At 54.6% G+C, this 103,032-nt stretch overlaps 2 protein-coding genes across 4 annotated transcripts; both read right to left on the bottom strand.

The window, feature by feature from the left end:
- Window positions 1-25,206: 25,206 nt before the first annotated feature.
- Window positions 25,207-71,857, bottom strand: PPP5C (protein phosphatase 5 catalytic subunit). Of its 2 annotated transcripts, none has more exons than XM_074937281.1 (13): window positions 71,701-71,857; window positions 55,601-55,842; window positions 53,981-54,128; window positions 49,747-49,868; window positions 49,256-49,321; window positions 46,490-46,588; window positions 44,395-44,500; window positions 42,121-42,263; window positions 41,679-41,766; window positions 30,533-30,573; window positions 29,615-29,793; window positions 28,155-28,236; window positions 25,207-25,694 (listed from the first exon to the last, which is right to left on the bottom strand). In XM_074937281.1, the coding sequence occupies exons 1-13, from the start codon at window positions 71,819-71,821 to the stop codon at window positions 25,632-25,634; spliced, it is 1,500 nt and encodes a 499-aa protein (XP_074793382.1). In that variant the 5' UTR covers window positions 71,822-71,857; the 3' UTR covers window positions 25,207-25,631. The 2 variants fall into 2 exon arrangements, with proteins under 2 accessions (XP_074793382.1, XP_074793384.1); XM_074937283.1 differs by lacking the exon at window positions 71,701-71,857 and adding an exon at window positions 61,213-61,349 and having other exon boundaries at window positions 25,208-25,694.
- Window positions 71,858-80,891: 9,034 nt separating this feature from the next.
- On the bottom strand, window positions 80,892-102,687 carry HIF3A (hypoxia inducible factor 3 subunit alpha). 2 transcript variants are annotated; one of them, XM_074937761.1, is made up of 15 exons: window positions 102,568-102,687; window positions 92,329-92,522; window positions 91,766-91,902; window positions 91,389-91,473; window positions 90,993-91,102; window positions 89,852-90,063; window positions 88,998-89,104; window positions 88,092-88,239; window positions 87,262-87,422; window positions 86,091-86,323; window positions 85,463-85,540; window positions 84,750-85,132; window positions 84,309-84,420; window positions 83,938-84,034; window positions 80,892-83,399 (listed from the first exon to the last, which is right to left on the bottom strand). In XM_074937761.1, exons 1-15 carry the CDS (start codon window positions 102,594-102,596, stop codon window positions 83,248-83,250), a joined length of 2,238 nt encoding a protein of 745 aa, XP_074793862.1. In that variant the 5' UTR covers window positions 102,597-102,687; the 3' UTR covers window positions 80,892-83,247. The 2 variants fall into 2 exon arrangements, with proteins under 2 accessions (XP_074793862.1, XP_074793860.1); XM_074937759.1 differs by lacking the exon at window positions 102,568-102,687 and adding an exon at window positions 100,716-100,945.
- Between the last annotated feature and the right edge of the window lie 345 nt (window positions 102,688-103,032).

Consider the following 103,032-nt stretch of genomic DNA (forward strand, 5'->3'; position numbering starts at 1 on the left):
CCCAAGATCCATAAACCTGGAAATCCTGGACGCCCCATCATCTCAGGCATTGGCACCCTGACAGCAGGATTGTCTGGCTACGTGGACTCTCTCCTCAGGCCCTACGCTACCAGCACTCCTAGCTATCTTCGAGACACCACTGACTTCCTGAGGAAACTACAATCCATCGGTGATCTTCCAGAAAACACCATCCTGGCCACTATGGATGTAGAAGCCCTCTACACCAACATTCCCCACAACGATGGACTACCAGCCGTCAGGAACAGTCTCCCCGATAATGTCACGGCAAACCTGGTGGCTGAACTTTGTGACTTTGTCCTCACCCATAACTATTTCACATTTGGGGACAATGTATACCTTCAGATCAGCGGCACTGCTATAGGTACCCGCATGGCCCCACAGTAGGCCAGCATTTTTATGGCTGACTTAGAACAACCCTTCCTCAGCGCTCCTCCCCTAATGCCCCTCCTCTACTTACGCTACACTGATGACATCTTCATTATCAGGACCCATGGGAAGGAGGCCTTTGAGGAATTCCACCAGGATTTCAACAATTTCCACCCCACCGTCAACCTCAGCCTGGACCAGTCCACACAATACACTACAGTGCTAATAAGCAACGGTCACATAAACACCACCCTATACCGGAAACCTAATGTCCGCTATACTTAACTACATGCCTCCAGCTTCCATCCTGACCACATCACATGATCCATTGTCTACAGCCAAGCTCTAAGATACAACCGCATTTGCTCCAATCCCTCAGACAGAGACAAACGCCTACAAGATCTCTATCAAGCGTTCTTAAAACTACAATACCCACCTCCTGAAGTGAAGAAACAGATTGACAGAGCAAGAAGAGTACCCAGAAGTCACCTACTCCAGGACAGGCCCAACAAAGAAAGTAACAGAAAGCCACAAGCCGTCACCTTCAGCCCCTAACTAAAACCTCTCCAGAACATCATCAAGGATCTACAACTTATTCTGAAGGACGATCCCTCACTCTCACAGATCTTGGGAGACAGGCCAGTCCTTGCTTACAGACAGCCCCCCAACCTGAAGCAAATACTCACCAGCAACCACACACCACACAACAGAACCAATAACCCAGGAACCTATCCTTGCAACAAAGCCCGTTGCCAACTGTGTCCACATATCTATTCAAGGGACACCATCATAGGACCTAATCACATCAGCCACACCATAAGAGGCTCGTTCACCTGCACATCTACCAATGTGATATATGCTATCATGTGCCAACAATGCCCCTCTGCCATGTAATGGGCCAGACTGGACAATCTCTAGGCAAAAGAATAAATGGACACAAATCAGACCTCAAGAATTATAACATTCAAAAACCAGTCGGAGAACACTTCAGTCTCCCTGGTCACTCAATTTCAGACCTAAAAGTAGCAATTCTCCAACAAAAAAACTTCAAAAACGGACTCCAACGAGAAACTGCAGAATTGGAATTAATTTGCAAACTGGACACCATTAAATTAGGCCTGAATAAAGACTTGGAGTGGATGGGTCATGACACAAAGTAAAAACTATTTCCCCATGTTATTTTTTCCCCCTACTGACAGGTTTCAGAGTAACAGCCGTGTTAGTCTGTATTCGCAATTTGTGCTGGAAATGGCCCAACTTGATGATCAGTTTAGATAAGCTATTACCAGCAGGAGAGTGGGGTGGGAGGAGGTATTGTTTCATGGTGTCTGTGTATATAATGTCTTCTGCAATTTCCACAGTATGCATCCGATGAAGTGAGCTGTAGCTCACGAAAGCTCATGCTCAAATAAATTGGTTAGTCTCTAAGGTGCCACAAGTCCTCCTTTTCTTTTTCCCCCTACTGTTACTCACCTTCTTGTCAACTGTTTGAAATGGGCCATCCTGATTATCACTACAAAAGTTTTTTTCTCCTGCTGATAATAGCTCACCTTAATTGATTGGTTTGGTCTTGTTACAGTTGGTGTGGCAACACCCATTTTTTCATGTTCTCTGTGTATATATATCTTCCTACTGTATTTTCCACTGCATGCATCTGATGAAGTGGCTTTTAGCCAACGAAAGCTTATGCTCAAATAAATTTGTTAGTCTCTAAGGTGCCACAAGGACTCCTCGTTGTTAGGGCTAAGACAGACTAACACGGCTACCCCTCTGAAACCTATTACCTCACTGGTTACTCAGAAGTCCAAACAACACAGTTCCCTTAAAGTGATCCAGCCTCAGGCCTCCACCCAGACACACATGCCAGATATGATGATGATTGCTGAAAATCTTATCTCATCATATAAAAGAAAAGGTTCTTCCAACCCCAAAGGATCAGCCACACACCCAGGTCAAATTATAACTTAGATCTTACTCCAAATACATGCTTATGGTCAATTCTTGTTAAGTAAACTAAAATTTATTAAAAACGAAAAGAGAGAGATAAACAGATTCGCATTCAATTCTTGAGGTTCAGATACATAGCAGAGATGAGTTTGTAGATGCCTAAAACTCCAGTCAGTGACTGGGGATCTCAATCCTTATGGCTAAAGGAGATCTGAGATGAAGAAGGATCGTGTCCCAGGGCTTTTATCCATTTCCAGCAGCCTTTTGCCCTGAGAAAACAATAGGCTTAACTTTCCTCCTCCTAAACATCATGGCAATTAGCATAGGGTAATTTATCCATTAACAGTTCAGACACCGGTTACCACAACCTTCAAAGAGACACATAGCCCAGAGGGGGGCAAACTACGGCCTGCGGGCCACCTCCGGCCTGCGGGACCCTCCTGCCCGGCCCCTGAGCTCCTGGCCAGGCGGCTAGCTCCCAGCCCCTCCCCCGCTGTTCCCCCTTCCCCAGCAGTGCAGTGAGCTGAGGCTGCGAGCTCCTGGGGCAGGGCAGCTGCAGTGCCCGGCCTGACCCTGTGCTCTGTGCTGCGCGGGGGGGTTGGATAGAGGGCAGGGGAGTTCAGGGGGGTGGTCAGGGGGCGGGGATGTGGATAGGGGTTGGGGCGGTCAGAGGGCAGGGAACAGGGGGGTTGAATGGGGGCAGGGGTCCTGGGGAGCCAGTCAGGAAGGGGGAGGGGGTTGGATGGGGCGGCGGGGAACGGTCAGGGGCAGGGGTTCTGGAGGCAGTCAGGGGACAGGGAGAAGGGGTGGTTGGATGGGCAGGGGTCCTGGGGGGGCCAGTCAGGAAGGAGAGGGTGGGTTGGATAGGGCAGTCAGGGGCAGGGGTTCTGGGGGCAGTCAGGGGACAGGGAAAAGGGGTTGTTGGATGGGGCAGGGATCCTGGGGGGGGGCAGTCAGGAATGAGAGGAGGGGTTGGATGGGGCGGCAGGGGGCAGTCAGGGGTGGGGATTCCGGGGGCAGTCAGGGGACAGGGAGTAGGGTGGGTGGATGGGGCTGGGGTCCTGGGGGGGGGTCACGGGGCGAGAACCAGGGCCGGGGGGTGAATGGGGGGGGCATGCCTCACTGTTTGGGGAAGCACTGCCTCCCCTAACTGGCCCTCCATACGATTTCCTAAACCCGATGCAGACCTCAAGCCAAAAAGTTTGACAGCCCCTGATATAGACAATAATATTCTTTCACTCAAGTATCTTCCTAAATATTAATACCCCTTTTTTGATCTTTGAATCAAAGCTATAGCCATAGACGAGACTTGTTTGCTGACATCACAAGACCTGAGCAAACATCTCCCCTTCCATCTCTAACAATGCAGGCTGGCATTTCAAAGCTCTATTCATTTACAGATCTTCCTAACATGTCTTTAAAGTTTGGCCATGGCTCATGCCAGTCTGTGAGTTAATTAACTCTTTCTGGCCCTATGTCACCTTTCAATGAGATATTATATTACACTTGTCAAGGTTCCTTCCCCACTTTGAACTCTAGGGTACAGATGTGGGGACCTGCATGAAAACCTCCTAAGCTTATTTTTACCAGTTTAGGTTAAAACCTCCCCAAGGTAGAAACTATTTTCCTTTTTCCCTCGGACTTTATCGCTGCCACCACCAAGTGTCTAACAGATATATAACCGGGAAAGAGCCTGCTTGGAAACATCTTTCCCCCAAAAATCCTCCCCAAACCCTACACCCCCTTTCCTGGGGAAGGCTTGATAAAAATCCTCACCAATTCGCATAGGTGAACACAGATCCAAACCCTTGGCTCTTAAGAACAATGAAAAAACAATCAGGTTCTTAAAAGGAGAATTTTAATAGAAGAAAAAGTAAAAGAATCACCTCTGTAAAATCAGGATGGTAAATACCTTACAGGGTGATCAGATTCAAAACATAGAGAATCCCTCTAGGCAAAACCTTAAGTTACAAAAAGACACAAAAACAGGAATTTACATTCCATTAAGTACAGCTTATTTTCTCAGCCATTTAAAGAAAACAGAATCTAACGCATCTCTAGCTAGATTACTTCATAGAATCATAGAATATCAGGGTTGGAAGGGACCCCAGAAGGTCGTCTAGTCCAACCCCCTGCTCGAAGCAGGACCAATTCCCAGTTAAATCATCCCAGCCAGGGCTTTGTCAAGCCTGACCTTAAAAACCTCTAAGGAAGGAGATTCTACCACCTCCCTAGGTAACGCATTCCAGTGTTTCACCACCCTCTTAGTGAAAAAGTTTTTCCTAATATCCAATCTAAACCTCCCCCATTGCAACTTGAGACCATTACTCCTCGTTCTGTCATCTGCTACCATTGAGAACAGTCTAGAGCCATCCTCTTTGGAACCCCCTTTCAGGTAGTTGAAAGCAGCTATCAAATCCCCCCTCATTCTTCTCTTCTGCAGACTAAACAATCCCAGCTCCCTCAGCCTCTCTTCATAAGTCATGTGCTCTAGACCCCTAATCATTTTTGTTGCCCTTCGCTGGACTCTCTCCAATTTATCCACATCCTTCTTGTAGTGTGGGGCCCAAAACTGGACACAGTACTCCAGATGAGGCCTCACCAGTGTCGAATAGAGGGGAACGATCACATCCCTCGATCTGCTCGCTATGCCCCTACTTATACATCCCAAAATGCCATTGGCCTTCTTGGCAACAAGGGCACACTGGTGACTCATATCCAGCTTCTCGTCCACTGTCACCCCTAGGTCCTTTTCCGCAGAACTGCTGCCTAGCCATTCGGTCCCTAGTCTGTAGCGGTGCATGGGATTCTTCCATCCTAAGTGCAGGACCCTGCACTTATCCTTATTGAACCTCATCAGATTTCTTTTGGCCCAATCCTCCAATTTGTCTAGGTCCTTCTGTATCCTATCCCTCCCCTCCAGCGTATCTACCACTCCTCCCAGTTTAGTATCATCTGCAAATTTGCTGAGAGTGCAATCCACACCATCCTCCAGATCATTTATGAAGATATTGAACAAAACCGGCCCCAGGACCGACCCCTGGGGCACTCCACTTGACACCGGCTGCCAACTAGACATGGAGCCATTTATCACTACCCGTTGAGCCCGACAATCTAGCCAGCTTTCTACCCACCTTATAGTGCATTCATCCAGCCCATACTTCTTTAACTTGCTGACAAGAATACTGTGGGAGACCGTGTCAAAAGCTTTGCTAAAGTCAAGAAACAATACATCCACTGCTTTCCCTTCATCCACAGAACCAGTAATCTCATCATAAAAGGCGATTAGATTAGTCAGGCATGACCTTCCCTTGGTGAATCCATGCTGACTGTTCCTGATCACTTTCCTCTCATGTAAGTGCTTCAGGATTGATTCTTTGAGGACCTGCTCCATGATTTTTCCAGGGACTGAGGTGAGGCTGACCGGCCTGTAGTTCCCAGGATCCTCCTTCTTCCCTTTTTTAAAGATTGGCACTACATTAGCCTTTTTCCAGTCATCCGGGACTTCCCCCGTTCGCCACGAGTTTTCAAAGATAATGGCCAAGGGCTCTGCAATCACAGCCGCCAATTCCTTCAGCACTCTCGGATGTAACTCGTCCAGCCCCATGGACTTGTGCACGTCCAGCTTTTCTAAATAGTCCCTAACCACCTCTATCTCCACAGAGGGCTGGCCATCTCTTCCCCATTCTGTGATGCCCAGTGCAGCAGTCTGGGAGCTGACCTTGTTAGTGAAAACAGAGGCAAAAAAAGCATTGAGTACATTAGCTTTTTCCACATCCTCTGTCACTAGGTTGCCTCCCTCATTCAGTAAGGGGCCCACACTTTCCTTGGCTTTCTTCTTGTTGCCAACATACCTGAAGAAACCCTTCTTGTTACTCTTGACATCTCTTGCTAGCTGCAGCTCTAGGTGCGATTTGGCCCTCCTGATATCTTTCCTACATGCCCGAGCAATATTTTTATACTCTTCCCTGGTCATATGTCCAACCTTCCACTTCTTGTAAGCTTCTTTTTTATGTTTAAGATCCGCTAGGATTTCACCATTAAGCCAAGCTGGTCGCTTGCCATGTTTACTATTCTTTCGACTCATCGGGATGGTTTGTCCCTGTAACCTCAACAGGGATTCCTTGAAATACAGCCAGCTCTCCTGGACTCCCTTCCCCTTCATGTTAGTCCCCCAGGGGATCCTGGCCATCTGTTCCCTGAGGGAGTCGAAGTCTGCTTTCCTGAAGTCCAGGGTCCGTATCCTGCTGCTTACCTTTCTTCCCTGCGTCAGGATCCTGAACTCAACCAACTCATGGTCACTGCCTCCCAGATTCCCATCCACTTTTGCTTCCCCCACTAATTCTACCCGGTTTGTGAGCAGCAGGTCAAGAAAAGCACCCCCCCTAGTTGGCTCCCCTAGCACTTGCGCCAGAAAATTGTCCCCTACGCTTTCCAAAAGCTTCCTGGATTGTCTATGCACCGCTGTATTGCTCTCCCAGCAGATATCAGGAAAATTAAAGTCACCCATGAGATCAGGGCATGCGATCTAGTAGCTTCCGTGAGTTGCCAGAAGAAAGCCTCATCCACCTCATCCCCCTGGTCTGGTGGTCTATAGCAGACTCCCACCACTACATCACTCTTGTTGCACACACTTCTAAACTTAATCCAGAGACACTCAGGTTTTTCCACAGTTTCGTACCGGAGCTCTGAGCAGTCATACTGCTCCCTTACATACAGTGCTACTTACTAAGTTCTAAGACTCCATTCCTGTTCTGTCCCCGGCAAAAGCATCACACAGACAGAGAGAGCCTTTGTTTCTCCCCCCCTCTAGTTTTGAAAGTATCTTGTCTCCTCATTCTTCATTTTTGGTCAGGTGCCAGCGAGGTTACCTTTAGCTTCTTAACCCTTTACAGGTGAAAGGGTTTTTCCTCTGGCCAGGAGGGATTTTAAAGGTGTTTACCCTTCCCTTTATATTTATGACAATACTCATAACATCACAGCATACTTTGCTTAACAGCCTTTTGTAAGCAACCTTGTCAATGGCTTTCTGAAAATCTAAGTACACTATATCCACTGGATCCCCCTTGTCCACATGCTTGTTGACTCCCTCAGAGAATTCTAGTAGATTGGTGAGGCACGATTTCCCTTTATAAAAAGCCATGTTGACTCTTCCCTAACAAATTGTGTTCATCTATGTGTCTAATAATTCTTTTCTTTACTATAGTTTCAACCAGTCTGCCCAGGACTGAAGTCAGGCTTGCCAGACTACAAGTGCCGGGATCACCTCTGGAGCCGTTTTTAAAAATTGCAGTCACATTAGCTATCCTCCAGTCGTCTGGTACAGAAGCTGATTTAAATGATCGGTTACAGACGGCAGTTAGTAGTCCTGCAATTTCACATTTGACTTCCTTCAGAACTCTTGGGCGAATCCCACATGGTCCTGGTGACCTATTACTGTTTCGTTTACCAATTTGTTCCCAAACCTCCTCAATCTGGGACAGCTCCTCAGATTTGTCACCTGAAAAGAATGGCTCAGGTGTGGGAATCTCCCTCACATCCTCAGCCGTGAAGACTGATGCACAGGATTCTCTGCAATCTTGTCTTCCCTGAGTGCTTCTTTGCCATCTCGATCATCCCACTGGTTGTTTAGCAGCCTTCCTGCTTCTGATGTACTTAAGATTGTTTTGCTGTTACTTTTTGAGTCCTTGGCTAGCTGTTCTTCACATTCTTTTCTGGCCTTCCTAATTATATGTTTACACTTCACTTGCCAGAGTTTATGCTGCTTTGTGTTTTCCTCACTAGGATTTAGCTTCTATTTTTTAAAGGACACCATTTTGCCTCTCGCTGCTTCTTTTACTTTGTTGTTTAGCCACGTTGGCTCTTTTTCGGTCCTCTTACTATGTTTTTTTTAATTTGGGGTATAAATACATTTGGGGTGTTCGCCTCTATTACGGTGTCTTTAAAAAGTTTCCACGCAGCTTGCAGGGATTTCACTTTTGGCGCTGTACCCTTTCATTTCTGTTTAAGTAACATCCTCGTTTTTGTGCAGTTTCCCTTTCTGAAATTAAATGCTACTCTGCTGGGCTGCTGTGGTGTTTTCCCCACCACAGGGATGTTAAATTTTATTATGTTATGGTTACTATTACCAGCTATATTCACCTCTTGGACAGGATCCTGTGCTCCACTTAGGACTAAATCAAGAATTTCCCTTCCTCTGGTGAGTTCCAGGACTCCAAGAAGCCGCCATTAATGGTGTCTAGAAATTTTATCTCAGCATGCTGTCCTGGGGTGACATGTGCCTGGTCAGTATGGGGATAATTGAAATCCACCATTAATAATGAGTTTTTTATTTTTATAGCCTCTCTAATCTCCCTGAGCATTTCACAGTCACTATCACCGTCCCGGTCAGGTGGTCGGTAATATATCCCTACTGCTATTCTTATTATTAGAGCATGGAATTACTATCCATAGAGATTCTTTGGTACAGTTTGGTTCATTTAAGATTTTCACTTCATTTGATTCTCCGCTTTCTTTCACATATAATGCCACTCCCCCACCCGCACGACCTGTTCTGTCCTTCCGATATATTTTGTACCCTGGTATTACTGAGTCCAATTAATTATCCTCATTCCATCAAGTTTCTGTGATACCTATTATACCAATATCTTCATTTAATGCGGGGCACTCTAGTTTGCCCATCTTATTATTTAGACTTCTAGCATTTGTATATAAGCACTTGTCACTTTTAAGCAAGGTGGATACAAATCAATGATTTTTTTTTAATCGGATTTTTTTTACTTAAATCAGATTTTTTTGATAAAATGTTTTTTGAGGAAAAAAACCCATCTAAAGATAGTTTTAATTTTGATGATGATGATGGGCGATCACTCATTACCGGGTATGATCAACTTCCATGGGAGTTATGGTTCCTCAGGTGGCTAATAAGGCCAATCCTTGAACCACAAGTTCTATTACAATGAGGGGAGATGTTTTCAGACTCAGCAGGAGGCTGTTGACCATGACTGGAGACCAGTCTCTCCTTCCTGCTGCGCCTCTTGTCCTCTTCGGCTTGTCGGCGAGCAAGTTCACATAGGACTTCACTCCATTTTAAGCGATCTTAGGCAAGTGTCTCCCAAGTGTCAATGTTGATATTACATTTTTTTTAGGTTGTCCTTCAGCAAGCCCTTATAAAGCTTCCATTGTCCACCCACGTTACGGTACCCTTCTTTCAGCTGAGAGAACAGGACCAGTTTTGGAAGGGGATGGTCTGGCAGCCGGACAACATGACCAGTCCAGTGGAATTGCAAATGGAGGATCATTGCCTCGATACTGGTGGTCTTTGCCTTTCCCAGAACACTAATATTGGTGCCCCTGCCTTCCCATTTGATCTTCCGAATCTTAAAAAGGCAGCGTTGATGGTGCCTCTCAAGGACTTTCAAGTGGTGTCTACAGATTGTCCAAATTTTGGACCCATACAGCAGTGTTGGGAGAATGACGGCTTGCTAAACAAGAAGCTTGGTGTCTGTTCGAATGTTGTGATCTTCAAAGACCCTGTGCCATAAACAAGAAAAAACTACACTGGCACAGCTCCGGTGATGCTGAATTTCTGCATCAACATCTGCCTTGGATGAAAGGTGTCTTCCAAGGTAGAGGAAACGATCGGCATTCTCCAGTGCCACGCCATTGATTCTGACAGATGGGGCATGCAATACCTCCTTTGGAGAGGGCTGATAGAGCACTTTAGTCTTCTTGATATGAAGAGTGAGACCAAGACACGCGTAAGCATCAGCAAACACATTCAAGATAGTTTGAAGATCTGTCTCAGAGTGGGCAAAGACTGCGTTGTCATCAGCATACTGGAGTGCCACAAGAGATGGTGCAGAAGTCTTACTCTTGGCTTTCAGCCGGCTAAATCTGAACAGCTTTCCACCCATTCTGCAAGTGATTTCAACGCCAGCTGAAAACTTCCCAGCAATTAGGTGAAGAACGACAGCAATAAAACATGGTTGGAGTGACGATACAGCCCTGTTTGAGTCCTGTTTGTACTTTGAAAGGTTCGCTCTGGGAGCCAGTGCTGCTTGGAACAGTCGCTTTCATGTTATCATGAAGCAATTTTAGGACATTGACGTATTTATCAGGACATCCAATCTTTGAAAGTACATGGTGACTCACTGAGTCAAAGGCTTTAGTCAGATCAATAAAAGCCTTGTACCGTGGTTGGTTTTGCTCCCGACACATTTCTTGCAGCTGCCATGCTGTGAAGATCATATCTGCAGTTCCACGACATGGTTGGAAACTACTCTGTGACTCTGGTAAAATCTCTTCTGACAGGGGCAGAAGGCGGGTTGCAAGGATCTGCACCAGAACTTTGCCTGCAGTGCCTAGGAGGGAGATACCATGATAATTTCCACAATCCACTTTATCCCCTTTCTTGAAGAGGGTGACAATCAAGGCATCCTTCGTTTCACTGGGTATCTCCTCCTTTATCCAGATTTTAAGGATAAGCAGGTAAAGCTGCTGAATTAGCTCTGGTTCACCGTTTTTGAAGATTTCAGCAGGGATCCCATCTAGACCTGCTGCCTTGTTGTTCTTCATCTGCATGGTGGCATTGTGTACCTCACACAAACTGGGAGGGTCTCCGAGCTCTTTCCTAAATGGTCGTTGAGGGATTTGCTCAAGGACTTCATCTACAACCACAGAATTACGGTTAAGGGGATCTTCAAAATGTTCTTTCCAGAGATAATTGATAGCTTTGTTGTCCTTCAGAAATGTGGTTCCGTAATTAAGATACATTATAGCTCAAAGGTGTCTCATCATGGAATAGGGATTATAAATTCTAATTCTATAGTATGAGACAATATATTCATGTAACGTTTAAGAGTTTTGTAAAGAAGTTCCAAAAATTCATGGATTAGGGACCCAATCTTATGGGGTTCCAGGGGCTTCTGTATAGATTATTTAGGTTAATCTTTCTATCTACCCAATGGGACTCAGTGCTCCGTCTAGAAGATACCATCAGAGATGCTTAGTTTTGTAGTTCTCAAACTGTGGGGTTGTGTCTCCAAAGATAACATGCTTGTTAACAGCAAAAATGGTTTAAAATAAATAAATAATATATAGAGGTGAGAAATAACAGACCTCAACCCTATTGTCCCTCTGCAAATTTGTGTACACAGGGTCAACCCCTTACCTCTCTCTAAAAGTGCAAAGTTTCAAAAAGTTCAATGAATAGAAGATTGTTGGGGGCGGAATAGATCTGGACAAGGAGAAGAAGTCTGGAAATAAATGTGAGAAGTGAGGGTCATATGCTTGTTTTGTTAAAATATTATATGTTTTCTATTGAGAAAAAAAATCCAGAATACTTAATGTTGTTGTTTTAGTTAAATAAGACAGTTTAAATGTCTGTCTGGTGAGATTCTCCTCCTAATACAGCCTGGCAAGAAAATCCTCCCAATATTAATGATTAACCTGTTGAATTGGAGATAGTTGCCCTCCCAGTGACTTCATAACTATCTGCTTCAATTACCTTTGGTAAATGAAATAACCAAACCATCGTTCATTTTCTGATATAGCTGTAAAACTCATCTGAAAAGTTTTCAAAATAAATCACTTTAAAAATGCACCTTCTAAAAATGAACCCTACATCTGAGTTGTGAAGAATGTGTATTAAGCTTATAACCAACAAGAATGCACTTTTATGTAGAAATCCATGATTAAATCGAGTCTTCCTGACTCGTGATTTAAATCACATCCACCCTGCTTTTTAGCTGTCTCCCATTACACGATGTAATTAAATGGGCCTCTTTTTCATTTGACTGTTTCTCATCAGATCCTACCCGTATTTTATCGTCTTCCAGCCTCTCCTCCTTACTAGGACATAGAGAATCTCCATTAATAGATCCTCCCCTAGGGGATGTAGCTGTCTGAACCACGTGCTTCTCTGCACCGTCGGCTTTCTCCAAGCCCTTAGTTGTAAAACTGTTTCTGCAAACTTTTTAATTGTATGTGCCAGCAACCTGGTTCCATTTTGGTTGAGGTGGAGCCCATCTTTTCTGCATAGGCTCCCCCTTTCCCAAAAGGTTCCCCCGGTTCCTAATAAATCTAAACCCCTCCTCCCAACACCACTGTCTCCTCCAGGCATTGAGACCCTGCAGTTCTGCCTGTCTAACCCGCCCTGCGCGAGGACCTGGGAGCATTTCAGTGAATGCTCCCATGGAGGTCCTGGACTTCAATCTCTTACATGGGCAGTGGGGCGCTCGAGACAATCCTCTTCAAATCAAAAGAGCAGCGGATACTCTCATGTGAGGCCTGGGTGCAAAGGGGCTGATGACAGGCTGAAGGGGAAGCATATCCTGCCATTGCAAGGACGGCTGGGGGTTAAATTTAGGGCAGCGTCAAAAGCAGGAATGTTCCCAGGGTTTTGTTTCTTTCTCGCTTTGTTTTCCTTTTTTCCCACTCAGAACAGGTTAGTTGTTTTTTTTCCCTCCCTCCCTCCTTTATGGGAATTCACTTTCCTCCTTGCTGCAGCTGAAATGGCAAACATCTGGCCGGCTCGGGAAAGTGGCGAATGAACGGGATGTCAAGCAGCCGGTTTTCATCATCCCCCCAAGGGAGGAGTGGATCTTCCTCTCCAGCGCAGTGGATTTATGCACCACTTAACCTGAGAAGGAAATCCATATTATTGTTCCGGGCGCTGCACAGACCCCAACCATGAGCAGGGCCAGGGGAGGTGCAGCCATCCCAAAAGTGGGGGGCCAGGGGCCCTGCCCCCTCCATGGCCCGCTCCTGCCCCCTTCTCTTCCACCCAAAGCCCTGCCAAGCTGGAAGCTGGAGCAGGCCAGGAGCAGCAGACCCTCCACCTGCCCAGGGTGGAGGGGTCCGAGAGCAGCCCCCGGCCCTTGTCCCTGCCCTACGGGCCCCATGCCTTGGGTAGGCGGAGGGTTTGCGGCTCCCCACAGCTGCCCACGCAGTTCTTACCTTGGAGCCGCAGCCTGGCCATGGTAAGAGCCACCCAAGCAGCTGCAGACCCTCCATTTTCCCGAGGGGGCCTGCAGGGCAGGAACACGAGCCTGGGGTTGTTCTCAGCCCCCCAACCTGGGCAGGTGGAAGGTCTGCGGCTCCCCACAGCTGCCCGGGCTCCCCGGCCAGGCTCCTGCTGCCGGCTGGGCCATGGGGTGGGGGGGGGGAAGAGGAGGAGTGGGGGCAGGGCCCATGGTGAAAAGTGGACAGGACAAGCCCATCCACTTTCAAAAAGTGGGAGGGCCATTGGCCTCCCCACCCTATTCCGGGTCAGGGCCCCCATTGTGCCAGGGGACCCTGACCCAGATCAAGGCCCTGTGATGCCCTGATTCTCATGGGTGACTTTAATTTTCCTGATATCTGCTGGGAGAGCAATACAGCGGTGCATAGACAATCCAGGAAGTTTTTGGAAAGCGTAGGGGACAATTTTCTGGCGCAAGTGCTAGGGGAGCCAACTAGGGGGGGCGCTTTTCTTGACCTGCTGCTCACAAACCGGGTAGAATTAGTGGGGGAAGCAAAAGTGGATGGGAATCTGGGAGGCAGTGACCATGAGTTGGTTGAGTTCAGGATCCTGACGCAGGGAAGAAAGGTAAGCAGCAGGATACGGACCCTGGACTATAGGAAAGCAGACTTCGACTCCCTCAGGGAACGGATGGGTAGGATCCCCTGGGGGACTATCATGAAGGGGAAGGGAGTCCAGGAGAGCTGGCTGTATTTCAAGGAATCCCTGTTGAGGTTACAGGGACAAACCATCCCGATGAGTCGAAAGAATAGTAAACATGGCAAGCGACCAGCTTGGCTTAATGGTGAAATCCTAGCGGATCTTAAACATAAAAAAGAAGCTTACAAGAAGTGGAAGGTTGGACATATGACCAGGGAAGAGTATAAAAATATTGCTCGGGCATGTAGGAAAGATATAAGGAGGGCCAAATCGCACCTGGAGCTGCAGCTAGCAAGAGATGTCAAGAGTAACAAGAAGGGTTTCTTCAGGTATGTTGGCAACAAGAAGAAAGCCAAGGAAAGTGTGGGCCCCTTACTGAATGAGGGAGGCAACCTAGTGACAGAGGATGTGGAAAAAGCTAATGTACTCAATGCTTTTTTTGCCTCTGTTTTCACTAACAAGGTCAGCTCCCAGACTGCTGCACTGGGCATCACAGAATGGGGAAGAGATGGCCAGCCCTCTGTGGAGATAGAGGTGGTTAGGGACTATTTAGAAAAGCTGGACGTGCACAAGTCCATGGGGCCGGACGAGTTACATCCGAGAGTGCTGAAGGAATTGGCGGCTGTGATTGCAGAGCCCTTGGCCATTATCTTTGAAAACTCGTGGCGAACGGGGGAAGTCCCGGATGACTGGAAAAAGGCTAATGTAGTGCCAATCTTTAAAAAAGGGAAGAAGGAGGATCCTGGGAACTACAGGCCGGTCAGCCTCACCTCAGTCCCTGGAAAAATCATGGAGCAGGTCCTCAAAGAATCAATCCTGAAGCACTTACATGAGAGGAAAGTGATCAGGAACAGTCAGCATGGATTCACCAAGGGAAGGTCATGCCTGACTAATCTAATCGCCTTTTATGATGAGATTACTGGTTCTGTGGATGAAGGGAAAGCAGTGGATGTATTGTTTCTTGACTTTAGCAAAGCTTTTGACACGGTCTCCCACAGTATTCTTGTCAGCAAGTTAAAGAAGTATGGGCTGGATGAATGCACTATAAGGTGGGTAGAAAGCTGGCTAGATTGTCGGGCTCAACGGGTAGTGATCAATGGCTCCATGTCTAGTTGGCAGCCGGTGTCAAGTGGAGTGCCCCAGGGGTCGGTCCTGGGGCCGGTTTTGTTCAATATCTTCATAAATGATCTGGAGGATGGTGTGGATTGCACTCTCAGCAAATTTGCAGATGATACTAAACTGGGAGGAGTGGTAGATACGCTGGAGGGGAGGGATAGGATACAGAAGGACCTAGACAAATTGGAGGATTGGGCCAAAAGAAATCTGATGAGGTTCAATAAGGATAAGTGCAGGGTCCTGCACTTAGGATGGAAGAATCCAATGCACAGCTACAGACTAGGGACCGAATGGCTAGGCAGCAGTTCTGCGGAAAAGGACCTAGGGGTTACAGTGGACGAGAAGCTGGATATGAGTCAACAGTGTGCCCTTGTTGCCAAGAAGGCCAATGGCATTTTGGGATGTATAAGTAGGGGCATAGCCAGCAGATCGAGGGATGTGATCGTTCCCCTCTATTCGACACTGGTGAGGCCTCATCTGGAGTACTGTGTCCAGTTTTGGGCCCCACACTACAAGAAGGATGTGGATAAATTGGAGAGAGTCCAGCGAAGGGCAACAAAAATGATTAGGGGTCTAGAGCATATGACTTATGAAGAGAGGCTGAGGGAGCTGGGATTGTTTAGTCTGCAGAAGAGAAGAATGAGGGGGGATTTGATAGCTGCTTTCAACTACCTGAAAGGGGGTTCCAAAGAGGATGGCTCTAGACTGTTCTCAATGGTAGCAGATGACAGAACGAGGAGTAATGGTCTCAAGTTGCAATGGGGGAGGTTTAGATTGGATATTAGGAAAAACTTTTTCACTAAGAGGGTGGTGAAACACTGGAATGCGTTACCTAGGGAGGTGGTAGAATCTCCTTCCTTAGAGGTTTTTAAGGTCAGGCTTGACAAAGCCCTGGCTGGGATGATTTAACTGGGAATTGGTCCTGCTTCGAGCAGGGGGTTGGACTAGATGACCTTCTGGGGTCCCTTCCAACCCTGATATTCTATGATTCTATGATTCTATGATGGGGTGTCCACCCCACACAGGGCTGGAAGGGGTTAAGATGGCCAGGCCAACCGATTAGCTCCAGGGGCTGCCCCGGAGGAGAAGCCAGGGAGCAGGGACCAAATTGGAAGCAGGCTCAGCTGAGCAGGAACAAGGGGGGCCTGTATAAAGCCAGGTAGCTGGCAACAGAACCGCGGCGGCAGGGAAGAAGGCTGCAGTCACTCCCTGGGAGGAGGGAGTGGGGAGGCTGGCAAACCCAGGGATGGGGGAAGCCAGGAAAGCAGGGGAAGGCTCAGGGGAATAGCAGTGCAGACCCTGAGCTGGACCCCGGAGGAGAGGGCGGCCCTGGGTGCCCCTACCAGCCACTGGGGACGTGGCACAAGCCAGGCAGAGGACAGCAGACTGCCTAGGAGGCCCGGAAAGGGGGAGTATGTCGGGTGAGCTGGCCGGAGGGCCGAGCCATGAAGAGGAGGCTGGGGTGAGAGGGGTCCACAGAGTGGGAGAGATCCTGCCGGAGGGGTGGGGGGCGCAATGGCTGGCCAGGGCTAATCCCCAGGGTGGCCAGCAGGAGGAGCCAGTAGCAGGGAGCGCACCCTGAGGCCAGGGCACCGTGCTGGGCACGGGGCTCCCGCCCGAGGCCAGGGGGCCCCAGCTGTACTGGGCACGGGGCTCCCGCTGACCCAGGATGTGAGACAGTCCCGGCCCCAAAGAGCTTCCAGTCCAAGTAAGCAGGCAAGACAGAAATACTATCCCCATTTCACCGCTGGGTGAACTGATGCCCAGAGAAGGGGAGGGACGTGCCGGGGCCGCACAAGGCATTCGTGGTAGAGGTCAGCCTTGAACCTACGGCTCCTGAGCACCAGCCTTGGGGCTTCCAGGCCTCATGGGACGGCACTGCCTCTCGTCGCTCCTTCCACCTGGCGCAGCTGCTCCACAGATGGGGTCAGTGAGTGTGGGGCAGGTGATCACTCGGGGGGCCCACTGCTGATTCTAACACCCCCGCAGTTGGCCCCCGGGGGGAGAGGGGGGCTGGTAAGGCCAGGGGTAAAGAGGGCACGTGCAGTGATGAGCTGCCAAAATCTGAAGAACCGGTGCCTTCAGTCGCTCCGGGTCTTCGGCGGCACTTCGGCAGCACATCCTTCACTCGCTCTGGGTCTTCGGCGGCACTGAGGGACCCGCCGCCGAAGACCCGGAGCACCGCCGGGTGAGGGAAAAGGGATTCTCAAGGGGAGCCTCCCCAGCCGGGAGCTCAGACGGGCCGGACAGGACAGTCCTGCGGGCCAGATGTGGCCTGCGGGCCGGAGTTTGCCCAACCCTTTGACAACCGGTTCTAAACTAGCTTCCAAATTTAACAATTTCACGTGAACCGGCTCCAGCTCACCCCTGGACACGTGTGAAAGGGACCCACTCAGGTCAGGAGCAGGCAAGTTCCTCTCCTCAGCTGCTGGCCATAGGGCTTCGGCTTTAACATGGGATTCTTTTTTAGCCCAGCTGCGTCCCATTAAGGCCAGGGTCTGTGCCAGCAACGCCGCCCCAAGACACCCGGCTCTCTGTCTCCTGCAGCCAGACGCTGCCTCTGGATTTACTCCCAGCACCTCCGACAGCAGAGCTGAGTCACTCCAGCGTCAGTGAAAGGTCTGGAGTTGGCTGGCCTGTCCTCGCCTGGGAGCAGACGAACCGAGCCAGGAGGTCTGGTTCTCATCTGGCGCAGCTTGTGCATCTCTAGTGACTTCAAGGAAATCACTCCGATGCCTTCAGTGGGTTCCTACTAGTTTGTACGTGTGTATTTTATTAAATAACCGAGGATCAGAGCAGCAATGCTGTGGTGTCTAGCGGTTAGAGCAAAGAATTGCTTTTCCTGTTCCCAGTTTTGGGCCAGAAGGGGAGTGGGGTCGAGTGGTTTAGAGTGCGGGAGAAGGCTGGGAATCAGGACTCCTGGGTTCTATTCCTGGCTTGCTTTGTGGCCATGGCCGAGTCATTTCCCCACGTGTAAAGCCGCGCTAATGGTCTTGCCCCTCTGTTTTCAAGCGTGTCACATCCTCGCCAGCCAGCAGCAGTCAGGGAACATGCTGCACGCGCTTTGCCAGGTCCGCTACGAGCCTGGGGGAAGCTCTGCTCCTAATCCACCACTAAGCCCCATTCCTGGGAACCAAAGTCCCAGCTCCCACATGCAGCTGGGGCTACAGCTGGGCTGCTCCTCAAGGCACTCAGATGCAATAGCCCATGTGTGGGGGCCACATGTGAAGACCTCTTCGGTTCTCAGGAATTGGCTTCTGTCAGTTACGAATGTCCTTTCACTTTCATGCGCTGAGGGTGCCTCTGGCACTGATGCATTTAGGGTCATAATTTTCTAAAAGGGCTCCTGATTTCGGGGGCCCAACCCAAGACCCCCTTAAAGGGGCCTGATTTTTAGATATTCGGAATAACCCCTAGCTCTCGGAATCAGCTCAGCTCGAGGAGGGAGAGATTTAGAGATGCCGTGGAGAGAAGGGCAAGTGAGTTCTCACGGGGGAGAACCTGGAGCACAAACGGGACAACTTCGTGGGCCCAGCTCCGGGCATAGGCACCAAATTCATGGGTGCTCCAGGGCATGGAAAAAAATTAATGAGTGCTGAGCACCCACCGGCAGGCCCCTCCTCCCCTGCCTGATAGAGCCTGGCGGGGGAGGTGACTCCCGCTTCCTGCCCGGGCTCGGGTGCTGGGGTCCCCGGTGGCCCAGCCAGGCGGGGAGCAGAAGCCACCTCCTCCCCAGCCGGGCTCGCCCAGGCAGCTCCTGGCGAGCAGGGAGAGCAGTAGAACATGCCGGGACGGCAGGCGCAGCGGGAGGACAAAGCATCTGTCCCCGTCCCCCCCCAACACACACACACAGGTAACATGGGGCGGGGAGAGTGCGGTGGCCCCCAGGGGCCAGGCACAGGGGGACCCACATGTGACCTCCCACTATGGGGATGCACCAGTTGAATATGGGGCACTCTTGGGGGTAGAGGCAGGGGGAGGGCTGGGAAGAGGTGGAGTGGGGGCAGGGCTTAGGATGGAGCAGGGGTTGAGCACCCCCCACCCCACCCCTGGGGAAATCTGGAAGTCGGCACCTACGGCTCCGGGGGAGAAGGTACCTGCCCACTCAAGGGTTGCAGTCTTGAGGTGGGAGGGGGCAGAGTTGTGTCAACCCCACCCAGGATGGGAAGGTGGCCAGGGAGCCCACAGGCTGCACCTGGAGGAGAAGCCAGGGAGTAGGGAATGGATTGCAAGCAGGTCCAGCTGGGCAGGAAGAGCCAGTGCCTATAAAGCCAGGAAGCTGACAACAGACAGGGGCTGCAGGGCTGGGACAGGGCAGCCACTCCCTGGAAGTTGGAGGGGGCACCCCCAGAGAAAGCGGGGGGATGAGGAGTGGGGGGAAGAAGCAGGGCGGGCGGGCAGACTACAGCCCAGAACTCCGGGGGTGAGGGGTCCGGGTTCCCCTACCTGCCCCTGAGGAAGTGGCACTGGCAGGGCGGCGAACGGGAAGACTGCCGGGGTTACTGTGGGAGCGGCGGAGAACGTGAAAGACCCTGGAAGGGGAAACTCCAGCCGTGAGCGAGCCGGAGGGCTGGGTCACAAAGAGGCGGCTGTGGGTCCTGCAGTGCGAGAGGGGCGGCAGAGAGACGGCGTGCGAACTGTGGGAAGGGGCGTAGCACCGGGCAGAGCTAATCCCCAGGACAGCCACGGGGAGGCGCTGGCTAGTGGTGAATAGAGCACCCCATGACACTGGGTCAGACCAATGGTCCATCTCGCCCAGTGTCCTGTCTTCCGACAAGGGCCACTGCCAGATACTTCAGAGGGAGTGAACAGAGCACAGAAATTATCGAGTGACCCATCATCCCCTGTCATTCAGTCCCAGCTTCTGGCAGTCCGTGGTTTAGGGACACCAAGAGCATGGGGTTGTGTCCCTGAGCATCTTGGCTAATAGCCACTGATGGACCTGTCCTCCAGGAACTTACCCAGTTCTTTTTTGAACCCAGTGATACTTTTGGCCTTCACAGCATCCCTTGGCAAGGAGTTCCACAGGTGGACTGTGCGCTGGGTGAAGAAATAGTTCCTTCTGTTTGGTTTAAACCTGCTGCCTATTAATTTCATTGGCTGACCTCTGGTTCTGGTGTTATGCGAAGGGATAAATAACACTTCCCCAGTTACTTTCTCCACTCCGGCCCCAATTCTGTAGGCCTCTGGCCTACCCCCTTTGTCGTCTTTTTTCCAAGCTGAACAGTGCCAGGCTTTTAAATCTCTCCGCTTATGGAAGCTGTTCCCTACCCATCTGCAAAAATAACCCTTCATACTATAGTGCTACTATAAGTTAGCTGGTCCGCTCTTTTGGGACATCTTTCTGCTCTGTTTTTGTACAGCACCTGGCACAATGGGGGCTGGGCCATGACCGAGGCTTCTCGGTGCTATCCCAAAATCAAGAATAAGCATCAGGAAAAGGAATAGATCCCAGATGTCCTGAACACCTGTCCTCTCCTCTAACCTCTAGCCTCCATTCCCTTCCAGCCCCAGGATGGGAACCCAGGCATCCTGCGTGCCAGCCGCCTCCTCTCACTGCTTGTTCTCGCCTGTTGAGTCCCTTCCTGCTGCCCAACTCCAGGCTGGCCGGCCATCCAGCCGAGCGACCAGGCTGCAGCGTTTCCTGATGGCTTCACGCGCCCCAGGGACAGAGCGAGTGGGAAAGCGTGACCGGCTGAACCTGGTTTGTAGCTTGCCTGTGATCTCACCCCGCCGACAGACCCATGGCGGTATCTCTGTGTGTGCGTCCCTCACAAAGGCGAGGTCGAAATGGTTCAGCCAACCTCATTCATAGACCTAAGGGGCTTTGATAAGCTCGGGGGACTTCCTAGCTTAATGACCTCCTAATCAAAGCCTGGGCAAATGGCTAAAAGCCAAGGAAACCTACAGGAAACTGACCCCGAAGAGTTCGTTAGACTGAGCCGTGGCTGCTAGGCGTTAAGAGGCAGCGGGACTGCACTGAGAATTCGAAGTGGGCTGAAAATCCCCATCCACCCACCCACCCACCCACCCAGAAGGTGGTCAACAGAAACAAGTATTTTTGAACAAGCTTCTCAGACTCCCCAAATGTTCTTTTTGCAGCAGCCAAAAGCCGACATTTTTTCAGTTTAAAACAGATACCGAAAACTCAGCTCTGTTCAATAATACTATGAAGAAACTGAGGGTGGGGGGAGTGGCTTGCCCAAGGTCAGCCGATGGCAGACCCTGGACTAGAACCCTGGGTTCTTGAGTCTCAGGCCACTAGGCCACACTGCCTCTAAAACAGCATGTGATAAAGACAGCTCCCAATGATGCACACAAGGGGGGGCAGCATTAAGGTTATGGGGACATCCTTAAACCTTGATAATAGCTGCGTGCTTGTCTTTGCAAGCTCCATAAGGTTCTTTTAGTGTCACTTTTGGGGGATGTGATTAACTACAACAAAAGGAAAGGAGGGGAGGGACTACGACTCCCCCACCTGCCAAGCGGGAGATACCCACTAACCTGCCTCTTGGGGTGAGGCGGCCATATTTGTTCTGGGAATGGGGTTCTGAAGCCAGGAGCTAGGTGGGGAGAAGGTTAGAGGGTGAGGCAGCCATGTTTGTTGTGGGCATGGGGGCTCTGAAGCCAGGAGCTAGGTGGGGAGAAGGTTCGAGGCTGAGGCAGCCATGTTTTTTGTGGGCGAGGGGTTCTGAAGCCAGGAGCCAGCTGTTTTCCAAAGCAGATATGCTGAGGAACTAAAGGCAAAGGCCATTTTCATGGCAGCACCAGAGTATGGATCTGGGGGACCAGGCCACTGAGTCTAGAGCTGGGCAAACAGATTTTTTTTCAGCCCACTGGCAATTTCAAAAAGTCGGGGGGCGAATCATTTGTAGTCAAACCAAAAATGAAAATTTGCGACCAATTGAAAAGTTGGGGAGAAAACGAGGGTTGGGTCAAATGCCTCATTTCACGTGGACATTTACATTTTTCACACAACGTACTTTTTGCCAAAATTTTTGGCCAGCTCTGACCAGGTCCCCATTGCACGGAGCTCAGCTAGAGTCTCTTCAGAGGTGCCTTTGCATCCTGTTCTGTTGTCTCCAAGCCCCTTCGCCAACACGAACGCCAGCAGCAGTTGTGTGATCAGCAGCTGGCTGATGATATCCAGGGCAGGGACCGGGTGTCAGCTCTGGGCTGAACCGCAAGCCAGCCCCCAGCAAGGAAAAAGCTCCATCATCCATTCCCCTGATCCACCCAGTCCCTTTCATAGCAGCTGATTACGAGCCCTTAGCACCATCACCCCACGGCTCCTCCGGTGCAGGGCTTGAGGAGACGGAGGAGGTGAGCGTTGACCCGAGGGAGACACACAAGGTTCATGCACTTTGCTGGGAAGGAACTGATGCACCAGCTGACAGTTTCAAACCAACTCCTTCCCGGGGAAACCTCTTGCAGCGGGGTGGGAACTGAACGCCCAGCGTGAAGGGAGATGATCTCTGACCACCACACGGTTGACCCGTGACTCTTGATTCCAAAGCTGCAGCATCCTGTTCCACAGGTCACAGGGTCCCCGGGGTCCTCTGGGACACTCAGCAGGTGGAAATATTTGGAGAAGGGGAAGCAGCAGGGGATGGAGCGCTCCGGGATGCACGCAGGAGGAATACAGAGCACGAGTGGCTTCTGCCGATGGTGAGTGACAGGGGTTGGGAGGGAACGCCGGGCCCCTGACCGCCAGCAGAGCAGGATTATTGCAACCAGGCGCCCGCTGCCAACCTGACACTTCTCCATGCGCTTTCTGCAGCCTCGGATGGGCCCGCAGGGCTGGCGGGCATTGAGTCATGGGAAGGCAGGACACCTGGGTTCTATAGCCCTGGATAAGCGATCTAAGGACTTGGGGAAGCGTCCTTCTGCTCGAGCTCCACAGGTCAATTTCCCTGTGTAGACGGGGGGGCTTTGGCAGCCCAGGCCTGTCCCACTCGGCGGCGGAGGGGGGAGGACTTGGCAAGGTCTGAGAAGCACTCGAGAGGCGCTCGGGGATGGGACAAAGTGTTAGCTCAAGGAGCAGATGGAAGCAGCATCATGCAATGCTTGAACACAGCACTGGGACCCAGGTGACCTGCGTTCCTGTCCCAGCTCTGCCTCCGCGTGGGAGGCCACAGGCGCGCTCCTTTCCCGTCTCTGTGCCTCGGTTTCTCTTGCTGTAAAACAGAGAGGAGGCTGCCCCGAGGTCTACGGCTGGCAAACACAAAGCACCGTTCATAAGGCTCGGTGACAGAGCGGGTTAAAGGCTGAGCTGATGCTTCAGATCCATCTGTGGTGGGGGACGACAGAGCTGGCAGGAAAACAGGAGGGGGAGCTATGGCCCCTTGGGGCAAGCGATCTGCTTGCGGGCAGGAGGAGGAGGGCAGGCCCAGGACACAGGAGTGGCCAGCTAGCCCGCAAGGCTTATAATAATTACTTTATTTTAACATCTTTAATTACAGACAGTAAAATAGCTCGAGAGGTGGTGGTGGAGGGTGGGCTCCTGGATCTGGTGGTGTGCACGGAGACACCCAGGGGCATTGGAGGCATCTGCTGTTGGCTTGCGCACATGGCACAAAAGGCTCTACCTCGAGGAGGTGCCCAACGCTCCCCAGGCTGAGAGAAAGGGGCAACGGTGGGAGGGAGGGGCAAGTGGGGTAAAGCACCCCAAGAAATCCAGTCTGCTGCCCCCCCCACTGCCCCTGCCACACACACATCCCCCCCCTCCCACTCCTGGCATGAGTTGGAGGCTGGGCCTCTGCCAGCCCAACACCCACACACCTATTGCTTATTTGTAAGGCTAAGATTAGGCTGCACATTCCAGCACTTCCCGAGACATCCGTGACATTTTCTGCTTCAGCCCTTGGGCGGTGGGACTTCAGCTGTCAGCCAGCAGGGGGCCCCCTGGAGCGCCAAGCCGCCATGGGGGGTCCCACATCTCCCAGCCGCCTGGACCTCCCCGCTTACCTTCCCCGCAGCAGGGCTCAGGCTCTCATCCCTCCCCCCTCCCAGGTCAGCCCCATTTTGTCACCGTTCTGTTGAGCGAAAGCCAGGGACGGGGCACTGGCTTCTGTGAATTTCTGTTTATTGCCTGTGACCCGTCCCTGGCTTTTACTGAACAAACCATGACAAAATCTTAACCCTACTTCTTTGTTTGTGGACCAGCTGGAGGCAGACGCCCGGGGAGGCAGCACGTCTCATGGGGAGGGAGGGGTGTATGCTGCCCCTGTCCTCTGCAGCAGGGAGCTACAAGCTCACAGGGGATCTAGAAGAGGGGCACCCCAGGGTGAGAGAGCTCCTGTGAGATGGGTAGCTGGGGGTCCTGGGAGACAGATCCCAGCAGCCAGGGGTCCTGGGAGACAGATCCCAGTATTTGAGAGCTCCCAACAGACTGGCAGGCAGGGGTCCTGGTGCCCAGATCCCAGCAGCCAGGGGTCCCAGGGCCCAGATCCCAGTATTAGAGAGGTCCTGTGCGACTGGTAGCCAGGGGTCCCAGGGCCCAGATCCCAGCAGCCAGGGGTCCTGGGAGACAGATCCCAGCAGCCAGGGGTCCCAGGGCCCAGATCCCAGCAGCCAGGGGTCCCAGGGCCCAGATCCCAGCAGCCAGGGGTCCCAGGGCCCAGATCCCAGTATTAGAGAGGTCCTGTGCGACTGGTAGCCAGGGGTCCCAGGGCCCAGATCCCAGCAGCCAGGGGTCCCAGGGCCCAGATCCCAGCAGCCAGGGGTCCCGAGGCCCAGATCCCAGTATTAGAGACCTCTTGTCAGACTGGCAGCCGGGGATCCCGGGCTCAGATCCATCGAGCATAGAATGCCTCCAGGGATGTGATCAGGGATCCCTACTGGACCGAGCTCTCACCCCACCCCTCTGAGCTGTGCCAGCGAGTGCCTCCAAAGCTGGTGAAAGCAGAGCCCTGCCTGCCCACCCCGGGTTTCTGATGCAGAGGAAGAGGACGACTATGGATGGGACCCACCCCCCGGCCTGATACCTTGCTTCTGCTCGTGACCTGATCCTAACCTCTGACCCCACCTAGCCCCCTCGCCGCTCCTGAAACCCCCAAGCCCAGAGACCACCGTCGGAGACACGCCTCAAAGCCAGAGCACTTGGGGAAGGGAGGGGAGGCCTCCACGCTCCACCCTGCAAGCCAATACCGTCTGCTGGGAGAGATCAGGCCGCGGACAGAGCCGGTTTGGGCCCAGCGGCCTCTCTGCTCCAGGCCGGAGTCTGAGCGAGCCCTGGGAATAAATACAATCTTTCCAATATATTAAAAAAAAAAAAATACTCCTTGCTAATGCTCTGCCTCTCAGCTGTGCAGCACCAGCTCACGGCAACACTACAAATGGGCTCGGCGTGGGGGGGGGGAAGAGAACCACGGCAACACCCCCCCTCCCCCGGCCCTCGTGATGGACGCTCCGGCGCCTGGCCAGCCCAGGCTGATGGCGGAAGAAAGTAAAAAGGCCGAGGGGCCGTCTCTGCCTAGCATGGGGGGCCTCCAGGCGGGGGCGGCGGTGACAAGGGAGGTTACATCATCCCCAGCTGGAGGAGGGTGTTGGCGTAGGCCATCGGTTTGACGTTCGGGTGAGGCTGAAAGAGAAGAGGTGGCCAGGTTAGGGCCCGGCGGGACTCTGGGGGCAGCACTGTACCCCCTCCCATGGTATCTGTAGAGCCCCCTGCCCACTCGGGGAGCAGAATCACACACCAAGAGGCTGTGAGGAGACTGCGACGGTAATCAAGGTGCTGGCTAGGGGGCGCTGTCCTCTCTCAAGCAATGTCCCAGGGTGGCAGTAAGGGGCGCCACACTGCAGGGAGCAGGGTGGGGGACGCTCTCCCCCGGCAGTCAGTGCTGGCCCCAATCCCCCAGAGCAGCAGTAGGGGGCACTGTGCTACAGGGAGTGTTTTTTGGGGGTAATAGGTAACATCAAGGTCTTGATTGCTTGTGGTTGTCAGAGGTGAAATGGGATCTCCCCTCAACCCACAAGCTGGGCATTTGCCTCTTCCCAGATAAATTCCAATTGGATAAATACGCTCTGCGTCCTTATGTCAGGCCCACGGTTTCTGTTCACTTCCAGCCCTGAACGGGTGTGGTTTGGCTGACAGCTGTTGGCAAACTTCTGTGCTTTTACCTCAACACAGCTGTGCTTCTGCGCTGGGGGAAGTGACGGACGCATGCTGAGGCCCCTAAGCACTTTGGGATCTCAGACGCTCCAGATGGCTGGTAAATTAACTATTACAGGGGCTCACGTGCAGAGCAAGGGGGGGCTGGGCAGATCCCAATGCCCAGGGCGGGTGTCAGGAGGTACTGGGGGGGAAAGGATTGCCCACACAGCTGGTAAAAATGTAACATGGGGCGCCACCACAGACACGTGGCTCATGACTCTAGACTGGGGATTAGAGCCGGGTGACAAACTGATTTTCCTGGTCAGCGGCTGAACCAAAAAAATCCCAAACCACTTCGGGTCAGGTTGACCAAAACCAAAAACGGGGGGGGGGATTCCACGTTGGGTGGAATTAAAGGACCCGTTTTCTTTGGGTTAGAAGGTGGGTTAATGGGTGTTTTCACTCTGCGTTTCTAAACTATTCCATTGTGTTGTTATTTTTTCCGGCTGAAGCTATTAGCCAAATTTGACCTCAATTCGCACACAGTTTCGCTCCACCTGAAACGGCTGTTTTCAGCAAATGAACTTCTCCCCCGCCCTAGAACTGCCCATCTCTATGAGCCAGGGCCAGGGCTCCTGCCCCTTCTTGAAATCAGACCCTTTAGGAGTCTCAAATTGGGCCTTGAATCACTAGGCACCTTGGCAAACATAACCCCTAAGGGCCTGTTCCCCCCACAGTTACAGGGCACTTGTCTCTCCCCTTGCCCTTTGAAGGGGCAGAGGCTGCCCAGCTGTTCTGAGAATTGGGCCCTGTCCCTTTAAGATTCCTCAGACCCCACTGCCCCACAGGAGGGGTTTAATAGCTTCCCAGCCTTTGTATCCCATGGTTCATTCCCCTCAGGAGCCTTGTTGCCAATGGCTGACTCCCCCTTCAACACATGACGGCAGGCCTCCAGCCAGCAGGGCTGGAAAACCCCCTCAAGCCCAGAGGTCCTGTGGCTGAGATAAGGGGACCCCACCCCAGTGCAGATGACTTCACTGCATCTAGGCAGCGAGGAGCAGAGACAGGCAAAGGGTAAACATCCCCTCACAGCCAAGGCCTGATGAAACTTCAGTGAAATTCCTTCTCCCAGGGAGGAGGGTTAACACTGCAGCTCCCAAGCAGCTGGTGCCCAGCTGCTGATCAGCCTGTGGCCAAAGCATCCGAGGGAGGCTGACTCCATCAGCTGGGAGATTTGGAGGGGCACACGGTGGACACGTTTTTCCAGGATCCCGCCTCGTTCCAGTGGCATTGGGCCCCATTCCCAGCTCCCCTGTCCCCGTCATTGGGGAGAGGGACAGGGGATGGCTTTAAGCCCCCTCTGCGCTCCCCATATTCTGGGACCCTGGTGTAAGAACAGCCTTGAAGCTGCTGTAATTAACTCATTTTCTCTGCCCCATGGGCCCTGGGGGGGAGAAAATAGCCACAGCGTAGTGTGCTCTGAGCACAAGCCTGATCTTTCTCTTCCACACTCCACACCTGCTGGGAGGCCCCTTGTGCGGGGGATGCGGGGGGCGTTTCTGCCCCCCTCAAAGGCCTCTTCATGTTGCCAGAGTGGCCTATAGGGCCCCTTTATCTGCACACAGGAGCACAGGGCAGGACGGTGCGGGACAGGACAAGCACCTCCCAGAGCCCAGGACAAGCTCAGAGATTTCACAACTGGCCTGCCCAGGTCTGGTTGCCCAATGCTTGGAGCTGGGTTTGGATGGGCAGGGAACCCCAAGAGGCAGGCGGAAGGAGCAGGGGAAGGACTGGGATTGTCTGCCTAGCCATGGAAACAGGCCGTGCCAATGAAACCGCACCCCTGGGCAGCATGACGGCCAGAGGGGGTTGCCCCAGGCGGGCAGGCCCACAGGGGCGGGTGCAGTCAGCGCCCAGAGGCCCCGACAGAACAATCAAATCACTCACCACAGCTGTGAACTGGTGGAATTCGGGGCGTAGGTCCGACCCCCGCAGGTGGATGTATGAACCTTTATTCCCCATCTGGTCGCTGGGGAGAGAACGCACGGGGGGCTGGTTACGTCCAGTAAAGGGAAGGGGATTCCCATCCCCCGCCCACAGAGACCTCCCTGACTTTTACCCAGCGGGCCCGGACGGCCCCTGACTATGCTGCTGCGTGGGAGAAAACAACCAGACCTGTCTGCTGCACCTGCTTCAGGGAGGCAGCTCCAAGGAGGAGGGTGAGCAGTGCTCAGCACTTCCACTGAAACCTCAGACGCTTCACCAGCAGGGCATTTCACAGATGGGGAAACCGAGGCACAGAGCAGTAACGCGCCCAAGACTTGCTGAGTTGGGGATAGAACCCCTGAGTCTGACTCCCAGCCTCCTCCTCCCCTGATCTAACCACTAGACCCCACGGCCCTCTAAGCTCTAACCACTAGTCAACGCTATCTTTTACAACATGTGCACACAGCCTGTTAGCTGCTTGCCGGGCCGCACTGCGTCTCTTTTCCAGGCAATCCGCCCTCCCCGGTGGTGCAGGCGGGAAATGCAGATGCTAACCAAGCTGGCTTTGCTCCTGCCCAGAAAAGACCAGCCTGGAGCCCTGTGTTGTCATCCCACTCAATCTCACCCGCGAAGATGGGCTAGGTCAGTACTGTACCATGACTTGAGACCTCCTGGAGAAACCCAGAAACTGTTGGGAGCGGGGCAGAAGGCTCAGCAGGGGGCACTCTCCCCTGGCAGTCAATGCTGGCCCCGATGCCTCCGTGCAGCACTAGGGGGCACTGTGCTTCAGGGGGGCGGGGACTCAGCAGGGGGTGCACTCCCCTTACACTCAGCGCTGGCCACAATGCCCCAGCGCGGTGCTAGAGGGCACCGTGCTGCAGGGGGCAGGGTAGGGGCTCAGCAGGGGGCGTTCTCCCGTGACAATCAGCGCTGGCCCCAATGCCCCAGCGCAGTGCTAGGGGGTGTAGGAAGCGTGGACAAGATTTAAGCCTGAGATCCTGACCTCCTGGGGGTTGATAAGAATCGACAGCTCTTCTCACAGGAGGAGCATGAAGCTCGGCTTCCTGGGAACATCTAGCGAATTCCCCCTGGCCGCAGGATTCTTGACTTTCTGCCCTAACCTTGTAACCAACTAACCAACTGCCACGCCCCAGAAGTGGCTGCATCTCAGCAGCAGGTGAGCCATCCCAGTACAAGCAGTGGCCATGTTCCACCTCAGAGGTGGCTGCATCTCAGTGGAGTGGGGGAGGGAGGAAGGGTGCAGTGATCCCTGGGGTTGAGATTCCATGATCTGAATGCAGCAGGCTGGAAAAGCGGCAGGGGCCCCTACAGGCCAGGCCCTGGAGAAAACAGACACACTCCCGGCTCACTCCGTGGCGTGGCCACCCAGGGGGCCCCAGGGCACGGCCCGGAGCACTCACCAGTAGTTGGGTGCCGAGAAGACGGTGATGCACTTGCCCTCGTGTGTCACCTCATAGCCCTCGGACTTGACCTCGTGGCTCCGGATGATGTAATCTAGCTGGTTCCGCTCCAGGAAGCTTTTGGTGACATCAGGCCCGAACTGACAGCTCACGCCGCGCTTGCTGACCGACCGGCCGTTCTGGAAAGGCGGGGCGAGGGGATCCCGATGGAGTTACTGAACATGTCCTGACATGGCTGAGTGGGGTGAGGGGTCTGCACGTGGTGGGGGGAGCAGAGATCCCACAGACCCAGGCTCACAATGCGGTGTGGACGCCCCTGCCGACTCTTTTGTGATCTCCCAGATGCAGCTTTCCTCCCTCCTGCCTGCCAGACCTTTGGGCTGGTGCCAGGTGCTACAGACAGCCCTGGGCAATCTCCGCCCCCGATAAACCTCTAGGAGGCGATGGGGATTCAGTCTCCATGGCCCAACAGTCCCTCAGCCTCACAGCAAACGAGCTTGTGCCAGCGGAGACGGGCAAGCCCCTGCCAAGCATCTGAGCTGAGCCCAAACTTACCCCACCCCAGCCACTGTCCGAGGGTGGGGCTGACCCTGGGCTAGCACCAAGCAGAGCAGCAGATGGTCCCTCCCTCCCTCCCCCAGCAGTGAGCTGTCAGCTGGGGTGGAGAACCAGCATCAGCTGCCAGGCAGTGGGGGGATGCCCACAGCTCCCAGGATGCCCCACCCCGGTGAGAGCCAGCAGAGGCCGCTCTGAGTCAGCCCACCCACATCCTCTACCCTGAGCAGTGACCCACTCGGCCTGTGATTAGCGCTTCTGTGCAGAAGTGGGGGTAGAGGACAACGGCCCGGCGCACAGCCCGCACCGGGAGCGGAACTAGCCGCGCGCACACGATGTGGGGGATTTCACCGGCACACTCACCTGAGGCTGCGGGTCGGACCACAGCAAGTCGCACATGGGACCTGCCAAGGAGGAGAGAGCACGTCACTCCACGCAGGGTGTGCTGGGGGAGCGCCACCCTCGCAGCCAATCCTATGCCAGCTATGGGCTGTGACTGAGAGCTTCCTCCCCCCACCCTCCCCGGCTCAGTCCCCTGGGCCCCTCCAGCCCAGAGCTGACCCCCACCCTCCCCAGCTCAGTCACAGATTCATAGATATTAAGGTCAGAAGGGACCATTATGATCATCTAGTCTGACCTCCTGCACAACGCAGGCCACAGAATCTCACCCACCCACTCCTGCAATAAACCTCTCACCTATGGCTGAACTACTGAAGTCCTCAAATCATGGTTCAAAGACTTCAAGGAGCAGAGAATACTCCAGGAAGTGACCCGGGCCCCATGCTACAGAGGAAGGCGAAAAACCTCCAGGGCCTCTTCCAATCTGCCCTGGAGGAAAATTCCTTCCCGACCCCAAATATGGCGATCAGCTGAACCCTGAGCATATGGGCAAGATTCATCAACCAGATACCCAGGAAAGAATTCTCTGTAGTAACTCAGATCCCACCCCATCTAATATCCCATCACAGGCCATTGGGCCTATTTACCATGAATATTTAATTACCAAAACCATGTTATCCCATCATACCATCTCCTTCATAAACTTATCAAGTTTAATCTTAAAGCCAGATAGATCTTTTGCCCCCACTGCTTCCCTTGGAAGGCTTTTCCAAAACTTCACTCCTCTGATGGTTAGAAACCTTCGTCTAATTTCAAGTCTAAACGTCCTGGTGGCCAGTTTATATCCATTTGTTCTTGTGCCATATTGGTACTGAGCTTAAATAATTCCTCTCCCTCTCCAGTATTTATCCCTCTGATATATTTATAGAGAGCAATCATATCTCCCCTCAACCTTCTTTCGGTTAGGCTAAACAAGCCAAGCTCCTTGAGTCTCCTTTCATAAGACAGGTTTTCCATTCCTAGTAGCCCTTCTCTGTACCTGTTCCTGTTTGAATTCATCCTTCTTAAACATGGGAGACCAGAACTGCAAACCGTATTCCAGATGAGATCTCACCAGTGCCTTGTATAACAGTACTAAAACCTCCTTATCTCTACTGGAAATACCTCTCCCGATGCATCCCAAGACCGCATTAGCTTTTTTCACAGCCATATCACATTGGCGGCTCATAGTCATCCTGTGATCAACCAATGCTCCAAGGTCCTTCTCCTCCTCCGTTACTTCTAATTGATGCGTCCCCAGCTTATAACTAAAATTCTTGTTATTAATCCCTAAAGGCATGACCTTACACTTCTCACCATTAAATTTCATCCTATTACTATTACTCCAGTTTACAAGGTCATCCAGATCCTCCTGTATGATATCCCGGTCCTTCTCTAAATTGGCAATACCTCCCAGCTTTGTATCATCCGCAAACTTTATTAGCGCACTCCAACTTTTTGTGCCGAGGTCAGTAATAAAAAGATTAAATAAGATTGGTCCAAAAACCGATCCTTGAGGAACTCCACTGGTAACCTCCCTCCAGCCTGACAGTTCACCTTTCAGTAGGATCCTTTGTAGTCTCCCCTTTAACCAATTCCTTATCCACCTTTCAATTTTCCTATTGATCCCCATCTTACCCAATTTAACTAATAATTCCCCATGTGGCACAGTATCAAACGCCTTACTGAAATCTACGTAAATTAGATCCACTGCATTTCCTTTGTCTAAAAAATCTGTTACTTTCTCAAAGAAGGAGATCAGGTTGGTTTGGCACGATCTACCTTTTGTAAAACCATGTTGTATTTTGTCCCATTTACCATTGACCTCAATGTCCTTAACTACTTTCTCCTTCAAAATTTTTTCCAAGACCTTGCATACTACAGATGTCAAATTAACAGGCCTGTAGTTACCCAGATCACTTTTTTTCCCTTTCTTAAAAACAGGAACTATGTTAGCAATTCTCCAATCATACGGTACAACCCCTGAGTTTACAGATTCATTAAAAATTCTTGCTAATGGGCTTGCAATTTCACGTGCCAATTCCTTTAATATTCTTGGATGAAGATTATCTGGGCCCCCCGATTTAGTCCCATTAAGCTGTTCGAGTTTCGCTTCTACCTCAGATATGGTAATATCTACCTCCAGATCTTCATTCCCATTTGTCATGCTACCATTATCCCTAAGATCCTCTTTAGCCTTATTAAAGACTGAGGCAAAGTATTTGTTTAGATATTGGGCCATGCCTAGATTATCCTTAACCTCCACTCCACCCTCAGTGTTTAGCGGTCCCACTTCTTCTTTCTTTGTTTTTTTCTTATTTATATGGCTATAGAACCTTTTACTATTGGTTTTAATTCCCTTTGCAAGGTCCAACTCTACTTGACTTTTAGTCTGTCTCACTTTATCCCTAGATGTTCTGACCTCAATAAGGTAGCTTTCCTTGCTGATCTCTCCCATCTTCCACTCCCTGTATGCTTTCCCCTGGGCCCCTCCAGCCCGGACCCTCCCCGGCTCAGTCCCCTGGGCCCCTCCAGCCCGGACCCTCCCCGGCTCAGTCCCCTGGGCCCCTCCAGCCCGGACCCTCCCCGGCTCAGTCCCCTGGGCCCCTCCAGCCCGGACCCTCCCCGGCTCAGTCCCCTGGGCCCCTCCAGCCCGGACCCTCCCCGGCTCAGTCCCCTGGGCCCCTCCAGCCCGGACCCTCCCCGGCTCAGTCCCATGGGCCCCTCCAGCCCGGACCCTCCCCGGCTCAGTCCCCTGGGCCCCTCCAGCCCAGACCCTCCCCGGCTCAGTCCCCTGGGCCCCTCCAGCCCAGACCCTCCCCGGCTCAGTCCCCTGGGCCCCTCCAGCCCGGACCCTCCCCGGCTCAGTCCCCTGGGCCCCTCCAGCCCGGACCCTCCCCGGCTCAGTCCCCTGGGCCCCTCCAGCCCCCTCCCCTAGGGGAGGATTTATTAAAGTGGACACTCTAGATCAATGGTTCTCAACCTTTCCATACTGCTGTACCCCCTTCAGGAGTCTGGTTTGTCTGGCGTGCCCCAAGTTTCACCTCACTTACAAACTACTTGCTTACAAAATCAGACATCAAAACACAAAGGTGTCACAGCCACACAGTTACTGAACAATTGCAGACTCTCTCATTTTTACTATCCAATTATAAACGAAGGCGACTGGACTATGAATACGGTACTTTCATTTCAGTGCGATACCCGAGCCCTGGTTTCCACTCGTGAGCCTGGTCACGCCAGGAGGCGGTGGAGTGACACCAACAATTTGGTTTTTCTCCACACTGAGTCTCTTATTCCTGTTCTTTGGCTGGCTGCAGTCTTAGCAGAACATGAGACTTCCCAGAGACGTTAACCCGGCAGGTAACAGACCATCCAAAGCCTGGTTCCCAAGGTGAGAATCCTCTCTCTGTACTAAACACCACAACTGGGCTGCTGTGGAGTCATTAAACGTCATTCGCAGACCCCGGTCTGAGGATAGCTCAAGAAGATTTTCTTTCCGGCTGGCAGAGAGCTAACATCTGACAAAATGAATCGTTGCCACCGTCTGACAAAACGAATGGGTTTTTTACCGACTTGAGCGGAGTTGTGTTAAACGGTGGGGAAATTACTTGAACTCAGATGTCAAGCGGGCCAAATGATCTACAGTTATTTCTTTAATTTTGCTCTGCTCAAATTTCCCCTGTGCAGACATCAGTGACGTATGCAGGAAGCAGTGGAAAACAGGTACAGCCTCTGTCTCCGCATCTGCACTTTCAGAATTCCTTGATAAATGCATTTTGCCATAGAGATTCTGAATGTTAGTGTCACGGCCTAGCGTGGAAAAGTTTAGATCATTCAGCTTGCTAAATATATCTGCAAGGCTGGCAAGTTGAGCTAACCACACATGTTGTCAAACACAGAAGCAAGAGGGGATGAATGATCAGAAAGAAACGTGAGCTTCCGTGCCTAATTCAAACACTCTGGTACGTACTTTCCCTCTTGAAAGCCAGTAAACCTCTGTGTGAAGCAACAGTTGCTGATGTTCAGACTCCACCTCTTTGCAAAGAACGGGAAACAGGCGAGCATTGAGTGGCCTAGACAGGAGAAAGTTGACAGTTTTGGCAGACTCGTTTAAAACTTCATGCAGCTCAGAACGCATCTCTTTTGAGGCAAGTAGATCGCACAGTGCAGGTGCTGCAAGGAAGGGTTTTCTGTCCTGATCGTAACTATAAGTCCGTTCACTCTCCGCGTCATTGCAGCAGCCCCGTCAGGGCAGATGAAGTCAATTAAACATGTCCTTTCCAGTTGAGCTGGCCATGGGAGGCGTGTGAACTCCCCCACTTTTGGGGAGGCTAGCCCCCCAGTCTTGCCCCTTTTGCCTAAGGCCCCGCTCCCCCTCGCCTGCCGAAGCTCCAAGTCCCTCCTCCCCATGGCTGGAGGAGCCCTGGCCAGCAGGCCTGAGCACTGGCCCGACCCCTGGCCTGCTGGCCAGCCCAACCAACCCCTGGCAGCTCTGGGCCGCCAGCCGGCCTGAGCCCTGAGCTCCAGGTTGCTGGCTGGAGCTGAGCCCCCGCTGGCTTCAGGGGAGAGGGGGAGCATGGGCGGGGCCTTGGGGCAGAGCGCGAACGGGACCACAGCCTGGGTTAGAGGAGGCTTAGCTTCCCCTGGCCTCTGACACCCACTGCCACCCATGGAGTTGGCCTTTATCCTTTTGGAAAACAGTATGTGTTCACTGATATCAGTGGCTTCAGGTATCGACTGTACGCAGCTGAGCTTCTCCACTGATATCAGCGGACTCATCAAACTGAAGAGCAAATGTTTTTGCCATTTTAAGTTTCCCTATAAGCTGAGAGACAGTATCCTCAGCCATTTCTTCACTTCTACAGCACATGGTGTCACCTCATCAGGGTACTTTCTTGTGCGTATCGGCTACATTTTTTATCAAGCATGTTTTCTGCAGGCGCCACAGCGGCAAGCAGAATCAGATTTCCGGCAATTGTGGGCATCTTCTTTGATTCTGCTACAAGAAGGGAGACCGCAGATGAAGCTTTGAGTGCATCTGTAGAAGCAGTCGACGCTTTTTTCATTTTAAGCTGGTAAGTCTGGACTTCAGAAAGCTTTCTTTGAAAAAATTCTACTGGCTTACCCGCATGCACAGGGCATATCTTCACGTCATTGCAAATGCACTGGCTTCATACGGCTATTTGATAGTTTCTCCGCAAAGGAAACACAAAGCTTGAGGTGGATCGTTCTGTGTCGATGTGCATCCAAAAGCAATACACGCCTCGCAGATCTGACGATGGGGCTTTTCCAGTCATTTTCAATTTCTTGCCATTTTCACCATGGCCACTTCCAGCTCCTTGTTTTAAAAAAATCTATCCCCTTTTACGTCAAGGCCACATACACACCATGACAACTTCAACCTCATTAGCATGCCTGAATGCCTCAGTGATATCGAACGCATACCTAATACAGTGTGTCTACGCACGCTATGTCACCGCATAATAGTATAAAGAGCAGTATAAACAAATCATTGTCTGTATGAAGTTTTAGTTTGCACGGACTTTGCTAGTGCTTTTTTTGTAGCCTGTTGGAAAACTAGGCAAATATCTACAGGAGTTTACGTAACCCCTGGAAGACCCCCTACATACCCCCAGGGGTACATGTAGCCTGGCTGAGGCTCTGAATCCTAATAAAGAGGAGAGGGTAGAAGTTGGTAAAGTACAGGTAAGAGAAACAATAGAACAATCAAATGAAAGAGTTCCATTCAATTACATCAGAAGAAGGCAGACAATTATATACTGACAAATTGTATAAGTAATTGTATACCTGTGCTAGAAGTCTAAACACTAAGATGGGTGAACTAGAGTGCCTGGCATTAAATGAGGATATTGCTATAATGGGCACCACAGAAACTTGGTGGAACAATGATAACCAATGGGACACAGGCACAGCAGGGTACAAAATACAGAGGAATGATGAAGTAAGTCGTGCTGGTGGGTGAGTGGCACTGTGTGGGAAAGGAAGCAGAGTCCAACATAGTAAAAATCTTCAATGAATCAGACTGTGCCACAGAATTTCTACAGACAGAAATTCCATGCTTGAACAATAAGAACATAGCTGCAGGAATATACACCGAGCACCTGACCAGGATGGTGATGGTGTTTGTGAAATGCTCAGGGAGATTAGAGAAGCTTCAAAAACAACAAATAAGGGGGGATTCCAATAATCCCCATACAGACTGGGTACATGTCACTTCAGGACAAGATGCTGAGATAAAATATCTAGACGCTGTTAATGACGGCTTCTTGGAGCACCTAGTCCTGGAACCCACAAGGGGAGAGGCAATTCCTGATTTAGTCCTAAACAGAGCACAAGATCCAAAAGGTTAGCGGAACCATCCAGCAACAGCAACCATAAAATTATTACATAAACATCCTTCTGGAGGGAAATACCAAAAAACCCCACATCTCAGTAGCATTTAATTTCAAAGAGGGGAACTAAACAAAAATGAGAAAGTTAGTTAAATGGAAATTGAGAGAGAGAAATGCCAACAAGTTGCAAAGAAACTATTTAAAAACACCATAATAGAGGCTCAAACTAAATGTAAACCCCAAATAAATAAATAAAAACAGTAAATGGAGCAAAAAAAGGCCACCATGGCTAACCAGAGAAGTAAAACGGGCCATTAGAAGCAAAAGGGCATCATGTTTGGAAGTCAAATCCTAGTGAGAAAAATAGAAAGGAGCATAAACTCTGGCAAGTCAAGTGTAATTAGGCAGGCCAAGAAAGAATTTGAAGAGCAAATAGCAAAAGGCACAAAAACTAGCAGCAAGTTTTAAGTACATCAGAAGCAGGAAGTGGGCCGATCAGTGGGGCCACTGGACAATTAAGATGCTAAAGGAGCACTCATGGAAGAGGAGGCCATTGCGGAGAAGCTAGATGGATCCTTGGCATCGGTCTTCACCGCAGAAGATTTGAGGGAGATTCCTACACCTGAGACATTCTTTTTAGGTGACAAATCTGAGGAACTGTCCCAGATGGAGGTGTCGATAGAGGAAGTTTTGGAACAAATTGATAAATTAAGCAGTAATAAGTCACCAGGACCAGGTGGTTTTTACCCAAGAGTTCTGAAGGAACTCAAATATGAAATGGCAGAACAACTCACTGTGGTATTTAACCTATCGCTTACATCAGCCTCTGTACCAGATGACTGGAGGGGAGCTAATGTAATGCCAATTTTTTAACAAGGCTCCAGAAACAATCCTGGCAATCACAGGCCAGTAAGCCTGACTACAAGACAAATTTCCTAATTTTTCTGGCAAATTGGTTGACACTATAGTAAAGAGCAGACTTATCAGACACACAGATGAACATGATATGTTAGGAAGAGTCAACATGGCTTTTGCAAAGGGAAATCATGCTTCAATCTATGAGAATTCTTTGAGGGTGTTAACAAGCATATGGACAAGGGTGATGGAGTGAATATAATGTACTTGGACTTTCAGAAAGCCTTCGACAAGGTCCCTCCCCAGAGGTTCTTCAGCAAAGTAAGCAGTCATGGGATAAGAGGGAAGGGCCTTTCATGGATCAGTAACTGGTTAAAAGACAGGAAACAAAGAGTAGGACTAAATGGTCAGTTTTTCACAGAGAAGTGAGGTAAACAGCCAGGTCCCCCAAAGATCTGTATGGGACCAGTGCTGTTCAGTATGTTCATACATGATCTGGAAAAGGGGGTAAATATTGAGGTGGGAAAGTTTGCAGATGACACTAAGTTATTCAAGACAGTCAAGTCCAAAGCAGGCCATGAAGAGTTACAAAGGGATCTGGGTGACCAGGCACAAAATGGCAGATGAAATGCAATGTTGATAAATGCCAAGTAATGAACATTGAAAAAAAAATAATTCCAACTATACATACAAAATGATGTGGTCTAAATTAACTGTTATCACGTAAGGAGAGAGATCTTGGAATCACCGTGATTAGTTCTCGGAAAACATCTGCTCAACATGCAGCTGCAGTCAAAAAAGCGAACAGAATGTTAAGAACCATTAGGAAAGGGATAGATAAGAAGACAGTAAATATCATAACGCCACCATATAAATCCATGGTACGCCCACACCCTGAATATTGCGGGCATTTCTGGTCACCCCACCTCAAAAAAGATTTATTAGACCTGGCAAAGGTACAGAGAAGGGCAACAAAAATGATGAGGGGGATGGACCAGCTTCCAAATGAGGAGAGATTTAAAAACCTGGGACCGTCCAGCTTAGAAAAGAGACGACTGAGGAGGGGTGGATATGAGAGTGGTCTATAAAATCATGACTGGGGTGGAAAAAATTAATAAGGACGTGTGATTTACCCCCTCACATAACATAAGAACCCGGGGTCACTCAATGAAATGAATAGGCAGCTGGTTTAAAACAAACATAAGGAGGTACTTTACATAGAGCACAGTCAACCTGTGAAACTCACTGCCGGGGAGGTTGTGAGGGCCAAATGTATAACTGGGTTCAAAAAAGAATGAGATAAGTTCCTGGAGGACAGGTCCATCAATGGCTATTAGCCAAGATGGCCAGGGATGCAGCCCCATGCTCTGGGTGTCCCTAAACTTCTGATTGCTAGAAGCTGGGACTGGATGACAGGGGATGGAACGCTCAATAATTGTCCTGGTTGTGTTCATCTGGCACCAGCTACTGTTGGAAGACAGGGTACTGGGCTGGACAGACCACTGGTCTGCCCCAATATCGCCACTCTTATGTTCATTCCCCCCCCAAAATATTGGGATTTCATCAAAAAGACAAAAGCTTTTTGGTTTCCCAATGAAGAACAGAAGATTTCCCAAGTCACTTCACCTCTCCTGGTACATAAGAATGGTCCTAGTGCGTCAGACCAATGGTCCATTCAGCCCAGTGTCCCGTCTTCTGGGGTGTACAAAGAACTGGATAGCTGCAGTGATGCACCCGTCTACCCCCTCCCACCCTCCGGCAGCTGGCAGTCAGAGGTTTAGGGTTTTGTTCCTGACCATCTTGGTGGAGAGGAAGGAGGGCCCAGTGGTTAGAGCACTAACCCAGTACTTGGGCTACGTGGCCAATTCATTGTCTACGCACCTTATCGCCATCTGTAAAACCGGACTACAGCACTGCCCTGCCTCTCTGGAGGGTTATGAGGATAAATATGGTAAATATTGTGGGGTGATGAGAGCCAGACAAAAACCCGAACGAGGCAAAGTGACTCCCTGGTACTTAGGATCACAGAGAGTTGTAGTGCTTTAGAGACACGCCTGAGCATTGAGGCCTTTTCAGGCGGTGAAACTACAGGAGGGAGAAGGATCCAAGTGGGCCCCCAAACGTGCTTTTAAAGCGCGATGCCACTGGAAGGAAAAGTTAACAAAAAGAAACAAAGCTTTGGGGGGGGGGGGGGGAAGCAGTGGCATGGGACACCAGGCACAGGGAGCATGTTCTAAGCACAACCAGCCACTGGGGGATATAGGGTGACCAGATGTCCCAATTTTATAGGGACAGTCCTGATATTTGGGGCACCGATTACCCCCCACCCCCCGTCCCGATTTTTCACATTTGCCATCTGGTCACCCAAGGGGGATACGAACAGCTAAGGATCTGTCACTCAGCACGGAAAGCTACCAACTCGGGGGGGGGGGGGGGGGTGTAACCGTGCACTGGAACAGTGGAGCTAATTGAAACCGCTCGTGGAACTGTTACCAGAGCTGGATCTGAGCCAGGACACCCCCGGTTACATAGGCCGGTCTGGGAAAAGCAGGCAGTGACCGGCTAGTTTGGTCCTTCAAACAGCATTTCCTGCAGGACGGCCCCCCCAGAGCGCTGATCCTGTATTGACTCAAGGCAGCTACCTACCAGCCCCACTTCCTGCAGCCCGGCGCCCCCTAGGGCGCTGCTCCTATATTGATTTACAGGGGCAGCCCCCTAGCACCCAGCCCCACTTCCTGCAGCACGGCACCCCCTAGGCCACTGCTCCTGTATTGACTTACAAGGAAGGTTACCTACCACCAGCCCCACTTCCTGCAGCCCAGCAGGGGTCCCTTTCCCTGGTCTCCCATCCAAGCACTGGCATGTCCTGGCTCTCCTCAGCTGGGGGTGGGGTGAAATCAGATTGCAGCATGTGCATTGCAGCATTGCATATCCACACTGCCAGCTCCCTGACACTTTGCTCTGATGTTTCGATCCAACTGAAATTGTACAGCCCTCTGGACTCCCACGCAGGGCGCGTCACAAGCACCGTGGCCTGGAGGCAGCCACGGGTGACTTTACCGAAGCTGGTGGGTTGACAGCAGCGATCGATTTGGCCCGGTGCGTGACTACAGAGCTGAACATTAACTCACTCCAGTTTCCAAAGGAAAACGCTCCACTCTGCAAGCCAAGCAGTCCCTCGTGGAAATGAGCAATGGAAAGTCCGCATCATAGATGATCGCTTTCCTTTCAGGGCAGAGTCATTCCCTAGCCTGTGTTTTCAAATATGTTATTTAGCCTTGTTTCAAAGACCCCAGGTGCCAGGTTTTCCTCAGCTCCCTTGGAAGGGGGCCAGGTTATCTGGCCAAAACTTAATTCCTTTACATTCCTCAGTCCTGCCTCTTTAAACAGCACGTTACTTCCTCCAGATTTACACCCTTCGACTGGCTTCCAGGTAACTGATCCAGGGGATCCCTCAGTGGTTTCCACACCATGCTGCAGCGCCTGACACCAGCACGCCGCGGATAAGCCCGGTCCCATGGGGCGTAAAACGCAGCAAGGAAGGAGGATCTGGTGTGAGCTGGCCAAGCTGGGGACAGGGGTGCGGTCATGCCCAGCCCCAGAGTGTTATGCGGGCCAGCTCCCCACTGATGTAAACCAGCACAGAGCCGTTGTAGTCACTAGGGCGACATGGATTAGCACCAGCGGAGGTGCCCACAGAATACAGGGACGGGTGCTTCACAAAAGCAGGCAGCTGCTGACGACTCCACTGTACAGTGCGATCCAAGGAAACCAAAAGGGGTCTCCCTGTCTCTCTCCATGGGCCAGGATCGGTGCACCCAGGGGACTGTCCCACCCCACCAGTGCAATCCCTTGCAGCGGGAAAGGCCCGGCCAGATACAACACCCCACCCCATGCAGGGCGCGCCTTCCTGTCCTGACCTGAATCCGGAGGCTGCCGATTCCTCTCAATCTTCCGAATGTCATCCAACGTGACCCCGTCTTCGCTGAAGAGCCCGCCGTGCATTATCTGGCAGGAGCACAGCACAGGTCACGGGTGGGGAGAGGGCGCTCAGATAGGTCAGGCCATAGCAATGAGCTGGCCTTAGGCTTCCGCCCCTCCCCCCCATGGGAGGCAGGCAGGAACAGCTGGGAAGGGGAGTACATGGCAAGGGGACATGTCGGAACCCTGCTCTGACTGGGGTTTAACACACACAGTGCCCTCCCAGACCAGCTCCGAGGGAGGTAACGGTCGGGCTAGAGGTAGATCCAAGCCATGATGATGCTCAGGATTACACACCGGGCCTTGGGCTACTCTCCATGCCCACTGCCGGTCCGGATGCGTGTCCCCCTGCCACCCCGCAGTGCTGCATTCTGCTCTCACCAATACTTTGCCATTGATGCATTGCGCCAGGGGCAGCCACTCAAAGACCTCGCTGAAAAGTGCAAACATCTGGGCTGTGTATTTGGCTTTCACCTCTCCCTCGAACCCGTAGATCTGGTTCATGTTGTCCGTCTCGTGATTCCCTGGGGGCCAAAGAGGTGGGGGAAAAAACATCAACCAACCAACGGGGGTCCAACTGGAGAGAGGAGAGCTGCCCAGCTCTGGCCAACAGACGGCCAAGACTGGCTGTCGCCCCTTCCCCAGGGCAGAGGGAGGGATGGGGTCTGAGCAATTCACTGCAGCACAGAGCCACCAGAACAGTAGCGAAAGGTTTAATGCATTAATAAAGGTCAGTGTGGCTGCTCCCCAAGGAAGCCCCCGGTCACTGGGCTGATTTGACAACCAGCATTAACAAGGGGGATGGGGGGAGTTTTACTGCTTTAGAGATTCACCGATTCCAAGGCCAGAAGAGAGCATCTAGTCTGACTCCTGTATAGCACAGGCCAGAGAACTGCCCCCAAACAATTCCTAAGGCAGATCTAGGACAGCTTAGCCATTTCATCTGGGCCCACTGGCTGGACAGCCCTTTGGGTTAGCGCGGTCCACGCAGAGCAGGACGGGGCGGGGGTCACCTCATTAACCCTGAGCTACCTGGCTCCCTCATGCATTTCTGAGCAAAATTCAAGCAGTGGCTTTTAACTTGAAGTTAAACCTGGCCTCCCTCACTCTGGTATCTGAGCATCTCCTAATCCTTAATGCCTTTATCCTCCCAGCTCTGCGGTGAGGCAAGGCAGGATTAATATCCCCATTCAAAAAATGGGGAAATGGAGGCGCAGAAAGACTAGGGAACTTGCCCCAGGTCACACAGGGAGTCTGTTGCAGAGCTGGGACTTAAACCCAAGCCTGCCAACAGCTAGGCTGGTGCCCTAACCACTGGGCCATCCTTCCTCCCTCCCTCTCTGGAGGCTCTACCGAGCCCCAACTGGCTTGTGAGCTGGGATGCTTTCCTGTGTTCACACAGTGATCAACCAGGATTGGAAAGCATGCCTGACAGGGATCAGCTCCCACACCTCCACCTGTTTAGCTGAAAGAGAAGGTGAAGGGGTAACTTGATCACAATCTGGAAGTACCCACATCGGGAACAAATATGGGATCACGGGCTCTTCGATCTGACAAAAGTCTAACAAGAGCCAATGGCTGGGAGATGAAGCGAGACAAATTCCGACCAAAAATAAGGTGCTAATTTTTAACAGTGAAGAGAATCAGCCAATTGCACCAGTTCATCAAGGGCTGTGGTGGATTCTCCATCAGTGGCCATTTTAAAATCAAGACTGATGGTTTTTCTAAGATACCGGCTCCAACAGGAATTGCTTCAGGGCAGCTCTCTGGCCCATGCTATACAGGGGGGCAGACCAGATGATCGCAGTGGGCCCCTCTGGCCTTGCAGGAAGTGATCAATGAAACAAAGCACTCTGGGACAGGCAGGCCTTAAATGTGGATCTCACAGCTGCTGCTCAGTGGAGGGCCTCCAGGTGGGGTAACCGCTCCCCTCACAAGAGTCATCCAGAGCCTGGGCTGGTTGGCAAAGCTCAGCTTCTCAAGCATGCGGAAGGCTGTGAATGGTGGCACCTTTCTCTCCTTCCTGGCAGGGAAGAGGTTAATATTGCTGCCCAGCAGGAGTGGTGATAGCTGCTATACAGGAGCGATGGCCCTGAGCAACCTGGTTCTTTTGTGGATGGGGGCGTCAATTTCGGTGGGTTTAACTCATTCCCCAGGGTGGGCACGCAGACTCTGCGATAGGGCTGATGAATTTTCATGCCCGCTTGGTTCGGCTGAGTTAGCTTTAGGGGAGGGATGCACCCAGGTCTTTTCAGACGCTCAGGCTAGATATAACTATAAAATATCAATGACTCGGAGACTGTGACCCACCCAGAGACCAACTGATAAGGCATGAGAGAGCTGGGAAAGGGGAGGAAAGGAGCGAAAGCCGGAGCATCCAGGGAATTCCACATTTCCATGATGGTCCCCATGATCCTCTGCAGCTGGGGAATCTCAGAGACAGCAGGTGGATTTGGAGAAGCCAGCTTTGCTAAGAAGGAGAACTCCAACTCTGGGTCTCAGCTGCAGCTTGGGGAAGCACCAGGAAAACAGCCAGCGAAGGGGACAGTTTGGGGAGCTCTTGCCCCGACTTGAGTACAAAGCAGGGCTCTCCAGTGGTTTATTCCCGCTGCTCCCCCCCACCCCCACCCCAAGGTGGGATGGGACTGCACTTACCACGGAGTAAGTGGAAATGATCCGGATACAGCAGCTTAAAACCGAACAGCGTTAATATCACTTCCACGGAGAAGGAGCCGCGGTCAACGAAATCCCCGTTGAATATCTGCCGAGGGGGCTGCGCTCAGGAAAACGGGCCCAGGCGTCACTCTGGGATGAAGAGCACTGTGAGCCACCTTAGGTACTTGTATGGCCCCCCGACACCACCGCAGTTCTGGAGCAAGCAACCCTGGGATTTGCCATTTTACAGAACCAAAGCACAGAGAGGCTAATGGATTGGCTCAAGACCACACAGGGACTTAAACCCTGGTCTCCAAGCCCTAGGCTGGCAGCCCTAGCCACTGGGCCAGCCTTCCTTCCCTCCCTTTCAGCACCTTTCCTCTCCCCAACGCCGCTTTTCTGGAGCCTCTTTCCCAGTCCCACCCAAAGGCCTGACAGATGGTGTGTGACCCCCCCCCCCCCCGGCTTCTCTCCCCGGAAAGCATCTTAGAGACCCCCCTAGGACACCCCAGCTCCAGTGTTCCCTCTAATTTTTCCCACGCATGTGAGGAACGAATTTTGTTATGTGCACCAATATGGAGGTGATGTGTGACACATCACCTCCAAACTGGTGCACATAACAAAATTCATGTGGAGGGGGTGGGGCCGAGGGGTTTGGCGTGTGGGAGGGGGCTCGGGCAGAGGGCTGGGGCGCTGAGGACTCCGGCTGGGGGTGCGGGCTCTGGGGTGGGACCAGGGATGAGGGTTTGGGGTGCAGGCTCCCCCGGGGCTACAGCGGGGAGAGAGGACTCCCCCCAGCAACACCTGGGCTGCGTGGGGAGAGGCGCTTCTCCCGTGGCCGCGGCAGGTCCAGGCCAGGGTTGGGTTGGGGTCAGTGGAAGGGCTCCTCTCCCCACAGCCACAGCAGGTCTGGGGCCGGGTTGAGGCACCTCTTCCGCTGGCCGCGGCAGGTCCGGGGCTGGGCTGGGGTCAGGGCGCCTCTCCCGCAGCTGTGGCAGGTCCGGGGCTGGGCTGCGGCCAGCGGGGAGAGGCGCCTCTCTCCACCACAGCAGGGCTGGGGGAGAAGCATCTCTCCCCACCACAGCCCTGAGCGCCTGCATGGCACTGCTGAGCAGCTGGGCAGCTTAGAGAGAATTTAGCCCAGCACCACCAAGGTGTAGCTTTAACTCATTCCCCAAGCCCTCCGACTCAGGACTCATGCTCTGCTGTCAGGCTCCACAAAGCACGGCAGTCAGGAACAGGTCACTATGGGAGTATAATCTCTATGCCGAGGCTGGCAAACTTTTTGGCCTGAGGGCCGCATCGGGTTTCGGAAATTGTATGGAGGGCCGGTGAGGGGGGGGCTGTGCCTCCCCAAACAGCTAGGCGTGGCCCGGCCTCCCGCCCCCTATTCCCCCCCCCCCGCTTCTCGCCCCCTGACTGTCCCCCCGGGGACTCCTGCCCCATCCAACCCCCTCTGTTCCCTGTTGGCCCCCCCGGGACCCTTGCCCCCACTCAACCCCCCTGGTCCCCGCCCTCTGACCGCCCCAACCCCTATCCACACTTCCACCCCCTGACCACCACCCCAAACTCCCCTGCCCTCTATTCAACCCCCGCTGCTCCCTGCCCCCTTACCGTGCTGCCTGGAGCATCAGTGGCTGGCGGCACGACCGCCATGCCACCCAGCTGGTGCCAGCCACGCCACCACACAGCACAGAGCACCGGGTCAGGCCGGGCACTGCAGCTGCACTGCCCCAAGAGCTTGCAACCCCACCGCCCAGAGCACTGCGCCGCTGGCGCAGTGAGCTGAGGCTGCTGGGGAAGGGGGAACAGCAGGGGAGGGGCCAGGGGCTAGCCTCCCGGGCCAGGAGCTCAGGGGCCGGGCAGGAGGGTCCTGCGGGCCATAGTTTGCCCACCTCTGCTCTATGCCGAGATCTCAGTGGCAGTCAGGACCATTTCCCGCACAGTACAAATGGGGAAACCAAGTCACGGGGAGGGGAAACAATACATCCCAGCGCTGGAACAGAACCCAGGTCTGTCTCCTAGCCCTGTCACCTCCTGTTCCTAGAGAGCACACATCACATGCTAGATCAAAGGGGGAACGACCAAAGGATACATATGGGTTCGTTTCAGACGGCAGCCCGTTCAGTTCAAATATATTCAGCAAGTCGTAATACTGCCCGTGGGTGTCTCCGCACACGGTGACCTTCTCTGTCTGGAAGAAGAGAGGCCGAGAGAGGAGAAGAGGAAAAGGAGAAGGAGACAGAAGAAAAGTAAAACCCAAGCCAGACAGAGCACCTCTCCCCATGCAGGATCCCAAAGCACTTTGCAAGAGTGGCTTCAGCCCACTGCGGATACACAGCCACCTCTGAGGTGGGAAGCGGCATCTGTTTATACTGGGATCCCTCACCCAGCACAGAAACTCAGCCACGTCTGGGGTGGAGCGTGGCAGCTGTTCATACAGTGATCACTTCCCCACACACCTCTGGAGGGGACGTGCCAGGTGTTTAAACAGGGACTGCTCACTGGTCTAATAATTGGGCCTACACATTTACCCTAATTGCAAGCTCAACTTTAAAAAGTGAGTATACGTTTAATAACCTATAACAATGACTGCTGATGGGAAAATGTGCCAAAGGGAGACAAAAGGACTGAATCGGTCTAAACCAAAATGCCTACTGATATAATTCAACAATTGTGTTAAGGTTGTGCCTGGTAAACAAGTGTGGGACTGGAAATCAACAAACCAAAATTGGTGTGTCAGAAAACAGGCTGAATTGGATAAAATGATGAGAGGGACGGACTATCCCACCCATCAAGCCCTTCCAGCGTCCTCCAAAAGAGACTTTGGGGGAGGAGAAAGCTGGCAGCATGGGAACAGTTTACCAAGGGTCACGGTGGATTCTCCATCACCAAGTTTTAAATCCAGAGCGGCTGGTTTCTCAAAGGATCTGCTCGAGGAATGACTGTGGGGAAGTTCACTGGCGTGGGTTATGCAAGAGGTCGGACTAGATGATCAAAATGGTCCCTTCTGGCCTTGGAATCTATGAAACTGTGAGGCTGGCTGACTCAGACACATGCTTCACCATCATGGCTGCTACACCCACCATCTCCTTGGACCCTGGACTGTCTTCATCCCAATCCTGAGACATACCCTGACCAGACCAGACCAGACGGAGGCAGCCAGATGATATTGTCACCTCCAGCAGCTCCAGCTAAATTCTGAATACTACCTGGGACATGAGACTTTGTCTCCCTCCTCCAGTGTGCCCTTTTCCTTCCCTACCTTATTTCTTCTCTTTCCTGTCTCTCTCCATTTTCCTTCGGTCTAATAAGAGTCTGGCTTAGCTGGCCAACACTATTGTAAGCCTGGGACCAGAAGGAGGCAGCCCAGAGGAAGGCCCTAAATAGCCCGATGCTGGTACAAGTTTGCCAGGTCTCAGAGTGGCTGATCAGACCGGGGGCTGGGCCTGAGTTTTTCCAGCAGTGAGGCTGCAAGTGAAAGTCAACCACAGACAGAAGGTGCCTTTTCTGTCTTTCCTCTTGTGGCTGTTTGTCTGGTCTCCTCTCATCTTTCAGACTTTAACAGCAGCCGCTCAAGCGCATTTCAACTAACTTTGTCTCTCTTCCCCCAAACGTATAGTAACTACCATCTTTAGTGCCAGTCTTTTAGATGTCAGAGACGGGGAGTTTCTTTCTAAAATCTGTCCAGCTAAAGGGAAAGGGAACAAGGGATGCTGTTAAAATGAAAGCCTGACTTAATATCTTACATTTCAACATCTTCTTCCTTATTTTCTGTATCCTGAATAAAAGACTAAAATGACGTTTAACAATGTGCTTGCCATGGTGCTTAGCAGGCTGAGGTCCCCACAAGTTGTTTAACTCTGTTTAATGTTGGACAGCTGCAGGGCCAGGTTAACGCTTTTGACTCATTGGGCTCATATGCTCCATCTAAATTAATACATCCGTGGTGAAATGCAACCACCTCTGGGGTTGGACATGGCAGCTGATTAACAAGGCACAGTAACACTGCTCGCACTGAGGACACAAGGAGAATACTGCGTCCATTTTGATCAGCAGGAATTTAGGGAGACTGGATGGGTGAGGTAATAATCTTTTATTGGACCACCTCATCTCTCGAATATCCTGGGACCAACACGGCTAGAACTACACTGAATCCAGGAATTTAGGGAGGCAGGTTGGAATTGCAAGCCTGAATCTGTCCCAGACAACAACGATAACGACCCTACCTCTGGTGAAAAGGATCATGGGATCCCTCATCACGAGCCTGGCACATCACCATGCTGGGACAAGGAGGGAAGTATGTAACTCAAGGGGAAGACAACGGCCTATTTCAAACAACCCGGCCCCTTTGAGGGCTCTGACTCTGGTTACAACAGCAATGGGTGGATCAAAGAACAGACATGTCAGAGCCTCCCACTCCAATCCCAAAAGCCGTTGGACAGCTGCAAATGCCCTCAGATAAGGGCTGGACACCCAGTAAGGGATTCCCCCTCCCACTCCACTACCTCATGCTGCAACAAGAGGCCATTCCAGCGGCTTAGCCAGCCAGGGATGGATCTCCGCTGGTTCAGAGCCCCATACAGGTTAGCTTGGCAAGCCCCAAGTTAGGTGAGGTCAGAGGTGGGAGGAGACATGGCATGGATTGTACAGCTGCTCATAGGCAGTGCAGGCAAGCCATGGTTCGAGTTACACCACAGACTGTTTTGGCCCCCAAGCAGCCTGAGGGGGGAGGGGAGATATGAAGCCACCGGAGCTTCTGCTCACCCAGCACTGCGGGTTTGGGATCCAAACCCGCCCCCAGTTATACAAAGTACATCCCAGGACCTGCCACCCCAGGGCTGCAGAGAAGGATACCTACCTCTTTTAACGTGGTTTCTACTAGAGTGGGGAGTTTGACGAGCACCTCCTTCACCTGCACCAAGATCTGCCCAAGGGGGAAAAGGAAGAGTTAGCAAGGGCAGGATGGGGCGGGAAATGAAGGACACAGCCCTGTCTCCAGATGCAACAGGTCCCCGCCCTTTGCCAGCATCTTGCTGGGCAAGTCCCTGGCCTTGCAAACAGGGGGCCCGACACACAGGGCGGAGAGTTCAGCTCCCAGCATGCAATGTGCCATCTCGATGACACGGAAGCACTGCAAGCTGGGACATGTAGTCTTTATGGCTCCCTCTATGTTACAAAGTGACACTGGCTGCAAGCTGGCTCCATTTTACACCCTGGGCTCCTGTCGACCTGCCGCAGCAGTCTTTGCCACCCACAGCCAGGAAAGAGGATGCCAGCTCCTTCCGAAGAAGGGGCGAAGGATTCCACGCATAAGCCTCCCGCCCTATAGCAGGGCAGGCAGGCAATTACCTGATAGGCACATTTTCTGTGGAGTTTCTTTTGATCCTTGTACCATTGCATTAACTCCTTCATGAATGCTAGCGTCACCTTCCCGTTGTCCAGCTTGGGGCCGCTGTACTCGTCCTCGATGGCTGGCAGACGCGGAGACGGGAGGAGAGCAGAAGCACTCGTTAGCAACAGGACGGCACCCAATAATCCAGAGCCCTGCGGGCACTGCCCACCCGCCTCCGCTGCTTACATGGGCTGCCCGCTTCCACCCAGCTGCACCCTACACATCCACAGCTGTACATGAATCCTCTCCTTCGTGCATCAGCTCCAAGTGCTTGGAGCCAAGACTTCCAAAGGCAGTGTCGTTAGGGCCTGATCCTGCCAGAGGCAGAGTCCCCTTGATTCCCACTCCAGGGGGTGCTTGACACATCACGGGATGAAGCCCCATCGGCTCAAACAGGCCCTGGAACCAAAGACATTCATCTGACAGAGGGACAAGCCACTGACCAAAAAACCTCCACGAATTGTCCAGGGAAGCCCAGCAGAGGAGACTGAGCTGGGACAGGCAGAGAAGCGGATTAGGTGCATGTTCTGGGCACTGGCGCTGCTCTCAGGTAGGAAGAACCGCAAGCACAAAGTTCTGCTGAGCTGAAATCAATACGTGGGCAGATGGTCCTGTAGCCATTTGCTCAGTAACGGCCGGCACCTGGAATTTGTAAGCACTCCTCTCTCCTTTTCCCAAACGTTGAACAGCAAGGGGAATTAACCACTGGAACCAACTCCCCAGAGAAGGGGTGGATTCTCCATCTCGCAATAGCTTCAGGTCAAGACCGGATGCCTTTCCAGAAGGGTCGCTTAGCCTATCACAGGTTAAGGGGCTCAGCACAGGGGTAGTGGGATGGATGCTATACAGTAGATCAGACTAGATGCCCTAACAATCCCTCCCGGCAATAAAATCGAGGCATCTGTGCACCCAAATGGTCGGAATTTCAAGAGATCTCAGCACCCAGTAGCATGAGCTCTTCAGAAAATCTGGCTTAGGTGATGTTTTGCTACGATTCTTGAGTCATAAAATCATGTTTCCGTGTAATTTTTTAGCTGGAGGGCTATTTATAGACGCCCTGGAATCATTGCTTTAACAGCTCATCTTTTCCGAACGGCTGCCTCCTAGCTACTTACTGGCCTTTCCCCATGTTATTATTTGTCCGACTGTAGCACCTTGGAACCTCCTCCATTCACTCACTACAGCAAGACAGGAATGCCGGTCCGATTCCAAACAGCATGTGCTGGATTTAAGCGAGCGGTGACTTTTTATTGTCCCGCATGACAATGTTCATTTATGGATGAGGGATGTTAACCACAGTTTGTGGAGTCAGCTCTGACTCAGAGAACCAAAAAGTCAAGAGGCCAAGAGCCCCAATAAACCAGAGCTAATTCAGTGGCTCCCAGCCAGGCAACAGCCGCCAGCAACACACGACAACACATCTACTATCCACCGCAGACACCCTTGAAAGCAAAGAAGTAAAAAGGGGTGAAACTATCAGCTGCGGTCCGGCCCCTTTATGCAGAAGAGCCAAGGTGGTGTAAAGGGGCCTAAACCCCCCCAGATCCAGCCGGGCCAGGATTCTCCCTGGTGCAGGCACTGTGGAAGACAGCTGTAAGGCTGTCCGCAGAGGACCCTCTCACAAGCACTGACATAAGGGGTGTGTTGGGGTCAGGACACAACCTATAGTGCTGTGACTTAGGCCCCCAGGACTATCTAAGATATGCTGGTGGGGCCTCTCCAGCCTCTGAAGCACCCCAAGATCGGGAGAGCAAAATGTGGCTTAAAGCCACCTTAGCGTCCCCCTACTCTCAGCTGTACCCTAGCGCTCAGCAGACCCCCACAAAGACACCCCGAGTTTGTATCTTCTACTCCTCCAGCCAGACACCACCCACCACAGCCAATACACCACAGCCTTCGCGGTCATGTCTCACCCTCATCCCCCCAAACGCACCCTGTGAAGGACACTGTCAAGTCACAGATTGTAGAAATCTGGCGCGCTCTGTTTCGAAGAGGACACACTTTCCTCTCTTGCCATGCCAACTGACTGGGTTGACACAGGGCCAGGTTGACAAATCTAAGACCCTAGAATGTCTGTAAATAGCCTGGAAGTCAGGAGGCTACGAGGAAAAATGATTTGAGGGATTCATCAGAAAAAAGGGAAGAGCAAAGCCTAGCCACCTCACCTGCGTGGTGTGTGAAATAGATGGCTTTGATCTTAGAGCCTGGCTCCCCGAGCCACCAGGCTACCTGGGACTCTTCCTGAGACACCTGAAACATCAAGGGGAAGAGGGAGCCTTTTGCTCTTATAAATGAAGCAAATTTGATCTAAGTCGCTGACGGAAAACAGCCCACAATGCTCTTCTGACAGAACCCCTTTTTAAAAGCCTGGCATGGCACGGACTCCAAGGGGCTAACCAGCTTCCATCAGAGTTGGGAAGCCTGCATCCCTGCCACAGATGACACAGGCCCTTCTGATACGAGCAGGAGAACGGGGAAGAGGGTTACAACCCCTGACTGGGACTTGGCAGAGCTGAGTTTAGTTCCTGCCTCCGCCATGAACTCGCCATGTAGTCTGAAGCAAGAATTTTCAGAAGTGACTAAGCAGGTTTTGATTAAATCAACAGGAGCTGGGCGGCTGAGTCCCTTAGGGCTGGGTTTTCAAAGATGTTTAGGAGCTTAAAGATGCAGCTAGGTGCTTAACAAAGGTGGGATTTTCCACAGTGCATGGGCAGGTGAGGTGCCAAAACTCCCATTGATTTCACCTGCTTAGGTGCCTCTGAAAATCCCATTAGGGGCCAATCTGCCTCTTTAGGTGCTTAAATCCCTTTGAAAACCCACCCTAAGGGCTGAGGCTCTCGAGTCTCGATGACTTTGGATCTTTTAAAAATGGGATTAAGGGGCTTTTGAAAGATTTATCCCTAATCTTTCTGGGCCTCAGCTCTTCATCTGTAAAACAGGGATAGCAATCCTTCTTTTTCCCCCACCTTATTTATTCAGATTGCAAGCTCTGGGAGGCAGGGACTGACTCACTGTGTACATGCACTGCCTGGCAGAATGGGGGCGCTGATCCCCGGCACATGTTACTGTATAGATAAATTCAAAAACAACCGAGATCTCCCAGCTTCCAATCCTGGGTTTTAGTCATGAATCAGCACCCTTTGTGGTCAGGATAACACCACCCCAGGACAAACCTGCCCCAATTCTCTGCCAGGATGCCAGAAGCACAGGGGAGAGCTCGGCTTTGTCGGAATCACACACACATATTCCTCTCCAGCAATGTCCTTGTAGTCTCATGCTGATCCCATACACAAGGTGTGGCACGTGAGATTATAGATTAAAACTACACAGAGCAGACAGGACACAGAGGCCAACTAGCTATTATACTAGGCCCAGAGCCCCACCTTTTGGTAGCTGTGTTCATGAGACGTGCATCATTGCATGAGGCAGTTATGGCAAGATATCCATGCAATAGGAAGCACGACCAGATCATAGTCTCCTCTGACCTCCTATACACCACAGGCCAGAGTACTTCCCCCGTACTGAGCCTAATCACTTGCGTGTGACTGAGGCGTCTTAAAGCAAGGCATCCGGGCTGGACTGGGAGACATCAAGGGCTGGAGAACCCACCACTTCCCTGAGCTGATTGTTCCAGCGGTTAGTCACCCGCACCGGTAAGCACTTGGCTCTGATTTCCAGCTGGAATTTCTCCGGCTTCCCCTGCCAGCCATTGGTCCCTGTTCTGCCTTTCTCCGCAGACATCTGAGCCCTTCATTTCGCTGGGATGTTCTCCCCTGGAAGAAGCTTAGACACTAATCAAGTCACCTCTCAATCTTCTCTTGGATCAGCTACCCAGATCGAGCTCTGTCAGTCCCTGTCAGGCATTTCTCCAGCCCTCAGATTGGTTTCCTGGCTCTTTTCTGCACCCTTGACAATTCTGCAAAGTCCTTTTTAAAATGCAGGCCCCAGAGCTGGACGCAGGATCCAGTGTCGGCTTGCCAAGGCCGGGTACAGAGGGAAAAGCACCTCCCCACCCCCACTCACTATCCCCATTTCAACTTCCAAGGGTCCCATTAGCCCTCTGGGCCCCAGCGCTGCTCTGGGAGCTCGTGGTCACTGCCCCTCCCTCGAGCTAGCCAGTTCTCCCCCAGCACCCCTGTGGGATCCATGTGACCAGAGAAGCCAGGCCCAGGGCCCCGTAGCCCAACTCACTCATGCTCTCTATGTCCAGGGAGTCAACCACGGAGCGTTTGTGCTCATCACTGGCGATGGCGCGCTCGAATGCCTTCTGCTTCACAATCTTGTTGCACTCCTGATACTTCATCTTGGCATCTTTGTCGTTTGGCTTCACCTTCACCACCTGGAAGGGAGAGAGCAGCGCACAGAGCCCATCACAGGCCAGTGTCAGGCAGGAAGGAGAAACGGAGGGAAAGGCAGACAAAAGGGCATGACAAGGAGAGGCCTGGGGAAGTGCGAGACTTGGCATTAGGCTGGGAGGCAGGACTCCTGGGTCCTATCCCCAGCTCTGGGAGGGGAGTGGGGCCTAATGCTTAGAGCAGGGCAGGCTGGGAGTCAGGATTCCTGGGTTCCCCTAGCTCTGTAATGCTGGGCACATCACTTAGTCTCCCCCACTGAAAACACAGTGACCTTAATAGGCACCATCATTACTGTTTGAGGGAGGTGGGGCCTGTGCCCTACGTAGTGGCACTATAAAGCTACTGGATGGGGTCATGGAGGGATCTCCATCAGACTAAGCCCGGTGCCCATTCTGTGAAGGAGAAGCAGAGATCCATGGTATTTAGGAAGCACCAGGCATACGCTATCAATGCCCACAGGGTACAATTAGCCAAGCCCTCACTATGTGGTAATCCCGCTCCCGCCATGGGCCACCGGCCCAACATCCCTCCGGGAAATCTCACAGACACCCGGGAGCCCACGTCTCCCGCATGACAATGCAGCTAGTGCCAGGATCTGCTGCATCCTTTCTAAACCAGCCCCCAGACACAGTACAGCAGGAGCGGGTCCCCTGACAAAGTCCACAGCTTTTCGGGCTGTCCCAGTGGAGTCTGGGCTCAGGGTGTCATTGATCTAGAGCTTTGAAAGCACAGCAATAATGGGACTGAAATGAACCACAATGGCTTGGACAGCAGTTTACATCCCACGATGGCTGATTCCAGATTCCCAACTCCGGTCGCCAAAGGGGGAGGGGGAAAATGCGATTCCAGCCAGCTGGACAGGAGCATCATAGCAGTGTCTTACTGCAGCCCACCGCCCTGCAGTGAGCAGGGCTGGCTGAGAGCGCTGCAGGCGGTGGAAAACGGCCCCAAGCTCCACATTATGCAGCACGAAGCCCAGCCAGAAGCTAAGACAGGGAGCATGGCCGTGGGCACAGCATTCTACGCGGGGCCCTGCTTTCAGCTGCGTGGGCTAGCAGGGGTGAAACTTGAGTAGGTGGGACCTGGACACACATGGGGCAGAAGCTAGGGGGCTGTTTTTATGGATATCACCACACCTTTGTGTCCCAAACGATGGGACCTCTACTTTTCCCCAGGAAGACAGTTCTACAGTCTAGCTGGCCTGACCGATGTGAAATGTTCCCCAGGACAGGAGCTAAAGATCCCTTTGTTCAGTTCATCCTAGTCCTACCTGTCTCCTGCCCCGTTGCGACCCATCACCCTCCTGGGTGCAGACGCCCTCTGCTCTCAGCTGCACCCAGGTGAGCTCACCGACCAAATGTTGGCAAAGGCAGAACTCAAGCCAGAGTGTTGCAAAGCCGGAGAGGACTACGGCGCTGCCGCTGGATTCCCCGCAGAGCGTCCCGCTCGCACTCACCGTCTCGTAGTCGCGCAGGGCGGCCTTGAACTTGCCCAGGGCCATGTTGCTGGTAGCCCGCCGGTAGTAGCCTTTGATGTACTTCTTGTCCAGCTCGATGGCCTTGGTGGCGTCGGCCAGTGCGTAGCCATAGCACTCTGTCCGCAGGTAGGCCAGGCTGCGGTTGCCGTAGTAGATGGCATTGGCGGGGTTCAGGTCGATGGCCTCGCTGTAATATTTCACAGCGTTCTCGTAGTTCTTGCCTGGGGGAGCAGAGCAGAGACGGGGGGTCAGCGCGCTCCGGGATGACCAGGACCGAGCAGCACCGGGGGACCCAGGAGCATTTTGAGAGGGTAACAGATGCATTCGGGGCAGCAACAGCAGCAGGAGGCAGCCTACAGCTCTGGGCTGTTCCCGAGCTCTGAAGCGCCAGTCAGGATCGAGGGCACGAGTCAGCAGAACTGAGGTTCCCCTCACCTCCCCCAGCTTAGCCGTGACAGTGCAGGGCACTCTCCCCCTGTTCTCCACAGGGCACTGCCAGCTACCTCCCCAGCAGTGCCAGCCAGGCCTTCCAGAGGGGGTGAGCCTGCCCCAGCCACGGTAAGCCAGCAGGGCCCCTTTCCCACTCCTGCAGCGCCTCCCCATGTGGCACCTAGGGGTCCATCGTAAGCCCCAGCGCTCATGACAGCCCTCAGGCACCATGGGCTCCCCTGCACCTCTCCAGAGCTCAAGCCGTCCCCCTAGAGGCTGGTCCCCAACCCCCAGCAATTTTGCCAGAATGTGGCCCGGGGCCTCTCCCCGCCTTGAAGCGGAGCCGCACTCAACAGCAGGTTGGGATTGGCCTAGCCCCAAAGTGCTACATCAAAGGCCCAGAGAGGAAGGCAGAGCCTATAAAGCCTTCATCCGCCCCCTGCCCCCTCAGAGAGGCGTTCTGAGGTACAGTGGAGTAGAGAGAGAGAGCCTGGAGCACGGGGCCTGGGGCAAGACCTAAGGCATGAACCACAGTCAGCAAAGCCAGGCCGTGCTAGGAGCCAAAGGCAGAATCTGTCATAGAGCAAACACTTGCTTACAAGTCCACCGTCCGGTACCTGAACTTGGCAAAGGCACAGCTAGCATGGCTGAGAGCCAGGTGCTCCTGAGTACTAGGCCCGGGTGTTCGTGTAAACACATCCCAGAAGGCCCTAGCCCAGGTCCACCCCAATGGAGCACAAGATAAGATGGTTTGACAGAAGCGATGAACAGGGATGTTTTGTCCGAGACATCAGCAGCAAGGTACAAGGGGAGGTAACAAACAGATGTCAGGAAGCAAGGAAGGTGGTATGGAAGAAATGGTTTGTTTTCCGTACAAATATCAATGTACCAACCCCAGATTCTGCGTGCTGGCTTAGGGGACAACTTGACGTTGAATGTGCTGGTACCTTGTCACGAGCATACAAGCAGTGCACCCAGAGAACGACTGGGTTTTAATAATTCCACAGCAACGACGACATTTATTGGTGAGCTGGATATGTGACTCTCTTGTAGGGGGACACCCCAAGTTAGAAGAGGCTATAGAAAAACTTTAAAAGGTAGGCTGGTGGCCAAGGATAAGGGAAGACATGAAAATGCACACACACCACTGCTTAACATGTGCAAAACAAGATCCTGCACAACGAAAAAGAAGAGGTGAGCTAATGCTTCAGGCTTCGAAAGGGCTGTTCCAAAGCCTGCAGGTGAATTTTGTAGGCTAGGAAGAACTGATTTTGTTTAGCATTGTGGATAGTTTCAGTAAGTGGGCGGAGGCATTCCCTGCAAGAAAGGAAGGTAGCAATGTCACTGCAAAGCCTTAATGAGAGAAGTATTTCCTATACGGGGTTTACCTCACTGGGTCAATTCTAATAATGGGCCAGCATTTATTGGATATGTGTACCAAAGCATGGGCGCTCAGGCTGGTATTCCCTTACCATTGCATATCACCCTCAGGCCGGACGACAAGTAGAAAGAACGAATAAATCTCTTAAAATTGAGTAATCTAAGGTACGTAATGAACTCGGCACAAATTGGGATCCGGATTTCACATGGGTGCTCATGAGAATCTGTAATCGTCCAAACCGTATGACTGGGCTTAGCCCACATAAAATACTGTTTGGAAGGCCTAGGCCTGGATGGGAAAATCTACTATATCCCCCAGACTGGGAAGCCATAGCAGCATTGGCCACAAAAACCTGGATGAATAGTCTTAAATATTGACTGGGCACGGTCCAGGGGTCAGCCACAAAAAGTGAACCAAGCCTTTGATGAAAGCAGTGGCAAATAGGGGATCAACTAATGGTTAAAACTGTCCCACCACCCAAAAAGAAATTGAATAGCACGGTCCACATCAGACTATAAATAAACTGGGACCATTGCCGTACCTGGTTGAAAGAGAGAACCAACCTCGGTAGAAATATGCCACGCAGATAAAGGAGTTCAGGGCCTAAACTGTATGTTATATCTCTTAGTCTGTAAAAAAAGCACATCTCAAAAGGTAACCGTCTACAAGTATAATGGAATCTTTTCAAATTGGCATGGAGTTTTATTAAATTTGGACATACGGGCTGTATCGGTGCCCCAGGCATTAACACAAGTAACCTGGAATCAAATGACAACCTTTGAATTAAGTAGGCCTTATCCTGTCAAACAGTTAACAGGAAAAGAATGAATACGGTGGAAAACATACAATATACTATTTGGTGAAACAATAGATACACATCAATATGGAAAATGGACCATAACAGGGTTCAAAAAAGAACTACATAAAATTCATGGAGGATAGGTCCATCAATGGCTATTAGCCAGGATGGGCAGGGATGGTGACCCTAGCCTCTGTTTGCCAGAAGCTGGGAATGGGTGACAGGGGATGGATCACTTGATGATGACCTGTTCTGTTCATTCCCTCTGGGTCACCTGGCACTGGCCACTGTCGGAAGACAGGATACTGGGCTAGATGGATCTTTGTTCTGACCCGGTAGGGACATTCTTATGTTCTTAGGGAACAGGAAGGAAAGAAAACACTCTGGATGCTGGGCCCAAAGGTTCGATGGACAAGTGCGGGGCCTGTAATCCAACCATATCCTAGATTTATTTTATTTTTTTTTAATTGAAAATCCCATGACAAAGGATGAAATTTTGTTTGAATTGGATGTGGATTGCTGGCAGGAGAATGGCCTTTGCAATAAAACCAATGGTGCCCTTTCCAATGTACCTCAGTCAAATAAGGTTTACAATACATACAATTATGCTGGTTAAAAAAAAAACAACCCAAAATGTGATTGTTTTTGTTTTCACAGGTCATGAAATTAATCTGGATACGAGGACTGCTGAGTGTAGTGGTAGTGATCCAATGTGCAGAGGGACTGGCTAACACCCAAAGACTAAACCAGACACGTTTTGTGACAAGAGGATTTGAATAGAAATTTCAAATAATCCCATTGTACTGGAAGCGGCCAGCCAAGCTCATCCTGCAGGAACTGTACTAAATGAAGTATGTGAAACAGAAAGAAGACTGTAGTCGGCTACATCATCGAAGAGTGGCCGTGGGGCCGGCAGCCAGGACCCCACGCGCGGGGCTGGCAGCAGAGCCCCGCACCCAGGCCGGCAGCCGAGTTCCGGGTGTGGGGCGGTAGCGGGGAGCCTGGGCCTGGGGTGGAGGCTGGGATGCCGGGCGTGGGTGGCAGTGGAGCCCCGCGTAAAACGTGGGGGTGCTGCAGCACACCCCCCCGCATCCTTAGTTCCCTGCCTCTGTGAACTCCTTAACAGTTAACGTTTAACCGAGAGAATTTTAATAGGTTAAACTGTTACTATTTTTAAACCCTATTTACATCCCCAGCCATTATCCGTACTTTAGCTCCCAACACTGCTGTTACAGAAAACGCTGACACACCTGCAATTAATATCCCCATTGTACCTGAATCCCCACTAGCTAAGGAAAAGGAAGTAGGAATTCAGGAGAGGGAACAAGTCTCAGTTACAACACATCAAAGAGTGGAACGTTCAATTACAGCAAAAGCAGAGGATAACCTTACTTTGCCACATAATATTAAATCATACCCACATGAGAAGGCTGATGTAGCAGTTGATTGCTTTAAAGCAGTCAACACAGTAACGAACCACGTGGAAGGAATCATTAAAACATACAGGGCCTTGGCAGACAGAGTAACTATTATCAATGTAGAGGATAAATGTAGTGCATCCATTCGTATTAATTATCTCCAGGCTTTATACACAAGAACTTGGGTAACATCTCCAGGTATTAGCAAATGTATTTATCATGTGTGGCCATAACTGTGGTACCGTGGTACCAATCTTATCCCCGCAACTTAGTCTACCACTATCACTGCTCCATCAGTGGAATGCCCACATTTGCAACCATGGCCAGAATCGGGCATCTTCCTACATCCTATCACTGAGTACCTGGTGGAAGATGCGGGATAGATGGATGTGCCACTCAAATTAAATTTCACCAGTATGGCTATGCACATGCAATGTCCCCACTAACATGACTGGTTTGATACAGAGATTAGGGTACAGTTACAATATTGGAAAGGTTTTCAAAATCCTTTAACGAAGCAACAAGGGTGGGAAAAGAGAAGTGTCATGGACACAATGTTGGGAGGCTCAAGCCTCGGCATGTCTGTATGGAATACAGGAGATACTGAAAACCTAAATCTAAAAGTGAACAGCATCATCAATGGGGTAGGAGGACAGGCAGTAAAAACTGGGCGACATATTCGCCTATTGCCTAATCAACACGCAATAACCATTGATAACATACATTTGATTGCTCAAGGGTTTGAATACCTCAACACCACTATCCTTTCAATGACTTATTCCTGGGGGAATTCTGCACCAAAAAAATAAAAATTCTGCACACAATATTTTTAAATTCTGCATTTTTTTTTCAAATTAACACAATATAATCAAGCTGGTTTCAATTATTTTGGTAATTTATTTAAACTATAGTACAATGGATGGAGAATGGGAGTGGGGAGCACTGGAAGAAATCTCCAAATCCCCTGTGTCTAACAGTAATATAGCTAGTATTGACCATTTACTTCTAGTTATTAGTCAACAAATATATGCAGCCATATGCTCAGTGTTACATCACAGGAAACTGAAGAGCAAGTGAGGGCTGGCGACTCAAATTCACCATTTATACTGGCTACTGACCATCTCCAAAAAGGTCAGTAGCAAACAGTTCACAGAGCACATTTTGATAGGAATTTTTTTCAGTCCAAAAATGTAGACCAGTTCTAATCACTGAAGCACCACAAGCATTTAAAAGGCCATACTCTGGCAATGTAAAGAAGCCTTAAAATGTTTACACCTGTTTATACTCCTGGGGGAATTCACTAAGAACAATGGAAACAATTCACTAAACAGGCAGGCTGCTACATTCTGCTCTGCCTGAGAGAACAGAGCCTGCCTACCCCATGCTTACCTCTTCAGAACCACCCCCAAAGCCCTGCCGTTCCATGCCAAGCGTGCTGCAATAGCAATCGAGAGGGACAGCGTCTCTTTCTCTCTCTCACCCACGCATGACTGCCCAGCCTCCCCCCTCAGCTGGTGGTGATTTACATTTCTACCAGCTGCTCTGGGTGCCCAAACCGACCTACCTGCACTGCCGGGGAGGGAGCACATGACCACTCTTGCAGCTTCCCTTTGCTTCCCCATCAGAAGTCATTTTTCTGCGGGGAAGCAAAGAAATCTTCAGGACCATGAATTCTGCATGCATGCAGTGACGCAAAATTCCCCCAGGAGTAAATGATCAATAGTTTGGAAACCAATTATGTTTCATTAGCAGTGGCTTGGGTAACCTATGGAGACAGTGTAATTGAAATAATCAAACATGGGTTGTTACATATAAGGCTACAAAAATGGCCCCGCTTATTAAATGGCACAGCTTTTATAAAACAGATACAGGAACAAGAAAAAGAATATTACCCCAGATTTCTTACAATTTGCTAAATCTGATAGGGTAGATTCCTAGACAGTCGTAAGAAGAGTAAAAATATTCAAATTATGATGGCTATTCCAAGGTGGACCCAAGCTCCAGGAAAGGTACCTTACGCCAACAGGAACCTTACTAAACAACACTTATGTGCAATCCTATCGTAGTGTGCCAGGGTGGGTTTGATTTAAATCAAACTGATTTAAATTATGATTTAAATCACCAGTCAGAAAGACTCGATTTAATCATGCATTTCTACATAAAAGTGCATTCTCGTTGGGTGTTATAACCTTAATACATATTCTTCACAGGTAAAGGAACTTCATTAAAATATTCCCAGACTGGGTCTCTTTTACGGCCTGCTGCCATTATAGGTTTTCCCTTCTAGTGAGAGAATGGTATGGTAGATCTCAAATCAATGAAGGCTACACTCAGAAAGACCTCAAGACTTCTGGATTATGCTGCTCAAACAGTTTCACTTTTGTTTCTACTGCCTGTCCCTCCCTTCTCACATTTATCTCCAGACTTCTTCTCCTTGCCCAGATCTATTCTGCCCCCAACAATCCTCTATCCGTTTAACTTTTTGAAACTTTGCACTTTTAGAGAGAGGTAAAGGATTGACTCTGTGTACATAAATCTGCAGAGGGACAATAGGGTTGAGGTCTGTTATTTCTCACCTCTATATTATTTATTTATTTTAAAACATTTTTGCTGTTAACAAGCATGTTATCTCTGGAGACGCAACCCCACAGTTTGAGAACAGCAAAACTAACCATCTCTGATGGTAGCTTGAGAAGCACTGATCTAGAAGATATCTGATGTGGGGGACTGGCCATTTTTTTTTCCAATGTGCGCGCAGACCAGCAGCCGATGGCTCGCGGACCAGCACCGGTCCGCGAACCACCACTTTGAGTAACACTGTTCTAGACGGAGCACTGCGTCCCATTGGGTAGATAGAAAGATTAACCTAAATAATCTATACAGAAGCCCCTGAAACCCCAGAAGATTGGGTCCCTAATCCATGAACTATTGGAAAGCATATACAAAACTTTTCTTAAACATTACATGAATATATTGTCTCATGCTATAGAATTAGAATTTATAATCCCTATTCCATGATGAGACATCTTTGGGCTATAATATATCTTAATTAAAACTATCTTTTGATAGGTTTTTTTCTCAAAAAGCATTTTATCAAAAAAAATCAGATTTTTTTATTTAAATCGGATTTTTTGATTTTTTTAAATCATTGATTTTTATCCACCCTGGTGTGCACCTGGTGACAGAAATAGATTCTGAAATCAACCAGGCTGGCTGCACAAAGCTGGAGGTAGCTGTGTGAATGCTACATGACTATTGACATTAACAGTAGAAAAAATGGCTGGCCTTAACTGGCACAGAAAGAATTGGTCAAGGATTTGGTTTGTGCATTGGGAGTCTAATTTCACAATGGTTGAACAAACCTGTCCTGGATTCTGCATAAAGGTCAAAAACACAATCCAAATCGGAACTCATTCTTTCTGGCCAACCAGTGGCATGAACACTATCACTGAACTCATCACTCTTCCCAATAACATAAATGATCTAGCAACCAGGTTATTTCCCACCACTATGCAATTACATTTAAATATACAGGACTCAGAAGCACAAACCAAGGAAGCTTTGGTACCCATAGCTAATCTCATTCAACAACAATTAGAGGAGATAGGGTACAAGAGGAGGTGGAAACACCTTGGTGGGCCATGCCATGTCCCTTCACATCCTATAGTCAGAACACGGCCTAAATCTTATGAATGTGCAGGGAGTAGCACTAATTGCCCTAATTGGACTGTGCTATTGTATCCGTTATCAAATGAAAAAGGCAAAATTACAGCAGCAGATTGGAAAAGGATTGGCTTGGCTATTAAAGTCATGGTAATGGATGAGGGTTAGATACTTATAATCACACGACCATGGAGGATCACCAGTTATCCTTATGTTATTCAATATGTTATTTTATAAATCAACTATAAGCATTACATGCGGTGATATTTATATCACACATAAATTACGCATACATTACTTATATATAAACTATTATTTTAGATACAGGAACTCCTCACTTAACGTTGTAGTTATGTTCCTGAAAAATGCGACTAAGTGAAACGATGTTAAGCGAATCCATTTTCCCCATAAGAATTAATGTAAATGCGGGGGGGGGGGGGGGAGGAGGAGGTTCCAGGGAAATTTTTTTTACCAGACAAAAGACTTCATATTATATATATATACACACACACACACACACACACACACACACACAGTATAAGTTTTAAACAAACAATTTAATACTGGTACACAGCAGTGATGATTCTGAAGCTTGGTTGAGCTGGTGAAGTCAGAGGGTGGGATATTTCCCAGGGAATGCCTTACTGCAAAATGATGAACTAGCCCTCAAGGGTTAACTCGGTGTTAATGTAGCCTGGCACTCTACAAAGCAGAACGAATGAAGGGAGGGGAGACAGCATAGCAGACAGAGACACACACAGTGTGTGTGTGAGAGAGAGATGTGCATTTCCCCTTTAAGTATGCTGATCCCTGCCTTAAGCACAATGCCTTGTTAATTAGATCAGCAAGCTGAGACCCACCTCAGCTGCTGCATCCATCATGTGTCCCCCCTGCTCTATGGCAGATGGGGTAAGCGGGGTGCAGGAGCAGGGGGGAGGGAGACACTCTGACATTAGCCCCTCTTCCTCCCCCGTGCCCCCCTCACCGCCCGCACAGCAAGCAGGAGGCTGCACAGCAACACCGAGGCTCGGGGAGCAGCTCCAAGGCAGAGGGCAGGAGCAACACATGGCAGTGGGGGAGGGACAGCTGAAATTCTGGCAATTGATAGCCTGCTGGGCAGCTGTTGCACAGGGAACTTAGGGGAGCGGGGAGCTGATAGGGGGAGCTGCTACAGGGGCTGCTGGTCCAACCTAGTTCCAAGCCGCCCCCCCCCCCCCCCAGTTAGCTCCACCGGGCTGCCCTTCCTGCAAGCAGTGGACAAAGCAGGCGGCTGCCAAACGAGTTAGAAGGGAGTATTGCGCAACTTTAAACGAGCATGTTCCCTAATTGATCAGCAACTTAACAAGGAAACAACCTTAACCAGACGACTTTAAGTGAAAAAAGAAAAGGAGTACTTGTGGCACCTTAGAGACTAACCAATTTATTCGAGCATAAGCTTTCGTGAGCTACAGCTCACTTCATCAGATGCAAGCAGTAGAAAATACAGTGGGGAGATTTTATATATGCAGATACAGACTAACACGGCTACTACTTTGAAACCTGACTTTAAGTGAGGAGTTCCTGTACATGGAAGCATCTCCCAAGGCTCAATCATAAAACTACAGCCTTCAATCAAAGTCCCAGACCTAACATTCCCAGGCCCACCATAAGGGACTAAGAAAAAATTGGAAACGAAATATCTGTCTACCGGTTGTATGTGGGAATGTGCAGACCAAAGGACAGATGGGGCATGAATATGTGGATGGGAACGTAAGGTATAGCCATATAACAGTGTTTAGCCCACTGGCTCATCTTCAGTCCACGCATTATGCTTTTCTGGGATGATGAGTACACATCCTCCCCATAAAAAGACAAAAAGCAGGGGAATGTAATAGAGAGAGAGCCTGGAGCATGGGGCCTGGGGCAAGACCTAAGGCATGAACCACAGTCAGCAAAGCCAGGCCATGCTAGGAGCCAAAGTCAGGCCCTGTCATCACAGAGAGACTTGCTTACAAGTTCACCGTCCGGCACATGAACTTGGCAAAGGAACGGCTAGCGTGGCTAAGACACAGGCACTCCTAAGAACTAGGCACTGGATGTTCATGCACACACATCCCAGAAGAGAAGACTCACTCAGGTCCGCCCCAACCGAGCACAAGATAAGATGGTTTGACAGAAGTGATGAATAGGGATGTTTTGTCCGAGGCATCAGCAGCAATGTACAAGGGGAGGTAACAAACAGATGTGAGGAAGAATGGAAGGTGGTATGTAAGAAGTTGTTTGTTTCATCACAAAGATCGAGGTACCACCCCTTGATTCTTTGTACTGGCTTAAGGGATGACTTGACGTTGAATGTGCTGGTACCTTGTCACAAGCATACATGCAGTGCACCCGTGCAGCGTATGGGATGCTGATAACGTGCTTTGACAATAAACTTAGCCGAGCCTTTCTGCCACTGACACGAGCCTGTGGTCTTTCAGGGTACCACTGTTGAGGTCTGCTGAATCAATTATCTATGCAGGGCTGGGACAGCCTATGGAGAAAACTCACACATTCACCAACTGACAACACACACAGCCCCTCACATGCTGACCGCTTCGGCCCAGAGAGATCAGGCTGAAGTCACTGAACAGGCCCCCCAAAATACTCTGCAGAGCCTGGACAGCCCAGAGTTGGACTCAAAGCTTGGAGATTGTCCCCCTTGCTGAGGACTAGGCACCCAGCTCCTTCTCCTCCAATAGAGCCCTGGCTGACTGCTGCTTTCCCACAGGACACAGCAGCTGCTGAATTTGGAACATTCGCTCACTGGCTGGCACCATGTTCTACATGGAGCAACCCGGCATGGACAGATCCCCCGCCTCCACACCCATCACCTTTTAAATGAGGTCACTGATCAACACAGAGGTCACTGAAATCAGGGAAGGGCACAAGCTGCTAGATCCCACTGAATCCAGCACAGAGCTCCGGCCCAGACTGTCCCTTCACTACGGTGATTCCCCCAGGGCTTTGTCCAGTCCTGATACAATTTCCTTCCCTTCCTGGGGTTGAGATCCAAAAAACTTCTCCCTGATATTCACCCCTTGCTTTGCTTCATCCCCTTGTATTGCAGTAACGTTCTCTGCAATTGATGCGACTAGGTCATTATGTATCGCCCCCCACCTGTCGTCATTTGGCCAAACTAGGCAAGTTTCCCTCTCTCGGCCTTTCCCTATAAATCCGTCCCCTCCAGCCCCTTGACCATTTGTTTGCTTTTCTCTGAAATCACTGCAATCTTATTGACACCCTCTTAGCACTGATGCCCCCAGAAATTAATACCGTATATTTTAAAGGGCTGTGAAGGAAGCCCCCTAGTGGCTGATTCATTGCAAGTCACAAACTGGAAGTTTTATCAAACCAAAAATAGGAACCTGGATAAGATGCTATATCCCTTCAGGACTAAAAATAAATTACCTCATCACATTTTAAACATAAAATGAATTATTCCCCCCGCCCAAAACAGTGCTTGAAACACTAGACAATACAGGAGTCACTTGGAAGGCTAGGGCTCGGATCTTCTCAGCATTTGTGATATATCTTGACTTTATAATATATATATAATCTTGACATTAGCAAAGCTTTTGATACGGTCTCCTACAGTATTCTTGCCAGCAAGTTAAAGAAGTATGGATTGGATGAATGGCCTATAAGGTGGATAGAAAGCTGGCTAGATCTAGCTCAATGGGTAGTGATCATCGGCTCAATGTCTAGCTGGCAGCCAGTATCAAGCGGAGTGCCCCAGGGGTCGGTCCTGGGGCCGGTTTTGTTCAACATCTTTATTAATCTTGGATGATGGGATGTATTGCACCCTCAGCAAGTTTGCAGATGACACTAAGATGGGGAGAGAGGTAGGTAAGCTGGAGGGTAGGGATAGGGTCCAGAGTGACCGAGACAAATTGGAGGATTGGGCCAAAAGAAATAGGATGAGGTTCAACAAGGACAAGTGCAGAGTCCTGAACTTAGGAAGAATCCCAGGCACCGCTACAGGCTGGGGACCGACTGGCTAAGCAGCAGTTCTGCAGAAAAGGACCTGGGGATTACAGTGGACGAGAAGCTGGATATGAGTCAGCAGTGTGCCCTTGTTGCCAAGGCCAACGGCATATTGGGCTGTATTAGTTGGAGCATTGCCAACAGATCGAGGGAAGTGATTATTCCCCTCTATTCAGCACTGGTGAGGCCACACCTGGAGTATTGTGTCCAGTTTTGTTCCCCCCACTACAGAAGGGATGTGGACAAATTGGAGAGAGTCCAGCAGAGGGCAATGAAAATGATTAGGGGGCTGGGGCACATGATTTATGAGGAGAGGCTGAGGGAACTGGGGTGATTTAGTCTGCAGAAGAGAAGAGTGAGGGGGGATTTGATAGCAGCCTTCAACTACCTGAAGGGGGTTCCCAAGAGGATGGCGCAAGCCTGTGCTAAGTGGTGGCAGATGACAGAACAAGGAGCAATAGTCTTAAGTTGCAGTGGAGGAGGTCCACGTTGGATATTAGGAAACACTATTTCACCAGGAGGGTGGTGAAGCACTGGAATGGGTTACTTACGGAAGCGGTGGAATCTCCAACCTTCCAGGTTTTTAAGGCCTGGCTTGACAAAGCCCTGGCTGGGATGATTTAGTTGGGGTTGGTCCTGCTTTGAGCAGGGGGTTGGACTCCTGCGGTCTCTTCCAATCCTAATATTCTATGATTCTATAATACCTCTCTCTTGCATAGCACTTTTTATCCCTAGATCTCAAAGCGCTTCCCTCCTTAGTGTACATACTCCCACAACACCCCAATGAGGCACAGAAGTGCTGTTATCCCCACTGGCCCAGAGAGGCATAGTGACTTTCCAAGGTTACACAGGAAGTCTGTAGCAGCGCAGGGAAGTAGGCCTGCATCTCTACAGTCCTAAACTAGAGTGTCATGATCACTGGGCCATCCTTCCTCTACAGATGTTTAACTTCAACCATTAGAGCAACTCCATGAAACTCAAGGGGACCAGTCACACCACGTGAAACTTTGTGTGTGCAGTACAGGGGCTTCAACTCTAGTAAAGAGTTACCTGATCACGTGATCTCACCAGACGCTAAGCCAGGTGACAGCTTCTAGATAGATATACTTCCCTATTTCTGCTCTCCTTACTTTGATTAGACACAAGTCAACGCATTTTTAGAAGTGCTATCAGCAAGAGCCAATCACTGACTGATGGGGAAGAAACTTCGGCTCTGATCAGGTAATTCCACCATTGCACCTTCCTCTGAAGCAGCTGGTGCTGAGCACTGGGTAAAGATGGGAAACTGGAACTATCCCCCATCAGGTCTGATCCAGTTTGGCACGTCCTAGAATCGGTGACAGGGTTTGTTTAAGTTCCAGGACAGGAAGTGCAAACTTCCTCATAGTCCTCCATCCTGCCCCGGAGGGATCATATCTAGAGGTAAGAGTGGTGCCTGGGGTTGGGGACATGACTTCCAGCCTCCCCTGAAGGGCTGCCTGCAGAGAGGAGGGTTAAAGTAATAAAGAAATGACTGACAAAGAGCAAGGAAGAAAGGAGGCTATCTCCTAGTGGAAAGCTCTCAAACCTGGGGAGATGGGGTCTCTTTAGGACAAGGCCCAGCCAGACACTTCCATGGACAGAAATTCAGGCCTAAGAACAAGCGGCCTTAACGAGCTCGCACACATGGCCTCTTCCAAGAGAGCCATGTTTGCTCTCAGACCGGACATTAACCCCTCATAATATGGAAGGAGGGAAGTTAAGCAAAGCAACAATCCAGTTAAAGTATTTCTTCAGGTGGCTCCCGGCTGGCAGTCTCTCCCTGTTTATGCCAAAGAAACAGGCCAGGCTGCTTCTGAAGCATTCAGAACCAAGCCACGAGGTGGGAACCTATGGGAACCACTGCCCTATTTGCGACGCCCATCCGCAATGTCTTCCCTCTCCTGCCAATCGCTTGCTCCAATCATTTATTTCATCTCACTATTAAGCTCGGCTCCACAAATCCTCCCCTGAGGGAATATGCCCTCTGTTGCGTCAGACAGTCCTTCCCTCACCTCAGGACTTGTCTACACATGAAAGTCACTCTGGAATCAGGTAGGGTGTGAATTTAAAGCAGAACATCCATTCAGGAATAACTCCATGTGTGCACACACTTATCCAAGAACAAGAGGGCCTTGCTCTGGTTTGGCTTAATTTGGAAAAAGGAACTCTTATTCCAGAATAAGAACCTGTCTACACAAGATACTTCGGAATAAGGTAGGACGTGAATTTAAAACAGAATAGCTACTCCAGAATAATGGTGCATGTGGATGGTCTTATTCTGGAATAAGGATTTATCTATACAAAAATGTTGCACTGGTTTAATTTATATCGGATTTTAAGCCAATTTAGTTAAACCAGTGCATGCTGCCGTGTGGATGTTTGATTTAAGAGGGGCTTACTTCTGGTTAATTTAAACTGATTCTTAACCAATTTAAGATCAACTGAAGTAAGCCTAGTTTAAATGGAAATAAGAGTATGCACACATGGGTTTTTCACTGGTTTTATTTTAAACTGATTCAACCATGGAGTTATTCCAGAATAGCACCATATGTAGACAAACCCCCTGACACATCAACGTCTCCTCTAACACTAACCCCATCAACAGATCAGATCGTTATGCTAGTCACTTCAACTGAACACCTTCTCCCCCTCACCCCCACACATCCTGAGGCCCTTTGCTAGCTCAGCCTCTCTTACTCTGATTTAATACTCTAGTGATGGGTATCAGGGAACATCTATACATCAAAACTGAATCAGTAAGCGTACCAGCACAGTTACAGCAGTACAACCCTATTGTGTGGACACGCAGCAGTATAAATGTGTTTAGACCAGTATAGTTTATTACCCTAAGTGATCCCCGTGTAACTGCCTCTACATTAGGGCTTGTACTGGTGTAACTATTTCAGTTTAAAAAAAATCACTTCCTGAGTCACAATAATTAAACCCATAAAACTTTCACGTGTAGAGCAGGCCTCAGCAGTTAGAAAAGGGAACTTGGAGCCAGAACTCCTGGGTTCTACTCTCAGCTCTGTTACAGACTGCCTGGGTGACCCTGAACAAGTCACCTCCCCTGCCCCATGCTTCAGTTTCCCCAGCTGTGAAATTAGGATGCCCAGGGGGATGTAGTGGCAAATTAACAAATCCTTGCAAACTGCTTGGAGATCGTGGATAAAGAGCAACAGAAGGGGAAAGCATTCGCTCTGAAACCATAAGGCCCTTCTGTTGGCACCCCTGCAAACGGAGCTGAGTGTGTAGGGCAGTGTGCTTCCACTGCTGGCATGAGGCCTTTGCCCTGAACGTAACAACAAATAATAGCGATGGTGATAATCCTGAGCTCTTCTCCAGCACTTTTCAGCAGTAGTTCTCAGCACACTGTACAGAACAGATCAATACCATTATCCCCATTTTACAGATAGGGAAACTGAGACACTAAGCAGGATGCATCCCTGAGCAGCTCCCACCCCTGTGCCTGCTCCTGTGTGACCGGGTTGCTCACCACACACGCCATTGGCAGAGCCAGGAACACAAACCAGGAGTCAGTCCCCTGCTCTAATGACTAGACCCCATAACCCTCCCACGTCCATCCATCCCACATAAGGCATACATTTTTAACGGTGAGAGTAACCCACCTTTGGAACAAGTTACCAAGGGTCATGGTGGATTCTCCATCACCAACCACGTTTAAATCAAAATGGGATGGGTTTAGATAAGAATGGCCACGCGGGGTCAGACCAAAGGTCCATCTAGGCCAGTAGCCTGTCTTCCGACAGCGGCCAACACCACGTTTCTAAGAGATCTGTTCTGGGAATTATTTGGGGCCGTTCTCTGGCCTGTGCTCTACGAGAGGTCAGACTAGATGACCTGGTCCCTGCTGGCCTTGGAATCCATGACTAGAAGGCAGGAGCCCCGACTCCCACGCCCCTGCTCTAGCCATTAGACTAGGCTGCCTCTGGCGCCCTACCACCGTCTCTGCTCCCCACCTAGGACTCACTCTCTGGTAGCCCCTCCCGGCTGGCAGGACCCTCACACCATCATCCCTCCCACACTCGCCCCCTGGTTCCCCATCTAGCTGCCCCTTCCCTAACCCCTCCCTACAACGGCTCCCTGTGTGCCAGCCCCCCTCCCCCCCATGGCTCCCCATCTGGCAGCTCCTCCCCCCCGAATCCCCTCCAGGCTCCATATCTGGCAGCCCCTCCCCCCTAGACTTCCCCCAGTAGCTCCATATCTCGCAGCCCCTCCCCCCTCCACTTCCCCCAGTAGCTCCATATCTCGCAGCCCCTCCACTTCCCCCCGTGGCTCCATATCTGGCAGCCCCGCCCGGCTTCCCCCTCTGGCTCCATATCTGGCCGCTCCCCCCCGCTACCTTTGAAGTACTCGTTGGCCTGGCTCTTGAGGGCCTCCGCCCTCTCCAGCGCCCCCGCCTCCCCCGCCAGGGGGGGCCGCCCGAGGCCGCCGCTCTGCTCCGTCCTCTCGCCCTCCGCCATCGCCGGGCCGTAAAGCGACCCTAGCAACCGCGCGCACCCAACCGCCCCGCCGAGCGCTGCCGCAAACAGCAAGGGGGAGGGGTCGCGAGGAGGTCGCAAACGCGCGCACGCGCGCTGAGGCGCCGGGCCCCTCTGACAGCGAGGGGGCGGGGCTCGGGGCTCAGCCATAGAGAGGCGGGGGAGCGAGGGAAGGGCGACTGCGCATCATAGAGTCCGGGGAAGGGGGGCTAGAGTGGCCATGCCCCGAGGCTTCATTGGGCAGTGCCCGGTGGGACGTGATTGGGCATCATCTGGTCTGAGGGGAGGGGCGTGATTGGGTAGCACCCAGGGGAGGAGGCGTGATTGGGCGGCATCATGGGGGCACATGATTGGATGGCACCAAGGGGCGGGGGCATAATTGGGCAGCACCCAGGGGAGGAGGTGGGATTGGATGGCATCATGGGGGCACATGATTGGATGGCACCAAGGGGCGGGGGCATAATTGGGCAGCACCCAGGGGAGGAGGTGGGATTGGATGGCATCATGGGGGCACATGATTGGATGGCACCAAGGGGCGGGGGCATAATTGGGCAGCACCCAGGGGAGGAGGTGGGATTGGATGGCATCAAGGTGGAGGCACGGGATTGGGCAGCATTGGGGGAATAGGCCAGGACCCGCCATGGTTATGACTGGGCGGCACCAAGGGAAAATCTCTGAGCCCACATGTGGGGTGCCCGCGCTCACAGAGTCCCGCCCTGGGGCACGTGGCCATGGGGCCACAGGACCTCAGCAGATGCAGAGAGGTCCGGCGAGCGGCCCCATCCCAAAGCACCTGGCTTTGATGAGTGCCATGGGCTCTGAGCCGACGCAGAGTGGGGCTTGGGGCTGTCGTCCCCTGAATGAGCCCCCCAACCTGAGAGCTCTGGTGAGGACGTGTGGCTCCAGGCCATGCTAGGCCACGCTGCTAGATATCACTGGAGCTGCCCCTGGGGCTCTGGGAGGTCATCTAACCGCAGACGTTAGGCTCTTTCCATGATCATCTAGACCCAGTTGTTGGGTGCTCAGAATGATGAAGTGAGCTGTAGCTCACGAAAGCTCATGCTCAAATAAATTGGTTAGTCTCTAAGGTGCCACAAGTCCTCCTTTTCTTTTTGCAAATACAGACTAACACGGCTGCTACTCTGAAACCAGAATAAACACGCATCTTTACCCACCTCCCCAGGAAGTTCTCCAAGGGCAGCGTTTTCAGCAGCTTGGGTCATTTGGGAACCATCTAGGGAGCTGGTGGTTAGCCACGGTCATGTGCAGGGACTCAAGAGAGAGATGCAGGGTCTGTGCAATGGGTGCAGGGTAAGCAGGTCTGGCAGCTGCTCTTAATAGCTTCTCTGTGGCTCATGCATCCTGAAAACAGTGCACAGAGCAAGGGTCCTTTATGCTCATTTGAGGGTAGCAGGATTTACAGAGGTCTGGTCTACACTACAGAGTTAGGTCAATGACCTAACTATGGAAGTGTCTATACTAAAATTTTGCTCCCACCGATGTTACTACCCCACCACACCGACTTAATAACTCCACCTCCATGGGTGATGTAACAAGAGGTCGATGCAGTGTCAGTGTAAAGGGAAAGCGAAGAGGGGGACGGAGTGGAGAGGAGCAAGCAGGGGGCAGGGCTTTGGGGGAACGGGCGGCATGAGGGTGGGGCTCGGGGAGAAGGGGTGGGGCCTTGGGAGAAGGGGCAGTGCAGGGGGTGAGGCCACAGTTCGGGCACCGGTGGCCCCTCACTTTTAGGAAGCTTCCACCACCCCTGGTACAGCTGTGTCACGGTAGCCCTTCAGTGTAGACACTACCTACACCAACGTTCTCCCAATCAGCATAGGTAATCCACCTCCCCGAGAGGCGGTAGCTAGGTTGATGGAAGAATTCTGTCAACATAGTGCTGTCTGGTCCAGGGGGTTCGGCTGGCATAGCTGCATCTCTTGAGTGTGGATTTTTCACCCCCCGAGAGACATAGCTATCCCGACATACATTTCTAGTGTAGACGGGGCCAGATTCCCAGCTACATTGCTGTTAAGGGAACAGAAAGCATTTCTGGGGAGAATCTGGTAAGGATGGTTTCTTTCACAGTGCGAACATGCCGAATCTGAAAATGATGTGTGCCACATTGAATGGAAACCGCAAATTGGAAAATGAACAGCAAGTGAAGGGGAGGTACTCAGTGTGGAACAGGTTCCCGAGTTGGAATGCTGCACTATCAGAAAGCACAGGGTGTGGTCTCTGTTGAAGATCATTCTCACGTCTTTCTCTTCCTGCCTGACTGGCCACACCACCAGACTGGCCACAAGCGGCCAGCAGGCTGGCTCTTAAGCCAGTAGCCGCAGCAGCCTCTTGGTGGCTTCTCAGTGCTCCTGCCCACCCCTGTGCCTGCTCCTGTGTGACCGGGTTGCTCCTGCCCCGGCCTTGCATCCAGCCTGGCCTCTGTCCTGCCCCTGCCTTGAACCCGTCGTTGCCTGCTACCCTGCTCGCTCCAGTTCCTGCCCTCTGGTTCGACCCGTTGATCTGGCTCTGGGATAGTGACTCTGGCTTTGGCCTCAACCCCAGAGAAAGAGAATTCAGTGCTGGGGCTGGGCAGGGCCCCGAGGGATTCTGGGTAACTGGGAATGGGGCACTGGGGACAGGCAGGGCCCCAGGGGATTCTGCATAACAGGGAATGGGGCACAGGGGCTGGGCAGGGCTCCAGAGGATTCTGGGTAATGGGGCGCTGGGAATAGGCAGAACACCAGGGGATTCTGGGTAACCAGGAATGGGGCACTGAGGATGCACAAGTTCCTGGGGAATGGGAAATGGGCACTGGGGATGGGCAGGGCCCCGAGGGATTCTGGGTAACAGGGAATGGGGTGCAGGGGCTGGGCAGGGCCCCAGGGGATTCTGGGTAATCAGGAATGGGGCGCTGGGGACGGGCAGAACACCAGGGGATTCTGGGTAACAGGGAATGGAGCACAGGGGCTGGGCAGGGTCCCGGGGGATTCTGGGTAACAGGGAATGGGGTGCTGGGCCTTGGCAGGGGTGGGACCTAGCATGAGTCTGTCTCAGAGCTGTGATTGGAACCCAGGAGTTCGGGTGCTAGCACCACTGCCCTGCGCTTTCCTGATGCTGCACACAGACTCCTCTGCAGACCGTGCGGGCTCTACTCTGCCCAGAGGCCCCATCGTTATCCCCAGTATCCTCAACACAGCCCCCCACCCCGGGCCAGGCGGGCACCTCTGCCCTGTGACGGGATGTCAGCGTGGGGTCCCGCCTGTCCTGGCCCCACAGCATTCTGGCACGGCTCAGAACCAGGGCCTGGGGACGGGTGTGTTTGTACGAACCCACCTGGAGAAGCCAGCGCCAAGGGGGTGAAAGGAAAGAAGTGGTACAGGGAGAGAGATGTGGGGCAGGAGGAGAGGCGTTTTCAGCAGCTGTTGTTGGATGTGAACACTAGGTGCCGCTAAGTGTCCGCCAGCCAGGGCTCAGTGTTTCCTTAGGGTCCAGTAGAAGCCACTTCCGCCAGAGGGCGTCTGTGCCCGGGGTGGGCAGGGCACAGCTGGGCCCAGGGGGTGCTGGCTGCGCTGGGCGTGGGGTGGGGGCATGACCAGTGGCACATGTGTGTGATAGGGCATGTGTGACTGCGCGTGATAAGAGCATGTGTATCTGTCATAGTGTGAGCATGGGCGTGATGGAGTGTGAATGTGATCGTGTGTGTGTGAGAGTGTGCGCGGGATTGTGCATGAAAGAGCATGTGATTGCGTGAGACAGTTTGTGTGTCTGTGTGATGGAGTGTGATTGTGGGTGTGAGATACAGCAGGCGCGTGATCGAGCGTGTGCGTGAGAGAGCATGGGTGTGATTGCATGTGACAGTTTGTGTGTCTGTGATGGAGTCTGATCTTGTATGTGTGTGATACAGCAGATGCGTGATCAAGCGTATGCGTGTGTGCTTGTGCGTGAGAGAGCATGGGTGTGATTGCATGTGACAGTTTGTGTGTCTGTGTGATGGAGTGTGATTGTGTGTGTGGGATACAGCAGGAGCGTGATCGAGTGTGTGTGTGTGTGATTGTGCGTGAAAGAGCATGGGTGTGATTGTGTGTGACAGTTTGTGTGTCTATGTGATGGAGTCTGATCTTGTATGTGTGTGATACACCAGATGCGTGATCAAGCGTGTGCTTGTGTGTGAGAGCGTGTGGGTGTGATTGCGTTTGACAGTTTGTGTGTCTGTTTGATGGAGCGTGATTGTGGGTGTGAGATACAGCTGGAGTGTGATCGAGCGTGTGTGATTGTGCGTTATAGACCATGGGTGTGTGAGCATGTGTGGCAGAGCACATGCATGTGACCATGGGTATGTGTCTACAACAGACCACGTCAGGTGTCTGTAGCGATGTGGCTAAACAAAATGTGACTGACTTGTACCTTCACGTGCACCCTCCCAGAGCAGCTCTTGGGCACTGGCTGGGGGGGCCGAGGATGCGTCCCTAGATATCTGTATAGCTCTGTCTGTGTGTGTGTATCCTTGTGTGTCGAGATATCCATGTCTGTGTGTATCTTAGTGTGTATATCTAGATACTTTTGTAGCTCTGTCTGTGTGTATCCCTATGTGTGTATGTGTGTCTAGATATCTGTGTATCTGTGTATCCATGTGTGTCTAGATATCTGTCTGTGTGTATGTCTGTGTGTGTATCTCTGTATTTGTGTCTAGAGATCTGTGTAGCTCTGTCTGTATCACTGTGTGTGTACCTCTGTGTGTGTCACTAGACATCTGTGTCGCTGTGTCTTTGTGTATCTGTGTGTGTGTCACTAGACATCTGGGGTCTGTGTGTACCGGTGGGGGGGGTGTCTATGTGTATTTGGGTGTCTGTGTGTCCCTGTGTGTATCTGGGTGTGTGTGTCAGGGGGGTTATGTGTGTATCTGGGTGGGTGTCCCTGTGTGTATGTCCCTGTGTGCATCTGGGTGTGTGTGGGGGGGTGTCCCAGTGTTTATCTGGGTGTGGGAGGGGGTCGGGAGGGTCCCTGTGTGTATCTGGGTGGGGGGAGGTGGTCTGGGGGGGTGTCCCTCTGTGTATCTGGGTAGGTGGGTGTCCCTGTGTGTGTGTGTGGGAGATCTGGGTGAGTGTGTTCCTGTGTGTATCTGGGTGTGAGGGGGGTCTGCGGGTGTGTGTCCCTGTGTGTATCTGGGGGGGAGGTCTGGGTGGGGTCCCTGTGTGTATCTGGGTGGGTGTGGGCTGGCACCACATGGCAACTAGGCCAGTGTTATGGGAAAGCCCAAGGAATGCTTTGTAGCTGAACCAGCAGGGGGCGCGCTCCCCTTGCTGGCGCCAATGCCCCACTGCAGCACTAGGGGGCGCTGTGCTGCAGGGAGCGCGGTGGGGGGGATCAGCAGGGGGTGCTCTCTTCCTGTCAGTGCTGACCCCAATGTGGCACTAGGGGGCGCTGTGCTGCAAGGAGCGGGGCTGGGGTTCAGTAGCCAGCGCTCTCCTCTCACTCTCCCAATGCAGTGCTGGGGGTGATTCAACAGGGGGTGCCTGTCACTCGGTTTAGCACCTGGACTCTGCCCCATCCCCGGGCAAGCACCGCTCTGCCCTGCAGACATAGCTCCTAGGGACATGCTGAGCAGGTGCCGGGACCGGGACCAGGACTCCCCCCGGACCGCACCTGCCCCCGTGCAGAGCTCTAATGCCCTCTAGTGCCCGAGAGGTTGATGGGATGGCTCCAGCTGGCTCTTGCAGCACCCGGTGCAACACGACCCCGATCTCGGTCACTGTGTGTCTGGGCAGCGCCTGGCCCGACGGGGCCCCAATCTCGGTCACTGTGTGTCTGGGCAGCGCCCGGCCCGACGGGGCCCCAAACTTGGTCACTGCGTGTCTGGGCAGCGCCCGGCCTGACAGGACCCTGATCTCGGTCACTGTGTATCTGGGCAGCGCCCGGCACGACGGGGCCCAGATCTTGGTCACTGAGTGTCTGGGCAGCGCCTGGCCTGACAGGACCCTGATCTCAGTCACTGTGGGTCTGGGGGGAGCCCAGCCCTATGAGGCCCTGATCTCAGTTAGCATGTCATTCTGCCCTCCTGCAGCAGGGGGCACCACAGCCCAGGTCCCAGTACCATGAGGTCCTGTGCCCACCTCCAACCCAATACACCAACCCCATGGTGGGGTTTTCAGTGGCTTCCTTGGCTGTTGAGTTGGGACAATGACCAGGGAGCTGCCAAAGGCCCCGGCTGGCGCATGTCCTGGCCCAACGCTCCCCTACGCCCAGACAGGCCCAGTGCCCTGCTACAGAGCAAGGAATGCGTGGGTCTTGCCCACTGCCCTGGCTGGGCAGGAAATGGGCACAATATCTTATTCCTCACCATGCCATGCTCTGGGGGCGCTGGAGCCTGCCCCGCCAGGACAGCGGACCCCTAGCCGGGGGGTGGGGTGGGACTGTGCTTGGCTGGCCCTTCACCACACCTCCCTGCAGTGCCCCCTATCAGCACCGTGTCCCTCGCCCCTGGGGTAAGACTGCACCAGTGCATCTCTGGACCGCTGGGCCACCGCCTTGGCCCCGGAGCCCATGGCATACAAGGGGGCTCTATGTTAAGGGGCGGGGCCCCTTTGGGAGAAGCAGGGATTTGGCCCCTGCCGGCAGCACTTTGGCAGGCACAGGCAGCCAGCTCCAGGTTCCCCCCTGTGCCCCCTGGGTACGCGCCCGCAGTGCACCAGACGCTCAGCAAGGGCATTCACCCAGAGACCGCACAGCTGCCTCCCCAGGCCAGCGAAGCAGCTTCCCACCCTCCTCCCAGGAGGCAGGTCAGATGTACCCAGGGCACTGGGCAGGTGTGTGGGGGAAACTGAGGCACTGAGAGGGGAGGAGACCAACTGCAGGTCACACAGCAGGGCAGTGACAGAGCTCCCCAGTGCCTTAGCTCTGGTCCCAAGACCATGCCCCCGACCCCCCACCCCTGAGGGGCTCTTTGTCCAGACTGCGACTTCTGTCAGAATGTTGGTGAGTTAGAGCAGGGGGGCTGGGAGTCAGGACTCCTGGGTTCTCTCCCCAGCACTGGGAGGGGAGTGGGGTCGAGTGGTTAGAGCCAGAGAAATGAGCCACCTCCAGGTGCCAAGTTCTCACCGGACTGATTTTGTCAGAAAGCCAACCCAGCACACAGAGGCGTCTGGCAGCCTCAGAGCATAGGCTCCTAGAGCTCCCCTTTTCTGGTGGGCTTGGCCCAGGGGGGTTCTTCTCATCCCCAGGTCACAGACCCCCCCACCCCCTCCCGGCTTGGTCCCCGCAGCCAATGACAAGGCGAGCCGAGGTTTGTTACCAGACGTGTTTATGTCCAGAGGGTGCCGGAAGAGAGTCCGGCCCCGAAAGAAACCGGACGCACACGGGGAGAGGAGACGATAGAAAAAATACACATGCCCCAAAGCCTGGCACCAACCCACCCCACCTGGCTGCCCCCCTCACCTCCTTCGCCAGAAATCCCTCTTCTGGAGGACCCGATCCTGATCTTCCAGCAGGACCAGGTGGCTTCACCCCACTGGAGTCACTCCTGATTAACACCCATAGACTTCAGTGAGGTCTCTCCTGATTCCCAGGGCATCAGCAAGATCAGAATCAGGCCCCTCCAGACCTTACCCCCGCTCCAGGGTGTTAGATCCTGGGCTTCCTGGCCCAGGAGGGGGGACAAAGGTTGGGGGGGGGGGCTGCGAGGAGCCAAGATACACAAGGCTAAGAGTCCCTCCCCCGCAAATTGCTCCGCTTAAATGCAAAACAATGTGGGAGGCTCCAAGTTCTACTGGGGTATCCCCCCTGCTCCACCATCTCCCACAGATTCCCCCCCCCATATTACGGGCGGGAAAGAGGGAATCCAAGTATATCCAAGTCACAGTGTTTCTAACCCCCCCCTCATTAAAAACGGGGTGCTCCTAAAAGAGGGTTGCCCCGGTGTGAAGTAGCTGCCATGGGGTAGGGTAAACACCCCAGGGATTTGCGGGGGCTAACTTGGATCCCCATTGCCATGTACCAGGCAGGTTGCTAATGGGGGAGCAATCTGAGGGTCCACACCGCATCGGAAGAGAGGTGGGTGGGAAAGGGGCGTCAGACACCCCCAAAGGTGGGGCTGGTTGGGGGGGGTGGGTGCCAGGCTTTGGGGGGGGGCGTGTGCGCGTAACAACCCGACAACAAGGAAAACGCTAACCCTACAATAATAATGACGACAAGAAGAAAAAAAGAGCACCAGTCTCGGAAAGTGAAATCAACAAAACAAAACCAAGAACGCCGGCGCCGGGAGGGCGGGGCAGGGCCGCGGCCGGAGAAAGGGGTGCGGCGGCCCTGCCCCCCAGCCCTGGGCGTGGCCTTCTCCAGGCTGGGAGAAGGCCGTCGGTCTGTGCGTGTGGCCATGTGCGGCTCTGAACAGCTGCCTGGAGGGGCGGTGCCCGTCTACAGATTGTGCGCGTGTGTGGGTGGGTGTGTTGCGTTCTCAACGCAATTAACAGTCGGCGTTGAAACACGGCGCCCCACGCGGGGCTCAGCTCAGCCCCCTCTCTCCCCTCCCTCACCCCACTTCCCGCTAGGGTTGCCCACCGCCTGGGATGGTCCTGGGGTCTCCAGGAATTCAAGATGAATCTTTAATTAAAGATTATGTCACGTGATCAAACCTCCAGAAACACGTCCCATCAAAATTGGCAACGCTACTTCCCGGCAACTGGCATCGGGGAAGATAACACTGGGAGGCAAGCCCCGCAGGGAAATACGGTAGGAAGGGGGAGGTAGAGGAGGCGGGTCCATCATTGCTTAAAGGGAACATCTGGGGGAAAAGAAAAAGAAAACCCACTGGCAGTAAAGAGAAAAAAAACGGGGCTTGAATCGCGCCTCGTGCAACCATCGACCCCGGTGCCCAGCGAGCGTGACACAACCCCGTGCCCAGCTGGGAGTGTAGGCTCTGCACGAGCGCAAGCGATGGCGCAAGGAACCAGGGCGGAAGCGTCGTCCCCTGTCCCACCGCTGCCACCATTCCTGTAAGTCTGATTTAACACCAAACGAGAGATTTTCCCACTGAAGCAAGTCCCCATATCTTGGTTTGGTAAAGAAAAAAAAAAAAAAAAACCAACCAACCCCCCACCCCCAACTTTCGTTCAAAGAATTCAAATCACGGTGAAACTTTCCCGCAAAGGGGATCAGTGAAAAAAGGGATTTTAAACACCCATCAAGTTCAATTTTCCTCCCATGGCGAGCCAAGGGCTGGAGAAGTGGAACGGATTAGGTGGGAAAACAGAGGTTTATGTCACACAATAATTGCTCTGCCTTAACTGCACCGGGGTAATTCATGCAGTACAACACCCCCTAGGGGGGACTCAATTGTCCTGGGATAAAGGGGCTTATCCCAGGATAGCTTATTCCTGTATAGGAAGGGGAATATGCAACATGGGTCTAACTTAATCCAAGTGTAATTGCATCCACATTCGAGATTGGACTAGTAGAAGGCTACCAGTAAAATTACAACAGACGCTAAGAACATTTCGAATGGAGGTGCAGGCCCCTCTGGGAATCAGGCTGTGGACCCCAAGGGGCGTGCAGCCCATGGGTTGAAAACCACCGCTCTAGACCGATCGATTAACGAGAGCAGAGCCTTTAGGAAAACATCCCATCATGACAGAACAATTGTTCAAAGCGGGCAGGGGAGAAAGGTCTTGTCCCGGCCAAGTGGAAGGAAAGCTGGGGGGAGGGGAAGGAAAGAAACAAGGTGGGAAGGGGGTCCAGAGCGGGTTTGAAACCCTGCTGTGGGATTTCACCGGGATCGGGACAGGATAATTTCCCCTGCCTACATCCCTCATCTCTCAACGTACTCGACTTTGCGGACCCGATTCTGCCCCGATCCTGCAGGCCCTCGCCCCGTCGCGCCTGGTTCACCATCACCCACCCCGCTCATGCAGAGCCCGGTGCCGAGCGGCTGGGAGAATGAGCCATTGTGAGCTGGCAGCTTGCGGTGCCGGGGGATGGGGAGCTGGCACCGCTCCGGGGCGCGTGGTATTCGCAGGGTGGGGGCGCTCGGCTTGCGCTGCTCCCCCTTCCAGCCTCAGCGTGAGCAGAACTGGACCCGAGGCTGGACTCTGACGCTAGAGGGCGGCGGGAGATTCCCTTGCTCCCAAACCAACCAGAAACAAAGCTTAAAAATAACCCATTTTAAAAGGGAATTCTCTGCCCCCCTATGAAATAACACCCCCGCCCCTTGCCAGAACATCCTGGAAAGCCAAAAAAACCCACGGGGTGCACGATGGATCGCCCCCATTCCAGGATCCCCCCGGAAAATGGGGTCCCCTCTTAGGCAGAGCGAGAGGGCCGTGGCTACAGACTGTTGGAGCTGCCAGCTGGAAAAGGACCGTTCGGGGCCACGAGGCTCAGACGGGGCAACTGATTTGGAAACACAATCCCGAGTGGCTGAAAGACCGGGGGGCGGGGGATGTCCCTGCTTAATTGGCCTCTGCAGCATTTGCACTGCGGCTACCAAAGCCACCATTTTGGCCACAAAAAAAATGGAGAGATTTGGGGTCCTAGGGCCAAATTCTGCCAGGGGGAAACAGCTGCCAGTTGGCAATTGATGGGGTGTCATCCCTCGGCCCCCGCACTGTGCTTCCTCTCCCCCCTGGGGAGCAAGAGGAGATGGCATTGCTGAGGTAAATGTGGCAAGAGGCACCAGGAGGATTCTGGGTAAGGACCGGGGGTTGGAGGGGGGTGGGGGAGTATGAGCAACCCCAACCCCCCAGGGTGGTCCCAGCAAGGACAGGGAAAGATGGGGGGGTCCGGTGGGGTGGGGTGAGCGGAACATAGGGAGAGCCAATCCCGACCCCCCCGACCACATTGGGGGAAGGGACCCCACCCTGCACCGGAAGGACGAGGGGGACTGTCCATACCCCTTCACCAGCCCCACCAACATCCCCCAGATATCAGGATCTGCCCCAATTGGGGCCAAGATTCAGCCAGCACGACAGCCTGGCTCTCTGATCCAGACACAGCTCCAGAGCACGGGGCAAGGGGGGGGGGGAATTGGGGGACTGCCCCCTGCCCCATTTGGTTGGCTTCTATTGCAATCCCCAGTGTCACCCCTAGGGACAGATTTCCCCCAGCACCATTAAGGGGTGGATAGCATGAAAGGGAGATTCGCCCCTCCCCACACCCCAGGGCAGGGCTGGTCAGCTCCCCTCCCTCATGCACCCCAATTTTTTTGGGGGGGAAAGAGGCCTAAGGAACAGAAGGCCCGGTCTGGGGGGCAGGGCTGAGGTAGGTAGCATTCTCTGGGCCCCGGAGGGGAAGGCGAGCAGGTGAGTGTTGCTGGTGTGGGGGATGGCGGGGAGAGGCAGGTTCCTCCCCCCGGAACGGGCTGGGGTTGGGTTTGGTTCCTTTTGTCCCATCTGTGGAGTGGGAGCGTCAGGTGGGGGCCCGACCCATCAGGTGGCCTGGTCCAGCTCCCCCAGGAGCTCTTCGCCCGGCTGGAAGTGCCCGCCGCTCTGCTCCAAGGCCTCATCCTCGCCGTCGTACAGGGCCAGCTGGGAGAGTGCTGGACCATCCACCACGAAGGGCAGCATGTCGCCCAGCAGGGCTGGAGGGGGTGGGATGCAGGGAGTGAAAGGTAATGGGATGGGGGGTGGTTAGGAGAGGACAGAAAAAAAAAGGGGGGGGGGATTAATCGCATGTGGCAGGGAGTTCCACTGGTTAACAAGGCAGGCAAAACAAAGAGTGCCAGCCAAAGAGTGCAAGGAGCTAGCCAGTAAGTGTGCTGCTGCCATCTGCTGGATGCAGCCAGAACTGCTCAGTTGTGTATGCCCTGTACCGTTACGGGTGATTCTCCCATAGCCCCAGAAGCAGGGGGCCAGGCTGGTCCCCCGTGGGAGCAGCATCTGCCATGACTTTAGCTAGGGCAGCAGGTCCCTACCCTCCCGCATCGGGTCAGCAGTGGCTCCCTGGTGGGGGCTCAGGAAGGAAACCCATCCTTGGGGAGAATCTGCAGCGAGGTGCTTCCTGCGGGGGACAAGATGGGCTGTGGGTGGTCGGATCCGCTGCCCTGCCCCCCGGGGATGCCCCAGCTTCCCCCACTATGACTCAGACTGAGCCCCACCCCCACACCGTGCGGCACTCACCCATTGGTTCCTCCAGGGCCAGCAGCTTCCGCCCTAGCACCATGCTGCCCCGGGGGCCCCCGGAGTTCAGCCCCTCCTCCACACTCAGCAGGAAACCCTGGGGGGTGGGGGGGTGCAGTTGAGAGGACAGGAGATCACCCAGCCCCATCCCCCCAATTCCCATAGGCTGCCCCCCACCCAGCCTAACCCCAATCTACTCCCACCCATCGCATTCCCCCACCCGGCCCCCTTCCCAAGCACTCCAACCTGATCCCTTACCACACCCTTTCCCTGATACCCCTGGCATGCCCCCCACCCACTCTGCCCCATGTCCCTGAATCTCTCAGGCCAGTTGTTGTCCCCCCACCCCAGTGCCAGGGCACCAGACGTACCAGGTTAAGGGAAGGCAGCAGGAAGCTGTCGGGCTCGGAGCCATGGGCACGTTTTAGGGGCGCCGCCTCCAGGAAGTCAGCCCCTTCCTCCTCCAGGTTTATCTCCAAGGCCCTGGAGTGTGTGGGGGGAAAGTGGGGCATGTAAGGAGTTGGCTGGCACTGAGCTGGCCGGATGGACCCTCCCTGCTCACCTCACTCCTGGTGCAGGAACAAGGGCAGGGCAGCTACAAGGAGACAAACCTCACAGGGACCAAAGGAAGCAAAGAATTTACCTGTGGGACTCCTTGCTGCAGGAATTTGCTATAGTTAAAATATGGATGGGGGGGTGCCAGGCTACATGGGCGCATGGGTCTGATCTGGGGTGGCAGAGATGGGGGGATAACAGGTTCATGGCCCCTGTGGTTCATGCCCCACCTCATCCCCTTTGCCCCACCCTCTCACCTCTTCCTAGCCCCCAGGTGTGAGGCTGGGTGATCCCTGTGGTTGCCCCCTAGGGGCGCTGTCGGTGGTGACCCAGGCCCTTCCAGCTCCATGGGCTCCTCCTCTGGGGGCTGGAGGGACCGGGGCTGGCTCAGGCTGGTCTCGCTGCCCCAGCGGGGCAGGCCGGGTAGGTCGGGTTCGCGGGCAGACACCCCATGGAAGCTGCTGGAGCGAGGACGCAATGGGGGCGAGGCAGGTGGTGGCGGGGGACCTGTTCCCCTGGCCGCGGCAGGATCACCCCGTTTCTCGGCCAGCCATGGGGGCTGGTCGGTGCTGCTGAGCTGGAAATCGTCGTCCATCGAGATGTACGGAGCCAGCATCTCCAGGTCGAACCCTTCGTAATCCTGCAGGGGGAGTGTGGCATTAGCAGCCCAGCGCCAAGATGCAGCCACCTCTGGAGTGAGGGCATAGCAGCTGTTTATAAAGGGATCCTCCGCCCAGCACCAAGATGCAGCCACCTCTAGGCCAAGGCACAGGGGCTGCTTATATAAGGACTGGGGTGGGATCATGTGAGGATCCAGGAGTCAGTAAAGGTTTGAATCTCAGGGGTGACTCCCTGGCTGTGTCCAGCAGGGGAACCGTCTGCCTGGGGGGCAGGGGAGCGGGGCCTGGGAGCCCCAGGGGGACAAAGTCCCTGGCAATAGGGGTGGCTGCCCCCTTCCTGCCCCCAGTACCTGCAGTGCCGTCTCCACGGCCTCCTGGGTGGAGGCGAAGAGCTTCTGCACGTTCTCCACGTCAAAGAGCAGCTCGGCCTTGGGGGAGAAGGGGAACAGGGCTGGAGGGCGGGGAGCCAACTGGGAGCCCCCTCTTCATGGCACCTGGCCCCCGTTCGTGCCACCCCGGTCCTCGTCCCGCACTCCCCCAGCCCCATTCCCTTTCCTGCAGCCCTCTCAGCCCTTCCCCCTACAGACACAGCCCCACAGCTCCCCAGTGGTACAGCCCCACCCCCACTCCACTCCCCTGATAGACCCCCTGCAGCCCCCATGGACACAGCTCCCTGCCTCCCATTCCTCCCCGGACGCAGCCCCCCTCCACTTCCCCTGCTACTCCCCCATTGACACAGTCCCCCTACAGCCCCCTTTGCCCCTTGCTGTCCCCGTCACCCCCCATTCCTGCAAACTCCACCCCCATCACTCCTGCTGCCCCCTAGAAGCACAGCCACTGACCCCCATTCCCTCACTAACCCCAGACACATTCTCTGCCCCCCCCCGAATGTGATGCAGCCCTTCCACCCATTCATAAGCCCCCCCCCTTCCCCCCTACTAGCCCAGCCCCCTTGCTGCCCCACAGCAGGCTTCTTACCGGGGCGGCACTCTTGGCAGAGTCCTGGGGCGGCAAGCCAGCCTCGGGCGGGCGGGGGGAGGACCGTGCCCGCGGGGCCCCCTCCCCGTTGGCGCAGGCTCCAGGCGGGTCGAAGATGGGCCCCAGCAGCCGGTGCAAGTCGGGGCTGCAGAACCGGCGCGGGTCACGCTGCAGCTCCCCCTCGCTCACATGGGCAGGGCGCAGGAAGGCCAGGAGCCGGGGGCCGTGCCGCTCTGGGGGGAGCGGAGGGTCACGGGGGCGACCGGCACCCGGCTCTCTGAGCAGTGCCCCTCACACCCTCCGGCCCCCCCAAACCGCGCCCCACCTGTCACCCCGCCCTCGACACCCTACCCCTCACCCCACTTCTGCCGACCCTCCCACCCCCCCACTTGCCCGGCACCCAGAGACCCCCAAACACCCCCCCAGCCCCCTTTACCTTGCCCCAGCACCTGGAGACTCCCAAACACCGCGCACAGCACCCCACCTCTGCCACCCTACATGCCACTACCCCGACACCCTGCCCCACCCCTACTAAATCCCGACACCCTGCCCCATACCCCACCTCTGCCCCCTGCCCACCTCTGATGCCCCACCCCCACCACTCCAACACCCCACCCTGCCCCCACTACCCTAGACACCCTGCCCCACCTCTGCCAGCCCTGGCCCCCTCCTTCCTACCCCAGAACCCGGAGACCCCCAAACACTACACCCCATCTGTCAACCCGCATCCCACTGCCCTCAACACAATGCCCTGTGCCCCACCTCTGCCGCCCCTCATGCCCCCTGCCCCGGGGACCCCCAAAGACCCCGCCCTGCCCCCACTACCCCTGATGCCCTGCCCCATGCCCCACCTCTGCCCCCCTGCTCCCCACCTCTGCTGCCTGACCCCCACTACTGCCCCAATGCCCTGTCTCATGCCCCATCTCTGCCGCCCGCCCTCCACCTCCAACATCCCACTCCCCACCGCCCCGAAACCTCGCCCTGCACCCCATCTCTGCTGCTACAAACCCCACTGACACCCCATCCCATACCTGACCAACCCCCCCCATCCCCACCACTCCACTTGGCTGACTCCCCCGGCCTCCCGGAGAACCAGCACACCCACCCCATACCCCACTCCCCTCAGGAACTAACTGGAGCGCGATGGGCCCCCCTTCCCCATGCTCTGTACCGAAGCTGAGGTTGAGGATGGTCTCCCCAGTGTCTGGCTCTGGTTCCTCGGGGCTCCCGTTGGCCTGGCGGGCAGGGTCGGGCTCCGGGGGCAGGCGCCGCCCCTCACCCTGGCGTTCGGTCTGCTCCAGCGACAGAACCACGCCCGTCTCCTCCACCTGGCTGTAAGGGAAACAGAGTGGTGGGGGGCAAGGCAAAGGGCGCTGTTTCCATAGGTGTCAGGGGCCAGCAGCTCACACCAGCTCCAGCACTGCAGGACGCAGTCGGGGGCACTCTGCTGTGTGTCATGGCCCCTATACTGCCGGCAGCTGATGGGGATTCTCTTTCAGCTCCGCTGGCGCAAGGCAACCTGGGTTCTGTGGCGGGGAGGCCAAGTGGCCAGAAAGTACCCAACCGCAGGATGGCCAGGAAGCCGCTGGTTTGCTACAGCTCAGCTCCTACCAGCACAAGTAGGGGATATGGACCGAGCTGGGCCCAGTATCACCTTCATCCCAGCTGAGTCGAGCACCCCCCTACCCTGAGCTGGCTCCTGCATCACCCTCCCGAGCTGAGCTCCCACTAAGGCAAGTCCAGCTGGTCCCTGGAGTCAGTCCCCGAACCCCTCCATCCCAGCATCAGCCCGCCCATCTCAGCTGGTCCCAATATCTTCCCCGACCCTGGGCTGAGCCAGCGGGGGCCATACTGAGCAAGAGTGGCCAGGTGCCGGGTGGTCCATGACCCCGCTCTCCTCAGAGCTGCTGCACGTCTCTGGGGGGCCCCGGGACACGACTCCACCCGCATCCAACAGACGGGCTCCTTTCCCCCCCGGCCCAACATCCCGGCCCCTCCCACCTGAGGACGAAGTGGACGCAGACGACACTCTCGGGCTGGGAGTTCTTGCTGTTGGAGATAACAGTGGCCTGCGTCTGGGCCCACAGGTAGCCCCCGCTCTTGGCCAGGAGGCGGTACTGGCCCGTCACCACCTGCCCTTTGCTCAGCACTGCGGGGAGGAGCGGAGGGGTCAGAGCCGCCCGCGGGGAGGGACTGGACAGAGAGACAGACGGAGAGAGAGACGGGACAGGACAGAGTGAAATGGGATGAGACAGGAGAGAGACTGACTGGGACAAGGCAGGACAGGATGGGAGAGACAGGACGGGACGGGACTGGGCGGGATGGGAGAGACACGACAAGACGGGAAAGATGGGACGGGAGACACAGGCGGAACGGGACGGGGCAGGACGGGACAGACAGGACAGGACATGGGACGGGACAGGACAGGACTGGGCGGGAGAGAGAGGGAGAGACAGGACGGGACGAACACAGAAAGAGAGAGAGAGAGGATGGACAGACAGATTGAGAGAGACGGCATGGACGGACGGATGGCGAGAGATGGGGGTCTCCAGGGAAGGAGGCTCGTGCACTGACGGGGGGGTGGGGGGGCGAATACCAGGCTGGATGGGCCGTGGTCTGACTGAGGGGTGTGTGCCCCAAGCTAGATGGGCCCATTGGTAGGATCTGGCACACCATCTGCCATATAATACAACACACTGGCTTGGAGGTGCGCTTTCGCCCCCTGCTGGATGCATTGGGAACTGCTCAGCCATGTGTCATAGCCCCAGGACTGCTCGCAGCTAATGGGGAGTCTCCTTTAGCTGCAGCGGAGGAGGGGGGCATTTGGAGCAGGAGGCTCCGGGGCTCTCTCTGCCATTGCAGGGGCCGCAGAGGACGGGGGCGGGGGGGAGGCTGGAGGTCACTTACGGGTGTGGATGCTCTTGCTGACGGCGTCGGAGTCCAGGGCGTGGATGTACTCATAGATGGAGCAGCCCAGTAACTCGTCGGGCGTGTACCCCGCCACCTCCGCGATCCTGCCCAGGAGACCGGGGGGGAGGGGGGGTGTTTCCAGTCAGCAAGACACCCCTCCCCCCATCCCGGCTGGATCCCACATAGCTCTCCGTAATCCCCCGCCCCCAACCCAAAGCAACATCAGGCCAGGGGTTCCCCCAGCACAGGGGTGGTGCCCCAGTACCCCAGAACAGTTGCCACCCGCAGAGCCATTGTAGCATCAGAGCGCTGGGGGAGGGGGGACTTGGAGTGGGGGGCTGCGAGAGGGAGAAAGGTGGGGAAGAGGATGGACAGAGAGGAGCAGAGGGGACCCTTGGGTGGGCCAAAGAGCAGCATGAGGGTGAAGAGAGGGGACCCCAAGAAAGAACCCCCTCCCTCCAGGAGAGCAAGGTGGGGGAGGGGGAAGCAGTGGGGGTGGATCAGGGGCTCCCAAGGCCGGAGTTGTGCCCTCGTGGGGGTGGGGAAGGAGCCTCTTGTGGGGTCAAGGTGGGGAAAGGAAGGGGTCCCTGGGGCAGGGCTGAGCCCTCAGAGGTGGGGATGGGGAGGGGGAAAGGTGGGGGAGGAGAAAGCATGGGGGGAGGGAGGGTCCCCTCATGGGGATGGGGACCCCTGTGGGGCAAGGATGGGGGCAGGGCCTCTCATGGGGGCAAGGATGGGATGGGACCGCGTGAGAGCCGGCTCCCTCGTGGGGCGGGGGAGGGAAGTGCGAAGGCAGGGCCCCCAGCAGGGGCGGGGCGAGGGCGGGGCCCCCGGCGGCCACGCCCCCTCACCTCTCGTCACAGTAGGTGAATTTCATGTCCATGCTGTGCTGGCTGAGGAAGGTGCTGCTATCCAGGGGGGTTTCGATGTTGGCGGGGTGGGGGATGGCCTCGCAGATCAGCACCAGGCAGCGCAGGGGGGGCTCCGCGTACCCCTCCTCTCCCTCCTCCGGGCCCTCCCGCACTGGGGTGTAGGACCGCAAGTGGCCGGCACAATGCAGCACCTGGGGGGAAGGATGGGGGGGTGGCCAATCAGAGCCCTCTTACTCCAAGCTCCACCCCCAACACTCACAAGGCTCCGCCTTGGGACACCACGCTGGGGGCGGGGGGGGTCTAGAATCTTGTCTCCATGGCGATCCGCCCACCGCCGTTCCAAAACCACCGTCCCCCAGTAACTCTCCTGCTGCTGCTCTAGAACCCTGTTGTCGTAGCAACCCCCGGTTTCTCTTCTAGAACCCTGTTTCCATAGTGACCCACCTGCAGTTGCTCCAGAAACCTGTGTCCATGCCAACTTCCTCCACCCTATTCTAGAACTCTGCTTCCGCATTCCTCTGCCGATCTAGAACCCTGTGTTCATAGCAACCTGCCTACTGCTGTTCTAGAACCCCATTTAGACATTGGTTCCTGCCACTCTAGAACCCTGTTTCCATAGAAGCCCACCTACAACCGTTTCAGAAGTCCGTATCCACGCCAACCGCCTCCACCCCTTTTTCAGAACTACCTTCCCATAGTGCCCCCAGCAAGTTCTCTAGAACCCTATTTCTGCAATGGCCCATCCCCCACTGCTCCAGAAACCTGTATCCATGCCCACCTCCTCGGCCCCCATTCTCATCTCACCCAGTGTGGCTCTAGAACCCAGTTTCTACAGCGACCGGCCTAGAGCTGTTCTGGAACCCTGTTTCCATAGTGACCGACCACCGTCCCAGAACCACATATCCATGCCGACCCCCCACCCCTGTTCTAGAACCCCATTTCCATAACACCCTGGTACTGTCCCAGAATCCTGTTTTCACAGCTGCTCCGATACTGTTTCCATAGCAACCCTTCCGCTACTGTTCTAGAGCTGATTTCCATGGCACCCTGGAATGCTCCAGAACCCAGTTCCATCCCCCCCTCCCCCAGCTGTTCTAGATCCCCCCCCCCGACCCCTCACCTTCCAGGTGGCCGACTTGAGGTTGACAGTGCGCCCCCTGCTGGTCAGGGTGCTCTTCATGCGCAGGGAGAAGCTGCGCTCGGTCTTCACGTCCTTCTTCTTAGAGAAGCCTGCGGCAGGGGAGAGGGCAGGGCAGTGTTAGGCAGTGGCGGAGGCTGGTGCCCGTGGGGGGGGGGGGCAACTGGGGGGCAGGGGGGGCAGTGGATGCTGTGGGACTGGGGGTAATCACAAGAGTGGGGTGAGTGTGGGGGCGGTTACAGGGGCTGTGGGTGACAGTGGGGGTGAGAGGTCAGGTGTTGGTGACTGGGGCTCCAGGATGGGGAGGGGGCAACTACGAAGGGGAGCTGATTGGACAGGGTGCATATGGGATAGTGGGGGGCTGGGGGGAGCACTCACCCTGCCGGGGGCTCAGCACATCCTGCAGCTCCTCCTGGTCACAGGGGTGGATGAAATCGAAGACGCTGTGTCCAATCAGCTCCAGCTAGGGGGGGACCGGGGGAAAATCACAGCCAGTGATGGAAGGGGGGAGGTGGGGGGGTCACCCTATGCCAGACCTGCCCCCTGGCCCCGACTACACACTCAGCGCCTCCCCCGCGGGCCCCTGCATACCCAAGCAGGGCGATGGATTAACGCTCCCCCCGCCCCCCCACTCCTTTCCCACCCCAACCCCAGTGGCCGCGAAGGGGATCCCAGAGTGGGGCTGGGGATGGAGCCCCCAGCCCTGCTCCCTGCCGATGGGGGGGCGGTGCCGGCTCCCACCCACCCACACTCACCTGGGTCAGCCCCAGGTGCTTGCTGACATTCTCCGACAGGTAAGCCATGTCGCCCTCCTCCGTCAGCACCATGACGAAACCGTCCAGGGCCTTCAGGTAACAGGCGTCCACCTGCTCCGGCTGCCCTCGCCACTCCTCTGCCGGCCGCAAGCACAGGGGTCAGGGCGGGCCCCCGCCCCGGGGCAGCCGGGGGGCAGGGCTCTCACGGCGGGAAGGGCAGGTTCCAGTCTGCCCCACAACGCTCCCCCAGTGATAAGAGGCCCCTGCTGCCCTCCATCGGGACCCATCCAGCCTGGTATCTCTCTCCATCCCCGGACCCATGGGCCCCTCCAGCCCATGCCCAGCAATGGCCAATCCCGGACACCTCCGCACCAGCCGAGTCTCTCCCACAATGCCCGGAGGGGACGGGATCCCCTTCCTGACCCCGACCCCACCGGCGCCCTGAAGCCTGCGATCCCATCGAGCCCACCCAGCTGCTGGGAGCGGGCAGAGCTGGTGCCACCCCTCGCCCGTCCGCCGAGCCGGGAACGTCCTGGCACCCAAAGGTGGGGAGGGGGCCTCACCCGAGGTGATGACCTTGTGCATCCGCAGGTAGCTGATGGTGAGGCGCATGATGGAGGCCTTGTCCAGGTGGGCACTGACCCCCCGGGCGAAGGGCAGGGTGTGGGCAAGCTGGTAAAACACCTCGGTCTCCTTGCTCCTCCGGCATCGCGCCGCGTCCCGCGACTTCTCCTTGCGCAGCTCCGTCGTAGACCGGCTGCCGAGGAGGGTGGGGGGACGACACGCCACCAGGTCAGGGCACCTGCTCCGTGGGGATGCACGTCCCCCCCCACGCCACCCACGTGCAGTACACACACACCCCAGGCCCCAGAGCGAAGCAGGACGCCTGGGTTCTATCCCCGGCTCTGGGAGGGGAGTTGGGTCCAGTGGTTAGAGCAGAGGGCTGGGCACCAGGACTCCTGGGTTCTATTTCCAGTTGTACTGCTGACTGGTTTGACTTTGGGAGGGACAGGAAGGCGCCATGCTCTGATCCCACTAGCCCTCCCTCCCCCCCCCCCCCCCGCCGGACACAGCTCCCCTCACCCATGAGTGTACTCAGCCAAACAGGGTCACCCCAAACCCCGTTCACCCAGCTCATCCCAGGGCCCCTCGGAATATCCTTGTGGGAGAGGGGGGACAGAGCGGGGGGCCAGGGCAGCCCTCAGCACAGGGACACCCCCCCAGAGCCCCTGCAACCAGGAAGCCCCCAACACATACCGCCCTCCCAGCAGCTCCAGGGTTGCTCAGAACTAGGTCCCGCATGGGGTCCCAACAGACGTTAATATTAAGAGTGGGGATCAGAGGAGGGGACAAAGGGAGATGTGGGGGAACCTCGAGGGGAGGGGGGCAGTGTGTGGGGAGGGGAGGGGAGGGGAGGGGAGGGGAGTCTAAGCCAACTATGCATAGGAAAGAGACTAGGACCATTCCCCCCACACATACAATATCCCAGTGCCCCCTGCCCACTCCCCACACTGTGCCCCCCCAATATCCCACGACTCCCTTCCCACTCCTAACCTGAGCGCCCCCAATATTCCACAGCCCCATTCTTACTCCCCACCCCAGCACCCCCCAATATCCCAGTGCCCCCTGCCCACTCCCCATCCTGTGCCCCCCAATATCCCACCACCCCTTCCCACTCCCAACCCCAGCACCCCCAATATTCCACAGCCCCTTCCTACTCCCCACCCCAGTGCCCCCCAATATCCTAGTGCCCCCTGCCCACTCCCCTCCTCTGTACCCCAATATCCCAGTGCCCCCGCCCATGCCTCACCCCAGCACCCCCAATATCCCACAGCCCCCTTCCCACACCCAATCCCAGCACCCCCCCCAATAGTCCACAGCCCCCTTCCCACGCCCAATCCCAGCACCCCCCAATAGCCCACAGCCCCCTTCCCGTTCCCCACCCCAGCACCCCCCGCAATATCCCACAGCCCCCTTCCCACGCCCAATCCCAGCACCCCCCCAATAGCCCACAGCCCCCTTCCCGTTCCCCACCACAGCGCCCCCAGTATCCCAGTGCCCCCTCCCACTCCCCAACCCATATTCCCAAATATCATGGTACCTGCTGCCCACCCCTATATCCCAGTACCAGTCCCCTCTCCCCAACTCCTACCCAAACCATCCCCCGTCTCTGCGCCCCCGGCATCATTGGTGCAACTCCAGCCGGGCACCCCCTCCTGCCTGGCTCACCCTCCTCCGGCCGGACCCTCCCACAATCCCCAGACCCTCCCACAATCCGCGGGGCCCAGCTGCCGAGCCCGCCCCCTCCCCGTCGGGCCGTGAGAGAACAGCCTGTTCTGCCTCTGTCCTTGGCCCTTTGCCCACTTCCCACCCCACCCTGGGAGCCGGGCGCCCGGGGAGAACGCAGGGCTTTGCCAGAGGTATTAGCATCTTAGCCGCCAGCGACATGCCATGGGGGGGGGCGCTCGGGACCTGGCTCGGAGCCAGCTGTGGGCACAGGTGGGAACCTGGTACAAGGGGGCGGCACAAGCTAGCCCCCCAGCAGGGGATGCTCCAGTAGGGAAAGGTCTAAGCCACAGAAGGGGGCTAGAATCTGGGGGGGCAGTATGGGGCAGGAGGGCACCGAGCCCTGCCATCGGGGGGAGCCGCTCACTCATGCCCCGAGTTGCAGAGTTCTCTGTCCGACGGGTACCGCGGGGCCCTGGGAGGGCGGTTGCGGAGTGGGGGCTCGTCAGGGAGGGAGGCGTGGCTGCAAGCTTCCTCACAGCAGTGCCCTGATGCCTGTCCCAGAGCAAGCGTGTGCGGGGGGTGGAGGGGGAGGAATTGAGATGTGTGGCTGTGAGCTTCCCCACAGCAGTGCCCTGACACCTGCCACAGATGAAGCTTGTGTGAGGGAGGGAGCATTCCTCCCCGCCCATGTTATGTTCTGGCAGCTGTGAGTTACCGCACTGAGCACATGACAGCAGGTGGCCCAGCCCCGGGAACACACAGATCAGAGGCCGGGACACCCGCCCTCAAATGTGTGTGCCCCTCGATTTCACACCCTCACTGCAGGCCAGGGCTCAGCAGGGAGCTTTGCTTCTCAGCATGGGCTCAATGCTGGTGCTGTGAGCTTCCCCGGAGCAGTGCCCTGCCCAGCACCCAGTGTGGGACCCCAGAGCTGTGAGCCTCCCCAGAGCAGTGCCCTGTCCGGCACCCAGTGTGGGAAAAGTCCTTGGGCGGGTTAACCCACTTCTCCACCATCTGCCCATGAAATACAGCACCTCTGCCCCACGCCTCCCCCCACGGGTCCTTCACCCCCCATAAAAGGGCACCTGCCCCCCCCAGAGGGTACCCCAGATCTCAAAATCACACACATCCCCTCAAGTCACGCCTCTCCCTTCCCCCTCATAGCACAGACCCCAGCCAATCACAGCTCCTCCCCATGGCAGAGACCCCCCCATCACACCTCCTCGCAACACAGACTCCCTAAATCACAGCTCCCCTCCCTCCACAGCAGAGCTCCCCTCCCCTCCCCCGCGTGCCGTCCGCACGTGCACTTGGCAGCCTGTCCAGGACACCGTGTTCTGCACACCGGGCTGGGTGCCAGGCCTGGCTGCCTGGAGCTGCGGGAAGGGCAGAGGGGGGGTGGGGGGTGGGGGGGAGCTGTCAGCCTCCAGCCCAACCACTCTGCTAACCAACCCTCCCCCGCAACCCCAGCAGGTCCCTTCCAACCAGCCCCACCCTCTTGGGCAGGATCACCCCCCACGCCGGGGCAAAATCCTCCCCTCCCCTTACAGTCTACAGCCACCCCCCCAGGGTGGGATCGGCCCCTACAGCCTATTCCCCAGTCCCCCTCCTCAAACAATATAGCCCTGGGCAGGGGCCTTTTATGTTGATCAACCCCCTCAACACACACCCCCCAGCCTGCTTGGCCTCTTAGAACCTCTCCAGGACCCCCTTTCACCTGCTCCCCCCATCTACCCCTGAGCGGGCAAAAAGCCAGAGCCCCCGGCCACTCTGGGCTGGGAGCGTTCTGTCCCCGCTGCCCCACCCAAGGGGGCGCAGTGCAGTGGGGGGGAGGGGACCCTGTACCTGAGGCCTCCCAAGGGCTAAGGGGTGTGAAGCCCCACTGCCCCCCTCATCCAGCAAGGGTTGGCACCACCCCCTTCCCTGCCCTCAACCACCCTCAGCACCTGCCCAGCCCCCTCCTCTCCTGGGGGCAGCAGGGAAGGGTGGGGAGATACCCCCCCCCACCAGCACAGGAGGAAGGTGGTGCCCTGGGCAGTGAGAGAGCCAGCAGGAGGGGGAGGAGGAAGCCCCGCCCGCCCTGGCAAAGGGCACATCAGCTCCAGCCACAGCAGGAGACGGACCCTTTTCCCCTGCTCCAAACGAGAACAGAGAATCCCCATTAGCTGGGAGCAATACAGGACCTATGACACACGCCTGTGCAGCGGCACACAGACACATACAGCATTTTAAGGACTGGTTGGTACAGTGATCCCTCACCCAACACTGAAATGCAGCCACCTCTGGGCTGGGGCTTGACAGCTGTAACTTCACAGCAAGAGGAAGAGACCGTGCTAGGGCACTGGGGCCAGCACTGACTGGGAGGGGAGAGCGCCCCCTACTGAATGACCGATACCATGTCACACAGCCAACAGAGCATCTGTCCTGGGTTTCCCATCCAATCCCGTGCCACGCCCAGCCCCGTGCAGCCCGTGCCCGGGTGCCAAGCCAACAGCACGAGCCGAGATGGCCACGGGCCACGTTGCTGCATCCCGGCGCTGCCGGGAGCGGGAGGGACGGCTGGCCGACACTGGCAGGCAACACAACCTTTCCTCGGCCCAATTCCACGGCCCAGCCGACGGAGCCAAGAACACTGCGTGGGAATGAATGACACTGAGCCAGCACCAAACGGGGTCAGAACCAGACCCAGCTCAAAACAAGCTCCAAGCCAAAGCAGAATCAGATCTGAACCAGACCCAGATCAAAACCAGATCCAAGCCGAACGAGAACGAGAACCGAGCCGCACCCAGAACCAGAGTCAGCGCCTTCTGGATCCCACACCCAGCTCCCAGCCCCCTGGATACGTTATCCAGCGATGGGGTGGCGAAAGGAGCGCTGGCTGTTATTTTCGTTTAAGGGCAGCTCGGCTCGGAATTTGCCACCCAACCATTCACCATTCAGGGCACCCAGTGTGTCCGGGCTGCCCCACCTCTGTCTCAGATAAGGCAGGAGCGAGGTCTAGTGGTTACAGCCAGGAGGGGGCTGGGAATCAGGACTCCTGGGTTCTCTCCCAGCTCTGGGAGAGAAGTGAGATCTTGTAATGGGGGGAGGGGTAATCAGGAATCCTGGGTTCTTTCTGCTCTGTGACCTTGGGAAAGTCCCGTCCCCCTGCCCCAAGTCCCAGCTCCCCCCATAGTCGGGGGGTGCCCTGTACCCACGGGAAGCCCTCCGCTAGGGAAATGTGGCCGGGCAGAACTGGGATAATCCTGGGAAGGGTGGGGGGGGGGGTCTATTGGGTGGGGGTTAGCCCCTTCTCTGGCCCTCCACAGACAGCACCGGTGCCGGCGGGGGGGGGGGGGGGGCTGAAGGAGTCCTGGCCCCTGCTTGCCCGCCCCCCCCCCCCCGCCGCCCCTTGGCAGGCGGCCCAGAGGCCCCTCTCCCGGCTGGGCCTACGTGAGCCGGGCGAGGGGAGGGGCGGGGGAGGCAGCGGCCAGGCCAGGGCCTTTTCCTGTTTGCTGCTCCCAGGGCCCAACTAATTTTGGCCGGGGAACAGGGTGGTCCCATAGGGCGTCCCGGCCGGGCCTGAGCCCCCCATTCCCCCCCCCACCAGCAGGGGGCAGGGACCAGACAGGGTGAGGGAGTTTGCCCGTCGGGGGGGGGGGGGGGATCAAGCCCCTTTGCTGAGCTGGAGGGACCCCCTCCCCACCTCCTCCGTGCTGGGTTATGGGGCACACAGTGAGCAGGGGGAGGGGACCCGGTGTGGGACAGAGAGGACAGGTGACAGGGTGGGGGCTGAGACATGGGACAGAAGCGTGGGGGGAGACAAACTGGCAGGAGAGTAACCGGGGACAGAACTGGGGGGGAGCGGGAGCCATTTAACCTCCCAGAGACACCCCACCCCAAGTGACTTCCTCCCACCCCTTGCTGGGCTCCAGGGTCAGAACTGGGGGGGCAGTGGCAAGGGGAGCAGGAGTCCAGACCACTGCCCCCCCCCACAAGTGACCTGCCCACCCTCCTCCACTGCTCCCACCCTCACTGACCCCCACCGAGCTCCCTGCCCCCAGGCCCAGTTCTGCCCAGCGGGAGCTGGGCCCGGCCAACTGGCTTGGATGCCAGGCCCCGGGCGCCATGCTGGAAGTTGAAGGCGTTGGTTCATGGAAACATTGCCAGCCCTCCGGCTGTGGGATTGGAGAGGGGGGTCAAGAGAGGACCCGACTGCCCCACAACCGTAGACGCACCCCACCGGACTCGGAGATTCATGCAGAAAAGGGACCCAGAACCACGGGCATTTCTTAGTGCCCATTACACCAAGGTCTCCAGCTCTCTAGGCTCAGGACTGCAGGGACGGCCTTGGCAATAAATACAGATCTAGGAGACCGGACTTCTGGGCTCTATCCCCAGATCAGGGAAGGGAGTGGGGTCTCGTGGCTGTAATAGGCGGGCTGGGCATCAGGACTCCTGGGTTCTAACCCCAGATAAGAGAGTAGGGTCTAATGGTTAGAGTAGAGGAGGCTGGGAGACCGGACTTCTGGGCTCTATCCCCGGATCAGGGAAGGGAGTGGGGTCTTGTGGCTGGAATAGGAGGGCCGGGCGCCAGGACTCCTGGATTCTATCCCTCACTGGGCGATCTCAGGTGTGTCCCTGGGAGTGATGACACTGAATCAGGAAAAGCACCTTCCATCAGAGGGTCACAAAGAGCTGGATGGAAAAGATACACCCCCCTATCCCACCACCACCACCACCCCCACCCCCCGGCAGATGGACACCAGCCCGTCCTGGGGCGACTCCCTGCAATTTCCTCTTATATTTTAAGGACAGAAGCAGCCACCGGCGGGCTGAGCAGCTGGTCCAAGCGGCAGTACCTCCACCCCCAATCCTGCACCCTGCTGGTCACTCCCGCAGACAGAGCCCGGCGCACCCACAGCAACGCGATCCCGTTAACCTTTCCACTAGGAGGTTCTGCAGAGTTGGGAACAGTGGCACAGACAGGGGATGGGAACTGGCCCAAACGTACATGGCTGCAGAACTGGGAATAGAACTCAGATCCCCCCCTTGCTCTAAGCACTAGACCCCACTTCCCTCCCAGAGCTGGGGAGAGAACCCAGGAGTACTGACAGCCAGTTCCCCCTGCTCTAACCACTAGACCACACTCACCCACCTACCCTGCCAGCCAGAGAAAAGACCCAGAAAAATAACGTGCCTCTCGAATTACACGCCACCCGGATGGCTTCCCAGGCTGGAGCTGGGCACAGCCACAGGTGTGTGGGGGGGGAAGCAGGATCTCATGCAGAGTGCCCGTAGCTCAGTCTGCAGCGCCCCAGATGTGTGCCAGGGGGGCAGGGGGAGATCACCCCTCTGAACTTGCTTCTTGATCATCCTTGCTACGTGGCTCCCCGCTTCCCGCCAGATCACACCCTGCCCCCTCCCAGCCACCCCCCGGGCCGAGCTGAGCTCAGAGAACGCCACCTGCTTCGGTCCAGTGGCACAAGCCCAGCTCTGGTGGCAGAGAGATGCCCGGCGACGCCGGGGTGGGACCCAGCTCAGCAGCAACGCTGGGGGCCTCCAGCGGACAGTGAGTGGGGTAGGGGGGACAGGAGAGAGCGTGGCGGGGCGAGAGAGCGCGTGAGCGAGGCAGAGCGGACAGAGCAGAAAAGGCAGGGGATGGGTGGGAAAAGGAAGACAGGAGAGAGGAGAAGGAAGGAAGATGCTGGTGAGATAGGCGAGGGGTGCTGGCAACGCCATAGTGACTCACCCCACAGGTGCCAGTTCCGCGCCAACATCCTACCGAGTCGCCCCGCGGGCCCCGAATGCCAACGCCTGCCGCCAATCCCCTCCACCAGCCCCGGATCAGCACCGCCCCGATCAGCAGGACTTGGCTTCTCCGTATGGCACCAGAGGGCGCAGCTCCTCCCCCTCTCCCCCCCCCACGTCACGGCTTGGCACCCGGCTGGAACATGTGATGTACACACACACACGTGGCGCGCTCCCCACCGCGGGCAGCCGGACAGCCACCTTACGAGGGGGAGGAACCCAGGAGGGAAGGAGTCAGCTGCTTCGGGTGCGATGCAGGGGCTGGACCAGGCTTGGTGCCAGGCGGGGGCATCCAGCGAGGGGAGGAGGGAGCTGTGCCCCAGAGGATATACACCCAGTTCTGCGAGTGCCACAGCGACCCAGGAGAGCACGGCGGGCAAGGAGCGTCCCCTGTGCCAACCACTCGGCGGGGGGGCAGGGAGGGGCAGGAGAACAGGGCACCGAGGAAATATCTCCCAGTTCCGTGCCTGCCGTGAGGGGGCACCGTGCAGAGACGGAGGGGGGAGCATCCCGGGGTCAGACAAGGGTGCCAGCTGCAGGAGCAGGGGGTGGGATAGCCAAGTGCAGCTTGGGCACACTGTACCACCCTGACCTTTGATCCCAGGGCTGGGAAATCCCCACCCCAGCCAAGAGGGGGCAGCACAGAGGAGATTGGCACTCGGGGCTTCTGGATTTCTGCTGCAGTCCAACCCCAGGGGTCTCAGCCACAGCCATCCCCCGCATCGGGCAGGGCAGTGGTTTCTTGCGTGCCCCGCACACTAGCTTGGCAAGGGTCACAGAGACACCAGCAGGATTTCAGAAGGGGCCAGATCCCCAGCTGGTATTGACCGGCCCTGCTCCACTGCCATGAATGCCCCTTTTCCCCAGCGGGCCAGGAAAAACTTTGATGGCGACCTCCGATCCCAAAGAAACAACAACCTGACACACCCACCTGGCGTGCAGCCCACTCCCAGCACAGCCCAGCACCTCCGGCCCGACAGCCGCCCTCGGATAACTTTGTTCATTAAAGGTCGGGGCGGCTGGAAGGCAAACTTCGGGGCTGGTTGCCCCCCACTCGAGCCCTGGACCCGCTCTCATCTCCGTAAGCTGCGGAGACAGTCCCAGGACGCAATCCCCGCACCAGAGATCCAGGGAAAGCTCCGATCCTCACACCAACCTCACACCCTCCAGCCCGTTCCTATAATGGAGAGGAAACCGGACACCCAGCCCCCGAGACCCAACCCACCCGCCCCACCCCCAGCGGTTCTGATCCAAGTGCTCAGACGGGACGGCGATGAGCGGGTGGGGGGGTGGGGGGGGGGCTGTATGAAGCCGGGTAGAGTAAAGCTCCCCGAGCCATCGCCTGGTTGGGATCAACCCCAAGGAGGTTAGCCGCACCTTTGCTCAAGGGAGTGGCCATTCAAGGCCAAACTGCTCACCTAACCCCTTCCAGCACCAGCTTCCCCGCCCCCGGCCCCGGAGATCTAGGGAAAGTTCTGATCTGGGTCCAAACCCCCCCCTTCTCTGAAGGAATTGGAGGCCAAGTGCAGCTCAGGTAGATTTCAGCCGCAGCCCCCAAAGCGCTGCCTGGAAATCAGCAGGGTTTAAAACTCCAGCAAAACTCAGTCCCAGGTTCAGCGCAAGCCTGTCTAGACCCAGCCCCCGCCCCGCACTACCCTGGCCCCGCAAGCGTGTCTAGACACAGCCCCCGCCCCGCACTACCCTGGCACCAGAGAGGTCCCTGCTGGGATCAGACACCTGTCCCCAAGGCTCTCAGGGAGGGCGGAGCGGGCTGCATCTCTCTTCTCCCCCACCCCTCCGCGCACAGCACCCTAAACCCCGATTACCCCAAGGGGGGCAGTTCATGGAGAGGCTCAGGGCAAGATTGCAAACAAGGAGAGTGTGTGGTTGGGGGGTTGGTTTTTTTGCGGGGGGAGGGGGGATCTGCTCACACCCACTCCCTCCTCATGCCCTGGCTACAGAAGCTGGTGAGCTTTGCCCTAGAGACGAGATGGTGGGGGGGTCTTCCAGCCCATCCCCCCCCCATATTAGCCGATCAGACGTGGCACAGCTGTAGCTTCTGCTCAGCTGGGTGCATCCCTGCCGCCCCCCCTCCACAAACAATAACCCCCCCAAACCCCTCCCCCCCCACACATACACTCCCCTCGGGTGAAATTCACCCGCTGACGTCACAAGGAGCCAAACTTTGGCATTATCAAGTCATCGCCCCTCCCCCACCCGCAATCGACCTCGTCTGCAAAGACTCTCCCCCCCAACCCCCCCCCAAAACAGCCAGAGAACTCAATGCAAGCCGGGGGAGGGGGCGCCTTGTGACTACTGCCCCCCTCCAAGCAGAACGGGGGGGGCAGAGGGGAGCGTCTCTCGCCAGCCCCCAGGACCAGCATTGCAAAAAAGCGGGGTGTCATTTCAGACAAATTCCGGGGGGGGGGAAGTTGTGTGCAGCCTCAAGAACATTATAGGTGATTATCTTATCTCCTGCATAGCCGGGGGGAGGGGGTGGGAAGCATAGAGACCTATGAAAAATCCGGGGGGGGGACTGCCCCCCATAGTAAAAAAATCCCCTCCCCCCCACTGCACTGCGCCCCCTGCTTGGGATCTTGCTGACTCGGCAGTTCCCAAGACCCCCAGGGCTGGGGGGCAGGGGCTGTATCGAGCCGAGCCAGCCCGGCTGCAGCCTGTGCAGCCCCCCCGCCCCCACTAGGCCCCGGGCCCCCAGATCGCCCCGCCTCCGGCGCCTCACGGGTTAACCCCGGCGTGCCTGGGCAGGGGGTGCCCCCCAGTACCTTGCACACTGGAGGCTGCTGCTCTCCATGGCTCGGCTCCGCAGCGCTTCCCTTTGCACTGCTCCGTCCTCCCCCACCAACTCCGGGGAAACCCACTCCCCTGCAAGCTACTCCCCCTCCGCCGCCCCTCCCCCAGCCGTGCCATTGGCTCCCCCTTCCCCCCCGGCCCGGGGCCCCCTCCCCGCCATGCAGCCCTGGCACACTCGCAGGGCCTTTGTGCTGCTGCGCGAGGGGATTGGGCGGCGGGGGTGTCACTCCGGGGCCCCCCGCTCCCCCCCCCCGGCTGCTGGCAGATGGCTGGCCACGGGAACCCCTCCGCGGCCGCCGGCGGGAGCTGTGGGCCACGAACCGGCCCCGGGCCAATCCGGAGTGACCCCCGGCTGCAATGGGGGCAGGGCCGGATCCTGCTCTCAGCTTTCCTAGGGTCAATCCGGAGTCACCCCCAACTGCAGTGGGGGCAGGGCC

The sequence above is a fragment of the Natator depressus genome, chromosome 23 (assembly GCF_965152275.1).
Source record: "Natator depressus isolate rNatDep1 chromosome 23, rNatDep2.hap1, whole genome shotgun sequence".
NCBI lineage: Eukaryota > Metazoa > Chordata > Testudines > Cheloniidae > Natator > Natator depressus.

Excerpts from the sequence above, each read along its gene's own strand:
- PPP5C (XM_074937281.1), bottom strand. The coding sequence starts at position 71,821 with ATGGCGGAGGGCGAGAGGACGGAGCAGAGCGGCGGCCTCGGGCGGCCC. Across the intron at positions 42,264-44,394 it reads TCATTTCCACTTACTCCGTG|GGAATCACGAGACGGACAAC; the intron begins GTAAGTGCAGTC and ends TTTGGCCCCCAG. Across the intron at positions 41,767-42,120 it reads GCATCAATGGCAAAGTATTG|ATAATGCACGGCGGGCTCTT; the intron begins GTGAGAGCAGAA and ends TGCTCCTGCCAG.
- HIF3A (XM_074937759.1), bottom strand. The coding sequence starts at position 100,861 with ATGAGAGCGGGTCCAGGGCTCGAGTGGGGGGCAACCAGCCCCGAAGTT. Across the intron at positions 88,240-88,997 it reads CAGCAAGAGCATCCACACCC|TGCTGAGCAAAGGGCAGGTG; the intron begins GTAAGTGACCTC and ends TCCTCCCCGCAG. Across the intron at positions 83,400-83,937 it reads GGCCCTGGAGGAACCAATGG|CCCTGCTGGGCGACATGCTG; the intron begins GTGAGTGCCGCA and ends CACCCCCTCCAG.